Source organism: Amphiura filiformis, chromosome 9, assembly GCF_039555335.1.
Source record: "Amphiura filiformis chromosome 9, Afil_fr2py, whole genome shotgun sequence".
Taxonomy (NCBI): Eukaryota; Metazoa; Echinodermata; class Ophiuroidea; order Amphilepidida; family Amphiuridae; genus Amphiura; species Amphiura filiformis.
The window spans coordinates 3514928-3659106 of record NC_092636.1 but is presented as its reverse complement, the minus strand read 5'-3'; the positions used below and the strand labels follow the sequence as shown (position 1 = coordinate 3659106).

The following is a 144179-nucleotide window of genomic DNA, read 5'->3' as shown; positions in this document are numbered from 1 at the left end:
AGTTGTAACATTAAAAGGCAATTTACCGGACTTGGCTCTGCAAGTTTTTTCTGTTTCTCCAATTTCTCTTCTCTCTTCCTTCTCTCCTTTTCCCCTTTTCATTTCTTTTCTTTTCCTTTTCTCTTTGGCACTTTTTTTAATACCCGGGGCCACGCACGCGTTCAAAAAGGGCTGAATACGTTACTGATTTCAACAACATTTCAATTTTCAATAACCAAACGTTATAGTATTTGATTTTGAATATTTTATGTCAGCTATAGTTACGTTTTCATTTCCACTCTCACTTACACATGTGTAGGATTTAATGGATGATTTTCAGTATAGAAGTAGCCAAAGTTAAAAGCTAATCTATATCGAAACAGCTCATAACAATGGAAATCATTATCGCGATGTTACCGTTACCATGGTTACATATAAAATCAAAATGTATCTGATTGGAAAGTATTCAATATTCCCTCTTCTCCTCTTATGTATTCGACTCTCGTAAATTTGAACAAAAGATTATATTTTCTACGTATGTTTAATATCATCTTTAACAGAATTTTTGACTCCCTTGATTCTAAAATTGAATTTAAATAATACTTTTAGCTGTTTTTATTACTTCTCTTCCTGTTCGAATAAGGTGTTCCCATCCAAATCTCTGTTAATCATGTTAATCTCCCTCTCTCTCTTGTCACGCTCTTCATATAAACTGGCCTCAAAAAGAAATTTATAATTTTTCACAAGGTCATATTTTAAAATGAACACAAATTGCACACAGGATTACTTCAATACTCTACTATAACCACTGGTCAGTAACCTAACAGTTCTTCAACTGACACAACAGCAAAATGCACTGACATGGAACAGCTTCCTGGACTAGATTCACAGCCCAATAATTGGCACCCAACACAAGAAATCTGTGAGTAAATGGAATAGTATGGAACAAGACATGTTTCTTAAAGAAAGTGTGTGAAAAGCAGAAGCAGCCCGTTCCACACTATTCCACTTACTCTTTGGAAATTATCACCTGTATCACCAAGGATCTGGGTTCTAATTATTCGCCTGTGAATGTGGTCCCGAAAGCTGTTCCGTGTCAGTGCATTTTACTGTTGTGTCAGTTGTACAACTGCTTGGTTACTGATATGTGTTTAGAGTATAGTATTGAAGTAATCATGTGTGTAATTTTTGTTCATTTTTATGGACAGGATTTTAAGATATGACCTTGTGAAAGTTTCTTTTTGAGGCCAGTTTATTTTGCTTATTTCAAATTTGATTTGTTTGAAAGCATGTAATCACCGTCATCTCTGCTGGAAACTACGCCTATAAGTATAAGCACTGTTAATAGAGAGAAAGGCTAAACTATGCTGCAGTTGTCAGCAATATATGGAGCCGTTTCTTCTCATGCATGTCTTTTGCATGAATTTTAGATCATGTTGCTGAATTTAAAAGGGCATTTCGTGATCCACAGCATCATCCCCCCACTTTTCTCAAAAAAGTTGACCTCTGGAAACCTTTGGCTACATGTTTATGTACAAACACATTTCTTGCAGATTAATTCGTTTAGCAAAGATATTGTGAAATTTGAATTCATCATCATCTTCCGATACTGTGCAGAAACCTCCGCTGGAGTATACTCGCACATTAGTTGTGGTGCATTCAAGTAAGTGCAGACAAAGAGTGCTGATCCTATATACAAGGTGAATGTGCAGCTAAAAAGATGACTGGAAAGTGGACTGGTTAGGTGAAGGAGACGCCACACACTCTGGACTTGAAGACGTCTAGGGTTGGCGACTCAACAACTTCCTGGGGCAAGGCATTCCACTGACGGATAGTGTCGGGGAAGAAAGAGCCTTGCAGTAAAGCTGTGCGGGAGAATGGAACATGGAATCTCTGAGAGTTGCCCCTGGTGGTGGTGTTTGAGGGTATCAGCTGGCTGTCAGGAATGTCAATGAGATGGTTGACGATTCGGTACATCATGGTGGCTTTGGAGATTGCTCTTCGTTGTTGTAGAGATTCCCATCCGAGGTCATTCAGCATGGATGTAACACTGCTTTATCGGGAGTAGTCATTCATGATGTACCTGGCAGCGCTGCGTTGCACAGACTCAACCTTGGTGATATTTCTCTTGGTGGTAGGATTCCATACGCAGCTGGCATACTCAACAACTGGTCTGACAAATGTATTGTAGCAACGAGTCTTGACGTCACGGGGACAGCAGCTCAAGTTGCGTCGTAGGAAACCAAGGGATTTCATGCCTTTCTTGCTGGTGCAGTCGAGAATTACGTTCTGGTATACCAAAACGAAATTACAACACATGTCTATGGAGCAGTGTAATACACATAATCATGCATAATTCGCAAACGCAAAATCGGAATCAACTGAAATTTTAGGAATAAGCTTTTTTTGTGTTTGTCTACTGACAAATGTCATAAAAAGAGGATGCTAGGATAACGAAATACTCCTTTAATTGGCTATTTTCAGTGTTTCAGCTTTCATAGTAAAACAATGCCAACTTTAATAGGAAATTTGGAATAGTACACTTTCTAAATAAAGAAATGCCTTTTTTAAATGTTGCAAAAATCGATCAGCAGAGCGTACAGAACGCATATAATTACCGTGCGACATACACGGTGGGTTTGTTTGTTTGCACTTTGCAGTTTAATACCTTGGTTGATCTGCAAAAGGACACACACTTGGGTCCATGGAAAATCTTACTGCTCTCGGATACGCGATGGCAGGCTTACATAGCTGTGTTCATTTGTATTCCTGCTGAAGCCCGCTGTTACTTCTCAATTGTATTCTCTGGTTTAGCACAAAGCAAGGGATATTTCATACACTTCAGATGAAATGTATTTTATTGTAACATTTTGCGGCCCAATATGCAAAATACAGTTGAAATTTAAGCTAAATATAGTTTTTAGGATACTAGTTTGTCTTAGTAGTAGGGGTAGAGGATGTAATCAATAAATGAAATTTAAAGGATTCTCTCAGCATTTTAACTCAATATTACTTATTTTTTCTCAATACCATATTGCAAAATCTCCGTAAAGATATAATTAGTAATTAAGTAATAATGAAATTATAGTTAATGTGATCGTATAGTACGAATGAGTTGTAATGTCCTCAATTGTATTCTGAGTTATAGTAATGGGCATGAAGGTCATATTCATAGGTATTTCAATTTGGTGCTACGTGTATCTCATTACATGAGGTACACGTAGCACCAAATTGAGGTACCTATGAATACGACCTTCATGCCCATTTTACACTGTAACTCAGAATACAATTGAGGACATTTACGGCTCATTCGTGCTGTACGGTCACAAATTACGAATCATGAATGACGAAAGAGCCGTCTCATCACCTTTCATTAGCCCAATAATACTGTAATGTCCCTTGAGTAATTTAATTTGATCCTTTATAATTTAAAGCTATTTTATGAGAGATGGGAATCCCCGTTCAAGATATCATGCAATAGTTTTTATGTTATGACATGGGCAAACGCCCATTGGTTACAATAACAATTCAGTCAAGATTTATCAATTAATATCTTCCAGAATGTTTACTCTATTGCATAAGATGGAAACTCACTGTGTCTATAAAAAGTAAAATGCATTAATACTATTATGTTTTATAAAGTGTGTGTATTTATGTGCAGATTCATTGTCAATACTTTTCATTAAAGATTAAGATTTTGCTAATTTTTAAAATTAAACAGTGTGTTTTTGCAGTGTATTCGTGTAGGAACTGGAAACAGGTGTATTTGGCCTTGACTCTTTCTGACTCGTAACAATACTTATGACTTTCAATTGACCTTTTCGGTAAATCCCATAAGCCTTTGCGAGTACACCTGAGAACTCGTCATTTCGCGTCACGCCGATTTGCGCCGATGCGCACATCGTTTATCGAACATCGTTACTGCGCATTGCAAGTCACCGTGACGTCAAATGACGAGTTCTCAGGTGTACTCGCAAAGGGTTATGGGATTTACCGAAAAGGTCAATTGCGTTATGGACTGTATGGTTAAGTTTAGGGTTAGAGTAATCGTTTACCGCGTCGAACAAGTGGATTTTCGAACAAACGAAGCATCAAAGGGTAGGAAATCTTAGTTGATTTGAATTTCTATAGTTAGGCATATAGTGTGCTTTGAACTAAAACATGGACTTTTACAAATATAGAGTCAGCAACAAAACCTTATACTTCTGTTGGCTTTGAAATTGGTAATGTACTTCTGTGTCTACATTATTGTCTTGTTTCTTGTTCGCCTATGCAGTGTCTGTGTTTAACTTGTTCCTTCCCTCCGTGAATTTGGTGTATATCTTAGCATCATCTTGCATCAATATTAATCCCTGATTTTATGACAGTTTGTGTTCACCTGATATAACACATTTCCCGTGGGCTGTGTTGCATTGAAGTCACTAGAGGTCCTTTGGAAAAACGTCAGATAGCATGAGTATATGTCCGCTTCCTAAAATAGGATTTTTGCTTCATCACGATGGTCTTAATGGACCTGACAGGTTGTCATGTCGATAGCTTGTCGCAGTGACAACCACAGTAACAGGAGATATGAAAGTCTGCCAACGTATCAACCAATGACAATCCTTGATTGAGCCCGTTTGTCTACAACCCGCTTGTCAAGTCGGACAGGGTACCATTAAAGCTTATATAAGATACCATGGTCGCAGTTCTCCTGGTGATTGACTTAATAAAGCATGTAATGCTGGTTTCATACCGCCATGCCACTCGCCACTGAGCGGTGTGACGTTGAACTTTTCCTTTTACAAACTGCTATCTTTGCATAATAAATATCAATGAAAAATGATGGTCTACTTCTGCAGATATGTTACGAGTAGGATTATAATATTTTCTCTTGGTCGTCCTACTTATTTTGTTTTGCTACACATATGACAAATGTATCCCTCACAAAACTACTTTCCCGTTGATCTGTTTGTATTAAAATATTATGATATAAATTAGATTGTATAGAAATGTTTAAACATTATATTCTACTTGATCTGTAAATGTGTTGTGGAAATGTTTTGTAATAATAATAGATTTTATCATTTGAATGAAGAAAGGCGCAATGATAATATTGGTTTACTGCTTGCATGATTTATCACGAGTGTTTTCTCTGTAGGAAAGTAGACCATTGTTCCCAGCAAACACAAAACGTTTTCGACATCATTCGCCAAAGGTTATAACAGGTTGTCAGAAAATGTTTAAATGTCGGGTTATATAAAGGGTATATTAAGGGTATAAAACGTTTTCATAACATTTAAAAATATTTTTTGATAATCTACTGCCCAACAAACACAAAATGTTTTACAGGAAACGTTTAAATGTCGGGTTATATAAAGGGTATAAAAACGTTTTAAAAACATTCCAAAAACATTTTTGAAAACTTGATACAAAACATTCTAAACAGAATGTTATTTTGGGGTTGAAAAATATTTTGCGAAAAATGTTTGCCCAAAATATTCGCAATAACGTTTTAAAAAGGTTTTCATGACCTTTATATAACCCGACATTTAAATGTTATTAAAACGTTTTGAATAAAACATTTTAAGAACATTTCTGTGTTTGCTGAGTGCAAATATTTTAACATAATGTTATTTTAGTGTTTACAAAATATTTGGCCAAAAACGTTTGCGAAAATAGTTTACAATAACATTTTTAAAAACATTTAAAAAATATTGTTGTAGTGTGATTTCATATAAAACGTTTTAGTATATATCCGCTTCCTGAAATAGGGTGTTTGTTGATTTCCATTATCTAAATCAATATATTATTGAAAAATAACACCTTGATGTTTTGCAAAAGTTCATTCTACAAATCGTATACTTTGAAAACTTGCTTGATTTATTGTTGTCAATGAGTTAAGTACGTTTTACAAAAGTGATATTGATTTAGATAATGGAAATCGTTTTTGTGGCTGCTTCGACCAACAATACCTCGTCTACCCTTAAGGCCAGGGTTAGAGTAATCGTTTACCGCGTCAAACAAGTGGATTTTCGAACAAATGAAGAATCAAAGGGTAGGAAATCTTAGTTGATTTGAATTTCCATATTTATAATGTGCTTTGAACTACAAACACGGACTCATGGACTTTTACAAATATAGAGTCAGCAACCAAACCTTATACTTCTGTTGGCTTTGAAATTGGTAATATTGGTAATGTATTTCTGTGTCAATATTATTTTCTTATTCAGTTATTTCTTGTTCCCTATATGTCTGCGTTTGTTTCCTTCCCTCCTTGAATTTGGTGTATCTCATATTCAAGGCATCATCTTGTATCAATATTGATCGGTGATGCAGTTTGACTCACCATAATTACTTTTTAAAGCAAGCAATTGTGGAGTGAGATATAATGTTTGATCCTATAAAAATAAAAGTATATCAAAATTGTATGACAGTTTGTTATATCAACTGATATCAAATTTCCCTTGGGCTGTGTTGCATTGAAGTCACTAGAGGTCCTTTGGAAAAACGTCAGATAGCATTAGTATATGTCCGCTTCCGTAATAGGGTTTCTGCTTCATCACGATGGTCTTAATGGCCCTGGCAGGCTTTCATGTCGATTGCTTGCCGCAGTGACAAGAGGCATGGAAGTCTGTCAACGTATCAACCAAAGACAATCTTTGATTGAGCCCGTTTGTCTACAATCCGCTTGTCAAGTCAGACAGAGTACTATTAAAGCTCCTATAAGATGCATGGTCGCAGTTCTCCTGGTGATTTATGCATGTAATGCTAGTTTCATACCGCCATGCCGCTTGCCACTGAGCGGCGTGACGTTTAACTTTTCCTTTTACAAACTGTCAAACTGCTATCTTTGCATAATAAACATCCTTGTAAAATTATGGTATACTTCTGCAGATATGTTATATTAGGATTTTAACATTTCCTCTTGGTCGTCCTACTTATTTTGTTTGCTACAAACATGACAAATGTATCCCCCACAGTTCTTCTTTCCCGTTGATCTGTTTGTATTAAAACATGATATAAATTAGATTGTATAGAAGTGTTTAAACATTATATATTCTACTTGATCAGTTGATCTGTAAATGTGTTGTGGAAATGTTTTGTAATAATAATAGATTTTATCATTTGAATGCAGAAAGACGAAATGATAATATTGGTTTACTGCTTGCATGATTTATCACGAGTGTTATCTCTGTAGGAAAGTAGAACATTGTTATTATATGTTACTCTACTTTAGTCTCAATTTATACACAAATGTGCTATAAAGATAACAATATGCCATTAACAATGTATAGAATGAGTGCATTTTCACCATAAATCATAGTTTCTATATTTTGCTGTCACATCACGTTATTGCACTTGTGGGATACTTGCTCGGGATACATGACTCGCCTCCGAGTCAGCTTTTTGATCAACATTTAAAAAAGCTATTCCTTTAAAAGTGTACAATTTCGCAACATAGAATTTCAGGAAGTGGATCGTCGAACAAACGAAGCATCAAAGGGTAGGAAATCTTAGTTGATTTGAATTTCCATATTTATAGTGTGCTTTGAACTAAAAACACGGACTCATGGACATTTATAAATATAGAATCGCTTCTGTGGGCTTTAGAATTGGTAATATTTGGCTATCGTACTTTTGTGTCTACATTATTTTCTTGTTTCTTGTCTCCTATACACTGTCTGTGTTTTACCTGTTTCCTTCACTCCACGAATTTGGCGTATCTCATATTCAAGGCATCATCTTGTATCAATATTGATCCTCGATGCGGTTTGTGTTATCATATGTTGACTCACCATAAATACATTTTAAAGCAAGCAATTGTGGAGTGAGATATAATGTTTGAGCCTATAAAAATAAAAAATATATCAAATTTGTATGACTGTTTGTGATATCAACTGATACCAAATTTCCATTGGGCTATGTTGCATTAAAGTCACTTTCCTTTGGAAAAACGTCAGATAGCATGCCATTATTATATATCCGCTTCCTGAAAAGGGTTTTTTGCTTCATCACGATGGTCTTAATGACCCTGGCAGGCTTTCAGGTCAATGGCTTGAGACATGAAAGTCTGCCCACGTATCAACCAACGACAATCCTTGACTGAGCCCGTTTGTCTACAATCCGCTTGTCAAGTCGGACAGGGTACCATTAAAGCTTCTATAAGATGCCATGGTCGCAGTTCTCCTGGTGGTTAACTCCATAATGTATGTAATGCTGGTTTCATGACGTGACGCTGAACTTTTCCTTTTACAAACTGTCAAACTGCTATCTTTGCATATCCATGTAAAATGATAATAATAATAATAATAATAACAGGCTCTTATATAGCGCCCTTAACCCAGAGACTCTCAAGGCGCTTAACAAACAAAAACAATTATATAAAAGGAACAAACAAAGATAGAACTGTTACAGAAAAATTGTACATCGCGTCCGAGAGAGATGGAACAAGAACGGGCGACAAACAGAAATGACATATCGACCTACAGTCTCTGCAACCAATGAGTCAAAAACCATATGCATGTACGAGGGCCAGTCAAAAAGTTCGTAGAACTCGGTATGCTACTTTGTCGCACGGTATTGAATTTGGATTACTGCAAAGAAATGATGGTCAACTTCTGCAGATATGTTATTAGGATTATAACATTTCCTCTTGGTCGTCCTATTTATTTTGTTTTGCTATAAACATGACAAATGTATCCCTCACTATTCTACTTTCCCGTTGATCTGTTTGTATTAAAACATTATGATATAAATTAGATTGTATAGAAACGTTTTAGCATTATATTCTACTTGATTTATTTATTTATTTATTTATTTATTTATTTATTTATTTATTTTATTCATATTTATCCAGGGTAGCCCAATTCAGCCGATAGCTGGTCTTACATGGGCCCTGCAATACATTTACATAACATTAAAAGGCAACAATTTTCAACATGCAATTTATATAAAATATACAACTATTAGATACAAAATTAACATACAGAAATATATACAATTTTTAAAGTAAAATAGAAATACATCATTAACAAGTACATGCTCAATTTTTTTAAGACTTGAATCTTTGCTTGAAAGTCTGCACATTTATTGCACGTCTTACATCATTACTCAGTTTATTCCAATCCTCAACCCCACTGTATGAAAAAGATGATTTAAAGTACCCAGTGTCATAACCATTTGTACAAGGCGGTAGAGCCAATAAATTGGACGCAGCTTGTCTGGTGTTCACATTATGCTTTTCATGTACATAAGAAAACCTACAGGTACAGTGGTGATATATCGTTAAGACATTTAAAATTAACAGTGATTTGAAATACATTGCACGATTTGGAAGTGATCCCCATCCTAATATAGGAAACATTATATCAGAAGACGTAAGGTACTTGGCACGCAATATTTTTTTAACACATCGCTTTTGTAAAACACATAATTGACGTACATCTTCATTGAAGCGACCAAACCAAACTACACTGCAATAGTCGAACTGCGGTTGGATAAGAGCCTTATAACATTAAGAGTGCGAACGTCAAGAAATGTTTTTAGACGTCTCAAGAGCCTGTAGCCTAAATGTTGTGAAAATGTTTTATTGCAATAATAATAGGTTTCATCATTTGAATGACGAAAATGCTGAATGATAATATTGGGTATTGCTACCTTGATCTATCACGAGTGCTTTCTCTGTATGAAAGTAGACCATTGTTACTATATGTTACTATGTTTTTAGTCTCAATTTATACACAAAGATGATAATATGCTTCTAACAGTGTTTAGATTTTCACCAAAAGTCACATCACACACTTCACACACAGAATTTCAAAGTCCGGTAGGGACCTCAGATTCATCCTAGTGTACAATTTAACAACACAGAATTTTTCAACTATTCCAATGATCCAAAATTCCAATTAAAGTTGGCATTTTTTTACTATGAAAGCTGAAACAATGAAAATAGCAATTCAAATTCAGCAACATGATTTAAAATCCATGAAAATTGGAAAACGGACAGGTAAAAAATAACGAAAGACATGAGAAGCAACGGCTCCATATATTGCTTATAATTGTATTTGTATTGTGTCTTTTTTTTTATATCTTTTGTATGTCAACTTCAACTTAAAAAAAAAGAATGAAAGGCGCAGTGATTTATAGTGCGCTACGCACAGGCACAACGCCTAGACGTTGATCCACAAACCTCAGCAGACTTTAGTCATCTGAAGTGACAAAATGGTATTTTATGGTCACTTCAAGTTGTTATACTTCTCTCTTCCTTATAGATATATGTACAGATATTCTCCATTTCCGCGGCACTGAATCCTGATATTCGTTTTACACACGTTTCTGACAAACTAGATAAGACTCCAGGTTGCAATCATGGAAAATATGCGGGAAAATATGAAAAGGTTACTTAATGAAGAAGCTGAGATATGAGGCTGGAGGAAATACTTTTTTGAATGATCTTCGTACGTATGTGAGTTGGTATTAATAGATGTTTATGTAAAGCATAGATAGTAGGCCTATGTTTAAAGGCTCCGTCAAAAATATATATATTGTTAAAAACGGGTTCCTGCTTAGTATTTCTACTTCTCAATCTTATTCTCTGGTTTAGCACAAAGCAATATAAGGGATATTTTACACTTCAGATATATGAAATTTATTTTATTATAACATATTCACGATCTTTCATCACAATCTTGCGGCACAATATGCAAAATACGGATGAAATTTAAGCTAAATATAGAAATTGTTTTTTATGATAATTAAGAATACAATTGATACTCAATAGGCATTTGAAAATGTGTGCATTTTATAATTTTATACATCTAAATATTTTAACATTTATGGCTGCTACACACGAATAATCATAGCTGTATGAAGACCTTTCTACATTTTCAGGAAGATCAGAAGAACACGCTTCGATGGAAATTATTTGCTATATGCCGTGGTAATATTTGGCTATCGAACATTACCTACATGTACTTCTGTGTCTACAATATTTTCTTGGTTCTTGTCCCCTATATATACTTTACTGTCTGTGCTTTACTTGCTTCTTTCCTTCCATGAATTTGGTGTATGTATATCTCATATTCAAGGCCTCATCTTGTATCAATATTGATCCTTGGTGCGGTTTGTGTTCTCATCTCTTGACTCACCATAACTACTTTTCAAAGCAAGCAATTGTGGAGTGAGATATTTGGTTTGAGCCTAAAAAAATAAAAATATGTCAAAAATTTACGACAGTTTGTGATATCAACTGATACCAAATTTCCCTTGGGCTGTGTTGCATTGAAGTCACTAGAGTTCCTTCGGAAAAACTCATTATAGCATTATATAAATCAGCTTCCTGAAAATTAAATGCTCGGGATACATGACTCCCGCGAGTCAGCTTTTTGATCAAAATTTAAAAAAGGCATTCCTTTAAAACTGTACAATTTCACAACATAGAATTTTTCAACTATTCCCATGATCCAAATTTCCTATTAACACTATTATATTAACCGCCATAAAAGTGGTATATTTGAGTGGTGTAGAGGTACCATATTAACTACTGCGTTGCAGTGTTATCGGTTGAGTAAAAACCAGGGACAGGCGATTTGTGCGGTAAAAAATAGCAAATTGCGCGGAGATTGCGCGGAACCTTTTTTCAGTGCAAATCATGTATCCCTGCCCATAGGAAAAAAATAGCCAATTGCGCGGAGATTGCGCGGAAAAAATTCAGCAACATGATCTAAAATTCATGAAAATTGGGAAACGGACAGGTAAAAATAACAAAAGGCATGAGAAGCAACGGCTCCATATATTGCTCACAACTGCAGCATAATTCAACCATTCTTTATGAAATGTGTCTTAACGTGACAAGTAAGATATGGATATTATAGGGGCAAGGACTACAACTCATTTTTGACTGTAACTCCACAACTGTTGTCTGTGCTGAAATCAAATTTCCAGTGCAGTAGTTGTAGTCCTTGCCCCTGATGATAATATACATATCTTACTGCAAAAATAGGCACAAAATTCAGCAGGGGTGTAGTTCCCCCTTAATCAGCTCACGCGGTGTGAAATTGCTAAATAATTGCTCAGTAAATTGCAAAACTGAGTGGTCGCCAACATGTCATCGTCCGGTAAGTCCATCCATTGACCGGGGTCTTTTCAATTCGTGGTTGAAAAAGTATTTCAAGAGACATTGCAACTTTACGAATCACACCAATTTTCAAAATATCTTTAAAACGTCTCAGCAAATGTAACCAATTTCAATTTTCTTCAATCATAATAATAACTATAACCACTCAAAGTAGTGTTAAGGGTAAAGACGAATCCAATTTCACGCATTCCTGCACCTCAATGGCAGCCATAGCTGGGTCCCCGTCGTCTCAGCAGAAAAAAAGTAGTTCACAGCATCTTGCGAATGGTAGTGAGTTTAGCAAAAATTGCATTGCTCAATTCATAGCGAGCGTGTAGAAGAATTCAAATATCACAGATATACTTTTGTAGGTCATGTGGCTCTTGAGTTATGTTGTAAAGAGGGCTGAAACAACAACACTTTTGTAAAACGTACATAACTCATTAACAACGATAAATTAAGCAAGTTTTCAAAGTATATGATTTGTAGAATGAACTTTAGCAAAACACCAAGTGTTATTTTTCAATAATATATTGATTCAGATAATGAAAATCGGTTTTTTCGGCTCGTATACCTTTAACTTTCGTTTTGTGCTATGTTTGTATATAGCAAACTGTACTCGATGGAATATTGTGACCTGTTCAGTGAATGGAAATTCACTTTTTGCCACGATTCATATCACAAATTTTAATTGCACACTTTCAGCTATACTATTCAAATTGAAACATATGGCTTAATGTCAACAAGCTCGCTAGATTCATATAAAGTGACAGTAACCTGGATACGAATTCTGATTTGTTCTACTGGTTCGCAGAGAGTTGTTATCGAAGTCTGATATCTTGTCTATTTGCAGTACTCAGGTAATCTCAATAATAACGTTGAAAGTATTTCCTTTGATAGTCGTCATGTAATCATGTTTGTGCAGCAAGCTGATATCATAATGTAACGATTCAGTTTTCTAAAGTCTGCACAAAAAGTAACTCAGCTGTTATAAATACGCGTATAGATTCAGAACTAATGATTGTTTTCACAATATTTCAACATAGAGAGAAGAATGATTTATTTACACGCATTTTGATACCTCATTCGTCAAATGTCGTTCAATATTAACAACACAGTAGTGCTTTTACAGAAAAATACCCGAATTCAAGAGTTGCCGTTTACAGCGATCAATGGTTATAATGCCAGCACTGTAAACACGTAAAGCCCGCCATTATCTTCGCGCTTATTTGAAATCAATAAAAATAACTGCAACTTTTAAATTGGGGTATTTTTCTTTCAAAACACTGCTGTATTGTCAATATTGAACAAAATTGGACAAATGGGGTATCGAAATGCGCGTAAATAAATCATCCTTCTTTTTATGTTGAAATATTGTGAAAACAATTATTAGTCCTGAATCTATAGGCGTATTTATAACAGCTGAGTTACTTTTTGTGCAGACTTTATTTGACTTTTTATAATCATTACAGTGATTTGCAGTCAGTGGATATTGTTATAATATTTATTCTGAAACACATCGTTTGAAATATGATATATTATTTCGATATCTTGATCCCGTGAAAGGTATCGGGTATTCAACTGAAATTTCAATCATTTTAATACTATTTTTGACCCGCTTCGCCAATCAGTGCGGTAATGGGTCAAAATCCTTGATCTCGTGAAAGATATCGTGATATTAAACTCAAATTTCAATCATTTTTAATACTATGTTTGACCAGCCTCGCCAATCAGTGCGGTAATGGGTCAAAATCCTTGATCTCGTGAAAGATATCGTGATATTAAACTCAAATTTCAATCAGTTTGAATACTATTTTTGACCAACTTCGCCAATCAGTGCGGTAATGGGTCAAAATCCTTGATCTCGTGAAAGATATCGTGATATTAAACTCAAATTTCAATCAGTTTGAATACTATTTTTGACCAACTTCGCCAATCAGTGCGGTAATGGGTCAAAATCCTTGATCTCGTGAAAGATATCGTGGTATTAAACTCAAATTCCAATCATTTTTAATACTATGTTTGACCAACTTCGCCAATCAGTGCGGTAATGGGTCAATATCCTTGATCTCGTGAAAGATATCGTGATATTAAACTCAAATTTCAATCAGTTTGAATACTATTTTTGACCAACTTCGCCAATCAGTGCGGTAATGGGTCAAAATCCTTGATCTCGTGAAAGATATCGTGATATTAAACTCAAATTTCAATCAGTATGAATACTATTTTTGACCAACTTCGCCAATCAGTGCGGTAATGGGTCAATATCCTTGATCTCGTGAAAGATATCGTGGCATTAAACTCAAATTCCAATCATTTTTAATACTATGTTTGACCAGCCTCGCCAATCAGTGCGGTAATGGGTCAAAATATCCTTGATCTCGTGAAAGATATCGTGGTATTAAACTCAAATTTCAATCAGTTTGAATACTATTTTTGACCAACTTCGCCAATCAGTGCGGTAATGGGTCAAAATCCTTGATCTCGTGAAAGATCTCGTGATATTAAACTCAAATTTCAATCAGTTTGAATACTATTTTTGACCAACTTCGCCAATCAGTGCGGTAATGGGTCAACATCCTTGATCTCGTGAAAGATATCGTGGCATTAAACTCGAATTCCAATCATTTTTAATACTATGTTTGACCAGCCTCGCCAATCAGTGCGGTAATGGGTCAATATCCTTGATCTCGTGAAAGATATCGTGATATTAAACTCAAATTTCAATCAGTTTGAATACTATTTTTGACCAACTTTGCCAATCAGTGCGTTAATGGGTCAAAATCCTTGATCTCGTGAAAGATATCGTGGTATTAAACTCAAATTTCAATCATTTTTAATACTATGTTTGACCAGCCTCGCCGATCAGTGCGGTAATGGGTCAATATCCTTGATCTCGTGAAAGATATCGTGGTATTAAACTCTAATTTCGATCATTTAGAATGCCCCTTTTTATTAAATTCCCCTGTCAGCGCAGTAATGGCTGAAATACTTCATTACGTGAAAGATATCAGGGTGCTAAACTCTAATTTCGATTATTTAGAATGCTTTGGTATTTGCCCAACTCCGACATTAAGTGCGGTAATGGTAAAAACAAGTGATCTCGTGAAAAGTATCAGAGCATTTAGGGCTCAAGTTTCACCTCAGAGGATGGATAAGTATGAAAGTACAATTAGTACCCTATGATATTTTATAAACAATTGTTTTTACTTTCAAACAGTCAAGTGAATCATACGTACTTTCATCATGCTATTTGTGCTATTGATACTTTGCGTCACTGGAAATCAATCGGTTCTGGGGAAGGAAGCATGTGATGAAGGTCTAAAACGACTTGATGACATCCCAGAATTTGAAGGTTGTCACGGTAAATATTTTACCTATACTGATTGATCAATTAATTGATTAAGTAAGTGAGTGAGTGAGTGAGTAAGTGATTGAGTGAGTGAGTGAGTAAGTGATTGAGTGAGTGAGTGAGTGAGTGAGTGAGTGAGTGAGTGAGTAAGTGAATAGGTGAGGGAATGAGTTCTAATGTATAGAGTGAACCATAGTTGGTGAGGTAATGGATGGTCTATTATACAGTTAGTAATTAGTGAAACATGAAACAAATTACATGAACATGATGAATGATGTTAATTATTAGATTGATTATTTAAATGTTTCCGTTCGAGTTCCAGGGGTCATTAAGGGTTAGAGTTATGATTAAGGTAGTGTTAGTGTTATGGAAATCGCGTTAGGTTGGGCTAGGGTCCGTGTTAGGATTATAATTAGGTTTAGGATTAGGACTTCGTTATATAGGTTAGGGTTAGGGTTAAGTTGAGGGTCAAGGTTAGGGATAAGTTATGGATAATGACCCTTCGGACTATGTAACCACTATGTGAGCAGTGTAAAGTGTTTAAGTAATTGAGTGAGTTTGCGAATGAGTGAGGGGGTGAGTTGGTGAATGAGTGAGCTGATTGAGCGAATGAGTGAGTTTGTGAGTGAGTGAGTGAGTGAATGAATGAGTGAGTAGTGAGTGATCGAATGAGTCAGTCAGCCAGTGAGTATTTGTGAGCGGCTAATAATTAGCTCGTGGTAAAACATTACCCCTTTTCATTAATCAAGGCTATATATTGAATCTGACCATTTTCTGTTATAGGCGTATGCGAAGTTGCTGGCGATCCACATATTAAAACATTCGACTGTGTACGGTATGAATACCATGGACAATGTGAATACACGTTAGCTAAAAACTGTGGCAATGACTTGTTTGATTTCGAGATCATCGGGGAATTCAATCGATTGGTTTACAGGAAGCAGTCCGTTATTATGAAGCTGGTGATCAAAACGGGAGGAAATGTAAGAATCCATTAGCAGATAAAACTCATAATTTTTAATTCTCATACCTAATAACTCTTACATGCTTTTCAATATTTATTCTTATTGTCATATCCAAGAACTTATGCAAGCGCTCAGTTAAAAGCTCATTCAGTGATCCTCGCGTAAGTTATTTTTTTATAAATTGCCTAAAAGTGAAGAATACGAAGGCAAAAACGACAAAAACAGCAGTGGACAAAGATTTTGTTCTCATTATTTTTTTTCTAAAGGAAAAATATCATATTATACACTTTTGAATATTACAGTGTCATTTCGTGTACTCGCGCTATCTATATAGGTTGAAATAGATACGCTATCTTTCGTATTCATACTTTGTATTATGCACTTAAGTCTAGACAGGGATTATAATAATCCCAGTTTTCATTCCTGTTTTTCTTGGACTTATTTTCTTATTTTCCACACTTCAAAAATGTCATCAATATTGGCATATTTTTCTTCCTTGACGATATTAGTTTTTGATGTTGATATGAAAGTGAAGGACACAATCTCAACATATTCAAATCGATTTTGATCGACCTTTAAAGCAAAAAGAAAATTTTCTATTTTTTAATTTTTTTTCTATTGTAATCATTTTTAATTATTAGACGATAGAGATGGACTCTTCATTTGGCGTTAGTGTTAATGGGAAGATGATGAACTCTGGTTATCAAGAGCTATCAGTTGGGACTATACAAAGATATTGTAATGCAGTGGTGAGTACGTATACCTGCCAATCAGAGAAGATATACACTTCACACAATGCTCGTAGGCTATCCAGTTCAACATGGCTTTAGTTTTAAAATGTACTTAAGGGGGTACTACACCCCTGGCCAATTTTGTGTCTATTTTTGCATTTTTCTCAAAAATTATAGGATATTGGTGACAAGTAAGATATGTATATTATAGGGGCAAGGACTACAACTACTGTACTGAAAATTCAGCAACTCAAAGCAAGTAGTTATTGATTTATTGATCAAATATTGGTTTTCCCTCATTTTTGACTGTAACTCCACAACTGTTGTCTGTGCTGAAATAAAACTTCCAGTGCAGTAGTTGTAGTCCTTGCCCCTATAATATACATATCTTACTTGTCCCCAAAACGCTATAATTTTTGAGAAAAATGCAAAAATAGGCACAGAATTGGCCCAGGGGTGTAGTACCCCCTTAATGAACCGAATACGTCAGCATCTTGCAAATTATACTAATTTATTGACTAACGACTAATTAACCAGTTTATTCATAAAGCCATAATGTACGATTTTTGTCAAATTTTAATTTGGTAATTCTGTACCAAAAAGTATAGAATAATATAGTAATAACTGTCAGAATGGTGTTTGTCCATTTTAAGTCCAAACAATGAGATAACATGAAGGAAACTCAGTTGGGTATTTTGACTGTTTAACGTAGAGCTGTATGGAGGATTTAATGTCATAATTATGACAAAATTGCTCTGTTTACCAACAAACACAACACATTTGGCTGATTCAATTTAGGTGTAAGTTGGGACATTATACAGACATGTTTGTAAAAAAAAAATATTTGTCAAAAATATAGAAATGATGCAGTGTAATATGTTGCAAAGGATCATGGGAAGGGTAATATGATCTTCTCGGCCTGACTACGTACACTAGGGGATTTAGTGCCATGGTGACCCATATTAAGAGTTTCTTATTGGTCCTTGACTTTTAACTCAGTTTACTATCTACTGGAATATGGATGCAGGTAATAGCACATTGATGTATATTCCCATAATACTGATTGCTTTTGTTTACTTTGTTTACTTCAAGTTGGTTTGATAATTGTAAAATAAAGAAACTTGAATGCTATTTTGTTGGCCTCCTTAATTCAAGTGTTGTTATCTAACCTTAATATAGTAGCACATGCTCTCTTTTCAAGTTGTCTTTACATCTGATATTACCCTGTTTTCATGGTTTGCATGAAACATTTATATAATTTGTATAATTTGTACTAGAAAGGAATTTACAAACACTAAACTGTACATGGTTATTGGATGGAAACTAGTTTCTTTCTTGTTCATGACAGCAATACTAATTTTGAAAAAAAATCAAGAACATTTGATTAACACCTATTTTAAACTGTTGCGATTTGGTAGTTCACAGCATCTTGCGAATGGTTGTGAGCTTTGGCAAAAATTGCATTGATCATTTCATAGCGAGCGTGTAGAAGAATTCAAATATCACAGATATACGTTTGTAGGTCCTGTGCTTCTTGAGTTATGTATTAAAAGGGCTGATACAACACCACTTTTGTAGAACGTACATAACTCATTAAAAACAATAAATCAAACAACTTTTCAAAGTATATGATTTGCAGAATGAACTTTTGCATAACATCAAAGTGTTATTTTTCAATAATACGTCGTATATTGTTTTAGAGAATGAAAATCGGTTTTTTGGTTGCTTCGACCAACAATACCTAGTCTACACTTAACACTTGTAATATTTCAGTAGATATACCGTTTACGCTCTGCGTGTTTTAAATTTTATGTTGTGCGCTAAGGTGGTAACACTGAACAATGGCCTCACAATATATTGGAGTGCACCATACAGAGCCACGATACAGATCCAACCAGAAGCGGCAGCAGCGTTGAATGGTAACATATGTGGTCTTTGTGGAAACAACAATGGGAAAAAATACGATGATTTCACCACAAGAGAGAATTCAAAGGTATGTACGAAAGTGAAGTACAATAGGCTGTGACAAGTAGACACATCAAGTTAGCTTAAACACAACATTGCTCATTATTACGTTTGGATGGATCCAAGTGTGTGAAAATATTTGATCTAAAACATAATAAAATTGGATGCTTTACGCCCAATATTTATTGGTCTCGTTATGAGTTGTAAATATTGGACTCGACTTCGTCTCGTAGTCGAGTTTTTAAAAACGACTACTCGACTACGTCTCGTCCAATATTTTAAAACTCATAGCTCGACCAATAAATATGGGCTCAACCGATCTAATTTTATATCAATATGTGAAAATTATTATTGCTTTGTGAAATTGGAATGGGTGGGGCGGCACAATTGCCATTATCAGTCATTGATACTTCGGCGCGACAGCGCCTAACGTCGCGACTGTGTAATGTAGAGGGTGTCTGATGGGGATGTCCCCCTCAGGCGGCATAGGACACACAACACGGACGTACGAGGCTGGCGAAGATACAGGGCTGACAGCCCCATTCACAATACACGGTTAGCGATTATAAATGGACAATTAACATACTTGCAGTGGGGTACTTTGCAGAACCCCAACGGTTTTAGAGTAAGATAATTTTGCTTTGACACCACATAACAAATTTAGAATTGTTTGTGAAGATTTCATGATTATGTGTTAATCCAATGGCGACGTCAAAAATAGCGATATCGCATCCACCATCATCTGTCCCCCTGAGAAGTGAGAAACTTTTGAAAAATGCGCGCGCAATCCGCGCATCATATTTGATTCAGGGCCCGTGGTTTAAAACTTCCGCCACATCACAATAATGATGTATATGCAGTTATAGAGTCACCTCCACTCTACAGGGTGTATAAAAATAAGTATACAGTTAGCAAATGCCACTAGATTACAAAGTATGAGGCATTTGGTCAAAATGCTATAGTTAACAGCTTGTCCTTCCACAACTTGAAAATCACTGGCGTGTTGCCATTAATGAGGACTCGATGGCTATTTTGCCAGCCGGGTAAAAATGCAGTTGCATCAAAACAACATGAAAATCAAAGCGACATGAAAATCACATGTTTAACCACCTTTTTTTAAAACCGTAATTGACAGTTTTAGGGTTTCACATGACCACCATTGCATGCCTGTCATTCCTTTGTATGCAGCTATCGGCTCTCCTCAACATGACATTCACACCACGTTCTTATAAGAGACGTCCGATCTGGATATATCAACTTGTGCATTATGTGTCTCTGGAGTTCATTAAGGTTTGGAGGAGGTCTTCTGAAAACCTTCCATTTCAGATAGCCCCGCAAGAAGAAATCCAGAGGTGTAAAATCAGGAGATCTTACAATTCGTGCTCCGAAGCATCACTCGATTACCAAACAATTCTGTAAGGCGTTCTGTCACTATATTGTTATTTTAATTGACTTCGCGCAAATGCATTTTTACATGGTTCACAAAAACAGTCACTGAGTTTTTATTAATGGTCACACGGCCGTGATTTTACAGTTGTTAGAGTACAATATGTTGATTCAGCTATCAACTAAATTATTTTGACCAAATACCTCATACTTGTTAATCTACTGGCATTTTTTCAAACTGTATACTTTATTTTAATACACCTGTATTACAGGGTGACTCCGCACAAAATATAGAGTTTGCGAAATGAAGTTTGCAAATTTACTTCAATTTCCATGGCAACTCCAAATATTTTGATTTAATGTCCTGCTCAGATTTACTCCAACGCAACGTCTTTTTGGTTACTGCACGAACAACGTCTTGTCTCTTAAACTCGGGACATGTGTATCAATGGGCGATCAAAAGAAGAGCATGTGTATTGAAGCGACTGTATCCCGGACTGCATCAAACTTTCTCCCTTTTGTTATACATGTATCAAGTGAGTTAGTGGCGACACTTCAAGACAAAATACTCTAGCTTAGGCACTTTCTTTGAATAAACATGAATCAACTTACAAGGCGACGATGAGGGATTATGTCCAAACCCAGCGCTAATATTTTTATCATATTATTTTTAAACTAGCTATATGTTTCAATTAGTATAGTAGGCTATATTATTAAGGTTAGCAACTATTTTAAACTGTTGCGATTTTAACGTTCAAAGCATCTTGCGAATGGTATTGAGCTTTGGCAAAAATTACATCGATCATTTCACAAAGATACTTTTGTAGGACGCGTGGTCCTTGAGTTATGCTGTAAAGAGGGCTGAAACAACATTACTTTTTTTAAACGTACATAACTCATTAATCTTACTATAATTCACCGGAATCTGTCTGTCTGTCGGGGTGGATGTCTGTCTGTCCGTCCGCCTCTTTTTCGGAGACTAGGGGTCGCACGTTCCTCAAACTTGGTGGGTGGGTGCATCTTGACCCCAGGCAGAACAAGTTGGTATTGGTTAGTGGGTCAAGGTCACCCTAGGTCATCCAGGGGTCAATTAGTAAAAACTCTCATATGGGCATGTTGTTGCTACAAAGTGGCTGCTGTATTGTCAGTGGCTGCTGCTTCTTTAGTAAACCGCTTCTTTTGTACGAACTGTCGGATTTGATTCGCTTAAACGTGGTGTTTTATGGGCATGAAACTTGGTGGATACAGACCCCAGACAGAACAAGTTTGTATTGGTTAGTGGGTCAAGGTCACCCAAGGTCATCGGAGGTCAAAATAGTAATTCTTGATATAATTCACCAACATCTGTCTGTGTATCTGTCTGTCTGCCTGTCCGCCCCTTTTCTCGGAGACTAGGAGTCGCACGTTCCTCAAATTTGGTGGGTGGGTGCATCTTGGCCCCAGGCAGGACAAGTTTGTATGGTCATTTCCGGGTCATCCGGGGTCATACAAACTGTTGTAGGGGCATGAAACTTGGTGGGCACAGTAGACATTTAGAGCCACATTTTTGGAAGGTCATTTCGGGGTCACCCGAGGTTATCCAGGGGTCAGCTGAGGTCAAATTTATAAAACCATTTAGAGTCAAATTTTGGGATGGTCAATTAGGGGTCACCTGGGGTCTCCTGATGTCAAATTAGTAAAATCTGTCGGATGTGCATGAAACTTGGTGGGTACAGTCCCCATCAGCCAGGTAATCACGCCCATTCAAGAAGGTCACTCAGGGGTCATCTGAGGTCAAACTAATCAAAGATGTCGTATGGGCATGAAACTTGGTGGTACAGTCAACGTTTAGACCCGCAGTTTTGGAAGGTAATTTCGGGGTCATCCGAGGCCATCCAGGGGTTAGTTAAGGTCAAATCAATAGAAACCATTTAGAGCCACATTTTAGGAAGGTCATTTAGGGGTCACCAGGGGTCACCTGATGGCATGTAACTTGGTAGGTACAGTCCCTATCAGCCAGGTTATCGCGCCCAGTCGAGAAGGTCATTCAGGGGTCATCTGAGGTCAAATTAGTCAAAAATGGCGTATGATCATGAAACTTGGTGGGTACAGTCAACATTTGGAAGGTCATTTCTGGGTTATCCGAGGGGTCATGAAACTTGGGTATGGGGGGTCAGCTGAGGGTCAGCTGAGGTTAAATTAGTAAAAATTGTCATATGGGCGTAAAGCGTGTAGGTGGGTACAGTCACCATTAAGAGCCAAATTTGGGGAAGGTCATTTAGGGGTCATCAGTGGTCAAAACTGTCGGATGGGCATGAAACTTGGTTGGTACAGTCCCCATCAGCCAGGTAATCGCGCCCACCCAAAAACCGCCAAATACGGGTAAAAATAAATCAAGCAAGTAATCTATAAATCAATGAATCAAGCAAGTTTTCAAAGAGTTATTTTTCAATAGTATATATATTTAGATAATGAAATCCATTTGCCAACACAAAGCGTAATGAAACATCAATTTTTCTTTCATTCCCCTCCTTCTCAATCTCTATCCCTACCCCTCCTGTTTCCCCTGTCTTCCTTTCTTCATATTCTCCAATCCCTCCCCCTCCATCTATCTTTGCTCTCTCAAACTCTACCCCCTCTTATAATACCCCACTCCCACTCAAGGGCACTCATCATTTCCTAGACATCATTCTTGATATGATGTCCTTTAAAAACAATGCCCTCTCACTTTAGCGAAGTAAAAAACTCATGAATATTTGTGCGCTATAACGATGTTTTCGAAACCTCTTCTTGCGTAAGAGGCATCCATTAAGTTTGTTGTTCTAGTATCATTGTGTCGCATTGCTAGTCATGTGAATGAGCTCTTGGCGTATATACACACTTCGAAACTTCCTTATAAGCAGATAAATTGAATATCCCTGAAGGAACTTTTAATGGCCGCATCAAACAAGCTTAATGCAATATATTGAATAGTTTATATGAATTCTAATGTTTTCGATAAACACCAATATCTGAATAATGTTCTTGACCAGAATGATGTATACATTATAGTTTTATGTTGCATATGTTGCAGGTGTCAAATGTCGTGGAGTTTGGCGACAGTTGGAGGAGCGATTCTGAATGTGATGCATGCGATGATTGTGATGATACAGTGTGTGAGGTCAATGTAAACACCCAGCAACAAGCTGAGGATAGATGTGCCATATTTATTGATGGTACGTAATATGAAATATAAGTCGATGTTCAATAACAAATGTGATGCGATCAAGCAAAATCAGTCGGAACTCGGAAATATTAAATTTTCAGTTCCTTATAGGTTAGTAAAAAGCATATACAAAGCTGCATTTTGCGAAAACCCCATTAAAATTGAACAACCAGTTCCAAAGATATGAGCAATTTAAGAGTTTCCAAAACAAAAGGAAACAAAAGAAATTATTTCCTTTGCATGGCTATATCACAAAATCAATATTTCCGAGTTTCAACTGATTTTGCTGGATCGCATCACAAATGATGACAGTTAACAAAAGCAATGTCGGTAATCTCAGCAAGAGCGAAGAAAATTTGATTTGTATTGACCGCTGTTATGTCATTTGATTTGTTGACCAGGAAAAAGAGATTTTTCCGCTTTCTAAATTTCACCACAAAATAATTGGCTTTGTAGAATATTATGTCTTCTTTTTTTCCCGTCACTCACTCTCGCTCTCTCGATCCCCCTCTCTCTCTCATCTCTTTTTTTCTTTCTTTCTTTCTTTCTTTCTTTTTCTTTCTTTCTTTCTTTCTTTCTTTCTTTCTTTCTTTCTTTCTTTCTTTCTTTCTTTCTTTCTTTCTTTCTTTCTTTCTTTCTTTCTTTCTTTCTTTCTTTCTTTCTTTCTTTCTTTCTTTCTTTCTTTCTTTCTTTCTTTCTTTCTTTCTTTCTTTCTTTCTTTCTTTCTTTCTTTCTTTCTTTCTTTCTTTTTTGTTCTCTTTGTTCACTTTTACTTTGGTTTGGTATCTTTTTCGTAACTAAACAGGTACCATTCCAGCATGTGGTGCCGATGATCAAGAGACCTTATATCCGCAGTGTGTTGACATAATGTGTGTCTCTTTACCTGAACAAGAAGGACTCTGTGACTTTGTCAACCAAAATCTTGATGAATGTGAAGCAAATGGAACTCCAGTGGACGTCGATCTTAGCGGGATTTGCGAGATTACCGGTGAGTATAATATGCTAAGGGTCTTAAGGGTACCTCCTGTTAGTGTAGAGGGCAGAGAGGATTCACTTTATCATAATAAAAATATTAAAAGAATAAAACACGTTTAGGAGTAAAAATTGTAGTGTAATTTTAAACAATTAAATAAAATAGTTTTGTGATCCAGCAAAAATCAAACCTTTTATATCACTTGTAAATTTAGCTTAAGTACACCAAAAACGGTCAAAATCGGGCACCATGGTCTTTTTAATGTGCCCGCTTAAAATCACGTAGAGTGATTGCTTTTCCTTTTTTGTATCGTGCTACAAACCGATCAAAGAAATAATGATGCCATTTATCAGAATCAAATGCACACAGTACCATTTTCATTTTAGAAGCCTAATTTGGGGAAATATGTTGCCAAATCTTGCATAACAAAATTTTTTTTGTTCTATCTCTGAATTATCTTCGATCTTACTTTCAAAGGTAGTCAACTACGATCTTAATGCTCTGCGTGCTATCCATACGCTTCAACAGAAAAATATTTTCTTAAAATATCAAGAGCTATCTTAAGAACTACTGATCCAATATTAGGCTTGTTTGTACTCATTTTAATGCATTTTTCATGCTGATTCCAAATATGGTCATGAAGATTTATATTTCTGAAATTTATGAATTAAAAAAAACTGAAACATGTCGTCTGCAGTCGACACCCGCGTGAAGAGAGTTAACTACAAATTATCTACGATCATCTGAACACGGCTATTTGTAAACGGTTTTGAAATGATCTGAAAACTAAAATGTTTATAGCATAAATATCTCCAATAGACCGCCTTTGGGATTTAATGAATTGTCGTAAACCATGCACAACAAATAATAAGTTACATCGTAATTACATTTACTTGTCTTTTCTCAGAGCCAGGTTGCCTTTTGGATGGGAAGCTTATTTTGGTAAGAATTATGGTTTTTTTAAGTGCTTGCTCAGTATCAATTTTACATGTAATATAATTCTCCAACTGATCGATATTTAATCAATTTGCAAGGATTAGAAATATAATGTTCTCCTTCATGATTTAATAATTGTCACCAGAGGGGTAAAAATTATTGGATTGATTCTACAAGCATGTATTCTCTAAATGAATGTTTTTGGGACGAAAGAGGCGAAAGGCAGACAATCTACACAAAACATTACAATATATTGGTCTTACAATAATAAATGTTTGTACAGCCGCCTGTATCAATAATATGGTTGCTTACAACGCCAAGTAATGTTTCTGTCGTCAAAAAACACTCATTTGGAGACGTTTGTTTCATGGCATGTAGAACTGTATTCATTTTTAAACAAAGTTGAACACTGATGGCGCTATTTATCTTAAATCTTGTTTGCATCTTTACAAGGGGTAGACACATGTATAATGACATTAAAACATAAAAATGAGGAACATATAACAAGGACATTTTCAAACTACTTTTTATCATTATTTGGGCTAAATTAAATATAAAATATATCTTAATATCGCCCTCAAGCTCCACACAAATATACAGTTTATAGAATAGAATACAAATTACCACAGAAAGGCAGAAAAACATCAAAACTTTTAGAAAGAAAAGAAAATCTAAGTTAAAAATAACTAAAAATATATTTGTATATTAGTGTGACATCTGTTGGTATCGTAAAGGTCTAAAACTGAAAATTATGTAATGTTTTGTTAGAAACATTAAATGATCACATCAAACAACCGTGAAACATGTGACATATGTATACACGTGGATGGAATGCTACGGTATTGTAGTATTCATATGCAACGAAATGTAGATATTATATTTGAAAATGCTTATATACTGCGCCAATAAAGTATCCTTACAGTTGGAAAAATATTAACAATTTCAAAACTGAACAATATGGGGGTAAATTTGTTCTTTTAATAGATGCACTATTTAATTCTGCACATTATGACACCACATTGAATCCAATGTGATCTCAATAAGTAAAGTTACAAGCAATTGACTATACAAGGCCCAAAAAGATTCCAACAAGCGAAACAAAGAGACAACACAGTTTCTTCAATGAAGCGTTATTTAAAGCAGTTTTTAGTTCAGTTTTTGCTTCTCTGTACTTTTCATAACTTTCATTTTATTTGTCAGTTCTTTTGTTTCAGTTTTCTTTTGTTCCTTTTGTTTTAAATTAAAGCCAAACGCATAAATTAACCATTCACCACTCTCAAATCAGATGTCTAGTCTGTGGAGTTTTGAATTGGCCAGTTTGTTACTTTTAAAACTGGACATTCGTCTAATCAAATGCTTGTAACTTTACTTCTTGAAGTCACATTGGATTCAATGTGGTGTCATAATGTGCAGGATTAGATAGTGCATATATTAAAAAAATTTACCCCAATATTGTTCAGTTTGGAAATTGTGATTATTTTTCCAAGTGTAAGGATACTTTATTGGCGCAGTATAGTAGCGATTCTAAAAAAATCCATCTGATTAGTTAGCACTTCAAATAATGTCTTATCGAAGTCACATTCCTTCAAAAACTGTTTACCTCTTCATCCATATCAAAGGTTGGTGACAGCGGTTTGTCAGAGAAATGTTCAGCTTGTACATGTGAAAGTGATGCCAACTTGATTTGTCAAGGTGAATGTGGTGTCGATGAAGTATGTGATGTTCGTAATGGTATTCGTGGCTGCTATTGTAAGGAAGGCATGTTTCTTGCTCCTAATGGAGATTGTCAAGGTAAACAGATTTCATTCAGTCAAATTTGCTTTAAATTTATTTGATCTGCACTGGTGAAAAGGCCATTAATACTAAATTCCTGTGATCACTGCCAGGACGTTCCAAAGTGCAAGAATTTTCAAATAAAAGTCGATTGGATTAGGTTTTTAATATTTACTTAATGAGGGCCAAAAAGAGTTTATCATTATGTAACTCTCGCAGTCTCCATTGATATGATGTCTGAATCGTAGACACTTCACTGCAAGTCAATAAATCGAACAATCTATCTCTTATATTAGAAATAAAATGGACGTGAAAGTGATATTATTAAGGAATATTATGTTACCGTTATTTGAATTCCCTTACTTGCATGTAAGAGCTAAACACCAGTACAGTGCTTCAACAAAGGCATTTATTAAGGTTACACGAAGAAACGTATAAAAAACGTATAAAAGACGTATAAAGTTGTTCTCTAAAACCGTTTTCTCAGCAATCAAATATCGCAGTGAGTCAAATGTTGGTGCATGGATGTATCTTTACATTATTTTTGTGTGTTTATACAAATTTTTAGAATCCAATTGAAAATCCTTTTTACGCACCATGTTCACAAGATCAAAAACGCGTTCCATGCAATTTTTTTTCAAATGTGCGCCCCGTATAAAACCACGCCGAGTGATTGTTTTCTCCTTTTTTGTATTGTACTACAAATCAACCAAAGAAATAATTTTGCCATGGGGAAGAACCAAAAACAGTACCGATTAAATTTTATTAGCCCGTTTTTGGGAACAATTTTCGAGAATCTTGTACCATAAAACACTGTTTTGTTACATTATCGATATCTGGATTGTGGAACGTTAATTTTGATATCTAACTGCCTACATTATTTCACAAATATCTGTCGCTTACTTTACCATTTGAATTTCACTCCAAATTTAAGCTACTTTTGCAAAAAACGAGGTTTTCGCCATCGATACCTCCGACATTTACAGCGGCAATGAGCTTGTTTATCATAACAACCTGTTATGCACTATTCCATAATAGTCAGTTTGATTTCAATCATTTTCATATGTCCCTCCGTGGCTCAAACGGTTAGCGCGCTGGACTCACACTGGACTATATATAATACTACAGTTTTGAGCTGGAAAACTTTGGTACGTGTTCGAGTCCCTATGTAGTCCATTCCATTCCATTTATTTTATTTTTATCTCACTTTTTTCTTTTTTCTTGTTCGTTTCTTTCTTTCTGACTGTAGTGATTGATTGTTTTTGCCCGTTTTTTTTTCATTATATAATTCAGGAATTTTTAGGCCTATACTAGTCTAATAGGCGCGGCCTATGAATATATTTTTACAAATTAGATTAACTTGGTTGTTGTTTTTTTGTTATTGTTGTTGTTGTAGTTATTGTTGTATATATTGCATAATCAGGGTATAAATAGGCCTACTAGGCCTATTATAGCCTATAGAAGCATTGATTTATTTCACGACGGATATCATCCAGGATAATTTTAAAAATGGAAAATTTAGAAAATCCATAGGAAAATTGCCGAAAACGGCTGCCTACAATCACCCCCCCCATCAGCCCATATGGTCCTATCATGGTCGCCCTCTCCCTATTCCTGCAACATATAGGATGACTAACGAGCCGCGGTTTGTCCGTGGCCCTAGTTCAGATTGATACATTAAGTACGCTTGAGTTCATTCTTTTCTGCATGGCTGTTTGCATTATTAACTTACGCCCCTCTAGAATCAAGCCTTGAAAAATCAATTGTATTTAACCTTATGGCTACATGCTCTTTTTGGTTGAAATTTTTGGCGGGAAATAATCCCGCCAAAACATTAAAGTAATCTTTTCCCATAACTAAATATCATAGTCAGGAAATTAATGATGCATCTGGTAGCTTAGATCATAACTTTCATTATACTTAGTTGCAAGTATTCCAGATAATTCTTGATTTGTTTTTACAGAGTCTTGAATTGCCGATGTTTTTGATCAAAAAACATCACTCGGTGTATTTCGAAACTCGAGGCATTAACTCTTCTCAAATTAGCCCCAAATCACAATTTATTATATACGTGTGGGAATAATTGGACGTTGTTTGCAGAGCCTAAATTTAGTTTGATTTTATTTCACAATAATTCTAAGGTGAGAATATTGACCTGACATTTCCTTTTTGGATTTCCAATTTAAATTCATTGATATGTGATATTTGAATACATAATGAGTACGCTAACCTTTCTGCAACACCTCCTGATATCATTGGACATCTGCTGATAACCAACATTTTAGCTGAAAACAGTCCCTTCCTATCATTTTTGAACAAAATATGGTTCAAAATTACCTACGCTACGGGTATATACTGGCACAGCGAGGTAATGAAGAGAGCCATTTACGGTGGGGTATCTATTGTTGCTATTAGGGTATAGTATATCTTCCCGCAAGTGACAAGATGTGTCAAGCAGGTGCATACATAAGGGCGGTATATTCAAATGGTATTGTCTGGATCATTGAGTATCGATTGCGCACGTATACACGGATGTGTGTGTGTCTCCCCAGGTTTTGACATGAATTACAAATGACTTTGTGATTGACCCAGCGTTTTCATTTTATTGTTACAAAATTAATCGTTGTTTATCACGAGTCCTAAGAGTCATACCAGTTCAATTCATCAAAATTAATTTGTATTAAATGAAAAACAAACAGACAAGTAGAGTCATATGTCTTTCTATGACTGTATTCCTACCAAAATCTGATTTTTAATACACTAGAAACGTGTTGATATGTATATCTTTGAAAATCGCCGAATGTTAATCACAGTCACCGTGACACAGTATAGCATCTTTAGCATTCATAGTGCCTTGGCAGTGGTTCGAACCCTGGTGTAAATTTTAGTATTTTTTTATTCTTTTTACTAATGCGCTGTGCCGTTTTTCAAACACGCCCCTGAATAAAATTGATGGGCAAGTACCCTTAAGTACAGATTCAGCTCACACAGAGTGGACAATAGAGAGCACTAGGTGAATGCCGGAGTGAACGAACGTGAACATGGTAGGTGAAATGCTCGATATCATGTGATGATGATGTCACAAGTCACCACATTAACACCACGCGTTCACGTTTTGTACACTTTTATATGTAAACAAAGCCCAAAACAAATGGCGCCCTCAATGTTCTCATTTTGTTTTTTTGTTTTTATGTATAATTCCATTTGTTTCATAATTTGTAAACATTTTTGAAAACTTTTCCGCCCTTTTTTCTTTAATAATTTTGTTGGCCAACCCTTCCTTTTTGCCGTCCCATAATGATGGTAATGGGGTAAGAATCAAAGAAAAGAAAGCAACGAGCTCTTCTATAACGGAATAATATGTAAATTACTATATGTTTACTCCAGTTGAATTGCATCAACCATTATGGGGCACACACACAGGGTCACTATAAGTCGGACATTTTAGACATTGTTTTGTATAAGTATTTATGAAGTACATATTTTCAGAAAGGAAATAATGCAAGAAATCCAAAGCACAGATTTCTCCAAAAATGAGCAGAATATTTTCATATCTTCAAATGTTTTTAACCTCTCTTGGACCCATGCTTTAAACGAAGAAAAAAGATACAATAAAAAACAATGTTTAAAAATAAACACATATCCTTGCTGCAACTTGAGATGTTTATTACATGAAAAGATTGTGTGAACCTTTACTGTTTTAAATTTGCAAAGGAACGAAAAAAATAACACACGTTAATATGCATCGTTTCAGGGGAATCAAACTGGCGAACTGGGATTGCAATTCAATATCTGGATTGTTAAAATTTCCACAAAAATATACTTGTGCTAGTTTTTACACATTCCCAAAAAAATTAATACCACTTAGCATGCTTAATGTCATCTAAATAATCTTTTAATCTGCTACAGCAATGTTTAGCTGTCGGGCATGCGGTGACCCACATTACAGAACATTTGATGGGAAGATGTATAACTTTATGGGTAACTGTTATTACATACTTGCCCAATCCCGTCCGGAAGCGCCAGGCTCATTCCTCGTTGTGGCAGATAACAAACCATCGGCTCGTCATCCTGGGGCAACTATTACCCGATATGTTTATACATTTGTGGATGAATTGGTAAGCTTCAGTTGAAATTATTCAGTTAGGACGCTGGACAACCAATTCTTTAGAAATGCATAGGCGCGCTAAAAGTCGATCGATACATGTTAAAATCAGCACAATTCAGAGATACACCTTTTTGCTATGAAATTGATTTTCTCGGTCAAATATAAAGCAATATTTTTTTTCTTCAGTAATGTCAGTTAAAGACATAGTGCTTGGATATAAATTTTTTTTTAAATCCTGGTGTTAAAATTCAAGCATCATATTTTGTCTTTTAGTGTGATATTTTTGATTTTTATTGGCCTTTAGTTCGCCCGCGAGCTTTTTACGGAATTCATTTTTTAGCGTCTCAAACTAATATGTGACTCCTCGCCACAACTGAGCCCGGATGTCGCCAATCATCATTTTTGAGATATTCAACCAAAATATTCTGCTTGAAATTAGCTTTAAAATGATGTATATCATGTCTATAGTACTTGACATTTAAGTAGTGAAAAATCAATAAAACAGTCAATAAATCCTTTCTTTCCTATTGTTTATTGTTAAGTTCGATGGAGCATATCTCAATAGTGGCACTGGCGACATCCGGGCTCAGTTGTGGCGAGGAGTCACATATAGTTTGCTAAAGAAAGATATTTCCCACCTCTGTAAAGCACATCGTGTGGGTCTATATATTATAGTTTTGTCAGAATTTCCGTTTTTATTTTACCCTTTTTCCCTTCATGCTCCGAAAATGTCAAACTCAGTACTTTATCTCGAGAACAACCAGCAGAAATAATCGATATTTCAATTGTTGTCAACCAGGTCCCTTTTCCATTGAAAACCAGGATTGCCTGACCAGCGATTTGGTAGCCCAAATCCCCAATTCTGGTAAATGAGGTGAATTTTGGAAATTTGCTCCCGTGATAGCCTGCAATTTCAATTTATAGGGGCTATGGATTCCATGATTATGAAAACCATTTTGTCTGTTTGTTTGTTTGTTTATTTACCTAGGATGAGGTCCATGGGAAAATCCACTGTCCAAACCTAGAAAAATTCGCGTGTTATTAGAGGGGATTTTAATTTTCTGTCCCTCCTATCTCCAGGTGAATTTTGAATGACCCCCCCCCCCCCCCCCCCATCGCGGGTTGGCATTTTCATTACACCCTCCAGACTTGCGTTCGGGTTTGTGTGGGCCTATTTGTCATAATTTAGCGCTATAGGACCTACTTTCTAAATGTATAGCTATTATAGCCGTGCTATATAAATATTATAAGGTACCGGTATGTAATATTATGTAGGCCTATGGGAGTGGGGTGGGTACTCAACACATTTTAACCATGACTTACAATGCAAGGCTCATTGTTGCCATAAATGATTTTTCCTTTAGGTCATTATAATAGGTTGTTATAAACTTCCATGTTTAACCTTGTATTGTTTTGGCTGCTTCATTATGACTTTCGGTGGGTTTAAGCAATTTCAAACAAACACAAACAAAAGGCACTATACCCAGTCACCTTCATGACAATTGAAACACTAGGTAATTTCTTTGCTATATTGAAGTTCTGGCAACACTGTATCCAGGTCGGGCACCCAGAGATATCGATCCACAATGCTAGTATTAGCCTAAGATTTCACGCGTGGATTTGAAAATTTTTCAGCTTGTAGTCAAAAATTATGGAATCAAAACGGAAATTCTGACAAAACTATGATATATCGCTCACGGTGATGTGCGTTAGAAAGTTGGGAAAATCCTTCTTTAGCGAACTATCTTACTTTGAAAACCTAAAAGGTTGATCCAAAAAAAGGCTCGCGGGCAGAGTTGAAGCCTATCAAAATCGAAAATCTTACACTAAATGACTGAATTTCACGACTAAGTTTAACACTAAGATTTGAAAAAAAATACAGTATCAAGCATTACAGTTTTTCCTGACATTTACTGAAAAAATGAAAATGATTGCTTTTCATTGGGCCGAGAAAAAAAAATTTACACTGAAAAGGTGTAACTCAAAATTTTGTTCATTTGAATACCAAATTCGATCGTTTGTATTGCCTTATCAAATGACTATCATCATCACCATCATCATCATCATCATCAACGTCATCATCAGCATCATCATCATCATCATCACATCATCATCATCATCATCATCATCATCATCATCATCATCATCATCATAATAATATATTTTCATCGCCATCGTCATCTTCCTTGTCAACATTCATTCATTCATTCATTCATTTATTCATTCATTCATTCATTCATTTTATTTCTAAATGTATTTATTTATTTATTTATTATTAACTATAGTTTGTTGTGAACCTTTGTTTTGACAGGGAGTGCAGTTCAGCTGGGATTCTTCAAACGTTCTTGTTGATGATGTGATTGTTAATTTGCCATATACTCATGGGAACCATACAATTATTTACAAAAGTGGTACCAATACAGTAGGTGGAAGGAGAAGGAGAGAGAGAGAGAGAGAGAGTGACAAAGAGAGAGGGGGAGAAATTTATTTGATTAAATACTTTTAAATAACTGCTTTCGGTCATAAATAATGTTTCCAAACCAGAAAGAATACAATATCTCTTTGTTTGTCACTGTTAGACTAATTACTTGCACTTCAGAAAATTGACTGTTTTACATAGACGCTTATGAGAAAAGGCATGGACCAATGATGGACGAGCCTGTAAATGTGCTACTTAGTCTAAATAATAAGATGAAATTACACAAAGTACATATTTATTTAGTTGCTAAAATTACTGACATCAAATTGGTAACTACATACATCTATGACATTGAAAATGGAACCAAAATCAGTATTTTGATGATTTTTTCGATCGTCGGGATGAGCAAATCGCTGAACGGGCTTTTAATTGGTCATAAAATTAATTAGCATCAATGGAAAATCCTGGTTTTGGTTTTCAAATTCAAAAGTATGCTTTAAAACAATTAGGCCAATATGCCCTGAAGGGTGTACGTATTCATCCTCATTTTGAAAATATCATTATTATTAAATTTTTTCAACAAAAATGTCACGCCTCCTCCCTTTTAAGAGTCCCAATTTAAAACCCATAGCCACTAATTAGATGTCGGGATTTAAAGGACACAAGCAATGGCACAACCCGACGCCTTTCTGAAGTTTATAAAATACCAAAAATGAAATATTCTATTCGTTTCTGTGAAGGAATTCACATTATTATATATTCTATTACCCCCACGACCCATTATTCAAAATCGCGCACTGTGATTTGTTGAAACGCGTCACGTGACAGACCATTAATTAGCGATAAAGTGTCAAGGGCAACGAACTTTATGTTCTTCTATCATCACAGCGCACAGCAGAGCGCACAGCACACCTGCTTATGTAGGGGAGAATGGAATGTCAGGGATGTGTTATTGTATGTGCATACCTGCTTATAGGGGAGAATGGAATGTTAGGTTGTGTTATTGGAATGTGCATACGCTTTGGCTACGCGTATGCGCTCCACCTTGAGGTAAACAACATGAAATAAAAAAAAAAAAAAAATTGATATTTTCTCTTTAAATCACACTATTTTGTGGTAATAGAATAGAAATAAAGGGTGCAGCATTATCCTTTACACGCAAATAATGTGTCCTCGGCAGTAAAACGTTTAAATAATGGGTTCGGCTGCGCCTCACCCATTATTTACGTTTTACTGCCTCAGACACATTATTTTCGTGTAAAGGATCATGCATTACCCTTTATTTCTTAAATACGAAGCTTTTAGCTATACCACAAAATTTTAATACTGCACGGTAACACTCGCTCGCAACTCGTAGCGCGTTACGCGGCATACCTCGCGTGCGGAGAACCAAAGCAGGCGTAATTGATTGAGTTACGCAGTTTGTTGTTTTGTACCGCCGGCAAACTTGATGAAAATGATTACACTATTAAAACGACTGGATTCCAAATGGCACCCAGCATGTTTAGTTTGATACTTTGGTACTAAACACGCATAGAAAAAGTTTCATATTATATAATAATAATAATATTGGATGGCTTTATTTCGGGTTGTATGAGAATATACTGCACTTGCCATGAATGATATTCAACTCGCCGTACCGGCTCGTTGAATATCATTCATGGCGCGCGTATATTCTCTATACAACCCTCAATGCCATCAATATTATATAATTGATGTATACATGAAATATCCAATATAATATACTGCTTTATTAATCATAACGCAAATCAAAGTTGTAAACTAAAATGACTAACGAACATTTCTTTAATGCTATATTATGTATGAAGTGAATACCTTTCCAGCAAGTTGTCTGGTCAATATTTCAGGCAAGGTATTATTAGACTACCAGCGTCTGTATTCAGGTAATCCCTTGATCAGGTAATATGAATCCAAGGATTTTAACACATAGGGCACACCACTCTCATACATAAATTCTCCCAGCCACATTTCCCTAACATAATATGAAATTAAAAAAAAACTGACTTGTTGGTGCCATCTTGAAAAATTGAACATATAATCGCAACCACATTACTTCAACATACCACGTGACAAGCAACGACAGAAAACGTACTATATTTTGGAATTTTATCTGCTGAAAAACATTAATATGTATTATAATAGAGCTACCATTATTAATATTGTTGAATTCTCAATCGCATACAGACAATACGAGGGGCCTATGATACATACACAATACATAAATCGATGCCCCTCAAATTGGGTGGGCGGTAAATAACTGCACATCGACGGCTAAGGTGTGTCTTTTTTCACGGCAGTAAAATGATGCCACTTGCACCCACATCTCACATGCACAGTTTATCCCTTACATATCCTGTGTCTTGAATAGCTATAAAGCCCACCAAGCCTGTGGTTAAAGAGACTAGGAAATAATTCCTAATATCTCATACCCTAGTTTGTATGCCTTTATCTAATATTGCCCCACTGACAACTTAGTCATTAGCCGGGGAAGAGTCTGTTAAATGCAATTTTCTTCTTAGTTATAGCCAAATTTGTTTCCTGTATAGGTAGCTTAATATAAATTCCGTTAAAAAGGAATGGGGCGCCCAATGTGAGCTTGGTCACAATAAAAACCTAAATGCAAAATGAGATCCTGAAGGTGGCTCCCGAGGGGGCTTAAAAAACTAAATGCAAAATGAGGTTTTTAAAAAATATTGTTTTCCAGAGTCAAGACGCAGGTATCATTATTAAGCCTCATATCACTTATTTATTGTTGAATAAATGCAGAGTAGGTTAGATATGAATATTAAATGTTAGACCAAAGTAGCTGAAAGTACATGTACTATACACCTGATCCGGGAACTTGTCTTTTTTTAAAGACAAATTCTTGTTGTGCTTGCGGCTATATATACCGGCTATTCATCGCTCCCATTGGCTGTATGAAAACAAAAGATACCTCTTGCTCAAGTAGGCGCTTTCAAATAACTTTCTTGCGATTACCTATTGACGATTATCTATTGAATATGTCTTTTAATGTAAACGTTGCTGTAATTTAGCCTGCGGGCTACAATGCATTGTGCTAATAAACCACAAATGAAAATGAATGAATGAATGACAGTAGGCTGCGTGGTAAAGCATTGATATGTTGTCAAGTCAGTTACCGATTTAATGGCGTACCCCTTTTGTCTTGAACAAAAGGTACCTCTCGATGAATAGCTTGTCGTAATCTATTTCCTCTCCATGATTATTAAATTCTCCTTGTTGCCGATAATCTATTCATCAAGTGGTAACTTTTGTTCAGGATCAAAGACAAACGGTTTCCATCATTAAATCGGTAACTCTCCTGACAGTATATCACCGCTTTACCGGTAGCCTAGCAAACACAAAAACGTTTTAAAAACGTTTTAAATAAGTTATATTTTGGCTTTTGGTTTAGGTAAAAACGTTTTAATAACATTAAAATGTCGGGTTATATAAAGGTCATGATAACGTTTTAAAACGTTTTGTATGAAAACACACTACAACAATATTTTTAAATGTTTTCAAAAAATGTTATTGTAAACTATTTTTGCAAACATTTTGCCAAATATTGTGTCAATACTTAAATAACATTATGTTAAAATATTTGAAACCAGCAAACACAGAAATGTTCTTAAAATGTTTTTTTCAAAACCTTTTAATAACATTTAAATGTCGGGTTATATAAAGGTCATGAAAACGTATTTAAAACGTTATTGAAAATATTTTGGGCAAACATTTTTCGCAAAATATTTTTTCAACCCCAAAATAACATTATGTTTAGAATGTTTTGTATCAAGTTTTCAAGAATGTTTTTGGAATGTTATTAAAACGTTTTTATACCCTTTATATAACCCGACATTTAAACGTTTTATGTAAAACATTTTTTTGTTTGCTGAGCAGTAGATTATCAAAAAATGTTTTTTAAGGTTATGAAAACGTTTTATACTCTTAATATACCCTTTATATAACCCGACGTTTCCTGACAACCTTTTATAACCTTTTGCGAATGATGTCGAAAACGTTTTGTGTTTGCTGGGAGGCTACTCTCAAAAAGTCATGTGAAAGCGAGTGGTACCTTTTGTTCTCATACAGCCAACGGGTGTGACAAAACCATCGTAAGCACAAAAAAGCACACTTTAGCCGCTTATGTATAGTTATTTAAAGTAATTTTGACCCCCATTGCAGGAGTCCCCCCGGAAAAAAGCACTTTGAGCACATTTGATCAAAAAGTGGCCCGTGGGAACGTGTTATACCCAACATTTAAGTCTAGACGCTGTTCCAAACATAAAGTGAACACTATTTTCCATCCGCGTGTGACTGAGAGCCTGACTAAAAGGCGTTATCATACTGGAAACAAAATTACATTTATGACACTCAAAACAAGTGCGGACTTACAAGTGCGGCATTTTCATTATTGAGTGGAGTATTATTTACACTGACATCAGGGTAACAAATAACATTGTGTAAAGATATTATTGGTTAGAAATTATGTTTACTTTCATTTTGCAACAGGTTTTAGAGACTGTCTTTGGGCTGCGAGTATCGTGGGATGGAAGCTCGTGTGTATGGGTTGGTGTTCCAGAAATGTTCTTATTCCATGTGGAAGGCTTATGTGGATACTTGTCACGTGACAGGGGTGATGACTGGACTAACCCTGGGGGACAAATTGTAAGTTTAGAGCGAACTGTTCTGCTTTCATAAATATTTCTTTCAATGGTCGCAAATTGTCAATGTATGTTATGGAAATATCATGTTTATATGTGACCATCCACCACAACTGAGCCCGTATGTCTCCAGTGCCACTATTGAGATATGCTCCATTGAACTTAACAATAAACAATATGAAACAAAGGATTTATTGATTGTTTTATTGATTTTTTACTACTTAAATGTCAAGTACTATAGACATGATATACATCATTTTAAAGCTAAAAATTTCAAGCAGAATATTTTGGTTGAATATCTCAAAAATGATGATTGGCGACTTCAGGGCTCAGTTGTGCTGGATGGTCACATATTGTAAACAACCAATTTTATAGCGAACTGTTCTACTTTCGTAAATATTTCTTTCAATGGTCGTAAATTGTAACAAACAGATTTAATGTACTGAATAATGTTGTTCATTAAAGCCAAATAAATGACAAAATATCTCTAATTTGAGCCGCTCTTACTGCCTAAATATCGTAAGGTAACTTTAAACTTTAGCTCCCACTTTCATATTGATTGTTTGATGGGCTACAACTATCTTATTCTAATTGTCTAATGACGGCTTGTTGTATCTCAATTTAGATGAGACAAAATATAACCATAGCTCTGCTAAGCTAAACTTCTTAATTTCCTTTGGTGTAATAAGGAAACGAATGGGAATAGGTTTGGAGAAAGTTGGGGATTGGGCAAGAATTGTCAAGCAGTTCCTGATAGCGAACACACCTGTGATGCGAACCCGGATGCAGCTATTATAGCCAATCGGATCTGCTCGTCTTTAACAGGTACTTTATATTCCCACAGATCAGCCTCATATAATTCCAGAGTACATGTCGGATTATACAGTGTTTCTTCTAAATGCAACATTTGATTAATTAAATTATTTGGATCTTATGTTGAATTTTGATGTGTTAGACGCATTCGTTATCAATGAAAACTGACTAGCTTGTATATACTATTAAACTGTCCCCGATATGAATATAATTGCCTTGTCAGATAATATATTTGACGATATATTATATGCAAACCACATATTCCAGAATATCTTCACGTTAATCTCTTGATTTCTTCATATACTCAGATTCAAAGGGACCATTTGCAGCATGTATAGATGTCGTTGATCCTACTGAATATTTAGATGATTGCCGATATGATGCATGTGCAGACCCCGATGACGATTCAGTGTCGTGTAGGTATTTGAAGCTGTATGCTGATGACTGTCGTGCAGCCGGCGTTATTATCGATGGATGGCGCGATGTCATTTCAACATGCGGTATGTTGCTGTTCCATTTGAGATTACATTTGAAGACCTGAGCGCAAGAAGACCGTAAGTCCACTTGGCCCCTCAACATGTATACACTAAAGTTACGTATAGTTTCTTAGGGTTTTATAATGTTTAATACATGTTTCAGGGTAAAAACATCATGAAAGGTTGTGAAAGATTTGTTTTGGCCCCTGAACATGTATAAAACATTATAAACTATACGAAACTATACGCAACTTGAGTGTATACATGTTTAGGGGCCAAGTGGATTTACGGTCTTCTTATCTTGCGCTCAGGTCTTCAATTATTATCATTCAAAAATAAGTCAGAGACAAAGAGTGCACGATGCCAAATGGTGGTATTATAAAAACAATGCGGATATATTCCTTAGTAGGAGTGGAAAATCTAAATAATACAAGTGTATTTATTAGTGTAATTGGTTTATGTAAGCAACAGATACGTGGATACGCATATATTTGCATACTGAACTTTATATTTCGATTCCTTAATAACAGATTCAAGTGTGTACTCGTAAATTTATTTGTTTAAAGAAGCAATTATGCTACTGAATATTTTGTTTGAATCACTATAAAGAGTACTTTGTTGTTGTTGTTTTAGCTATCAATTGCGGCGCATCCAAGACTTATTCTGATTGTTGTAGTGCTTGTCAACCAACTTGTGCAAATCCTACAGCACCTGACAGTTGTAATAAACAATGTGTGCAAGGGTGCGAGTGTAACCAAGGGCTTCTCTGGTCAGGGGACTCATGTGTTAGCAGTGACGAATGTGGTTGCTTCAATGATGACGGAAAGTATTATTTGGTAGGAGGATATTTTGTTAACACATACCGGCAATTAATTTAAGTACATATTCGTAACTGGGAAGTAATGATGCTTTTTGATGTTTTTGTTTGCCCGGAAGTCTAAAGTTATACCTTGGCAAACAATAAGATAAAAATTCACTCATGGTACACTCATTTTCAAAAGCCCACACACAGGCCCGTAACCAGGATATATATTTTCTTGGGGGAGGGAGGGATGCTGCAAAAGGGACGTTTTGGGTCAAAAGGGGACTTTTTGGGCCTTTGGGGCATTTTTTAGGGGGGGAGTTGCGTCGCAGCCCCGCACCCCGTTGGCTACTGGCCTGCATACATATCACAACTATTGCCCTGTTGCTCCGCAGTAAAAACCCAAATTACGAAAATTTCCACTTTTTGCGGCAATTTTGCGAAAAATTGTTTGATTTTGACCCCTATGAAATTCTAAATTTGGACAATAAATAGACACTAGGAGCTCGTGCATCGAACACCTGAAAACGCAAGTTCTCTATACTGAACGTTGATCCCACTTTCTGGATCACAGAATATAATCAACTGCTTAAACATCTTCTGGGAAAGTTGTCAAGTTTCGCGGCAGAATCAGTGGACAGTACCATCCGTGATCACGATATTATATATCGTGAGTGAATTTTACATTTGATATGGCTAATATATCAATTTAACATTATTTATTCAGTCTTACAAATGTATCTCATAAATAACGTTATTTGCCTTTTCCTATATAATATTATAATTTGCTTTATAACTGGATTAGAATGGAGAAAAGTTCATAAATGATGAGTGCAGTAGCCAGTGTAGCTGTACTTCTGGAAAGATTAACTGTGTATCCGTTGCCTGTGATGTCAATGCTATGTGTAAGATTCAAAACCACGTCAGAGGGTGTTATTGCAATGAGTTTTATGAAGGCAATGGATTAACGTGTGTTGGTGAGTTATATAGATAATATCATAATTGTTAATGAAGACCTCATGTTTACTGTACTATATGTTTCTTTCTTTGAGCATAACTGAACTTTTTTTGTCTGGTAGAGATCTTGTAGCATTATCGGTCCCCTGTATGGTACTGATGATTTTTTTCTATCATACCCTGATTTTAAAGATCTAAATGCAAAGTTCAAAAATAATACAAAATAACTTAAGCAAGTGTAAAGGAAAATGTCCTTTCTCCTGGGACTAAATTCCACTTAGACCAGGTCTAACTTTAGACCCGGTCTAACTCTTTTGTGCACACGGACCTTAAAGTACAAGGAACTGAAACTGATGTAAGGAATCCAACTGAGTCATCGGAATTTGGAAAAAGTGCCTGATTTTGAGGTTTAATCCAACCTAATCTTTGCATTTCAAATTATTTTCACTATTTTATAGAAACAAATAATTATGAAGTTATTGTGAACAACCATGTCCCAGCATATCCCCTTTTAAAGGGATTTTTATTCTTTAAATTTCAGTACGCGAAGGACCTTGTGATTTCAATAACCCATGTGAAAATAGCGGCGTATGTGTTCCTGCTGATAATGAAGACGGATTTATATGTCGATGTCCCGAAGGCTGGGCAGGTTTAAAATGCACTGAAAGTAAGGAGCCATCGTAGGATATTTTGAAATTGAGATTTTGTCACCATTATAGTTATTATTGCTTAATCAATTTTTATTATTGATTAACCCACTCTAGAACTGACTGTGATTTATGTAATCATTTTGTTCACACGTCAACAATAAATTACAGAATAAATGCGCCGGTATCCACTACGATAAAAATATTGGCCCATCCATTATGACACGATATTGGATAGGCAAAAGACAAAATCCTATCTTTTATTGTTATTCTTATTCAGTTTTAATGTAATTTTTGCGAGAAAAACTGCCTTTTTTCATACAAAAATAAAGTTACTTTTGTGAGGACATCCCCGTTGTTTTACATGAACGAAACCATCACGAACATCTACTATCTAAATGTAAAAGAGTGAAAAACCACTCTGAATTTCAGAGTGAATTTAAGTTAGCTCTAAAAGAGTGGGTTTTAGCTCTAAAAGAGTGAAAACAGTACACATAATTTCACTCGCGATTTCGAGTGAGCCTCACTCGCTCAAAAGTGGCGCAAAATCTCACTCTTTCTTGGAGTGAACTGTCAGCCAATCAGAAGCGCCGAAAATCGGCCGATGTTTGTTGAACTTGTGTAACAAAATGGCGAACAGTGTGTGAATGAATGGCGAAAAGAAAGCGGATTTGATGAAGAAATAGACAGCATACTCAATAGTGATTACATTTATGTGTAGGTCATAACTCATAGCAAGTATACACTTGGTCTGGAGACAACGGCGGCAGTAAGCTTAAAGGCCCTTTCAGTGATTTCACAGGAACATTAAAAAAATGGAAATTTGTCAGAGTTGCTTAGAAATAAAGAATAAGTCTACAGAATTTCATTAAACCACTTTTCCCTTGAATACATCGACAAATTAGTCAAAAAACAGAAGTTTTAGAAAGGTTTTCTACTTCAACTCAGATCGACTCGAGAAAATCGAGATTTTCGTACAGTGCGCCACCAATCGACTGGAAAAACTTCCTAGTCCAGTGTTTCTAACACGGGGAAGTAGAGTCTAAATTGATTTAAAACAGACGCTTAATTTTTGTAGTAGAAAACAAAATAAGCAATTAAAGGTCACCGAGGCAAACTAACGGTCAATTCAAATATGAAAAACAGTTAAAATTGTGTATTTTGTTTAAAATAGTAGCTACTGATGTAATAAGTAGTAGAAACAATACGCAACGCGTGTTGGTACGGTGGAGAGTGAGCTTCTTTCGATCTCGAGTCGGACTTTTTGTTTTTTTTTTATCAAAAGTCCAGAATCATGCAAATGCTTTATTTTGTCTAAAATACACGGCTTTCGACCGAACCACTAGCAGGCTATGTTAGCACATCTATGTCAATTACGAAGGTACCAAAATCTGAATTTTGATGATTTTTACGATCGTCCGGATGAGCAAATCACTGAATGGGCCTTTAAGTCATATGTGAGCAGTTTGTTACCGGCCCAGTGCCGGTTTACATGTACGCATATGTAAACTTATGTAGGTTACGCCGCATCACGCTTCTCCAGACTGTGACCGTAAACATGGTATTTGCCAAGTGTTATGTCCTACACCTAAGTGTACTCACCATTGAACAGTTTGACTATTAGCTTCACTAAATCCATAGTTTTTCATCATTCATCCCACACTGAAGTTCGACACATTGTGTATGTGCTTAAGCTTTAGAGCAGTTCAATATTCCTAGACCGGGCCCTACCCTAACCTGGGGCCTAGCCTCACAACAATTTAAATCACATAGTAGCTGTTATGAACTGCTGTGATATTCTTGTATATAAAATAGGCCTAAATGAATAAATAAATAAATAAATGCTCTTTTCTGATTCACTCTTTTCCGGAGTGAATTTTTTCACTCTTTCTTGAGAGTGAGCTTCACTCTAAAAGAGTTGTCACTCAGATGGCTCTTTGAAAGAGTGAGATTTCACTCTTTTTGAGTGATTTTTCACTCTTTCACATTTAGAGAGTATGCCGCCGAATCGCGTTCTTAGTTCTCGCACGTGTATTACGCGAACGCATGATTGCGTGATCACCGAGGAGCAACAAGCGTGCCGCCGTTGTATTATACACCAGAAAACCAATCAAATTACGTGAATTCTTTACAAGACGCACCCATTGAATAAGAATGTGCGATAAATAGCGAACGTGAAAGCACAAAGACAATGCGAAATACAATATGTGACAAGTTAATAGCACACATCATGATTTTACTTTAATTTAATTTAAGGTCTCTTGCAATGTCGTGCATCCGGTGATCCACACTACTCCAATTATGACGGCAAGAAATTTGATTTCCAAGGAAATTGTGAATACGTGTTTACGCAGAATTGCAACTCAGATATACCCGAATTTTCCGTTATTGTCAATAATGTAAAATCAGCTTGGAACAGCAAGGTTTCGTTGACAAGAACAGTGACTATAAATGTTAACGGAGAGGTATGTTTATGTAATGCATTTAAAGAATTGGAATCCAAACTTAGTTACACTTACTAAAAGGGGAAACGAGGCATTAAATCAACACACACAGACTACCCCCCATACCCCACTTAAGTAACTCAACAAATCAACACTCCAGAAACACGCCCCAACTACACTCCCAAAACAAATCCCCCCACACACTTCAACAACCCTATAGTCTACGGCATAAAGAAGAATACTAAATGCTTAAAAGAAAATAAAAGAGATAGGGGAAAGCATGACGTACACAGAATTAAAATTCCTTTAAAAGGAATAGCAAGGGCGAGACATTGTTCCTCTCCCCAAAGATAATTATTGTTGTTGTTACTGGAAAATGTCATTGTAACACGTTTGTTTTGTGTGTTTTTATTTTACAACAAGACTATTTTCTTAGGTCAGAGGAACGTTGTGCAAATAAACAACGGTGCACCAGCTATTCTTCCTGTTAACCATCCTACTTACAACATCTACATGTCTGGAAACTCCGTGGTATGTAAATTGCGTCTGAAAAAAAACAACAACTTTATTTTAAATGATCGTATGAGACTCTTCTTGGTGGGGTAGCCGTTTTTAGTGCATGAAGGCCCGGGTTATACACCCAGCGTCGGATTGTCAATTTGGGCTTAGGGGAAATGTAGATTCAATGTGCAACATCTATATAATTCATACCGTTTTCACTCAGATATTGAATGGCTAATTGGGTAATGAAACCATAAGGGTACAATCCGTCTAGGGTTCCAGGGGAGCGTGTACTGTAGGCCTATATAGTGGAATAAGGTGTACGGTACTTTGGCGTTTATATTCTGTACGTTCAGAAGTTGTTCAGACACTCCTCACTTTAAATACCCGCCGTATCGGGAATGTATTATGTACTTAGGATATCCTTCTAAACAGATGGATATAGGCGCATTGTAGACAGTCGAGGATGAATTTAAGAAGTGGTACATATGAAACAGGCCCGCACAGTGTTTTTCACTTACGACACCGGTATAACTAAGGTTATTCAACACTTGCGGGAATATCATGTGTGGTAAATTTAATTTACTGTAAGCAGCACCATAGCGGTATAGCTTTCGTAAACGATGTGTTCAAAACTCAGTATACTCGCCTCACTATGCCCGGTTACGTAAACGTTTTGACGACAAAAACGGAACGACTTTAAGGGCTGGGGTATGAACATTTGGACAGTATATTTTGTGGGACACGAGAGCACATAAGACATATCGAATTGCATTCTGCATGCGAAGAATGATATATACTTAAAGTGTAAAAACAAATTCAAAGTATAGACCTCTGGAAAAGGCAACCGGTACTAATAGTTTCACGGCATACCATCACTTACGATCAATCGGTATACCGATCATCAGACGGATAATTTGTCATGGTTTCAACTTAAGGGATCGGGAATGAGCGTTTTGAGCGTTTCGACAGTATTTTTGTGGGACATGAGAGCACATCAGACATATCGAATTGCATTCTGAATACGAAGAATGTCTTTCAGATATCAAATAATTTTCATTTTTTGAAATTCACGATATAATACAAATTTTATGACAAATTATTAAAATTTTATATTTTTCACATTTTTGATATATAACAGTCCTCGAAGTAAATTTTATAAATCTAATGATATATTCACTTATATAATAAGTGTATGTAGCTTGGAGCAGGGGGGGCAGAGTGCCACCCCTGACAAAAAAAATGAAAGAAAAAGTGCCCCTCTGACAAAAAATCAAAGAAAATCAGGAGGGCAAAGGAAAAGAAAAGGGCAAGGAGCCCTTTTCTAGCAAAATTCAGGGCCAAAATAGTGTAAAATACAACATTTTTCCGCGCGACGCGCGCACATTGTAACAATAAAGCACTTTTTTAGCCGGATAATGGGCGAAAATAGTGTAAAATACCATTTTTTTTCGCGCTACGCGCGCACATCATCCCAATAAGGCCCTTTTCGGGAAGCTCGAAGACATACAGTCTCTATGTATTGTATGATGCAACTGCAATTTTTGTCGTCTGTGCCCACAAAATTTTATTTTGCCACCCCTGACCAAAAAAGCTGGCTACGCCCCTGACCAGAGCCCTTAACTTCAGGAGTGATTGAAGGTTTCAGTGGCTGAAAAGAAAAGTGTAAGGTGTAGAAAGGTGTATACGACCTTTTTAAACGTAAACTGGTCGCCCAAAACTGGTCGAATCCTACTTCTAATACTATGCCCACCTGAATAATAATAATAAGTATACGTCTTTATACACGACTCTCTTATAGTTATAATCCTTTTTGATAAGTCTCTGTTTTATACATATTTTTAACCCGCAGATCGTCAGGACAGATTTTTATTTATCTGTTGAATGGAATGGCAGGTCAACAGTGAAAGTGAAAGTTCCGAGTGGTTTTGGAAATAATCTATGCGGTCTATGTGGGAATGGTAACGGTGTACGAGGAGATGATATGACGACCCCTACGGGTTTTGTGGTAACTTTACATTAAAAAAAACATTAAACAGACTTTAGTTGGCAGGTACAAGAAATATGTTTTCATATATGCCAAAACAATAAAAAAACGACCAGTTACTTTAAACCTGATCCTCACATTAGAAACCACGGCGCACAGTGTCAACACCCTGTATTATAAATATTTTTTCCATACAGCTCAATACTCCGTTGAAATCAATATTCTATTATTGACACAGATAAAGAAAGTTTACATAATGCAGTGTGTTAGTGGACGTGCACCTGGATGGGCTAAACGCGTTCCTTTATACCTATATAGTATAAATGTCATTCTCAAAATTAAATATATCTCAATTTTTACATTGGATTTCAAATTTTTTACATTAAAAATGCAGTAAAAGATATCCATAGCAAGCTGCAAGGCCCCCGCTAATTAGTGTACTGATTTTCGAGTGAGTGTACTGGAAACAAAAAACTCTGGTTTTACCTGAAAACAAATTTTTTCTTGTAATAGAAACATCATATGGGGTACTAGAGCATACACAAATCGTAATAATGTGTAGAATATAGAAACGCTGTGGTATCTCATATGATAGTCATGGTATGCTTAGCCTGAGTCGCTCGGCCTATCTCGAACAAAATCGCGATGCGTAGCTGTTAAAAAACGATTCGCTGTACTATCACGGCAATTTTTAACACGAAGATATAGGGATGATGACGATGTGCGGCGGTGACTCTATTAGCATTCTAATATTATGTCAATACCTACGCGAATATTATTTAGTGTGTTCTTTTTTGTCACTGTGCCTGCTTCCTTCTTCTCTTCCTCATTATGTATGTTATTTGGCACAGGAGACCGATATCAACCCCTGGGGACACAGCTGGGCTATCAACCAAGACATTTGCCCAATGTGTGCAGATTGTCCAGTGACGGGCTTATGCGATCTGGTAGATCCCTTGGTTGTTGATGATGCGGAAAAGAATTGTGCTATTATTACAGCTACTTCAGGATACACGTCCCTTGCAACGTAAGTATATGGAAACTTTTTTCTTTCTCTTTTTGTCTTGGGAACAAAACATCGTTAATTTTGCAACCAAATATTTGGATCATTAGCAGCGTTAAGGCCCCTTGTAAAAGGATGAATAGAGGGATATTAAATATATATATAGAGCCAGTATAGGGGAAAGGGCAAAGTTTATAGACCTAATATAGAACTTTTAAGCATTTGCAGCAGATGAAACAAAAAAATGGCCATTGTTTGTAAACTACTGCGCCAATAAAGTATCCTTACACTTGGAAAAATAATCACAATTTCCAAACTGAACAATATTGGGGTAAAGTTGTTTTTTAATAGATGCACTATCTAATCCTGCACATTATGACACCACATTGAATCCAATGTGACTTCAAGAAGCAAAGTTACGAGCATTTGATTAGACGAAGGTCCACAAACTGGTCTATTCAAACCTCCACAGACTAGACATCTGGTTTGAGAGTGGTGAATGGCTAATTTATGCGTTTGGCTTTAATTTGAAACAAAAGGAACAAATGAAAACTGAAACAAAGAGCTGACAAATAAAATTAAAGTTATGAAAAGTACAGAGAAGTAAAACCTGAAATAACAAGAAGAGTCCTTAAAAAGGACAATGTTCCGCTAATGGCCTACTGGTATTGAAACTAAATAAATCTTCTCTTTCTTGACTCATGGCAGTGAATTTCAATCATTTTGTAATATGATATACATTACTCTCTTATAAGTGCAATATCTATAATGGCCATAGTGATAGAAAGGCATCTATCTGATCATGTTCAAAATGTTCACATTTTAATTGCAACTATCACATTGTCCTTATGCAAGTTATGTTATAAATTAGATCTTCAGTCAGTATTGCATTTTGTAAATAATACATTAAAATTAATAAACAACAAAATTATTTCACTTGGTACCTATCTAGCTATGGGTCTAGGTCATGATAACTACTGGGGAGCTTTATGGTTTTTTTTTAAACTGGAGTATTTTCAATATATATTGCTGTCTTCACTTCAAAATAACTTGACACACTATAGGCGTACAGTGAGTTTTGCCTGTAAGGTCATCAAGTTCAATGAATTGGGCTAGGTTCACTAGCTGACATATAGATTCAACACACTTGTTTGTTATACTAGTATAAAGTTACAATTATTACGTCCAGTGCATCGCCACAAAGACGGTTTACTCCTGCAGTATTATGTTTCAACACCTGAAGTAGTTCGATAAAATCAGCCAAATTATACCCATGTTAATCGTTTCACACAAACAAAAATGATTCATTGTGTACTTATGTAGTGTTTTTCAATACATTAATACATGTCTTCAACAACATTTCAAAGAAACCAGCAATTTTAAACTAGTTAGAAAACTGAGCCAATCACTGGCTCCAATAGTTTCATTTCTTGGATGCAAGGTCAGCAACTCTTCACAACTAACACTGCACACACACAGTACACTTTTTCAAATAGCTAATAACATATACATCTCTGTGCAAGAAACTGAGTAATATTTTAAAAAGTCTCTTCACTGAACTTTGGTGTTATGATTCTTAACTTTTCAAATGCTAGAAATATTTCAAGGTACTGTTCAGGAGGGTGGGGTGTAAGTGAACCAACAGTTCCTGCGGAACAAAAACTGCTTTAAACAACGCTTCATTGAAGAAACTGTGTTGTCTCTCTGTTGCGCTTGTTGGAATCTTTTTGCGACTTGTATAGGCCAGTTTGTCACTTTTAAAACTGGACCTTCGTCTATTCAATTGCTTGTAACTTTACTTCTTGAGGTCACATTGGATTCAATTTGGTGTCATAATGTGCAGGAGTAGATAGTGCATCAATTAAAAAAAAATTTACCCCAACATTGTTCAGTTTTGAAATTGTGATTATTTTCCAGAATTTGGAAAATTAAAAACATAGGAAATACATAGTGCCGTTTGCAGCCGTGCATTAGCCAGATATATTAGACATCCCAAAAATAACACAAAAAAGTGGAAAGCGTTAGGAATAGATGGCATTTCTATTGATATAATCAAAATAAGAGGAAATTGGATCACTCAACATCTAGTTGAAATCTATAACGAAATATTTGAAAAAAATGATTACCGGTTTGCTCTAAAGAAGCAAAAGCGGTCCTCACTTACAAGAAACCAGTAAATCGGTATCCTATTTTCATCCAATATTTAATTATATAGTCGAACTACAGTGTGGGCCAAAAACAACTTTACCCATTTTAAAAGGTTCATATCTCAAAATTGAAAAGACTGCTTCAAATTGTTTTCACATATTCGTAAAAAACATCTTCTTAAAGAGTATTTGGTGAAAAAACTATTCAAAAATGTATTAAAATAAAAACGTGACGCTAGTTTTAAATCAAAGGGTAAAAATTAACTTTGTCCACGCAAAGGCATACTAGATGTCGCGTCGCATCACTTGCAATAGCGAGTTCGATAGAAACTGAGAAAGACTCATTATACGCACAAATTTTTTCACCAATTTTATATAACACAATCAAATAAATCAATCATAAACAATTTAAATGTCAAGCTACGATATTTCGTCATGATATGCAGCTTTCATGCTGCAAAGATATAAAAACAATGCTCTTCAAATATGCGCAAAGCAATTGTATCCTCAGACCTCATTTTATTGTCATTACGAAATGTTATCTACAAGAAAGTTAGAAGTTGTTGCACTTATTGCGTTCGTGGTATTTTGGACAAATTGTTGCGTTGACAACTGACTCTGGGGTTAGCTGCAAGTTCCCTTTGAACCGCTGCAATATTAGCAGCTGAACGGTCAGTTCTTGGACGTCCGCTCCGTGCTTTGCATCTATTCATCACACTTCCGAGGTTGTGAAAGTTGTTCGTAGTAGAGTTGTGGTAGGTTTCGGCAGGACGTTCGGGAAACGAATCCGAAATTGACGCTGCACTTCCAAAAAGCTTTCTGTTCTTAAGTATACCTCTGCCATAAAAGTCATCTGTTGTGTTGTGAATTGCCTTTCTTGACACCTTGCAAACCTATTTAGAAATAAGCCACGCAGTCACAAAATGCACGAAGGCCTATTTAAAACTCAAGAATTACGCCAGATGAAACATTTGTAATTGTGTAATTTTTATGCTAATTATTGGTCAATGACAGGAGTGAAGTTCGAGTACATGACAAATAAATGGGGATTAAAATCGATTGTATTTCTTTCATGCATGTAAAACAATCATCACTTTTTAAAGACAAGCCAAACGTGTTTACCAAGTACATGTATGCCTAACGCATATGTATGCCAAGTTCAAGTTCAAGTTCAAGTTTATTTCACCATCATATCATAATAATATTATATACAGTAACAAAAGGTTGAGAAAACGATGGTAGGACAATCACAAGAGCAAAGCTCGAAAGACGTGATTGCCCTCAGTGACAAAAACAAAAAGACGCCTACAGACAACAGACAAGGACGGGGGTGAAAAACGACAGACTGACAGGACTAGTGCAGACAGACAAAGACGTTGGCAATGACAATCATGACATATAAAAAGTCAATGAGAAATGTAAAAGTAAGTGTCTTAACTTACAGTACAATGATACAATTTTATGATAAATGACATTATTGAATACAATAAATTTATGAGTATAAAGAAATCAAGTAATCTTTGTAACTGCGTTTAAAAGAATTAGGAGACAAGGCAATTTTGATATCATCGGGGATGGCATTCCAGAGCAATGGACCTTGCCTTCTAATGGTATTTCTAGCCAAATCATATTTGAATATTGAAGGACGAAACAAACTCGATGAACGAGTGGAATAATTGTGGATGGCCATATTTTTAACAAAATAATTGGCAAAATTACAAGGCATGTTGTTAATACTGAAATTATACATAAATAAAGCTTTGATAAGTTTATGAATATCAAAAATATTCAAGGTATTTAGCTGAGAAAATAAAGGTGATGTGTGGGCCAGCCACGTAGAGTTGGTACATAATCTGATAATTCTCTTTTGTTTAACAAAAATAGAGTTCAAATTACAGTTGTTAGGATCTGCCCAAATTATATTGCAGTAGTTTAAATGAGGTAGAACTAATGTATTGTACAAGGTAAATAACGTATTACACGAAAGAATATGCTTAAGACGATACAGAATTCCACTATACCTTGAAACAATATTGGTAACATAAGAATTATGATCATACCAAGTCAGAGATTCGTCAAGAATAACACCCAAAAATTTAGTACGAGTTACTTTCATAAGTTCATTGGCATCAATAAATATATGTGTATTGTGATATGTGCGATTGCTATGACGGTTTTTAAACATAATATAATTCGTTTTTTGAACATTAAGGGACAACTTGTTAGCTTTGAACCAGACAGAAATATTAATTAATTCATTATTAACAGAACAGATAAGTTCATCAAGGTTCGGATTGGACATAATAGCATTTGTATCATCTGCATAGATAAAAAAAGACAAATCTTTCGAAGAATATACAATATCATTGAGGAAAATAAAAAAAAGAAGGGGACCCAATACAGAACCTTGGGGAACACCGCAATGAACAGTACTTAAATGAGATTTACAATTATTGAACACAACATATTGTTTTCTGTTTGTAAGGTAACTCATGAACCACTCCAAGGCCTTTCCACGTACTCCATAATGGCGAAGTTTCTCAATGAGAATATCATGATTGATCGTATCGAAAGCCTTGGAGAGGTCCAGAATATACCCAATGTATGGTGACCTTTATCAAGATGAAAAACGATCATATTGTATGCCTCTAAGACAGCCATGTAGGAAGAATAATTTGTTCTAAAACCAAATTGACTTTGATGAAGTAATAAATGATATGTTAGAAAATTATAAAGTCTCTTATGAATAATACGCTCAAATATCTTTGAAAACACAGGAAGGATTGAAATTGGGCGATAATTGTTACATAAATTGGAGTCGCCAGCTTTAAAAATAGGAACCACTTTAGCGTGCTTAAGCTCATCTGGAAAAATTCCAGTAGAAATGGACAAATTAAATATGTGAACCAGCGGAGAAGCAATCAGGTGCTTAACAGCTTTAACAATATCAGGTCTAATTTCATCATAGCCAGGACTAGCACCAGATCTAAGAGAAGCACAGATTTTGATAACTTCATTTGTATCCGTAGGTGTGAGAAATAGTGAATTCTGTGGAGAAGGAATTTTATTCAAAAATTGATCAAAAGGAACGTGTGTAGAAGGAATATTTTAGCTAACTTAGGACCAATGTTGGTGAAGAAATCATTAAAACCATTGGCAATCATGCTAGGATCAGTTGTTGGAATGTTATTTATATTAAAACAATCTGGAAAAGGTTGCTTACGCTTCCTTCCTAAAAGATCATTTAAAATTTTCCAGGTTTGTTTGAGATCATGCTTGTGGTCACTGAGTAGATTACAATAATACATTTTCTTAGAATTACGAATTAGACTGGTAAGAGTATTTCTATAATTTACTAGTAAACGCTTATTAGCATCTGTTGGAGAAGATTTGAATTTACGATACAGCTTGTCCTTACGTTTGATGGATGTTAAAATAGCAGTTGTGATCCATGGTTTATGAGGAATACGATTGTAACTTTGCTTCACTTGTTTATCCCTAATGGGAAAACAACGATTATATAATACAGACAGTTTATCAATAAATAACTTATACGCTTGGCTAACAGATTCCTCATTAAGAACATGATTCCAATTTGTTAATTCCAGGTGATTTGTAAAAGAATGCATATTACGTTGAGTAAATGAACGACCATGAGTGGATCCAACAAAATTATATTTCAATGAAATAGAATCAGTAAATTGAAAAATAGGATAATGATCCGTGATATCAGACTTAATTTTCTTATCAAAGACATTAGTGAAGATATTATCAAGAATTGTGGCAGAATGTGACGTAATCCTGGTGGGGCGATCTATAAGCGGAAACATATTATGATCAAAGAAACTTGTGAGGAAATTCTGAATTTTTGAATCAGTCTCGTGCTGTAAAAGGTCTAAGTTAAAATCACCCGAAATATAACAATGTTTGTTTTCATTAGCAATAACATCAAGACAACGGCTTAAATCAGAGTTAAATAAATCAACATCAGTTCTATGAGCACGATAAACATTACCAATAATGATATTCTTACACTTTGAATTCAAAATTTCAATGAAGATAGACTCGGAGTGATCAATGACATTAACAGAAGAGTCATGCTGAACTAAATCAAGATCCTTTCTTAATTTAAAAGAAAGCGAATTGTGAATATACAAAGAAGCACCACCACTTTTTCTGTTTTTCCGTGGTACACTAATTAAATTATAATTGGGAATATCGATTAAATTAGATTGATCCTCCTTAAACCAGGTTTCTGACATTGCAATTACAGAAAAAGTGTGTTTCAAATTGGATAAGAAAATTTCTATGTAGTCACGGTTTTTGTTAAAACTACGAGAATTTAAATGTAAAATTGAAAAACTGTCACTAAACGATGCATCAATATCCAGTGAATTATCAAAGTAATAGTTACAAGAGTTAACACAGTTGGGTTTAAACAGATTCTTTGGCATAGCATTATCAACAATATCATCATATAAGAAAGGATTCAGTTTCAAACTAAGCAGCTTATTAAATTCAATGGAGTTATTAAAATAAAAAAGATTAAATTTAAATTCATTATCATCAAGAATGTGATTGAATGGAAATAAATTACCGGTACAACTAAAACACATCCAGTTATTAACACCAGTATTACCATAAACACATCTTTTATGATAGAAACAATTACAGTATTTACAAGTTATCTTAACATTTTCATGAACAATATTCTTGAAACATTTATTACAATTTGCCATACAAACCAACGTCAACACGAAAATACACAAAAATTACACTAAACAAAAGGGGTATGAAAAATTAAAACAGTAAGGCCACAAAACATGACAGCCATAGAGAGCCCCGGCAAAACCACCAGGGAAAACAAAATCATGTAAAAGGAAAAATAGATAATATAAACAGAAAATTAATAAATACAAAATCAAATTATTTGGATAAATGAATAAATAAATTAATCAATTAATTAACTAATCAATTAATTAATCAATTAATCAATCAATCAATTAATCAATCAATTAATTAATAATCAACCAATTAACCAATAACTAAATGATAAATGGATGAGTTAAATAAATTAAACAATTCAATTGAAGTTCAATCCAACGCATCAGATCAAATGGGAAAAAGAAATTAATGAGATTAGAAATCTAAAATAAGAAATAGGTTACGACATGAACATATCGTTTTCACAAACTGAGCGAAGAGCGAGCAGAAGGAGCAATGGTGAATAGGAGAAAAGGATTCACCCACTGACTCATGAAAGCTCAACCATGAACGAATAGAACTGGAGCACACAATATATCATGTCTTGAGTTAGAAAAAAATTAATATTAAAATAATAATAGTATATAATATAAAGTATAAACAAATTAAATTAATAAAAATAATTTAAAAGGGGATTTAAATAGAGAGAGGAGTGCATTAACTGATCCATGGATAAGCAGTGTAATAAACAACATGGTAAAAAAGAAGATGGTCCCAACCATCGAGCTACAATTAATAACTCTATGGTCCCACAAACAGATGCACTGATAAAAACCAGTGAATGGATGGGATAGCTAAACAGCGAAAAGGGCATTGAGACCAAGCAAAAGAGGTACCAATCGAACTATGGCAGCTGTGAAATGTGGGAATCATCTTCAATAAATAAAAACATGAATGAAAAAAAAAAAAAAAAAGATTGTATAACTCTTTGCCGTCGTAGTGAGACGTCAAAATCGATCGAAAACCAAGTTAACTGGTCTACTCACGAACAACAGTGCTCACGAACCATGAACAAAATGAACACAACACAAAGCCAATGGGTCGCCAACAGGTGAGCAGACAAGGCGTGGACCATTAACTGAGCTGTGACGTATACACTACGACAACAAATATAATTACAGAGCATAATATATGGATAATAATAAACAAACCATCGAGCTAATAATAGATCGATGAATAAACACTATAATTTTTTTTTTATTAGAAACATATTAAGAAAGTAACTTTACGGTACCAGCAAAAGCTATAGTCCAGACACAAAAATCAGTAAAAAGTCATTATGCAGTTCCAAGTGTCCAAATAGCGAAATCAATGGAAAATTATCAACACGGGTTGATTGATCAAATAAGTTAACGGCGTGGCGAGGTCCGGCAGAAATGACATGCAAAGATTATTTAACAAAGTACAGCGAAGAATAAATACGATGACAAGATGAAATCTTGCCAATCACAACAATAACTGTTCAGTTCCAAGTGTCAAAAACAAAATAGTTCAGCAAAAGTCAAATGATAATTAAATGAGTCACTTCTCATTCCAAACAGCATTATTTACATAAATGAGTACCTTGGTACCGCTCACACGAATCTTGGCGTTTTTCCCCTCTGCTTTTAGTTGTTTGCGAATAGGCATCAGCCGTTTTCTCTCCATCTGCATTGAAACAGGAAGGTGGGGGACCGCGATGATCTTTTTACCTTTCATGTGGACATCAGATTTGGTTATGGTGTCCAGAACCAAGTCCCGATCTCTCATTCTGACAAACTTTGCAATAATCGGTTTGCTCTGATTGGTAGTCGCTTTGGTTGGTAAACGATGGACATTAACAAACATGATCCCTTGGTAATTGGGGATCTTGGTCTTTGATAGAACATCCCTCAGGACGTCCTCGGTGTCCTCATCATCGGTTACTTCGGGAACATTAAAGAAGAGCAAATTAGCCTTCTTGCTGTATAGTTCACTTTCAAGTCGACTCTTCTGTAACTCCTCTATCTTCTCCATCAATTCTTTTTTGAGGTTAGGCACAGTATTATCCTTCAACTCAGTCACCTCTTCATCCGTATATTTCAGTCCACTTTCTAATTCCGCCACATCATGTTTGATGGTCTTGATTTCATCTTGTACATCATTCAGCTGGCGTGAAAGACCGTCAAATCGTTTATTCATATCAGTGTCCAGTTTTGTAAGCATTGTATACAGTTTATCCAAATCCACCGAGCCGGCCATTATATACTGTTGTGCGTTGATGCACGGTGCGTTGTTGTCGTCGACTATAGCCAGGCCCCGTGTAGGGGAAACATGTGTAATTTCAAATTAGAAATCAAAAACATGTGCAGTGAAAGTCATAAAATAAGAGTTCTGCTTCGTGAATGGTGTCAAAGTGATGTAGACGAAATTATACAAACGATGTAGTTGGCAAATAGAGTAAACTATCCATAAAAACAGGTTAATCCCCGGTGGTTCTCGAGAGCTCTATACGGTACACTCTCACAGCATGGCGGCCATTTTGCCTTACTCTTAGCAATCGGACACATCCCATTGAATTACGTGTGGACAAAGTCATTTTTGACCCTCGGACGTAAAACTAGCACCATTTTGTTAATTTAGCTTCTTTTGCTTTCATTTCTTCATCACATACTTTTAGAAAGATATACATTTAGAATATGTAACAAAATCATGAATAGCTCTTCTACAATTCGAGCAACTACCCTCTGAAATTGGGTAAAGTTGTTTTTGGCCCACACTGTAGATGTTGAGAGACAAGAAAAGTTAAAAACAGACATAAAAATGCAAACCTCATCCTGTTATCGCACTTGTATACAATTTCACGAGGAATACTGAACAGAATAAAACCAACTAAGTGAACAGGCAGGCTTCAGAAGTAAATATTCAACAACAGACAATCTGCATGACATCAATCAACTAACTGAGAAGGTGAAATCAGTATGAAGTTATGCATCTAATACATAGACTATAAGAAAGCCTTTGACTCGGTGGAACATGAAGGACTCTTTATAGCACAACGTAACGTTGGAATCAATAAAGGATATGTACAAAGTTTTGATGTGATGCAAACGCTACAAACAAAATCCACATTGAAAATGATGTTTTCAAAGCAATTCAAATTCAGCGTGGTGTGAAACAGGGACTTACAGTTAAATGATCTGATTAAATGAAGAAAAGAGATTGAAGTGAGCATGCACACGGGCAAAATTATATATATGACAAACCACCGGACAGAAGACTCCATTGTAGTAGAAGGCGACATTGTCGAACTAGTGGACGGCTATATCGAACAATGAAAATGGAGGACTCCACCAGCATGACCAGCGAAGTACATTCTATGTGATAAAAAGTTACCAACGTCACACCTGAGAAGAAGAATAACCCAGCAAACACAAAAACGTTTTAAAAACGTTTTAAATAAGTTATATTTTGGCTTTTGGTTTAGGTAAAAATACTTAAATAACATTATGGTAAAATATTTGAACCCAGCAAACACAGAAATGTTCTTAAAATATTTTTTTCACAACCTTTTAATAACATTTAAATGTCGGGTTATATAAAGGTCATGAAAACGTTTTTAAAACATTATTGAAACTATTTTGGGCAAACATTTTTCGCAAAATATTTGTTCAACCCCAAAATAACATTCTGTTTAGAATGTTTTGTATCAAGTTTTCAAGAATGTTTTTGGAATGTTATAAAAACGTTTTTATACCCTTTATTTAACCCAACATTTAAACGTTTTCTGTAAAACATTTTTGTTTGCTGAGCAGTAGATTATCAAAAAATGTTTTTTAAGGTTATGAAAACGTTTTATACTCTCAATATACCCTTTATATAACCCGACATTTAAACGTTTTCTGACAACCTTTTATAACCCTTTGCGAATGATGTCGAAAACGTTTTGTGTTTGCTGGGATATAACCAGTGAGTATTGCCAACAATGACATCCGGAACAGAAACTAGAACATCCCAAAGAGTAATGGAAATTAAGATACTACGCATTACTTTAAGAGATAAAGTATGAATTTTAAAGTAGGAATTTTAGGAAAGCAGCGTGGCACACTGGTTAAGGTCTTTGCCTTTGGCGCAAGAGGTCCCGGGTTCAATTCCCCGCAGAACCCTCCCCATGGTTCATCTGGTAATTGCGGGGCAAATGACCCATGATAAAAGACATCGTTATCTCATAGATTTCAGCTGTTAATGCCTAGAAATGCTCGACATAAAAAAATATACACGACCCTTTATTTCAAATGTCTATTAATTTACAGGGATGTAAGCACGATAGGTGATGTCATCGATAATATTTTGGGAGAGGCTGAATGGTATGGTAATAACGGGTTGTTTACACTTAGCCGACGACGACGTGAAACAACTGGTAAGGATGGTATTTTTTTTTAGTTTAAACTTCTAACATTCAGCACAACAAATTCAACTAACCTTGAACTTTCGACGTGTGACACACATCTTCATTAGAAGAAGTCCCAAGATGTTGAGACGGAATTGCCCTTTTGTTGACCATTGGTGACATTTGGTCGAATGAGGGCGTTGTATAAGGTTGGTATTGTAAAATCTGGAATCAATGTCATATGGAAATGTTTGGCTACAAAACGATTCTCTTATAACCGGATCTATGCAGTTTCCACCTCGATACACCCGAGTACACACATTTGTCCAACGCAGCAATGCCTTGTCTCGACACAGCCTGTGTTTGCACTAGACGGTTGAGTGCATAGCATCATAAGAGCTGTGTGAGCTTCTAGCTGGTTACTAGTGGAAAATGCGGCATCTGTGAATGGTTTTGTCAAAAGCCCGAATGTTACCTTCATCCAAAACCCCGAATGTTCCTTCATCCAATCAGAAAAGTTTTTATATCGAAAGCTAACACTTCAGGTTAAACTATTTTTTGTATTACGTCAACAGATGACGCAATTAATTGTTTTTAGCAAAGCGAATGTTGTAAATCTTTGAAAATGACCTATTCACACACAGATTTTGACCAAGATGTAGGTCTTAAAAGTCAAAACCCTGAATAATCCTTTAAATATTTTAAAATTTTGTGTCATTAAATGAAAGAGCACACTTATATTGCCCATCCATATATTTCAAAGGTAAATTGCAAATCTTTTGCAAAAAAGTTACTATTTTCGCCTGCTTTGACATACGGTTGTAAATTCAATGAACAATGACTTTACTTTAATGGAAGGGGTATGAACGTTTGGACAGTATTTATTGTGGGACAGTAGAGCACATCAGACATATCGAATTGCATTCTGAATACGAAGAATGTCCTTCTGATATCAAATTTTTGAAATTCGCAATGTGATACACATTTTATGGCAAATGATTAAAAATTGATATTTTTGATATTTAACAGTATTCGAAGTAAACATTATAAATCTGATGATTTATACTTAAAGTGTATGTAGGTGGGATGAAAAGCCGACGATCAATTGAAAATTTTGACCTTTCGTATTGAAGATATGGATTTTTTTCTCAAAACACCAAAAAAAAAAAAAGGTCTTTTGGGGAAAAAATCCATATCTTTAATATGAAAAGTCAACATTTTCAATTGGTCGTCGGCTTTTCCTCCCAGCTACATACACTTTAAGAATATGTCATTAGATTTATAAAATTTACTTCGAGGACTGTTATATATCAAAAATGTGAAAAATATCAAATTTTAATGATTTGTCATAAAATTTGTATTATATCGTGAATTTCAAAAAATGAACATTATTTGATATCAGAAAGACATTCTTCGTATTCAGAATGCAATTCGTTATGTCTGATACGCTCTCATGTCCCACAAAAATTACTGTCGAAACGCTCATTCCAGATCCCTTAAACGAAAGAGCACACTTATATTGCCCATCCATATATTTCAAAGGTAAATTGCAAATCTTTTGCAAAAAAGTTACTATTTTCTCTTCGTGACATACGGTTGTAAATTCAATGAACAATGAATTGTTTTAAGAGCGCTTACAAATTGATATGTTAATGACATTATGTGAAGGCCGTAAACGCAAACTGGACGGGATCGCAAACTTGTACAAATGTACAAAATTCCCACTTGGATTTGAAATCTTCACCCTAAAAACAAGTGTAAATACTTTTTAAACACTTGTACGCGTAAATTGTTATTATTTTTACTACTATCATTATTACGTACAAGTGTTAACAAATATTAACACTTATGAGTGCGTACCTACTTCACGTGCGGTGGTGGATGTTTTCATTACCGTACCAGATAAAAGAATTGTGTTCAATGACACAGTATAGACCTTTTCATATCAAGATCGGAAAAGTTCGGAAAATCGCGATATTTATTTAGTAAGCTAGGGGGTCAAATTGTACCCAAACTGGCAGACAAGAAATGTCATGAATTACGACACCCTTTTGCGCGAAAATACAGCTTATAAAGCCAATGTGAACATGGGGTCATCGCGAGAAATATTTACCTAGCATATTAAGCTAACACCTCAGCTACTTGGTTTTTCACAATAAGATACTAATGGAAAGAAATGGATAATGTCCGTAATTTTTCGTCAGTTACATTTTTTTACAGAACGTGTTTGTTTACGTTCATCACCTCTTCCATAGTCAGTCTCTTACACAACGCTACCACCACACGCTAATTGCACGTTGAGTATCCTTGGCAAAAGTACCTCTCTCGTCCCTAAATTGACCATCGAAAGTTCATCGTAGTTATGATGCCTGTTACACATTGGAACTTCGCACTGTACATGATGCTGAAGAGGTACTTTTAGACGCGCGCGACAGGGGACATTATTTCATGCTTCGGGTTATATCGGAATTACTCAGTATGAAAAGGTCTATAGCATAAACTATTTTTCGTACCCTTTTGTTTCTTTGATAGGTCAATTTACTTGCCCAACATTCTTTGAAGCATGGGGCAGGAAATGTTATTACTTTCAGGGAGCCCTTACGTCCATGACTTTGGCTGAGAGTACATGTGGGAATATGGGAGCTATTCCGGTGAGTTAACTTTATTTAGAGCTATTTAGGTGGTTGAAAACAACTCAGTTTTCTTAAATTCTCCAGTATGAAAGTTTTGTTGCATTAATCAAAGCTATCGGAAAGCTGGGATGATATTGTTTAAATTATTAAAAATAAAGATGATACTGATTTTTTTATCTCGACCTTTGAAAAGATTTTTGGGGTGCTCGATGATATGTTTTTAACATATTTGTTTTTGAGTGTCAAATACTATATTTATGTGTGTAAATTTCAAAACAAAACCCCCAATACAATATTGGTCTTAAGGCTTTTATTAAAATAAACAGAGATACAGAGCATTTCATTGCTAAAAAGAAAGACAAACTCTCTTGCCACTTTCGTAAATGGAGATTTGACATCTAGATTTTGGTCATTATGTCTTATTTATAAAACTTTGTAGACTATGTGACATGATTATATTGTAACCTTGTGCATAAGAACAGGTTATTGGCATGATTAGTGTATCTGGGTAGAAGTGTCTGCATAATTTATTTATCCATATTTGCTACCTTTTTGTGTATGATTTCATGTTAATTGTCTTAATTACTCCTTGTTTATGAATAAAAACCAATAAATATTGAAAGATAAAAAAAAGCTATCGGAAAGCTAAATATTGAAATTTGAACCATGTGTTGACCTTTGATTGACCCTTACGCACCTTTGCGTTAATGTCAAATCTGATTGACACCATTAACCCTTCAAAAATTGTTGTTATTAATTCTCAGAGAGGGGGGCTAACTAGGCCCTCTTATATCTCTAACTATTACACCCGATACACTCAACATGACCTTTTGGATGTGTTGGGTACAAGAACTCACACTCCACAACTTGAGGTCATGATTCGTAGAATTCAATCTACGAGCATATGCTTCTCAATGATTTTTTTTTTTTTCCAACCAACGGACTGCAGCGTCTATTCATCTATTGTGTCCAATTTGAGCGCTGACATATATTTTGCAGTTATGTCTACAGTAGAATTCACCACGACCTTTGCAGGACTTAAGCCCCATTAAAAGCTATTAAACCAAGATAACACTCATTGTAAATAGCTCAACTATGTTAATCAGATCTTCTCTAGTTAGATCCACACTACTTCTGTTTTACCTGTGCTATATTGAATTGGTATTATAGTTTCAGTTGGGTGAACGATTATAAAGCAAACGCAAGGTAACAATATTGTGTGGACCTTTGTTTCCCAAATGAGACAATAGTCTGCATGTTGTTAACCAGGATTCTTGAAAATGAGAAACATAATGCTTGTAGACTTAACACGGTTTGGAAATAAATTCTTCATTTTTTGGTGTTATCTGTCATTTACATACACTATTGTGTTTATGCTAATGTCATTACGTAATCAAGTATTCAGCATCGCTAATACATATTTGTTTTGAAAGACAAAAGTACAAACTTGTATTTAGCGTAAGTAACAGTCATCCAAGTCATGCATGAGCGGAGATACACCATAGTTGCGGGAACTTATTGACTCGTAGGGTGACTTGTGTTTGGCAGGTATGAAAAACATCCGAGTGGTTGTTTTAATTACGTAACGTATACAGGCTAGCCATGGCTGAGTAGTGCTGTCGTGTTTCTATAATAATTATATAATAATTATATTAATTAATCTATTTATTCATTCTTTCTCTGCATTATTCTTTCTTAGGCCTACACTTAAGGGCCTATCACTCCCTCGCTATCCTTTTCCTCTCCCTTCTTCTGACTCTCTCCCATTCTCCCCTCTTTTTTTCTTTTTCTCTTTGTCTCCACTCCTCGCGATCTCCCCTCTTTTCACCACTACCTGTTTCACTTTCCTCTGGCTTTTAAAATGGAAATTCTTGAAATCAAAATAACCAGTGCACCTAACTTTATTGAAAAGGCCAATAACTATGGCAAAATATACTGTGAAATATTTAATTGATAGGCAAGTACCTGACAGCCACGCCACGTTGTTAAGGTAATCGATCAGAAACTCTATTCAATTTATTTAAATGATGCGCCTAATATAAGGTGGGGGGGGGGTAATTAACTGTACACCAACGGGTAAACTATGCTTTTTGTGCTTCCAACGACTCAGTCACGTTGTATGAGAACAAAAGGTACCAGTGGCTCGAGTGGGCGGTTTCACATGACTTTCTTTTGTCTCTTATTGACAGTAGCCTGCGTGGTAAAGTGTCACGCTTAGCGTGTTTCTACAGAGCCAAATACCGCTTTGGAAACGGTATGGAACCGCTAACCACTCCTGTGGAAACAGTCTCCAACGCCTTTTTTCAACGCCTTTTCAACGCCAACGGAAACCTCGTTGGAGTAGGTTTTTGCCGATGACGAAGCGGTTACATTTTCTGTAGAAACAGACGGAAGCGGTAACTTGCCGTGTATCGTTCCCATCACGCCTTGCGACTTCCGGGTTAGCGAACTTTCGTGTTGTTTATTATTTGCACACACGTGAAATTCTGCCGAGGCATTTTCAACTTCTACAAAATAGTAATTTATAATAATAATATAATCAGGAAAATCATGGCTCTTCCCCAAATTAACTGGACAGATGATATGATCAAAGCGCTCATAACAGCCTGGGCAACACAGCAAGTGCAAACCATAATGGATGGTTCAAAGAGGAACGCTGAAGCTTATAATATTTTGGCCCAGGCTGTGTGCGATACATGCCCCAATGTGGCATGTATCCCTATCGTGCAATTTCGTCGATCTGTGATCAACAAACTGAAGTCTTTGAAGGCACAGTTCATGGTGGCAAAAGACGCCGATAGAAGTGGCGCAGGGCGCGATTGTCTGATAAGAAAATGCAAATACTATTATGAGCTGAAGCCCATATTAGGGGAGAGAGATATATCTGAACCGAGGCTAACCCTCGACTCTGGTGCTGGAGGTTCCAGCTCTGTGGTAAGAAGGGGTAGCCCCTCCACCAGCAGCCAAAGGAGCTCTACACCAACAACCAGCCATGCTAGCCAAAGGCAAAGCTCTTCTAACTCTTCTACAAGTTCAAGTGCTACCACACAGTCCATCGGCATCAGCAGCCAAAGCTCTGCAGCTGTGAATAATGGTAAGTTTGGTACTGACCTGATTATACAGATAGTGCGGCTCAATGTGGAGTACTATAAACTAGTAAAATGAGTGGCTGATATTTTTTTCCATTATTTTCAAGACACACCATTGAAGTAAAATCCCCTCGGTATCAAATAAAATAAATACCGGTACCAAAATGTTTGACATTTTGTTAATTTAAAATACATTACATTGTACATATTAAATTTATAATACCGTATAATTAGTTTGAAGTTAAATTTGAAATGTTGATCAACATGATCAAGAAGAACAATGCTGATGTACCGGTACATCAGAAAACTTGTTTTGTATGAAAATGCATAATTTGCATTGAGTGGTACTGTAGGAGACACATTGTTTTGCACTGTTTTGTGTAGAAAATGTATGAGTACATGTGGAGGTATAGCCTACAGAAGTAATGTACAGGGGATTTAGGATTGTCGTATGTTCCATACATCATGTAAAATTAATTTGTAACTTACGATGTAAATTATGTACTATTTTACACACAGACGGACGTGGTACGGACAAGAACCAACCCGAGGAGTTTGAGCATGAGCAGGTCATTGACGAGACAGAGGAATTTAACCCAAGAACTCCAGAAGGATATGAAGGTTGGTAATGCACAAGTCTTAATTAATGTCACTTTCCAATTTGTCAGAAATGTAATTTATGAAATTCAAATCATGTGTGATTTCTGATTGCATAATGAATGAAGTACAATGTATGTCTGACTCAGGGCCAAGAATATTTAATTTTATGCAGGCGACGAGTGGCATGATGGTCGGAGAGAGCCGGCAAAATCGCTCAGCTGTATGGCATTTTCCAAATGTATACTAGGTTAGCTTTGTGGGGTTCATTATCGAACCGACGGTTTTAGTTTGCAATTATATTATTTATTAACATAGGCCTATTTGTTTGTGATATTTCAAGCGTTTTAAAATAGCAAAATAATCGCATTTAATTACACGGTTCACGATGGTAATTTACTGAATTTATAGAATGTACAACACCCACCACCTGATTTCATTGATCTTTACTGGTCAATGTTAGGCCTAAAAAAATTGTTTCATTGGCGTAACATAAAACAACAATTTATGGTAGGTCGGTCGGCAATTTTCTTTAAAAACTTTTTATACACACATTTTAAGCTGTAAATTGCGTAAATTGGAACTTTAAAAAAAAAAAAATTTTATTTGTAAAAAAATGTCAAATTTTTTTTTAGCAGAAATATATGATAAAAAGTCTAGGGTCGCTCCTATTTTAAGAGTCGGTCGGGTTACGCCAAACAAACAATTTCTTTAGTCCTTATTCAATTTCAGTTTTCATCACAAAAAGTTCAAAAAGAACATTTTCTTATTAAACTTTTAAATGTATCCAAATATAAAAGTGTATCCATGGTTCAAAAACATGCTGGTTTGCAAAAAATAATTCTGTACTGTCCACAGTAGGGGTGTGATTTTCGGGGTACCCGGCGCATTTTTCGGGCGGGTAACCGGGTACCCAAAATTGGATGAAAAACAAGAAGAAAAATATGTTTTTTTTTAGTTATTTATCGGTTTTTTGACCTTAAAAAAATTGCTTTAATATGACAATTTACATGTATAATTTGTATTCATGTCATACTCTATTAATGATATCAAAATGCATTGAATATTTTGTAGGTCAACCATGAATGATCCTAGCATTTAGGTCTAGGTCCTGGGACACTTCAAAACTGAAAAAAAAAAAACTTAAAAAGACATTTATTATTATTTTTTTTAATTTTTGTGCACCCGGAATGTAATCTCGGGCGGGTACCCGCGAGCCCGTCCGATTTGAATAATAATCCTGTACTGTCTACTGACAATTATTAATACTATACTGTCCACGGTTGAATGACAGTTGTTGGTTTGCATGATAATTCTGTACTCTACCGTACATGTGATTATTTAATTATCTTTTGCTTTCTATTTACCTGTGGTTTGATTGCAGGACACTTGTTCCAGGACACAGAGGATGAAAACGCAGCAGGCCCTGTTAACAATATTCAACCAAACAGAGGTAGAGGAGTGGAACCAAACAGAGCAGAGGGTAGAGGAGTGGAACCAAACAGAGCAGAGGGTGGTGAGGGTGATGACGGCCGTGACCATCGTGATGCAGTGGGAGACAACCGGGAAAATGGTAATAATACTGATCTGAATTTTCTTATCCACAATTTGTCTCTAATAAACACCCCCTCTACCTCCTCCACATCCTTCAGATTTTCTCCCCAAAACTGGTCTATAAAGCGCTGAAATATATAGCAGAAATATTGTTCTCTTCATTTAACAAACTGAACTTACCACCTTGTCATGTTTGCACTTTTACTGGTAGTGTTGATATTGGTAATGGAGAATTGCAATGGACAAATTGGTTGAAATCTCATGTGAAAAATGCCTTGTTTTGAAAAATTGCAACACTACCATGGCGTTTATTACAAACAATAGGTACATTGTCACTTTGTTTTCTTGTTCATACTCATTTTTTCAAGGTGGATGGTGCTTGTTGTTGTTGTTCTGTATTTTTTTTTAAATGGATGCAAATTATTTACAACACCACAAGGCATCATTTTGTGATATGGAATTCTTATACACTGTAATTTACGCATACAGATTTTTTGCAATTTAGTATTTTGGGAGCGTTTGTTAATTTCACTGACTGTTGATATTTTTGTGCTTTCAAATCCACTTGCGAAATTCGCAGCGAAAATAAAATCCATTTAAAAATAACAGCGTATACAGCATGAATTGCCTCAACTGTGATTTATTTAGTTATTTTGTCATCATTTCTCTTGCAGCACGTGATCAACCAGCCAAGAAAAAGACCAAGCTTGAAACAGCTATGAGCACCTATATGCAAGAATTCAAGGAAATGGAGGCCGAAGCAGAGCAACGACTCTACCAACAACAAGTTGACCTGCAGAAACAATGGTTTGATCACGAAGAGAGACAGGAAAAGAAATTAATGGACAGTCAAAACCAGATGATGATGATGATGATGACAACCATTCGCCAATGTTTTGCAACACCACAGTTTCCACAGCAACCATTTCCTCAGCAACCCCAACAACCTCAGCGACCACTCTATCCACAGCCACAGACCAACAGCTGTCCTCCTCAACACAGACCGCCACAACGACTCTTCCAGTCTCCACAGCTGCAGAACAACTTTCCATCTCAACAGACCAGATTTTCTTCGGCTTTCGAGCCTGTACAGGTGCCACATCAGCCAACAGCAAGTTTCTCACCGCCACCACCATCGCCGTCCACGTCTGGTTTTGCCTCTCTGCAGACCTTTGGAGCGTCTTCACCGGCGGGAGGATCAGGATCCTCTTCACGCTTCAGCTCTCCTAGCCCAGGACCCCCTTCACGCTACAGCTCTCCTAGCCCAAGACCCTCTTCACGCTACAGCTCTCCTAGCCCAAGACCCTCTTCACGCTACAGCTCTCCTAGCCCAGGACCATCATCACCTGCAGACATATCTGCCATGAGCCAGGATTCACAGGATTCAATCGGTGATGAAAGTCAAAGCATCCTCAACATGGACAATGGGCGTTTTCTACATTGAGTTTTGAAAAGCATGACACATGTGTATAGATGTTAAAGGGCATGAACACTTTGTTACAAATGTATATTAAGAAACTTTATTGGTAGTTTAGATGGCTGACTGTATTTCACTTTTGTCAGTAGTTGTGTAGTCAGAGGTGCCAAACCTATGTAAACTTTGTGATTACAGAATAGTTAGTAGTTTTAAGTCAAAATAATAGGGTTCAGGATGTTGAATTGTGGAAGTACACCGCTCAGTCCGACATGCTGCTAGTCCGACACACCTGGAGTATGACACACCACTAGTCCGAATCTGAAAGCACCTTCAGTCCGACACGCCGCTAGTCCAAATCCAAAATACACTGGGCTAGTCCGAATCTGGAAAAACTCTGCGCTAGTGCCAAATTCAGATTCGGACTAGCGCAGTGTTTTTCAAATTCGGACTAGCGCAATGGTTTTCAGTTTCGGACTAGTGCAGTGTTATTAGATTCGGACCAGCGCAATGTCAGACTGAGGAGTGTTTTCCAGATTCGGACTAAGGCAGTGCATTTCGGATTCAGACTAGCAGCGTGGCGGTCTGAAAAGGTGTTTTCAGATTCGGATTAGCAGTGGGTCGGACTGCTGCAGCCTGCAGTGCTTTTCATTTTCGGAGTGTCGGACTGGCATAGTGTATTTCAGTTTCGGACTAGCGGCATGTTGAACTGGTGCAGTGCATTTCAGATTCAGACTAGCGGCGTGTCAGACTAACGCCCTGTACTCGAATATTGTAGGTATTTCAGAAATTTGTGACTGAAAGTAAATGGCATCTCTGTATAGTTAACTAAAGAGCTAACAAACATAGCTTTCATTTATATTACATACATGTACATGTAGTTTGTAGATTAGATCAGCTTTATTTCTTGCCTTGTTTGACTGATTTGACTTCACCCTCTCATCAATTTGACCACATGAGACATTCCAATGTTGAAGGGGTATGATGTCAATTAAGATTTGTGTGCCTATATTTTGATATGCTGATTGTAATATGCCAAAGTTTGTTGAATACTTTTCATCAAAAGGGATACATATTTATTATTAGACTAGTTTTTGTATAAAACCAAAGAAAAATTATGATGGTGCTATAAAACATTTTAAATTGAAAAGAGTACAAATCGACTTGTGTGCCTGCATTTTTGGGAAAAAACTCTTTATGGAACAATGGTACAATGTAGTCAGAATCCCATATATTGTTTTCAGCACAGCAGTGTTCAGTTAACCAGATAGTGTTGCACACTTCATACATTGCACAGCAACAAGAACAACTGAGTGAATTTTGTATTCTATGCATGATGTTGAAACTTAATAGGATTTTTTTCTCACAAACAGGCATGAACGGAGTATTCTTTTTTTACTAGTTCATTCAAAACCAAAGAAACAAATTTCGGTGCTCATAAAAATCACTTGCAGCTCAGGAGAAATAGAACATCTTGGGAAATGGAGACCAGAGGTCATCCGTTTTTCTTTTGTGTGTGTGTGTGGGGGGGGGGGGTGTTTGTGTTTGATTTTATTGTTGTTGTGCATATGCTTGTGATTTTTGTAATCCATATACATGTATTTAAACATTGCCATTAAAACTTTTTTATAAACGTGTAGTCTTTCGTAACACATTTTAATCATTTGTAACCAACTCTAGTGCAAATTGCTGTAATAAATCCATGTAAACTTTGAGGGTTATCAAACAAACTGACATATCTCACTACTTATTTTCTCTACATGCTTGCTCAATGAAATCCACACGATATAATTAGTAGTTTGAGAAGTGTCTTTCTGTTTGTCCGCCACCTTTCTTTCTTTGTTTGTCTTTCTGTTTGTCTGTTTGTCTAGTTGAGGTCATTGGAAGGTACTGAGTGAATTTTAATGGCCTGTGCTGCTCTGTGCCACAAAATTGCCAGGAACATGGAACTGGAAAATTTGATGTTGGACTATAAATCTGGCATGTATTTCATGTTGGACTATAAATCTGGCATGTATTTCCTATTTTCCTTGCCCATAAGAACAACCAAAATACAACAACAAACAAGAAATTGCAGAATCTTAGAATATTGTGTAGAATCCTGACAAGCGCACTCATAAGTTTTACATGGTATACATTTTATTTCATTGTAAGTCCACTACAATAAAAACAAAGATTATTCATTTAAACATATCTGAAAGGAAAAGTTCATTGCTACTTGTAACAGCCATTTTCAAACCTTTATTAATTACTAGAATGAGAGCCACTATTGTACGTTTTTAATTTTGGACATGAGCTCATAATCACTGGTAATCACTGCCGCGCTGTGTTACGCGGAAGTCACATACGGAAATATACGCTTGTGATACATGGAAATTAGCTTGTGGTGAGCGTAAAATGATTGTTTGTGTCCAAAATTTCATGATTAAACTAATTTACTTTCCATAAATGTAAAAATTAGTTTTTTTTATCATTGACTCATGTTTTCAAAATAAACAACAGCACCTTTGACAGTGGCTTTGAACTTTTTTTACTCACTATGTTTATTCAATCTCTTTTTATAACTTTATTTTGTATCTTTTTTGTATTACTAAATTATATGTAAAAAAAAGAAACAAAACGTGTACTTTCTATTCATTTGTGTCCTGTTATTTTCCCTCCTTACATTCAACAGCACAAGTTATAGTGGAATAAGAACCCTAGGGACGACTTCAAAACTCAACTGCGGGGGTGTCGGCCGGTTCCGGGCACTTGAACCAGATTCCATTGTTTAGAACAATAGAAAGCGTGTTCAACTGCACTGAACCAGACAGAACTGCTGGTAAACCGGCGGTTGAGTTTGAGGCTGTCCCTAACACAATTACGCCCTACTATACTCAATTGTAATTTTGCCTTTTCAGGCCTTGCCTTCTGGATTTTTAAGGCAAGTGGTTAATCACTTGCTAGCATGATTCTAGGCGAGTGGTCGAGTTTTCACAAATATCACTAATTGGGTATAATCAAGTAGAGCTTCGGTTTTAAAACTTGGGTATTTATGTTGAATGCGCGCAAAGCGTCCTAAACCGATTTGGTAAAGTTTCATGTCATGAACTTTTAAGTTGAACCAAGATTAATTGTTCCAGAAATGTTGTGTCAGGGCTGTGCGAATAGTCTTGGCATCTGGAAGGTTGCGCACAATTTGTTGATCAACTGCGTCATTAACATCAACTTGGTGGTAGGTAGGTTCCTCAAAGACATCAAAGTTGGCTGGTAGATCTAGATGTTTTCGGTGGAATGGATCATCATGATCTATGCAGAAATTGTGCAAAGCACAACAAGCAGCAACAATGATTGGCACAAATTCTAAATCGGAATCATTCCTAACTCCAATGCAACGCCATCGTCCTTTCAGCTGTCCGAACGACATTTCAATTACCATTCTTGCAGAGCTTAGTCTAAAATTGAATCTTTTATGTTGACGAGTTAAGTTGTTGTTGTCTGGATATCCCTTCATTAGCCATTGGAGGAGTGGGTAAGCCGGGTCGCCAATAATGTGTACAGGAACATCACATCCTTCAATGTTTTTGGTCCACTGTATAGACAGAATTAACGAGAAAAAGAAGGAAACACATTTAGTTTAGTTTTTATACTAAATTTGACAAAAATAATTTGTAGTTCAAATAGTAGAAACAATGAGAACAATACCAGATGTCCAAATCTGGGGTCCAAATTCAATTCAAAATTACAAAAAAATGCTTCATTGCAATAACTTACCAGTGGAAATAATGTGCCATCAGCTCCACGTTGATAAAGAGTAGAATTTCTAAGCACTCGGGCATCATGCGCACGACCGGCCCAGCCAACATACACATCTGTAAATCTGTTTAGAAGGAAGGATAAAAACAATATCAAATTATGCTATTGTTAAAAATTATTTGTTCCAATATTTATATTTGTCAACTCTTTTATTTTGTTCATTTTTCCCCTACCAAAATTGAACAAACATGCTTTACAAGTTGAAAGTTAAGCACATGATTGACATAGGATTGATGATACCGGTAAAATTCCATAACTGCACATTAAGACATTTGTCAGCATTATCATTTTACATGAGGCAAAGCTGAAAAGTAACATTTTAAATTGGTAATTGATGACATGTAAATCATGAAATGTAGCCTGTACGTACCTCAACTGATGATCGCAAACAGCTTGCAAGATTATTGAAGTAAAGCCCTTCCTGTTGTGATAATCATTGTGTTGGTCAAGAGGTGCTGAAATTTGGATATGTGTTCCATCAATTGCACCAGCGCATTGTGGATATCCTCGATGAATCTCAAATCCTCTCAGTACGGTCTTCAGACGATCACCAGATGGCCACCTGATGTAATCTTGATAAATTGTCAACATAATGGCTGCACATACCTGCGAAATGAAACACATGATTAATTAATCACAAATAAATTCGAAAAAAAATGCATTCAGTTTGATTTATAGACATGTGAAAACAGGGGTATATATTTTCCGGAATTCCCTGCTTTGCATGCGCGTATTTTTGGGGGCGCAAACCCCCGGGGTAAAAGCAGGGGGCGGCCAAAACGAAGGGCAGCAAAAAGAATTAGTAAAAAAAGAAGTTCAAACCACCCAAAAAAAATTTGGGTCAACCTTTTCGGGCTGTTGAGGAAGGGGCGGCAAAATTGAAAAATGGGGAAGAAAGTCCTTTACAGGTACAGGGGCTGTGCAATAATTATGAGCCCTGGGGAGGGGAAAATTGGGGGAAAAGGCATTTTTGGTGAGGGGGGAAGCAACTTTTGGCAAGCCAAGAGAGTGGGGGGGGCAAGCAATTTTTGGCATAGCCCCTTACTCTGGTACATGCTATACTATTTTCCAAAACCCAAATGATGTCACTTCCGGTACGCTGGCCAGTGGCGTACCGTGACCGCTCCTACACCGGGGGGGGGTGAAGAAAATTCAATTTTGCCGCCCTTCCCCAACAGCCCGAACGGTTGATCCAATTTTTTGGTGGTTTGATTTTCGGTGGTTTGATTTGAAAAAAAAAAAGGTTTTTAGGAGCTAGCGCCCTAAAAGCAACACATTTTGAGGCAAAGTACAATTTAAAAAAAAAAATTTGTACTTTTTCAAATTTTACGCCTTTTTTCTTTACTAGTTCGTTCTGCCGCCCCTTCGTTTGGCCACCCCCTGCTTTTACTCCAAGGGGGCTCACGCAACCCAAAGGCCCCCCCCCAAAAATGTGCGCGTGCTGGCGCACTCCCCATCCACAAAATCACACCAAAATATGCACAATTTACATTTGCACGTTCAAGACGCCAGCGTGCCGAAAGTGACATCATTACCAATTGGGATTTGGAAAGTAATACAACAACATAATTATTTTTATTACAGGGAAGAAAGTCAACCCCTCGGAAACTGGGTGGAAAAAAGTTACGGTACACATTTCGGAAGACATTCTGCTGATGAAAATCCCAACAAAAAAGGGGGTGGGGGGGTATATTTGTACCATATTTTATGAGGTAAGTTTATTTGTCAGTGCATGTAAGCTTACCTCATGTACTATTTTATTGGCAGTAGATCTCCCAACCCCAAACAAAAGCCCGATGGTTCTGTACTCGCAGGGTGTTGCTAGACGCCAAATTGTTATTGCAACCCTTTTTGGTAAAGAAATTGGCTTCTTGGCATTAGTCTCTAATCGTGGTATCATCTCTGGTTCTATCTCATCCACAAGTCTGAAAAATGTGTCCCGTTTCATTCTAAAATTCTTCATCCACTGGGTATCAGTATAGTGCGGGAGTGCACATTCTTCCCACCAGTCATGATATTGTGGCATCCGTGCGTCAGGATCAACGATACGTGTACTACTATACAGGATGGCCATGGCGACAATCATCATCATTCGTGTTTGTCGGCATCTCCTATGTGCAAATACGATGGTATTTTGAGCTTGCCTCAATACTCGCCGCACTCTAGCTTGTCGTACACGACGAGATTGCTCTTGAATTTGAAGATATTGCGCGAGAAACATTACTATTATTGTAGCGAAATTCTTATTAGAATTACCCGCCATCTTCGATTGTTTACGCCAGCGCTCTGGTCAAAGTTCGCGACCTGGGTCACATGACGTCATTCAGCTTAAACGGTATCAACACGCCAACGGCAAAAACCTGTCTGTAGAAACAGAAGCTTAAACGGTAAGATAGCGGTAAGTTACCGTTATCCATTTAGCGTTTACTTAGCGGAGCGCCTGTAGAAACACGCTCGCTGTCAGATCAGTTACCGATTTAGTGACGGAACCCTTTGTCCTGAACAAAAGGTACCGCTGGATGGAAAAATTGCCGGCTTGTCGGCAAATCAAATCGGAATAAAAAAAATACGTAACGTAATCTATTGCATCCCCATTTTTATCAAAACCTCCTTGGGTCCGACTGCCTGGCCAGGAAACACCACCCGAGCAGACAACAATGAGTATTTTCGACAAAAGAGGCGAAACATTGCAATAATAGATTGTTCATAAAATAATGCATGTTTGCGCAACCGCCTATATCAGTAATATAGTTGCTCAATCACCAGATAATGTTTTTGTGGAGGGTGTCTGCCTTTCGTCAAAAGAAAACACTCATATTTGGAATGGAGTTCAATGGTATACCTATGGAAATGAGGCAATTTGAGCTCAAAGTGTAAGCCACATTTTAAGGATTACAATTATTATTGCAGGTGTTGGTTGAAAGTCAAGCCGAAGCGGAATTTCTTAAGGGCAAACTCAAAGCCGATCCTAGCCTAGTGAGTCATGATGGGTTTTGGTTACGATGTAAGGACAAAACAGTGGAAGGACATTGGACATGCGATAGCTCATCCAACTATTGGAACTCGGCTGGTGATAACAAAGGATTTTGGGGTGAGTTATTTGTAAAACGTTTTATGTTTGCTGGGAAGTTACTATGTTCTTAAATGCTTTCTCGTAATTAATTTAGCTGATACAAAGCTTCAGTTGATACTCATTTGTTTTTTCAATCACTTTATTCAAAGCCTGCAGATGATCAGTTGTTAAAAAACCCTCTCTGAAGTCTGATCTCTAGTTTGATTTTTATCAAATATTCTCTTGATTCTGTTCTGCATGATTCGTGTGAACAGTGTACGCATGTGTCGTGTGATAACGGGTAGTTAGGATATCATCTTTAGCTCCTTTCTTTCTAATTCTCAGTGATCTTAGCCTTTTTTCCTAGATGCAAGTTGGGGCATTATGATTATTGGAAAGGAAATTCGGGGAGAGGAATGTCGGCATTAGTTTTAATACAAGGAATTCCAAAGAATTGAAAGTCTATATTATTTTTAATACAAGAAAGTCCAGAGAGTAGAAAGTCTATCTTAGTTTTATTACAAGGAAATTCGGGAGAGGGATATCTGCATTAAAAAAAAAAACTAATGCAGACATCCCTCTCCCCGAAATAAAATACAAAGGATTCCAGAGAGAGAAAAAGACTATTTGTAACAGTTTCACCAAAATGAGAAGCATGAATATATCAATTTGATCATGAGAGCTCAAGCTTATTGCTTATTTTATAAAACAGTACAGAAATAACTTGTTCTGACCAGATTAAGTGACTATCCTCAGCTAGAGTTCGAATTTTAAGTTTGCTGTCTGTTTGTTATTTTAAAACCTGAATTTTGATGAATTTTATAGCATCCAGGTTTGGCAAATTATTGATTTCCACTTTCATTTGCTTTCGCTTATTTTTTATTTACTTTTCCTGTTATAATTTTATTCTTAGATTGGCGAACGGTCGGCAATACCGCTGAAAATTGTCTTGTGCTCGACTTTGACGGCAAATTACGTGATGTCCCTTGTCAGTTATTCTTTTCGTTCAATGCAGCGGCCTGTGAAATAACAATGGAGCCCGTGACGGCTGCGCCAACAGAACCATCTGGAAGTAAGTCATGTTCAAAAGAATTAGACTTAGGATGATAGGATGATGACAGGTTGACCTTATCATTAAAACAACCGATAAACATATGAAGTTATTAAAGATGACGAAGAGATGAAAAAAAAACCCACAGAAACTTATCAGAGGTTATCTGCAAAAATATTAAAAGTTACATTGTATAATAAACTTATTCCGTAATGTTACGTAAATTTCCGCTAGCAATGTTCCTGGAACCGTTCCGTAAAAATCTTCCGTACAATTTTAAACATAACTGTAAGAATTATGAAAAATTCTTTTTTCTTATGTTAATTCACTCCACACGGGTATTGACCTATAGTGCGAGAGGTTGCGGGTTTGAACTCTGTCGGTGACTAGTATGCTCTCGTGGAAAATTGAGTTAGCTTGAAATTCCCTTGGACAAGGAACTTACTGCAAATTGTCTCGTTGTAAAACTCGGGGAGCTGATCCTGGTTCGATGGTTCTTTGTGGAATGTCTGGGGTGTGCGCTCTTGTAGCAGCAAAGTCCCTGATTTGCTGTTAAATGGTTTATGGAATGATAGTGGTCAGCAACAACCTGTAAAGTGTGCTGAGGCTTGTGGGTCAACGTCTAGGCGTTGTGCCTGTGCGTAACGCACTATAAATCACAATTTGTACAGAATCCGGAAGTATATCGATCAAGACACCTGCGCCAATATTGTCAGAGCTATGGTTTTATCCCGCCTGGACTACTGTAATGTTTTGTTCAACAATATTGCGTAAAGGATATTGATCGATTACAACGGCTCCAATGACAAAAGATCGGCAGAGTCTTCTTGTCGCCGAGACGCACTTCCATCAGTCCCCTGTTGAAAGAACTCCATTGGCTTCGTATAAAGGAACGCATTACTTTCAAAACTCTGCTTTATATATACAAGTCACTGAATGGGCTGTGTCCCCGGTATATCGATGAGTGCCTAACTGTTAAACGTCCTCATGAGGGCTCAGTCACCACACGTTCGGACCACGGTCTTAATCTTCGTGTACCAAGGACGAACAAGGGTGCCGGGGACAGGGCCTTTTCAGTGGTTGCTCCTTACAAATGGAACTCAATCCCCCTAAATATCTGCAGTGCCCAAACTGTCACCGGGTTCAAATCCCTTCTCAAAACATACCTTTTCTCATGATGTTGCTTTTGTTTGTTTTGTTTTGTTTTGTTTTCTGTGTTTCTGCGCTTTGTATCCTCTGGCATTAGGCGCATTATAAATGCTGTGTTACTTACTTACTTACTTACAAATCACTGCACTTTTGTTTTTCTTGACTGCAGACGACAAGTTCAAAGTTTTCTTTTAAAATTCAAAAATGTCACAATGGTACATTATGTTAACCAGGTTCACCAGGCCGGGCATCAGGCTTTCTTGGATTTATTAGTAAAAGTTCTCATATAAAATCTTACTATTTTTAGCACTAGTGACGTTTAACATAATTTCAGAATGTGTCCTTAAATGACCTGAACAGGTGGCTATTGTCTTGACTGAGCGCCGGCATCACCTGATGACGACCGCTGTACCAGCTAATCGTAAACTTTACCTGCTGTATGCTGGGTTAATTTTTCACGATTTTATCAATTCTGGACAGTTTAGTTGCCGTTCCAAATATATTCACATTACATGCTATTTTTTAAATCATATTCTTTACTTTGTTCTCTTGGTGGGGTGGGGTCATACCTTCTTGACATTTTGAGATATGAAAAGGACCCATATGAATAATAATCCGGGCCTACTTTTTTCATTATATCGAGAATTGTCTAATGCTTTCAAAGGAATACATGTTAGCGACTATTCCGTTTCAAGGGAATTTTTATATTAATTTCAAGGATTATTTGATTTACAAGGGGTGGGTAATGAAGTTGTTTGGAAAAATCACCGCCTAAGACGAAAATCTGTTTGGCCTCAATGATGAGTAAAAACAATTATCATATTGTGTGTTTATTGTGTCGACTTCTATGAACCTTTGAGAAAAAAAAATAGCCCCATGTCCCTCGCGAAAATCCCGGCATTTTTCGCTAGAGGCCAAAATCCAAAATGGCCGCCGCCACCATTTTGAAAATTTAAGTTCTGAACCAGAGCACCTATAAGCATGCGCAAAGACACTTTTTCGGATATGTCGAGTACAAGGATTTCGATTCTGACATTAGTTTGACATTACGGCATCATTTTCACCCAGAAATCCAAGATGGTGGCCGGCACCATCTTGAAAAATTGATATTACTTTCACATTAAGACCTAATTTTCACCCAGAAATCCAAGATGGTGGCCGCCGGCGCCATCTTGAAAAAATAAGTTTTGAACAAGAGTACCTAAAATCATGTACAAAGACACTTTTTCCGGCAAGTCGACCCCAAGTAATCCGAATCTGACATTATTTTGACGTTATAACATAATTTTTGCCCAGAAATCCAAGATGGCCCCCATTTGGTACGGCCCAGTATTTCTCTTCTTTGACATCTATGGTTAAATGCATAGGTATTCATCTATTGCTATAGTAGTTAATCCTGTTTCATCATCGCTTCTACGGCGAATGTAAAAATGCCGTCTCTGTTTAAAAATCCTATTGCAAGCTTAATAAGATGTCATCTAAAAATGCAGAGTGACGTGTATGGGCGGCCGTGAGGGCCAAAAGGGTCTCAAAACTACACAAGGGTCTCAAAAGTACAATAAGGTCTCAAAAACACACAAAGGTTTCAGAAATAAACACACAGTTATGTCTCAATAGCACAATACGGTCTCAAAAACAGAGAAAGGTCTCAGAAACAAACACACAACAATGTCTCAATAGTATAATAAGGTCTCAGAAACAGGGAAAGGTCTCAAATACAGAGAAAGGTCTCAAAAACAAAGAAAGGTCTAAAAAACAGAGAGGTCTCAAATACAGAGAAAGGTCTCAAAAACAGAAAAAGGTCTCAAAAACACGTTAAGGTCTCAAAAACACGTTATGGTCTCAAAACACGTTATGGTCTCAAAAACACGTTATGGTCTCAAAACAGAGAAAGGTCTCAAAAACAGAGAAAGGTCTCAAATACAGAGAAAGGTCTCAAAAACAGAGAAAGGTCTCAAAAACAGAGAAAGGTCTCAAAAACAGAGAAAGGTCTCAAAAACAGAAAAAGGTCTCAAAAACACGTTAAGGTCTCAAAAACACGTTATGGTCTCAAAAACACGTTATGGTCTCAAAAACACGTTATGGTCTCAAAAACACGTTATGGTCTCAAAACACGTTATGGTCTCAAAAACACGTTATGGTCTCAAAAACACATTATGGTCTCAAAAACACGTTATGGTCTCAAAAACACGTTATGGTCTCAAAACACATTATGGTCTCAAACCAGGTATTACAACGGACCGTTATATGTGCAGTACCGCCTGCAGTATACTGCACATATCAGCAGGCGAAACTACACATTCCGTCACGCACTTCCGCATGAGGAACTACATATCCCATCTTGCATTTCCGCATGCGGTGATGCAGGTCGGGATGTGCAGTTCCGCATGGGAACTGCAATATTTTTGGTGTATTTCCGCATGGGGAATTTCGGTATATAGGCCTATGGATGGGTCATTTTGTTTTCAAAATTTTCTTAATTTCTTTTGGAAAATAGACCAACTTTGCATCACTGCAGCCAAAATGTTTGTTGTAGTTGTAAAAACTAAGACAATTTGTGTTAGATTTGGCCAAAACTTTTGTCCAAATTTCTTACAAAATTACAAGTTGGACTTAAAAAGTCTTATCATATAATGCGATTGAAAAGAAAGTTTGCATATTTGAACACGTTCCTAACGTTTTCCTACACCTTTTAGGGTGTAATATAGAAACGTTGCCCAAAATATATGTGCCAAAATTGCTTGCTCCCCCATCCCCCACCCTTTCGACCTGCCAAAAATGCTCCCCTTTGACATGCCAAAAAGCTTTGCCTCCCCCTATAATTCACCACCCCGGCCCTGGGGGTACAATTTATTGCACCACCCCTGACAAGTTCAGGCGCCTAGAGGTGTAAATGAATTGAATAGAAATTTAGTATGAAATGGGTCTATTGAGAAGATTTATCAATTTTGTCCAGGTATTTGGAACATGGGATCACTCAGGGTCCACCCCATATCCATGTTGGTATATCACTGTGGAGGATGAATCTTATTCAAAAATTGAGTTTTATTGGAATTCAGCAGCAGGCATTGCATTCACTAATTTGGACATTTTCAAAACAACTTGCACCTCTCCTCATCAAAACAAAACTTCACTGAAACCTTCAGTTTTTGGCAAAAATCAATGCCTGTTTTACACCACAGAAAAAAAAAGTCTTCTTTGTGCAAGGGGTAAATGTGAAAGATAAAAAGCATCACAAAGAGAATATTTTGAGGCAATTTATGAATTGTTTTCAGCTCAAAAACATTGACATATTTTGCTTAAAATTGTTTTCCTTATAAATTTGGGTTTTTTTCCTTGTTTCACCCCTTGCCATTAAAAAAAGCTCAACAATTAACTTGTCTAATATTGATCAGCCCTTACACCAGTCACCATGAAAACAAACACATAGATACATGTTAAATTGTATTCTTAATTATAGTCACTTTATTTTTCTAAACACACACAAGTATTCCAACATGTGGTCAGTATACATGTATGATTCAAACAAAAATACACAAGTTGTAAAACCTAAAGCATGTGTTACATTTTTAGAATTATTAATAAATTTGTTGTTTAAAATTATCAAATTTTACTAGCAGTGCCCGTATTATTTTGAATATGCATAATTAACATTAAAAGTTGGGTTGTTTGTCTGTCACTTTTTAATTGATTTAAGGAATATCAACAAGGAATTACAAGAATCATAACAAAGCAGCCATGAAAGTGAAATTTTAGCTCTTTTGACCTTGGGAACTCAGGCCTGTACATGGGGAGTGGGGAGGGTGCGACCACACCTTCACCCCCAAATTTGCACAAGTATACACAAAGTACCAAAATATCACATTTTTGTGAGCATAGCAAGCAAAAAAATCAGTTTTTACGCTTTTTGGTCAAAAAGGTGAAAATTCCACTTTTCACTATATCACCCCCCTGAAAAAAGTGCACTTTCTCAAAATCAGCACCTCCAAAAAAATCCTGCGTACTACGGGCCTGAGGGAACTGTGACAAGCCCTCTAAACTTACAGCTAAAGAGCATTACTTCTTGTCATTTAAATAAAGCACTTATGATTTAGAGCTAATAATTCTGTTTGTACTGAATTTATTCCTAAAAATCATAGATTCTGAATCAGCACCCCAAAATTGACTAAGAACACTTCTCAAACCTTGTATAGCTCTCTGGGTAGACCCTAGTCCGCAACCCCGTCAGTCCGACACCAGCGCCTTAGACCGCTCGGCTATCAAGGCTTGATGGTGTCATGATGAAAATTTAAAAATATAATCGCAACTTCATTACTTCAACATACCACGTGTGACAAGCAAATACAGAAAACGTACCATATTTTGGAATTTTATTTGTTTAAAAACATTAATGTGTATTAATAGCGCTCAATTGTTGATAACTGCGTGTTTTATAATACAGAAATAGGAATGAGGCTATACACGCACAATAGTAGTGTTACGAGTCGTACTTGACTCAAGGCCAAAATCACCTTTTTCCCGAACTCACACGAATGCACAACACAAATACACTGTTTGTTTAAGCTAACAAAATCTAAGTCTTTAAAGGGCATTTCGTGATCCACAGCCTCATCCCCCCACTTTTCCCAAAAAAAGTTGAGATTTTTACACCACTGGATACCTCTGGCTACATAATGTTTATGTACCAAATATTTCTTGCAGATTAATTCGTTTAGCAAAAATATCGCCAAATTTGAATTTCGTTCTGGTGCACCAGAACGAAATTACAACACATTGTCTATGGAGCAGTGTAATACACATAATCATGCATAACTCGCAACCGCAAAATCGGAATCAACTGAAATTTTGGAAATAAGCTTTTTTCGTGGATATCTACTGAAAAATGTCATAAAAAGAGGATGCTAGGATCACGAAATCCTCCTTTAATTGAAAACAGAGTATGATTGGTACATATAATAACAATATCGCATATACAATAAAATCACACAATGACAGTTTTACTATATCAGTACTTAACCAGCTGTCTTCTTGTTGGTGATCCTAGAGTTCTTGCAATGTTCTGGACGACTGATGTAATATATCCTTATTCACTTGTCCTGCGAAAATCAGCGAAGTCCATAGTACACTTGCATTTATAAATCCTTGCGTATAAAATCCTCATACGAAAATGATGATGCTTCCTCCAATCTCCTTTGCTATCTCCACAAATATATCTCCTTGCGATGCTTTCTCCACAAATATATCTCCTTGCGCTGCTTTCTCCAAAAATGGTGTTTCTTTCACCAATCACTCTTTTTCCAGGGAACAGGTTTCTTTAACACAGCTCCGCTGTTTTTTGACAGATGCGTGGCCTTCACAAACCCAGCAAACTCCAGCAATTTGACAGAAGAACTTTTAATCCTTTGATGAGGAAGAGCACTTTTGTGTGCTCGCTGTCTTCTTCGTTGCTGTATTAAAATTAGCTCAATTATTGGCTATATAAACTGGTTATAATGTACTTCTTTTTTGAAGCACGAAGACCATCACACACATGTGGAGTTTCTCAATCTCCCACGGCATTCTGTCATTTTTTCAGTCATAGTAAAGGCTATGACCGCCTGTCAGATCTGTATCCAGATGATAATAATCGTAACATTTTTCGTAAAGTCCTTCACAATCCGCAGAAGACCCTCTATGTCTTACTTTGGTCAATTTTCGTAGCTTTGAAATAACCATATTTCCAGCTTGTCGGTGAAAATATCCATCCATCGCTCAGAGGCTGTTTTAAATAGCACTGTAGGAAACTCATGATCTCCATGGCCACACTCAGTAATACTTCTTGAGTATCCTGATTTTAACTGGTTAACATTAAATACTCTCTTTTTGAGAGCTGTAGCTACATCCATTCACATTACAATCATATCGATACAGGTCTGCCTAGAATTATTGCAAACATGATGTTTTGAAGCAAATCTGGGATTTTCCCAATGTTCTAATAATAGACATTCACCTTTAACATTACATCACTTCCTGTGGGTTTTTCCCACTATTTCAGTTCACTTTACTATCTCAGGGGATTTTCCCCTTGACATAAATAGTCTTGATTAATGATGTTGTTATTGCAGTCATCTGGGTTTTCCCCAGATGTAATAATAAACAAACTATTGCATGATTATAAAGGTAACTTCCCCTATTTCATGATACACAATTATACAGGGTACATCACAGTAGGCCTATAATCGATTTTGATTCACACGTGCGCTACGAACTCGCCGTATACTAAAAGCATAGATTATCAATGTGGCGTGGCCTACCATTGTTCTTGTAGCTTCTTTTATACACGTCGATGTTTTCGTCAATTACACAATTAATCCACATTAGACCCTAATTTTATTTCAGGAAATAAAAGATTAGATTACCATAAAAACGAAACAGTTATCATTGGTTGGGTCTAATGTAATTTATACATGGACTTTTCAACGTTTTTTCTATCGCCATTCTCGCTCAATTAAAAATATATTTTGGCGTATATAAAATTGAAATAAAATTCTCTGCCTCATAAAACGACATCAAATGTGCCACAATTGGGTATCACGAATCGTTATATATGATGTGCAGTTAATATTCATATTTTATACAGAGGATGCTTCAGTTTTGACAGGAAAAATATTTTCTTGAAAACCCTCTCACTCGGTTATTTAAAAAAGGTAACCACGCTTCCCTAGAATGTGCAATAATTACAATTAAATTTGTTCTTATTCTAACAGCAAGCGTTTCTAAAATGCTGTATGGCGAAATGTGGTGTAGATATTAACAAACCATCTAACCCAATAAGTATGATAGGGCCTATATTGTGACGAGCTTAGTAACTTAGGGACCGCTCATTATTAATGTGGGGGGCGGGAAATGTGATTTTCACTTTGACAAACAGGGGGGTTATGTGATTTAATTTTTCCTTATAGTGGGGGGGGTCATGTGAAATTGAACAGTCATTCACTATTTTTAATACCAAGAATCCTGGAAGGTCTTGCATACAGTAACAATATCAATCATACCATACATAATTGTCTAACAGTTACTTGACTTGAACAAAATTGTTCCCATTTTGCACCATATGTCACCATTTTAGCTTCAATTGGGGCAAAAATTTGCGCGCTTCACGCACATTTGTAGTTATAAACATTGTCAATAGCCAAAATGTGCTGGATTCACTATACCAAGTTCAAGAAATATTTTCTTTTTCCTACCCCATCCCCCAATGTCAAAAAAAAGAAATCTACGCCACTGCCATATGCTACACACACCTCTCACTCCTCACCACATTTTGACCACCCCACCTCCAAGCACACACCTATAAATTTCAAGATCAAAAGTAGATCTATTGGCATAGGGGTAGATCCATGGGGATGGGTGTGGGTTAAATTCCCTCCTATTTGGCCAAGGATATGGTCCATTCAATCACCTGTAGGCTTATGTGGGTTTCTGACCATATTAACCTTATAATAATTTGGTAATTTTAGTCACAAAATTGCAAATTTGTGTGCACTTCGCGCGAATTTATTCCACTTTTGCATCAAATTTCATCAATTCAGCTTCAAAATTGCAAAAATTTCCTCGCGCTTCGCGCGCATTTGTACAATACACTTATTTTGTCGCCAAAAAGAGCTGGATTCCCTATGACTTCAAGAAATTGTTTACCACCCCATCACCCCAATGTCAAAATCCCAATCTCTGTGACTGAATTAATTAATATTTAAGTTTGCTTGAAGGGGGGTTATGTGATTTGTTTGATTCAATAGGGGGGGTTACATGAAATTGATTCATCGCAATAGGGGGTTAGGTATTTTTCACCCATAAAGCTCAACATTTTCCCGGCCCCCCTCCCGCATTAATAATGAGCGGTCCCTTAATTTAGCATGTGATACTAGCATCCTTTTTATGACATTTTACAGTAGATATCCACGAAAAAAGCTTATTCACAAAATTTCAATCCGATTTTGCGTTTGCGAGTTATGCATGATTATGTGTATTACACTGCTCCATAGGCCACTGTTGTAATTTCGATCTGGTATACCGGTACCAGAACAAAATTCAAATTTTTCATGTACGTCACGATATTTTTGCTAAATGAATTAATCTGCAAGAAATATTTAGTACATAAACATTATGTAGCCAAAAGTTCCCAATGGTATAAAAATCTCAACTTTTTTGTTGAAAAAGTGGGGGATGAGGCTGTGGATCACGAAATGCCCTTTTAACTTTTGCATGTCAAAGCACGTAGCCATTTGACTTAAACTTTTGATTAATACATCAAATTCGGAAATGTACCAAAATTGCATTTCCCCATGCGGAAATACACCAAACATATTGCAGTTCCCCATACGGAAATACACCAAAAATATTGCAGTTCCCCATGCGGGACTGCAAGCGGATGTTGCAGTACTGTATGCGGTACTGCATATATATATACGGTCGGTTGTAATACCTGATTTGAGACCTAGACGTGTTTTTGAGACCAAGATGTGTTTTTGAGACCAAGACGTACTTTTGAGACCCTTTTGGCACTCACGGCGCCGCCGCTGGGGCCAAAAGGGTCAACGCCGAGGAATACTATGGGCGGCCGTGTGTGCCAAAAAGGGTGTCAAAACACCTTATTATACTTTTGAGACCTTATTGTGTGTTTAATTCTGAGACCTTTATGTGTTTTTGAGACCTTATTATACGTTTGAGACCTTATTATGTGTTTATTTCTGAGACCTTTGTGTGTTTTTGAGACCTTATTGTACTTTTGAGACCCGTGTGTGATTTTGAGACCCTTTTGGCCCTCATGGCCGCCCATAGACGTGCGTAAGAATAGCCACAGTTGTACTGTGATTGATAATTTAGTGAAATTATATTTACATCACAACGTCCGAATTATTCCTTCGAGTGGTCCCGTTATCTCTTGCATTAAAGTAAAACTCAATATGAACTACGAAAACTATGAAGTTTCTGACGTGTTACTTAATTACTGTACGTGAGAGTAGGGATGTCCACTGTCAACACATGCTAGAACAGTTTCCCATACTGTGTGTGTACTCACATATATATTGTCTATGCAAAGACACAAGTCGCCCACCTGAATGGTGTACAGTGCATGCTGTGGTCCAATTTAGGTCTAAAACAGGGTGTTTCAAGAAATTCCCTATTCCACCAGAAAACATTAACCAAACTCTTTCCTGATTGATCAGTAAATAGAGATGACTTTTCTTTATCAACTAAATAGACATGTCCTTCCTTTATCAAGGGATCAACTTTTTTGATTCAGACAAGCAAACTTACATACTTATAAAATAAAAATAAAAATAATAATCTAAGAAAGGTTGAAACCATGGACATGGTAAAGTGCTCAACCAAGAAGGGAGCTTAATACATGATAAAACTTAGATGACCCTGCTACATTAGTTTTACAGAACTGTTTCGTAAGGGCCGTAGCCCTCACTCCTCAGAAACTTTGTGCAGAATGAGGTTTAAATTAATATTACATGCATCAATGATTATATATAAAGAACAGAGTTATAAAATGTCATTCAGTCATATGCACATATTTTCCTGGTTGGTATTGTAATATCAATTTGAACAACGTTTCTGAGGAGTGAGGGCTACGGCCTTTACGAAATAGTTCTGTAAAACTAATGTAGCAGTTTTTTTTTGCTGTCTTTCTCATTTAATCGCTGGCAGTGCTAGCTACTAGTGCTACTTGTTTTAACCTTGTTAAAGGGATGTTTTTATGCTCCCGAAACGTCGGTTGTTTTGTCTTTTTAACCCCAAATTTTGGATGTTGTTGTACATATTAAACAGTTTTTAACATTTAATGTAGCAAGGTCATCTAAGTTTTCTCATGTAATTATAAAATTAAACTATTTGTAAAGACAAACATTTGCAGATGTTCAGAAATTGAAGAATGTTTAAGAATACCAAAACCCATCTCAAATTATGCACTAATTCTGACCATCATGTCCATTTCAGATATGCTACCCATCATGGCTTTCATGCACACACAGTCTAAACTTATATCATGATGAAATGTAATCATTTTTGAGGATAAAATGTGTTGATCTTAAAAGATTGAACCATGTTTAAGACTACCACTATTCATTTGAAATAATGCACTTAGGATCTTATGCCATCTAGAATCATGCTTAGGGTTCCACCAAATAAACCATGGGTTTTGAGGTCTTATATTTTTTTTTCAGGATGGTCTTCTTTCATGTTGTTATAAGCATATATAATGTTCCAGATAACACTAGTTAATAAATACATTAAGAAAAAAGTACCTTGAAGTTGCACTTTCTGTTATTATTACTTTTTGAACTTTTCAACATTTATTTTATTTATTTATTTATTTATTTATTTATTTATTTATTTATTACACTTTATCACTGGCACAGAATTACAAGAAATATATAATATTGCACATAAGTTACATCAAAAATTACACAATATTATGAAAGGAACATTTGTTTTAAAAAGTCCAGTGAATGGCTGGAGCGAACAGGTGCCAGGCACCTCTAAGACCGCCCCACCAAAACCAAAAAAGAAGGGAAGGGAAAAATAAATATGTTCTAGCAGCCCTATATACATATGATATAAAACCGTGACACTAGAAGATTAAGATTGTTTAAACACCAAAATGTTTCTTTAAGGGGGTACTACACCCCTGGCCAATTATAATATAAAAAATTATAAAGCATTGGTGACAAGTAAAATATTTATATTATAGGGGCAAGGACTACAACTACTGCACTGGAAATTTTATTTCAGCACAGACAACAGTCAAAAATGAGGGAAAACCAATATTTGATCAATAAATCAATAACTACTTGCCTTGAGTTGCTGAATTTTCAGTGCAGTAGTTGTAGTCCTTGCCCCTATAATATACATATCTTACTTGTCACTAATGCACTATAATTTTTGAGAAAAATGCAAAAATAGGCACAAAATTGGCCAGGGGTGTAGTACCCCCTTAATCAAGTCCCAGCCAATAAATTAGGTCTGAATCAATTCAAAATTCAAAAGTACTTCAGTTTTTAGTGGACATGCCTAGTTTTAGAGTAACAACTGTGTAAAGATTGTAAGGTGTTTTATTGTTTAATTACTCAATTCATGCAGGCAACCCATTGTATCTAGGATGTTACGTCGATTCGTTATTCTATAGGGCTCTGCCTAATCACCGAACATCAGCCATAGATATGACATTAGAGAAATGTTGGGATCATTGCGCCTCATTCGGAGATCAAAGATATGCCGGGCTTCAGCGTGGTGAGATATGCTATTGTGGAAGTGCCTTAAATAACTATGATGTGTATGGAGCTACTGAAGAAGCCGTGTGTGAATATGCATGTACAGGCAACAACGAGCAAAAGTGTGGTGGTTTGATGTCCAACTCAGTTTACGATTTAGGTGAGTGTTATCATGTTATTGATCGGCGGCAATAGATATGAATTTGAGTGACATTTTTTCCAGCTGCTCGAACAAACACTCTTTTAATGATTTTCTCACTACAAGCTTAACCAATTCACATTACCGCAACAACAGTCAGCTTTTTGACAACCCCCTCTTGCTTTCCACTGAACTGATTTAGACAGTATACTGACTATTATAATACAGACATAAAAAATTGTAATCTAATTTTGCACATCACAACAAATCACTTTACGTGTATATGACGCTCCAAAATAAAGCAACAGCCTGATTCTCAAGATTCTCCGCGCATAAGCAATTCCAACAACAAAGCTTCAACACTACTCGAAAATCAATCCTGAGAGAGCACTTAACGAACAACTTCATCAACTACATGGAACTTAATTCCTTTCCACTCATTGAACAGTAAACAACACTCAAAACCTTGGACCACACTGGCGATGAAGCAGCTCAGAAACAAACACCTCACCACTAAGCAACCTCATTACAAGCAATGCACTACATAAATAAAGTAGATAACACCTTCGGAATCTCGATAAATACTCATTGACAGCATGTCTTATCCAGCCATGTTCATAGCTCACATAACAGAAAACAGTACAAAGACCTTCATGAATGTCTTGATACAGCTTGTCGTACAAAGAGTCGATGGTTAAGGCCACTTTGAGCTTGAGCTAGTATTAATGGGAACGACTTTTGATCTGACTCAGATCAGGTTAGCTTATGTTTAAAGTGGTCTTCTGCGGTATAAGCTGGTATAGTTGTTAATTCGCTGAATCCCATTAAGGCGTTTTCAATGTTTGTCCTTCATGAATATTTTATCGTGCATGCACGATTCATGTCACATCACATCACCCGTTCCAAAAATGTAGCAAAGGCGTAGCTAGCTTTATTGCTACGAATGGGCAAGATCATTGATGTTTCCTTATGGCAGATTGTTTTGTTCTCTTCTTCTCTCTCCATCTCTCTTCCCTCTTCCCTCCTTCCCTTTCTTCTTTTTTTCCGGTAACCCTAACTCTATATTATATTTCATATAGGCGGGGGACCATTCGACCGATGTCATCCAGTAATCGATCCTGCAGACTTCTTTAATGATTGTAAGACTGATTGGTGTGCTTATGAAGGCCCGGAACAGTTATGTGAGGACATAGAATCCTATGCGGAAGCCTGTCAATTACAAGGTATTCCGATTATGAATTGGCGAGCAAGCTTGACTGGATTCGGATGCGGTGAGTTCAAAAGTTTTGCGTTTGACCAGTAAAACACATTTGCCACAACAGAAGAGTTTAAGGTTGGTCTTAACCCGGGAAGTATGGAAACATTTTAGATCTCATAACTGCTAAATTGTTAACTATGATGAAATCGGTGTATTTTGAAAATTTTGCCTCTCTGCATGAGATATTTGACATTTGACATAATTTACTCTATACAGGGTGTCTCAATAAAAATAGGCCCTGTGGACTAGGGGACGTAACTTAAAATTTCGGCAGTAAAATCAAAACTTTTTTGCAGATTCAAGAACCATGACGTTTCGTCTTTAAGATGATGCGCATATCAGCAAAATCTGTTCTTACATTTTGTCCCATTATGACCTTCGACCCCTCGTAGGAAGCTTAGGGAACATAGAAAAAAATGGAACCAATTCTATATAGTTTTACAATTTGAAGTGTAAGGATGCAAAAAGTTATTTGCTAGCAAGACAAAATGCTAACTCGAATGTCAACCCATAGCGCCCTATACTAGTTACTACCCATTCATTTCCTGATTTTAAAACTGAAACGTTTGAGTTGTTTCAACCAAAAATGTACACATTATAATGATCAAAACGTTAATTGGTTAATATGAGAAACCGTGATACAAATAGTACCGTAATATATTTAAAATATACAAACTATTTAGACTTACGAGTTTTAAATTTCTCTTATGTAGCCCTTCTAACCAGATCAAATTATCGTGAAGGAAAGTTATTATTGTGGCAGTATATTCCGTTTCTGAAACTAACGTATATTGTTTGTCAAACAAATAGCGATGGAATGCACCAGTCACTCCCACTATGAACAGTGTCCACCCGGCAACCAACCAACCTGCGCTAATCCGGATGCTGCCAATGAACCATGCCTTGAATTTTGTCACGAGGGATGCGTCTGTGATAATGGATATATCTTCGAAGGTGACGCATGCGTACTGAAATCAAATTGTGGATGTGTTGATGATGATGGCAATTATCATGTGGTAAGCTATTGTGTATTTGGAGATTTACATGATATTGTCCTCTCTGTTTTCTCTCTGTCCTTTGTGTTCGCGTCATCCCAGTTGATCACATGATTGTCCGCTATATATAGTTTGTGATAGTGGATTTATTAACCTCGCCGGTGACTGAGGCCTTCTTCTGTGCTCCTTAGTTGAGGCTTTCGCAGCGTTCCAGGAGGATTTTTAATAAGCATGGTATTCTAACATCCTTTAACCCACACCGGACATTAAAAAATATCCTGGTCCACCCGAAGATGCCGAAGGACAAACACGATTCATTACAAATAGCCGAATGCGTTTATGAAATCCCATGTCGCAACTGTGAAAAAACCTACATTGGTGAAACCTCTAGAGTGCTTGGTACGCGATTAAAAGAACACAAAACCTAAGCGGAAAAGCCTCAACTAAGCCTTTACCAAGAGCACAGAGGAAGACCATGAGGACAGAGAGAAAAACAGAAATAGAAGATTTGTGTGCACGAAGTTTTACAAATGACAACCCTGATGAACTTATTTACGCATTAACACGTGGACACGGTATGTGAATGTGGGTGTCAATTTAATATCATGCAAACATAGATTAATGACCACATAGATTGGAATATCCCATGCCTGTGCCCTATAAGCGAACTTGAATTCAGCCGACGCCGGTTTTTTGTGTTCTCTAATGCCCCCCTCACTTATCGTCGAGCCCCATAGGCAGCATGCCTAACCTTTCCGCGGTATACACGTAACAGTGCGTGTAACGGCTTTTGACATCACACGTTTACGTACCGCGTACACCGCGTTTGGAAAACTAATCCTGTCAAGTATTCATGCAATGATTTTGTTCTTATCTTTCCCAAACGAACATTAAATTGGAGACCTGAAAAGTGAAACTTTCATGATGCAGTCATGTCTACAGTAGAATTCACCTCGACCTTTGCAGGACTTAAACCCCATTAAAAGCTATTAAACCAAGATAACACTCATTGAAACAGCTCAACTGATTAAATCGGATCTTCTCTGGTTGTGCACATGTGTCTGTTTTATATGTGCGGTATCACAATGAGCTGCTATAATACAGCTTCAGTTGGGTAACCGATTATAAAGGAAACGCAAGGAAACAATGGTATGTGGACCTTTGTTCACGAAATGAGACAATGGCCTGCTTTTTGTTAACCAGCATTCTTGAAAATGAGCAACATAATGATTGCTGACTTAACACGGTTTGGAAATAATTTCTTCATATTTCGTTTACATATCCTTCCTAAAACACAAAAGTGCGACTATTTCCAAACACCTAAATTAGCTAAAAATTTAGGACATGTTACAAAACTATATTTTCTAGAATTTCATAGAATACTTTAAATGTAGCTTGTACCGTTTTTTGTGGCATCCTTCAGAACGGAGCGGTCCGTTACCAATATAGCTCAATATTGTCGGTCAAATCTCCATTCAATTAACACGGGGAGTTGGCTAGCTATGAGCTAGCTATGCCTTGCCCTCACTCATATTCTACGAAAGTGCGACTATTTCTGAACCACTAACCTAGCTGTAATTTTAGGTCATGTTAAAGAAATATATTTGCTAGAAGTTTGGAGAATACTTTAAATATTGGCCGGTTATTTTTCACACAGTGATGTTAACTAGGCAAATGCAATATACTTCTAACATACACTATTTGTAAAGGTCGCACGTCAATGGTGAGAGCACTGTGTATTGTGTATAGGAAAACGGACAGTAACTGCAGTATGTAATGTTCGTTGCTGACAATGGTTTTTCAGTATCTCCGCTATGTCGTAATCGACTATAGGCCTATAGGATCCACAGTTCCCCTCAACGCTTTTTGAAATAAACGGAAAAATATTTTACGAAATGTAAAAATGTGGTATGTGGTATGTGTAGCCATATTCGTTTTACACATCTGGACCAATTTATAGCGCAACACATCATTGCATTCGTTCACAATGGTTCAATAGCAGTGGCGTACCGTGGCCGCCCCAACCCCGGGGGGGGCTGAAGAAGAAACAATTTTGCCGCCCCTTCCTTAACAGCCCGAAAAGGTTGACCCATTTTTTTTTTTTTTTTTTTAAAAAGTGAAGAGCAAAAAAAAAAAAAAAAAAAAAAAAAAGGATTTTAGATGCTAGCGCCCTAAAAGCAACCTTTTTGGAATTTTTTTTATGCTTTTTCAATTTTTTCCGCCCTTTTTTCTTTGCTAATTCGTTTTGCCGCCCCTTCGTTTTTGCCGCCCTGTTTTTGCCGCCCTTCTTCTTCCGCCGCCCCTTCGTTTTTGCCGCCCCTACTTTGATCCCGGGGCTGGCGCCCCAAAGCCCCCCCAAAATACGCGCATGAATAGAGAGATGGCGAAATTAACGTGAAACGTGATATGGGATCGGCAACCGCATGCTACACTAGTCAAAAATAGGTTAGTATGCCCTCTAGAGGGTGAAATCCAAGGCAGTCAAACTTTGCCATTATTGTAAGGAATATTCTTCACAGGAATAATGATTTATTTTGTAGCAATCAGATGCGGTCATATCTGAGACCTGTGACGAAAGTTGCGTCTGCGAAGGGCCAGAAAATCGACCTGCTACCAGGGGTTGGAACTGTCAACCATATGCTTGCGATGGCGACACTGTATGTGACTACAGAAACAACATGCGAGGATGCTATTAATTAAAACAGTTTCATATTGGTAACGTTTATATATTATTAATCTTGTTATTATTCACTTCTTTACTGAAATCATTGCATTGATTCAAACTTATTTTTGCTTAAAATCTTGTATGCTCACAGAGCGTTATAATGCATAGGAACGCATGTAGCATTTGATTTTTTAAAACAATGTCTCTAGTTTATCTGATAAATATTACAAACATCAAATATAATTATTAACTGTTTTTTATTTTTCCTTTCAGCTTAATATTCGTCAGTAATGAAGATGATGGATTAACATGTGGTTATCGTATAAAATAATTATTATAAGTTATCTATTAGTATAAACCATTGTTATTTATTCAATTTTAGCACTTCGTAGTTTCATAGCTAATGTTTAATAAAACCGTAGGTATAATAATATAAAGTCATCATGTAAATTACAATTCAGAATTCAGTTTAAGGGTAGACTCATTTTCGTTGGTCGAAGCAGCCAATTAATATTTTACTTAGAAATAACACTTTGATGTTTTGCAAAAGTTCAGTCTACAAATTATATAGTTTGATTTATTGTTGTTTATGAGTTATGTACGTTTTACAAAAGTGTTGTTGTTTCAGCCCTCTTTACAACATAACTCAAGAACCATAGGACCTACAAAAATACATGATATTTGAATTCTTCTACACACTAGATTATGCCATTATTGGTTTGGTCTGATGATTTATTTTTCCCTTTTTTTTTGTGATCTTGGCATTATTTTATCTGATCTGGGCAATACTACAGTCAAGTATTAATCACTGCTTCACGTATATTGTTATTTTCAATCTATAAGCACTCCCGAATACATTTCTGCTTTGCGAAATCACCTATACACCGTTATAGCGCTCCCAATTAAAGTACACCGTTTCCCCACAAATGTCCCCAAAAGAGAGGGCTCCTTTTACTGCTGCTGTTGAATTTGAGTATGCTTTCCCATCAAATGACCACTCCCCCGAAACATTCACGACCCGGGAACGAACTCCGACATAAAGAGATCCCACTCTTGATAAGTATCATAGTATGAAAAATAACGGTATACGTATACAGTGCCCTCTCTCAAAGAAAATCTTAAAGAAACGCAACGATTGGGGGGCCCTCTCTTGATAACGCCACTGAGTATTTTTAAAGAAAAACTCAAAATAATAACAATATTAAAAAAAAGTAAAATAACAATCGGACTTCAAAGTAGTCTATCTACACACTCGCTATAAAATGATCTATGCAATTTTTGCCAAAGCTCAATACCATTCGCAAGATGCTTTGAACCACCAAGTCGAACAGTTTGAAATAGTTGCTAACCTTAAATACTTGGTGAAGTGATGATGACTTTTCATCAAAGTTCCACTCCTAGATGGATAAGTATAATGTTACCCTCGTCCTATTATGGTGCGAATAATATGAGCTTTGTTTCAAAACCCCTTACATCCACTTGCCCAATTTAGAGAACACATCAAAAAATTATCAAAATAATCACTGATATAAGGTGTTTTTCAACAAAAGCAGTTTTCGGCAGGATGCATCCTACCCTGTGTTATATCACAGATATACCTTTCTAGGCCCTGTATTTCTTGAGTTATGTTGTAAAGAGGGCTGAAGCAACATCAAGCAAGGTTTCAAAGTATTATGATTTGTAGAACGAACTTCTGCAAAGCATCAAGGTGTTAATTTTCAGTAATATATTGATTTAGATAATGAAAATCGATATTTTGGCTGCCTCGCCCATCAATACTTAAGTCAACCCTTAATAGCTGATTAATTAACAGACCTGATGAACCTCTTCAGTCAAGTATTAATTTTTGTTATAACACCCCAACCGCGCGTCATCCCGGTTATCTCTTAAGGACCGATATACATAAGGTTCGCTATCGATACGGTTCACTGTCACCAAAGGCCTTTATTCTTAAGGTTCGATATTACTAAGTACGGCTCGATATCATTATTTTCAAATGAGGTTTGCTACACTCTAAATATTATTTTACTCAACCTGAGTAAAATCTTACTCCTTTTGATAGTAAAAAGATCACAGCTCATTTGTTGAGTAAACTTGACTCAACGAATGTTGAGAAGCAACATTATTACTCCCCCTTTGAGTAAACATTTTACTCAGTAAAGGGGTCAATACATGACTCAACATTTCATTTTATTCAACCTTACTCGACAGTTGAGCTGTGACCTCTTTTTCTCAACAGGGTGTTAAAACCTTATTCAATTTACAAGGAGTAATATTTGGCTCTGTATTTGCGTAAAAATTTTGGTCAACTGCTGAGCAACATGTATTTGACTCAACTGATATTGAGCAGACTGTTTGCCCAACTGTTGAGCAACATAAAGTTGACTCAACTGATATTGAGTAATAATTTGGATGTATGTTAGTTAAAATCTTTACTCATCATGTAGCTGCAGGATTGTCCTTCCATGTTGAGTAAAATACTATACCTGTACCACTGCTCCGGATATTTTGACTTTATATTCCTCACACTTCAAAAGAATGCAACCAAGATTCATACAACTGTGGTGTTCTTACCATTTAATTCACATTAAAACAACACAAAAAATAACACAAGAGCACAATATATCGTGCAAGCAAAACTTTTCTCTTTTTCTTTTTCCTCTTGGGAATAAAAACGATTTGCATCATTTTCGATGCAAATCAGAGCAATGATATTCTCTGAACTTTTATTTGTACAATCTGGTTATTAATACTTTTCACCTAAGTATACATTTGAATTTTATTCATGTCCTTAATACCACAGCTACCAGATATTCCACTTGGTACCTCCACCCCCTACCCCAGGTAGTACAACTTGAGTATCTCTCATCCAAGAAATAACTCTCTTCCTGTATAAGATCAAAAAGGATAAAACCAAAAACTCACTGTGAGAACAGGGATCTTAAGAGAAAAACAAGTATATGCCAATGTGTTTGACAAATAATGATTATTTTTTGACCGGCCAAAAATACTTACCCCGCCCACTTTGGGCTTGCCTAAAAATCAGAGCCCCCGCCCCCAATTTTTCCACCACTGGCAGGGGGCATAATTATTGCACACCCCTACACATGGGCATAATTGGCTTGCCAAGGAATCAAAGCCCCCCATTTCTCACGGGGACTTAAACGCAATGATAGATAATGAGTTAATCCCCGTCGATTACAATCATATAGACGAATCTATCGAGGCAAGTCATGGTCAGGATTTGGTCGGCCATTACTGGGTCCCCGGCGCACCAAGCTGGTGTTGTAACTGCCCAATTGGGTGGATTAAAGCCGCTTAAAAATCGGATTTTATATTGTATTGTGTTGTAAACTTTCATCATTCTTTTGTCTACATGTAACACGGGTGATGGAATGCAGTTTAAAATTCCTGCCAAGGACGCATCATTTCACATTTCAGGTGAGATATACTCAGCGGTGACCCTTTTATGGCTGCCACTGAGGTGTAGGAATGCGTGAAATTGGATTCGTCTATACTATATCGCGTTGTCGACCCACGTGTGTGTACCAGCCGAGTTGAAAGCATGCGGACTTGTATGATTTGTCCGAAGTCCAAATGCCACAACCAAGAATGAAATTGAATCCATCCTCTCAGACAAGCAACACATTGTTACAGATGTATCTGTTCTCAACAAATTCAACACAGGCAGTGACCACAGAATAGTAAGAGCTAAGATCCGCATTAACACGAAACTTGTAAGAGCCAAGCTAATGCGCAAGAAGACAGCCAATTTGAACCTAGACAAGCTACACCAACATTCATTAGAGTTCTAGTTACCCTTACAAAACAAGTTTGATGCACTGGAACATACAATGAAGGAGTGAGACCTTACTGAAAAATCAAAACCATAGCAGTAACAACCAATAGCTGTGCCAGGGAAGTAGTTGGAAAGGAAGTGAAAAAGAAGGAAGACAAACTCTCAGAAACCACTCTAAAGCTTCTCAGGAAGAGGAGGGAAATGAAACAGCAAACCAATATTCAGAAAACAGAGTACTCGGAAGTATGTAAACCATCAGGAAACGAATAAAGGTAGAACTAAGAGAACACAATGTCAACTAGACTTAGCTGTGGTCTAACCCACGAACACAGCCGTGTTGTGACCCCTAATGACCTTTGACCCCAAAATATATGAAAACGCCCATAGACATTGGCTAATGTCAATGCATGGGTGCACGTGGCACCACTTTTCTATGTTACTTGTGACAGAAGGGGCATTTTTTCGTCTCAGACCGAGAGTGACCCCTTAATGACATTTGACCCCAAATAAAAAAATACCACATATGAACTGGGTAACCACAATTCATGTGTGAACATACCGTTACTGTCCTATGTTTTTCTTAGCAAATAACAAAATTTGAAGGCCTTAATGACCTTTGACTCCAAATCTGTGAGGACCCCATAGACACTGGGTAATTACAATGCATGTGTGCAAGTGGTGTCACTGTCCTACGTAATTTGTGGGAGAAGCATTTTTAAAGGTATTTCGTTTTATACCGGAAGTGGCCCCTTAATGACCTTTGACCCTAAAAAATACCACATATACACAGGATAACTACAATTTATGTGTGAACATACCATCACTCTCCTATGTTTCTCTTGGCTGATAAATTTTTTTGAAGGTATTTCGTTTTATACCGGAAGTGACCTCTTAATGAACTTTGACCCCAAATGAAGAAATACCACATGTACATTAGGTAAACAAAATTCATGTGTGAATATACCATCACTCTCCAATGTTTTTCTTGGCTGATAAAATTTGTTGAAGGTTTTTCGTTTTATACCGGAAATGACCCCTTAATGACCTTTGACCCCAAATATGTGAGGACCCCATAGACACTGGGTAATAACAATGCATGTGTGCAAGTTATGTCACTGTCATACGTAATCTATGGGAGAAGAAGCATCTTGAGTTGAAATCACGTTTTTGACCCCTGCTTCCCCTGCGTGACCTTTGACCCCACGAGTTTCATGTGACATGTAGGGGCATGGTCAATGATGGTTGTGACAAAGTTAGGTCAAAATCTGTGTAAGCATGTGAGAGCTAGAGCAAATGTAATGGTCGGCAGAAGAAAGAAGAAAGAACCTGTAACGTCACGGCTGTGTAAAAAGTTACAGCAAACCTTAGAAGCTACAAAAAGACAAAACAAGCATTAACACTTGGCAGATCACAGATGGTTGCCCTGCAAGATGAGGATGGGGAAGTAATAACAGACCGGGATTGAATTGGATCTTACAAGGAAAAATACTTGCAAACAATATCCAAAACCGGGCTCTGTTGTTAAATAGACATAAGGCCGGGGTGAAGCTGTGGTTAAGCGAACTAACGCAATTTGGCGGCTTAACCGCGGTTTTGGCAATATTATACATTATTGTATAGCTTTTCTCAATTTACCAAGATCTCAGATGTAAAATTACCTGACACTCGATGTTCATCACGCCAAGCATTCAACACGTGGATGGATTTTTGATAGGCCTGTGGACAGAAAGGCGAACAGAGATTGAATACAGCTTCACCAGGATTTGAAAGATGAAATGATAGAATAAATAATAAACCCATTACAACCAAAAATGTACCGTTTCGGGGCATATTCTGTTTCAAACTATCGCCGTGAATGTCAGCTCCGATTAAGACTTACACTTCTAAAATCATTTGGTAAAATTGGCACGTTTTTTAAAAAGCAAAACATCTGTCTAGGCTTTTTTACTATTAAAGCGGTGTATTTGATAAAATCCTATACACCCGCGTAGGCATAGTATACGCCGAAGACCAGATGAAGAGGTCAGTCATTTTTATTGAATTTTCTAACAGACGTTCTAGTGGCAAATGCAAAACCTCCGAAGTTTCGTGTTTTAACCTATTATTTTTGGCGGGCCGTACAGGCGCACCCTATGGAAGTGCATGTTACTTACTACTCACTAACCATTTGGTCTTAAATGGGCATATCTTGAAATGCCACGAAGGTATAACCCCCCCCAAGTGATGTCAAATGAAGGAGAAAAAAAGTAAGAAATACAATACTCCTAATTTGAGAGGCGGTCAATAAGAACAAGGTACTTTGTAAGAGGACTAGCTAAATTCCTTCTATCTCACTCTTGAACATGGTCACTGCATACCTCAATGCACCCGTTGCAATTTTTCTTGAAACCTTCTATGTCAACAAAATGGAGGTCTTCCGACTGCTCCATGAGCCACTCTTCAGTCAAGGCTCAACAGCATTGATCACACCAAACCTGATATTATGAAGGTAGGACTTAAAATTCTAAAATAGGTTTCACTAACTAGAGGACATGGCTGGACCACAATATGGTTGATTTAGTTAACTGACCCCTCTGTCGTGAATGGTAGCTTGACAAACTGAGAATAGGGCACAGGACACTATTCGAGAACAGGCACATTCCTACCACCAACCTTCCTCACTGGCTTGCCTCAAATTTGCTATCAAAATGACATATACCTGAATCTTAGAAAACAGCTGCGATGAAGACCTTCCGCTATGGTGACCGAGTGGTGATCTTCTTGTGGGTAGGAGATCCAGGTGTTTCCACTGAATGGACTCATAATTTCAGTGATTAATGTATATCTTTTCACCTTTAACCAAATATAATAACATTCTAAGTGTATATTTTTTCATATACTAGTCCAGGTTAAACACACTTACGTGCAGACGTTTCGATAGCTATCAGCTATCTTTCTCAATGCTACTGTTGATGTGATGATCGCTGTACAGCTGTTGTTGATCGCTGCTTGGCAACAGAGTTGCCAGACGATTTCTCCATCAACAGGTCGTCATAGATGTGACTTAGGTTGTACTGGCCCTCGTCTCGGTTCATTGTTGCTCCTTGCTTTCTGATGGTGATGGCCTCCTTTATCCATCTTGTGTATTTATCACTCTCTTTTCTCAACGCACCTGCACCGCTGTTTATTTTGCGTAAAATCCGCAACTTAGTTGTACCGAAGAGCTTAAAACGACTGGTAACGAGACTATGATCTTGACACAATTAAAGATGGATGCTGGCGGTCTGCACGTAAACAATAGCCGTGGTGGAATAAAAATGCTGCAAAAAGGTGTTAATATTGCAAGAGTAACTACATTTTCGAATCGAAGGTAATTATTTGATCTAAGATATTCTTAAAATGAATCCGGTTTCATCATCAGTGATAAATATTTCCTGAAATTGTACATTACTTTGCACCCAAATTCTGTACTTGTTTCCGGAGTTTCTGCACCGTGCTGCAACAAGGCAGTAGCAGCGGTAGGATTTTCAAATCTTTTTGTACTTTACCCATGATTTTGGGCACTTGGTACACCTTCTTTTATATCTGATCTTGTATGCAAGTGAATAAAAACGCTCTCAATAGGCTGAATTAATGAATGGCCCAAGGTTAAAAAATGTCCTTTTAAAAAAAAATAATAAACGATTTCAATATCATGCATGTATATGCCATGCATGTATTTCTGAGTGCTATGCCATGTAAATGGGCAATGATGGCTATCCTATGTGTATGTAAACATGCACGTTAGCAAGGCCGTGGATGTACCTAGAAGGATTATATTGCACAGAGATGCGCAATATTAAATATTATGACCGAGCAGCTGGCTTCTGTTGGGTTGAAGTAAGCTTACTGTCTGTGCGTCATTTGATCTAGAACTCGTATCTACTATCCACGATGACACAGTGAGTGTGAACACGGACAGAGATAGAGCATGGAACTATTTAACTACTTCAGTCACTTAATCGTCGCCAATTTTCAAACACATAAAAAAATTCTTTATTAAGTTTAATGTTACCGGGGTACCGAAATTTATTTTGATGACATATCTGTATCTTCAGAGCAGCCAAAGTTTGCTCATTTTTATTTTATGAGATTAACCATGGCCCCATGCTCACAATTCGCTGATGATGTGTCATTTGAGCAGCTTTTTCGGGGTGCTGTACCCATCGTGATCTGCGTTGTTGTTTACTTCCGAATTTTCATTGCTAATGTGGTGTTATGCTTGACTGATTCTGACATGATTTGGAGATACATGTAGCTCCAAAGCTCAATCCATAATAATCAATCATTGGTTTCTATATCAGTGGCCTGTATTAAAGCATGGAAGAAAGAGATGAGAAGGAACCACAACGACTTCGATCGGCCAAGTTTTAATCCGCTTATCTATTGACGCATGAAAAGAAAAGCTATCAATGGTACTTCCTTTCATGTATAATCCATTTACCGCGATCGATGCTTGGCAAAATCAATACAAAAAAAAATTTATAACAAACCCATCCACGAACAAACAAACGCTACCCAGAAGTAAGATTATGGAATTTCACTGATGCTCTGAACATGTATAGTAGCTTTGTTTTGGGATCTACAGTCAAACTGTTTTCTTGATCGTGTTGTGTAAAAAATGTCCTATAAAACATCGAAAAGGTAATCAAAATCGGCCGTTTTTTTGCTGAGTTTCATCTTTAGCAAATAACGTAAGATTTTGGTGACTTTTTCGATGAAAAATAGATGTAAAATGTTCTTAAATAATGCACAATGTTCCGGTTGAGTCCGGTACATAAAACCTGTTTAATTTAATAGTTTAAATGTGTATAATCGTAACTAGCTAACTCGTTTCAGTGCCAAAGACTGCCAACTCTGAGAAAAAAATCATCAAAGTTCGGAAAAATTGGGCAAAATGGAAGAAAAAGATGTAGGCCATCAATGACCGATGATCACGTCACCAGAGAAAATCCTATAGGGTGCTTGCACGGAAGGTCATTAGTTCAAATCATCCTTCACACACGCTCCAGAAGACATGCAAATACATGGAATACAATACCAATCACCTATTTAACGCGGGGTATTGATCAAAGTAAATCCTCATGAATAACAATGTCAACTAAATGTCGGTAAAGGGAGTGGACAAAGTGAATGCGTTCGTTGTGGTTCCTTCTTATCTCTTTCTTCCATGATTAAAGATAGACTTCTCGATCAAATGTGTTATGTGTGTGACATGCGTTAGGCCAAAAAAAATTATTGTTTTGCCCTCAACCGTCCGACCCTAAATCCTGAAAAATCAGGGTCACAATTTTTTTTTTTTTGAATGATGAATTTTACAGATTTGTTCAAAAACTCAATGTTTTTCACTTAAAAGTAATATTTTATTGAAAGACTAGTCTTTAATTGATGTCTAACAGGTATCCAGAAGTCAAAATTGACAAATGTCCCCTAATTGAAGAAGCATTATTTAATATTTGAGAATAAAAAAAAAAGAAATCCGACCGTCCGACCTATATTTCCCACTTGAGGGCAACACAATAATATTTTTTTTTTGCCTAATCATGATATTATCATGCAATGCATTTTAAGTAGGCCTACTTCACCCCAATCATCCCAGATTCCCCCATCCTAGAAAATGTGGGGCTGTAAGCTGGGTTTACATACATTTTTAATTAACAGGAATAACCCTATACAACCCACGGATTGGCAATGGTAGAATGCACCCTGGTAGTCTAGCTTCGAATTTGCCGGGGAATTTGCTCACCAATAGCTTTTGAGGCTAGAAATTGATGAAGAACGACACCATAATAGCAAGGGTAGTTCGGAAATAATGATGGGGTCATCGCATCAAAACTGTTGCTAAAATTGCACTTCAACTAAATTATAGACTGTTCAAAATAACCAAAAATTACAAGTGCCATCATTTTCCCACATTCCGCGGGATAGGTGGTGACGAAAGTACTCAAAACTCACTAAAAAACGGCGAGTTGGTGCTCATTGCTTTTTAATAGAAATGATGGACATCAAGATTGTGTTGTTGAAATTGGGAATAGGCAGGCTGCTTTTGCCTGTATGGTCTGTCATTTTGTTCACTTTTCCTCCACGATTCTACAATTTGTACACTCAAATGCGACAGAAATAAACCCATGTAGGTTTGTCAGTTGAGCATTTTTCTTGTGGAAATGACCTTATACCTGTAAATTTTAAGATCTGTAAAAAAATTTCAATTTTTTTCACTTGCTCCATTCATAGTTTTTTTTTCCAAAAAAAAGCACACCTGAGACACAAAAATCTAGGTCAGACAGGCCTGTAGAACAGGGTTTTTGTCACCTAAACCTAGCTGTAATTTCAGCTTAAGTTATCAAGTTAATCAGTGATTCATATTTGTAATTGATATACACAATAACAACTTTCAGTTTAAGCTTATTTACTAATTTTTTTTTATTTTCTTTTATTGCTCTATTTTCACAGAAAAGAACATGGATGTTCAAGAGAAACTGGGCGAAGATATGTAGTTCCATTCATGAAGAGGGTTGGTGCTGGTGTACATTGTGACATCGCGTGATAACGACACGTCTGGACAAGGATGTTATACAATGATGTGCAAATCATGTTAAATTTGCTTTATTGCTTGGACTTTCTTAAACACAAACAATAATGTTCCAGCTGGTGTTCCCGAGGTCAAAAGGGTTCAGAGGATGCTCGAAGTTGAAATGGTCTCCAATTATATGTCCTATGATAAAGCAGAAAAATAATAGTTTGCACTATGTACATGTATCCCTATTGTGGCCGCCAGGACAGGTTCATCATCCCCAAGGTACCTGACTGGTACACACAGAGTACCTACACATTACAATGCTGTACTGCAAAAGTCAAGTACCGATGGTGAACCTGTGCAGTATAGGATGTTTTGTTACCTTGGTAACACATCAAAATTCAAAAAGGACAATACACATCGAGTCTTATTGAGTTCTATAATTTGAAATTGATATCAAAAATAAGAAAGCACCCTAGATAATTAAAAGAACTATTCTCTTTGTCTGATTTCTTGCAAGAAGACCAATAAGGGCTGAGCAATAATTATCAGCTCCCCCGGGGGGCGGGTAAAATATCCGAACGGCTCGCCAAAATCGCTTGCCCCCCCCTCGGCCCACCAAAAATCGCTTGCCTCCCCCCCCCTTTCGGCTCGCCAAAAATTTCTTTCCCCCAATTTTACCCTCCCCAGGGCTCATAATTATTGCACAGCCCTAATTTGAGATCATTTTCATAAAAATCAGAACAATTTCATTTTCATTAGACCTATGACGTCACAATGTTACTCTTTTGCTCGTAACTCTATGAAGGTCTAAACAAATTGTTTGATTGGCATAACATAAAAATATTAGGGTAGGTCGGTCAGTAATTTTTATTTTGCACACATTTTAAGCTGTAAATTGCGTATGATAAAGGTTGTGGAATTTTTTTAATTAATTAAAATTTCTTTGCAAAAAAAGTAAGAAAAAAGTCTAGGGTCGGGCTTATTTCTAGGCCGGTCGGATTACGCCAATCAAACAATTTTTTAGGCCTAACCGTACATCATAGGTATGTCAAAGTATACTTTTTCTGAATCTTTATTGCCAGAGGAGGATTACGATAGTGTAGGTTTTGAACAGGATTTGTGTAATTTTAAAATTGACCCTATGTGGAAAGTTCAACGACCTGTTTCTTTTCTTATGACAAAAGCTTTCACCATCCAAATATGCAGTTCAAATTGATGTAGAATACACTATGCATGAAGAAAATTAAATATGTTATGAAAGTGTAACAAACTTCTGGTGAATCCTTACTTTGTCACACTCTGATCAATCATAAACATACACAACCATATTCATATGGCCAGTTATTGGGTAGCCATGGATAGCCGAGTTCAATACTGCAGGACTATTCCAAGCTGGAGAAGCTGTGCAATAACTTAGAGTACCGTAATACAGTAGCTTGTGATGGAGTAGCTGTGGAGTAATTCTGAAGTTAGGGCATGGAAGTTACCAGCTTGCAGCCCTGCAGTAACTCTGCTATATATGGGCCACTAAAAAAACTTGGGTAGTACTACTGTCTGTTCAATTAGCTTAGATTCTTGTATTTTTAAGATATTTTAAAAAATAAAAATTTGTGGTCAAAGTCATCAAAAAAATGTGTTAGTATTGTTAGTGTGAGATGTATAGTTTCAGAGACATGTTTACTTTAAAGGGGCATTTCGTGCTCATCGCCCCACTTTTCTACGGTCCAACATCATTCCATAAACCATTTCACAATTCAGGGACTTTGCTACTTCATGAGACATTCCACAAATAAAGTTCGCAACCAGGATCAGCCCCAGAGTTTAGTACGTTTTTCCACAAGAGCATACTAGGCACCGCCAGGGTTCGAATCCGCAGCCTCTCGTACCATAGTCGAACACCTTATCGATTGAGCTAACTTGACTGCTCCAGACATTTTAATTGATAATTAATTTTGGATTTATAAAGCGCCTTTCTCCAGAACTTAGAGGACTCAAAGCGCTGTAATTTCGCTGCAATGGTGAATAATCACAATCAGATCGCATCAACTAGGTTGCTGACGAACGGCGCACACCAGGGTTCGAATTCGTTTAAAAAATTTGCATAGCAGTTTTTTGGTTAATTCATCATAATCAGGATAAAAAGTGCTATACAAATGCAAAATTGGGTAGCAGTTACTTCAAAATATGGAGCAAACTGCTATGCGATACAGCCGAATTCGAACCCTGGCGCACACCTATCCGCATTTAGATTGTAACATTCACCAATTATCTGTGCAGCTCCCCAAATTCCATTGGGTGAAGGAAGTTTTTGATAACCAAACAACTAATCACCGATTTTTGTGATACAGGAGGAAACCGGAGATCCCGGAGAAAACCTGCGAGAGTGAGCATGGAATCGGGATAAACCAAGTGCACATGAGTCCTTGGGCCGCGCTGGGGCTTGAACCCGAGACCTCAGTGGTGCAAAGCGAGGGAACTACCGCTGCGCTAACTCGCCCTCCCTAGGTGAAGTGGGAAGTGATTTTGGCAGACCTTTTGACAATTGACCACCCTGGGGGTAGACATGATTATGGCACCACCCCTAAGCTTTATCAATAAGCCTATACTCAGTGCTGCCGACAAGGGGGTTATGGGGGTGCCTGTAAAAATAAAGAAAACATACCTTAATGGGCAAGGTTAATGGGGCCATAAGGGACTGTTCACAAACATTTGTTAGGGGAGAAAGAAGCAAAAAGGGGACCCTGAAAATTTTTGACCCTCCTAAGGGGGGCCCTGAAAAAAATGACAAATTTCCTAGAAAAATTGAGTTAAAATGCTTTTCTATGGGGTTGACCCATAATTTTAATGCCAAAAAGGGGGGGGGCCTGAAATGTTTGAGGTCTGTATTAAAAGGTGGGGCCCCAAAAATGTTTCGCGATGATTTTTTTTTTTGCATCAGGCCCCCCTTACAATTGCTTGTGAACGGTCCCTAAAAGCACAGAAATTGGCCGGGCGTTCATTTTACCCGCAGTGGCTCTCGGCAGCATGACTGGGCCTACTAGGCCTATCCCGCATGTAGGCCTACATCATGCATCATTCATGAAAATCATTTTCATGAAATTATGTTGATGAAGGCCTACATGAGGCCTATCTCGCATGTAGGCCTACATCAACATCATTTCATGAAATTTATTTTCATGAAATGATGTTGATGTAGGCCTACATGCGGGATAGGCCTAGTAGGCCTAGTCATGCTGCCGAGAAATGCTTCAGTTTTCAGCAGGGGTCAGACAGTGTTTTCCTTAATCAATAAATCATTTTTAATATACTTTATTATTTATTTATTTATTAAAATTTAATTATGAAGGTTTTACGTATTCCCCATGTCCCTGCCATGCCGGGCTGCCATGAGATTCACAGCTAGCGTCCCGGGCGCGGGCTAGCGTGCAACGTGGCCGGCCGTAGTTTCTTCGTGATTAAACAACAGCCTGCATTTTTAATGCTGTTCCGCCGTGTCGCGGGCGTGTATTTAAATGCCATAATAAACTGGATCTAGCTCTGTAATATTTAGAGTTCAGTATGTCATGCAGATATTTTTTTAAATAATACTCAATCTCTATTTTGGCATCTGAAAATGTACACATTTCTGTTCCATACACGACTCTGGTTCCATACTGCTCTTCCTCGATTAGCTAGCCAGTACGTGTCACATGTCATGTCATGCTGACTTGTTTGTAAACAAACCACCTCAGAAGGGCTAGTTACAGATAGGCCGGCCTACCTGTGACGGATTTATAATATAATAGTATTAAAGTTCATACATTTCAATGAAATGATTTCATTTCAAATTTAATGGAGTGGATGAGGTTGAAATATATCAACATGGACTTATTAATATTGACTTCCGAGAAGTTAGAGAAAATCATGGTAGAAAGAACCGGTAAATTCAATTTTCCTTTAAAATACGAAATCGACCTATTGAGAAAGAAACTAAAGGTTCAGTGTATTTATCAAAGGCCGTTGTTTCATAATAAAATATTCCAATCAGTGGGATAACCTCAGAAAAAATGTAAAATTGTCATCAAAAAAGGTGATTTTTATCTTATAATCAGTGTTGACATGATAAAATGTTGCATATTTTGAACCCTTTTGAATGAAGTGAATTTAATATTTTGAAGAGCCTAAGCAAGGAAAAACCATTTCTAACTTCTAGGAATAACGTTTTTAAACAAAAATAATATCGGGTTCAAGTAATTGGACACAAGAAATTGAAGCTTTGGAAGGAACTGTGACCAGGTGCGTCTTGTACGGTATCGCGAAAATGGTTGAAATTTCCCGCCATTTCCTGCTGTAAATGCCGTGCCCATGCGCGAGTGCGTACAACTAAAATGTCATGCATAAACAGCGGTGCCTGGCAGAAGAGCTTGTGGATATTCTCATTGATGAAGGGGACATACTTAATTCCCACGACGTAGTCTCACTGTTTACTTGCACTCCCATCAGCAAAGTATTAGACATAGTGAAAGACAGAGTTAGTAAAGAACGCTGGCTTAAAGACTACAACCAATCGCAAGGTTTTAATCTAACTGCGGATGATGTAGTTGAGCTTTTGGAATTCATTTTGTCCACGACGTACTTCACCTTTCGCGGCAAAATTTTTAGACAGCGATTCGGAGCGGCTATGGGTAGCCCCGTGTCCCCATTAGCAGCCAACATCTTTATGGAATACTTAGAGGAATCAGCCATCATGACCGCCCCTATTGAATGCAAGCCCAAGCTTTGGAAAAGATACGTCGACGACATTCTGGAAGTAGTAGCCAAAGACGCAGTCATACCGCTTACTGACCATCTCAACCAAGTCGATGACACACAGTCCATCAAATTCACTTTCGAGAAAGAAGTCGACGGAAAGATACCATTCTTGGACACTCTAATTGTTCGCCGTGAAGATGGGTCCGTGAAGCTTTTAGTTTATCGCAAAGCCACCCACACAAACCAGTACTTGAACTTCAAATCGCACCATCCCCTACATCAAAAACTTGGGGTTGTTCGCACACTGTTAGATAGGAAAGATAAGATTGTCACCGAAGATCAGGACAAAGAGGAGGAGGAGAAGATAATTAAAGGTGCTTTAAAACAGTGTGGATACCCGGACTGGTGTGTGGATAAAGTTAAGAGCAAAATGGCTACTCCTAAGCAAAAAGGCAAGAAAGCCAAAGACGACAGTGAAAAATCCAGGGGATTTGTGACATTACCGTATGTGGAAGGGGTGTCTGAGCGTGTCGCCAGAGTCATGAAGTCTTATAACATCCATGCCGCCATGAAACCCCACACCTCGTTACGCAACCTTCTCGTCCATCCGAAAGATAAACGCGAGCCACAAAATTCTACGGATGTCATTTATTCAATCCCATGCAAAAACTGTGATCTCACATACATAGGTGAAACCGGTAGAAAATTCGGGAAGCGCTTAGATGAACATCGAAGTGAGGCAGATAAAGTCGCTACCAATATCCGCACTAGAGCCAACAGGAAAGCTTCGCAATCTACCATCCATAAATCTGCGATAACTGACCATGTTGTGGACAATAATCATATCATCAATTGGGAGGAGGCAAGGATTGTCGGAAAAGAGAGTGATAAATACACAAGATGGATAAAGGAGGCCATCACCATCAGAAAGCAAGGAGCAACAATGAACCGAGACGAGGGCCAGTACAACCTAAGTCACATCTATGACGACCTGTTGATGGAGAAATCGTCTGGCAACTCTGTTGCCAAGCAGCGATCAACAACAGCTGTACAGCGATCATCACATCAACAGTAGCATTGAGAAAGATAGCTGATAGCTATCGAAACGTCTGCACGTAAGTGTGTTTAACCTGGACTAGTATATGAAAAAATATACAGTTTTATGGAACAGTCCTGATGAATTTGTTCAAGAACATTCTAAGTGTATAGAAGGTGTGGAACTGATTATGTCAACTGGTATTAATTTTATGCATGAAGATTCTGGGACCCCCATGTAGAAGACGCCATGGAATACCCAAGTGTTATGTATTTATGTTGAAAACACTTTCATCAGATATGTTATATTTTTTGGCTATCTCATCTTTCTTGTTTGGTTCTTTATTTATTATCAATGTCACTATATCACTAGTGGTAACGTCAGCAAGTCTTTTGGACCTTAGATGATCTTCAAGGACGCTCATTTCATCCCTGAACTCTTAGGACCATTTCGTTGCTGTTGAATATCAAGGACCTCATCACCATTTACAGCAATTGCACATTGTTAAATTTCATCACCGTTGGGAGAAATTTCCATGATGACCCTGTGTTAACTTCTGGTTTAGTACCTTTGAATTCATGGAGGTAGTCTTCCTTTGAAGTGTGTCCTGCCCATAGTGAGGCAAAACTCTAATGTTTTTGCGGTAATGTTTTGAAGGAACAGGCTTTTAAATGAGACCAAATTCAATGCGACAAAGTAGCATACCTTGTTCTACGAACTTTTGACCGCCCCTCGTACTTTAAAATTATGTCAATTTAATAACCCTCCCATGGCAAAAGATGTAAGCGACTTGTATGGTGATGTTAAGTCCTTCTGGTCTATATGTATGCTTTGCCATTGGGACACTTTTGCTTGTCTGAACATGTTTGACTTAGTCATGCAATCTGACAGTGCCACAGATCAGTAGCATACTGTGATATTTGACACACAAGCAGGCCTTGTATCACAGATACATATTTTGGGGTTATACTACGATATAGTATAAGTAATTAATAATTAATTAATTAATTAATTAATTAATTAATTAATTATTATCAATTAATTAATTATTAATTAATTAATTATTAATGTATTCATAATTAATTAATTAATTAATAATTAATTAATTGATAAATTAATAATTAATTAATTAATTAATTAAGTAATTAATAATAAATAAATAAATAAATAAATAAATAAATAGATAAATAAATTAATTAATACATTAATTTATTAATACATTAATTAATTAATTAATTAATTAATTAATTAATTAATTAAATAATTAATTAATATTAATTAATTAATATTAATTAATTAATTAATTAATTAATATTAATTAATTAATTAATATTAATTAATTAATTAATATTAATTAATCAATGATAATTAATTCTGATTGGTTCAATTTCTATAAAATTAAATGAAAACCACGGGTTTAGTAATTTCTAAAAGTGAAGCGTACACTTAGCTCAGTCCACCAGTTTGTGGTGCAATAACCGCTCTTTTTTTTATCGAAATAAATTATAAATCTTCTCTTTAATGGCCAAACGTCGAACTCTATGCTCTTATATGTGCGCCAGGTGGCTTCAAGGTTAAAACCATAATGTATAATTTCCATCAAATTACATTAATTTTGTTATTTTTACTCAAAATGCTGAAATATTATAATAATAGGTATAACAGACAGGAAATGTCTCTTCTTTTCAGAAGTTAAAGAAACCACACTGGCTATTACAATTAATTTGGCTAGGTCCATTCAGTGATCCCAGCAATAGCGTAAAAATTAGGTATTTTTGAAATGAAAAAAATTTTAACAAAACATTTCTCGACTTAAAAGCCATAATAAGTGATCTGCTCCACAGCAACGCCTTCAATTTTTCTAGAATATTTACTTTTTGCATGATTGTAATGCCCAAGGTGTACTAAAATACAGGGTGAAAGACCAAGCCTGAAGTGCTTTAATTACAGTAGAATTTAAAAACATCGCGTGCAACATATCATTGAATCAGTGACGTGTAAACTATGTGCTTATCGCTATTCGTCTTACGTCTTGACGTATAAACTGTGCAAATTGCATATTTTTTCCGTTTACTGGAACATTCAATTTGAGCCCAAAATGACGGTGAATTTTGTAATTGTACCTTATTTTCGACCAAAACATGGGCTTTTCGGGCTGCAATGGAAGATACACAGTTTGATTATTGTTTTACTTTTCTTTTATTAGGATATTTAAGGGGAACGTCCCGCTGCTTCCGCCGCCTTTGTCGTATGGCTTTTTAATAGTGTATTACAGCCACGTGTAAATTGCTGGTAGTGTCATCAGACCTTTTATCTACTATGAAACCTGTCGTTTAAGGCGTGAATAGCCATTAATAGGTTGTCTACCATACACATAATGTATTTTTTAAACGTGGCGATTAAATTGCATTTAAGATCTAACATAAGTAACACGTATGTATGTATTTTTCATAAGCGGCAATTAAAACTGCATTTAACTAATATAGGGATGGTTGTTAATTGTTTTTTTATTTGTGTTCTCATCAACATCACCTGGTACCTTTATCTCTTGCTATGTATTTTGTTGCCAGAAATTGAACGTAAAATTCACATAATACAGGATGTAAGAAAAATATAAAATATAGAAAATAGTTTTAGGCAAACATGTGTTCAGTTTTTACTTGGTCATCAAGATAATTCTTCAGCTACTACAGTATATAAGCTTTGTCTCAATAAAATGGTCTACAAGCGAAGATATTGCTAATTGTCAAGGGAGCAGCGTGGCACACTGGTTAAGGTCTTTGCCTTTTGGTGCGAGAGGTCCCGGATCCAATTCCCCGCAGGACCAAAAAAATATCCGCTCTCCCCGTGGTTCATCTGGTAATGGCGGGGCAGATGATCCATGATAAAGACCTCGTTTACAGCCCGATTGTCGGCTACAATTGCCTGTCCTGTAAAAATACCCCGACCAGGTATCTACAGCGACCCTCTTCGTTCACCAGGTCACTTGTACCTAGCCGTCGAAGTTTCGTCAGCGTTATCTCCTAGATTTCAGCTGCTAATGCCTAGATATGCCTAGATTAAAAAATAGTCCTAAAAAACAGCTTGGGCCACTTTCGTGTCTCTGTGTAGAACAAGTCACTGAATTGAGTTGAATAATGAATTGATCAGCCTCGGTACAAAATTATGGTCAATGGTATCAAATGAGGGGGAAATGCGCATAACGATTTTTGGCAAGTAAAACAACTCAGTTTGAAAGTTTGTGGAGTGGAGCAGTGGTAGCTTTTTGGGTGTTTTCGCCCTTTTTCAAGATGGCAGCCAAAATGCTTATTGCCCCATATAAGTTACCATATCTAAGATCCTAGAACATTTAAGCAGTAAATTTGGTGTCACTGACTGGGTTTTAGGGGTTGTAGAGTTCATTTCTGCCTTTACCTAAAACATTAAACATACCCTAGCATTTTCCTGGATACACTACATACAAATTCTGGATCCCATTTGCCAACAAATCAAGTTTTTCACAATTCTTTTATTCTTTCTCGACCACAGCATACATTCATATTAATAAATACTCCACTTTCACACCTCGTTATATCGTCCCTGTGGCGAAGCGGTTAAGGCCATGGACCTCTAATCCATTTATGAATTTTTGCTCAAGTTCGAAACTTCTCATCACTTTTTTTAAATGTTTTATTAACCAATTTATTGTCATAAATCAAGAATAACACCATTTCGAATATCCATTGCTATTGTGATATTATATTTTTTTCACCAAACAAACATGTTTTATTTTTTATTCACATTTAGGCCTAGGCCTAGACATAGGGCCGACCTACTTTCACCATCCAGATGCTTTCACCATGCCTGACTATCATGACTTTTTCGTCATTTAAAACACATTTATCAGTGTCTCTGTTCACAGCTCAGACTGAAATTATATTTGGAATAAATATTATAAAAGAAAAAGATCGCCAACAACTGCCGCTGAATATTGATATTGAGAACCACAAACCGCGAAATTTGGATATCCAACTAGGTTGCCCCGTAAGGCTACAAAGAATCACACACCACGGAATATGGATATCCAACAAGCTTAAACTATAAATTAAGCTCCCGATAGAGGGCAGGGCTTGAAGGGAAATTAAAATCACAAACCGCGAAAGATCGCCGATAACCGCCGTTTAATAGGGATATCCAGGGCTACAAAGAACCACAAACCGCGAAATGTGGATATTCAACTAGATTGCCCGCATAACTATCGATTAAAAAGAACCACAAAACCGTACCCAACAAATTAAGACCACAAACCGCGAAAGATCAACAACAACTGCCGCTCAATATTGATATCCAACTAGATTGCCTCGCAGGGCTATAAAGAACCACAAACTGCGAAATTTGGATATCCAACTAGGTTGCCCCGCAGGGCTACAAAGAATCACACACCACGAAATATGGATATCCAACCAGGTTAAACTATGAATTAGCTTCCGGCAGGGCTTGCTGAGGGAAATTAAATCGCCGATAACCACCGCTTAATAGGGATATCCAACTAGCAGGGCTACAAAGAACCACAAAACCGCGAAATTTGGATATCCAACTAGATTGCCTGCAGGCCTATCGATTATAAAGAACCACAGACCGCGAAATATGGATATCAAACAAATTAAGACCACAAACCGCGAAAGATCAACAACAACTGCCGCTCAATATTGATATCCAACTAGATTGCCTCGCAGGGCTATAAAGAACCACAAACCGCAAAATTTGGATATCCAATACATTTATCAGTGTCTCTGTTCACAGCTCAGACTGAAATTATATACAGTGCACAACTTATAAGTTCCCCCTAATGCTTTTTGAAATAAATCGAAAATTATTTAACGAAATGTAAAATTGTAAAAAGTTATGAGTAACCTTATTTGTTTTACAAATCTGGGCCAATTTGTAGTGTCACACATCGTTGCGTTTGGCCACAATGGTTCATTATGTAGAAAAAGAGGGAGTTTTAAAAGTTGCACCTGAGTCCATAGGAGTCAATTGTCAAACAATACAGTATGTTAGGCGTGTCCATGTGTTTGTAAAGAGATACGTGGTGAAAACTTATGAAAATCGAAATGTGTAAGTCAAATTTGTTTGGGAAACGAGCACGATATAATTTATTGAAACGCAATAAACGCAATGACATTTTTCGACGGGTTTCAGCCATATTCACTATAGACATGTCCTGACGAACAGTCGTGACACGTCGACGAGGTGCTCTCGGCTGATTTTTCACCTCTCCTGTCAACTGAAATTTTGTTCTCAATTTTCGAATTGCATTATGCGCAACTCCCATACGACGAGCAATTTCTTTCACCGGTACATTTTCATCCAGCAAACCTATTGCTCTACCGCGAAGAAATTCGGGCAAACGCGGCATTATTAAAATGTAACTTTTCACATGTGATGAACTACTGACGATGTGGTCTATTCTCATTGCAGTACATATCCCTTCCATCTCAGACATTTATCATTAAAAAGAAATGAATAAAACACCTGCTTTGCTTTTCAAGAAGAAGAAGAATACCAAAGATTAAGTTTTCTTTTACAAACACATGAATATCCCTGGCCTACTGTATTGTTTGAGATTGAGTCCTATGCACTCAGATGCAACTTTTAACACTGTTTAAAACGGTCTCCTTTTTTTACATAATGAACCATTGTGACTGAACGCAACGACGTGTGACGCTAAAATTTGGTCCACATTTGTAAAACAAATAAGGCTACCCATAGCATTTTACAGGTTTGCATTTCGGCAAATAGTTTTCGATTTATTTTAAAAAATATGTAGGGGGGAACTTATAAGTTGTGCACCCTATATTTCATTCAGTTTAAATAATTTCAGGGCCACACACCACGAAATATGAATATCTAACAAGCTTAAACTATAAATTAGCTCCCGATAGAGGGCAGGGCTTGATAAGAGAAATTGAAATCACAAACCGCGAAAAATCGCCGACAACCGCCGCTTAATAGGGATATCCAACTAGAGGGACTACAAAGAACCACAAACCGCGAAATTTGGATATCCAAGCAGATTGCCCGCAGGCCTATCTATTATAAAGAACCACAAACCGCGAAATATGGATATCCAACAAATTAAGACCACAAACCGCGAAAGATCAACAACAACTGCCGTTTAATATTGATATCCAACTAGATTGCCCCGCAGGGCTATAAAGAACCACAAACCGCGAAATTTGGATCTGCAACTAGATTGCCCCACAGGGCTACAAAGAACCACAAACCACGAAATATGGATATCCAACAAGCTTAAACTATAAATTAGCTCCCGATAGATGGCAAGGCTTGATGAAAACCACAAACCACGAAAGATCGCTGACAACCGCCGCTTAATAGGAATATCCAACTAGGTTGGCCCGAAGGGCTACAAAGAACCACAAACCGCGAAATTCGGATAGCCAAGTAGATTACCCCGCAGGGCTTCAAAGAACCACAAACATTAAAACACGATTATCTTGCCTAGTCGGGGCATTTAGACGCTTATGCGCATTTACCAGTTCCGACTTGAAGTAGGCCTAAATCGGACTTACTCTCTGTGTCTCTCTGGCATTGTCAACATTGGGTGTGTGTTGTTCATATTTACATTTTCTTTACATATTTATGTTGCCTTGAATAATTAAAGTGTATTAAAATGTATATTGATCATTGTGTACGCCTCTTAACATTACAGTCACGCGTGACGAGCAAGTTTTAAAAACAAACGACTGATAACGTTTTGTTTAATTATTTATTGTCATGAATCAAGAATAGCAACTTCAAACATCTATTTTTCGTTTTATTCGTTTTATGGAGCACTTCGTAACCTGATGACTTTCCAAGCTTGGAGCTGCTTGTCTACATTCATAAAAAGAAAAGAAAACAAAAAAACACGTTGACAACGTAAACAGTGGACTTTGGTTGTATATATAAATGCGCATATAAATGCGCACGTGACCAGATGGCCAGTGCCATGTTCGTGTTACCTCACTGTCAATCACTGAAATTGCGACCACAGTTCCAGGTGGTGGCCGCATTGCATTCTCTAAATTCAGTAAATTTTCATCGTCAACCGTGTAATTGAATGGGATTATTTTGAAATTTTAAAACGCTTGAAATATCACAAACAAATAGGCCTATGTTGATAAATAATATAAATACAAGCTAAAACCGTTGGGGTTCGATAATGAACCCCACAAACTTAACCGACTATATTGGAAAATGCCATACGGCCGGGCGGTTTCACAAGTTGCCGGCTCGATCATGTCATCCGCCGCCTGCACAGTTCTGACCTTAAAGCCAATCATGTCCCCTTTCATACTTTCATGCCGTTGCGACAAGAGGCATGACTTATCAGCCATTCACAAGTCTTGATTGTGTCTGTTTGTCTACAATGCGCATGTGTCACACCGCTCGGCGGCAAGCAGCATGATAGTATGAAACCAGCACTACGTCATAGATATGGCCAATTGGCACGCCCATTTAGCACGGAAATTATGAAATATAAGTTTGTAAATCAGCTATATCTAGCTTTTCCGTAGTTAATTTTTTTTTTCCGTGATGGAAAACGTTAATAAAGAGTTTATCTTTCGGGTCAAGTTATTTTACCCTTTGCAATCAATGCCACTATTTTGCAAAAGCAATTTTCCTTGCGACCTGTCATTTTCCCTATACTTTTGCACGGGGAGTTTATGTACATCCGGGTACCTTATATCGTTTAATACGGTATGGCGACTTGTAGATGTCACGTGCGCATTTATATGCGCATTTATATATACAACCGAAGTCCACTGGTAAAGAAACCAGTAAGTTTAAAAAAACCCACCTCGGCTCACTTTTTGAAACTTGGTCCCATTTTGAACACCAACAGCAAATCAGTGTTTTTATTTTATTTCAACAGAATACAATGTTTCCAACAAGATTAAAAGCCTACTTGTTATTCGTTTAATTCAATCATTAATCATGATTATTATAAAACAAAACATAATAGGATATTGGCTTACCATGCAAGAATAAGATAATAACCTTTCAGGTCGTTCCAGAAAGCTTACAAATTAATATCGCATCTGCACATTAAAGATACATAACACTTCTGGAAATATACGAGTGGATATTCATACGTAGTGGTAGATAAAATGATTAAAGAGTTTACCTTCAACACTACACTATTTTTCGCTCACCTGGAACGTTTTCACTAGTTCGACTAGCGTCTTCAGCAGATGGTGATGCTGTGATTGTATCTTGTCTACGATCAGGATAACCTTCACTGATGACGTCATATGATTGACAGAATGACGTCATAGGATGTTACGATGTTAATCTACGATGTATGGTTATTGAGTTATGAGCAAAAGGGTAACATTCTGACGTCTGATTTTGGCACAATCAAGCAAAATTGACAAATGCACCGATTTTGTTAAAAATAGTCCTAAGTTATTGGTCTTTCCATGATAAATCAGATAAATAATAGTTTGTGCTATGTAGGATGTTTTGTTACCTTAGTAACACATCAAAACCGACAATACCTATTGAATCGCATTGAGTGCTATTGAATCAATTTGACCTTGACAAATTTCTGTGTTACCCTTACCTGGATAAGAAAGCAGCCAAAATAGTTAACCATTACGATGGTGTGAATTTTGAACAGGTTCGAGTAATTTTGAACTTGACTCCATGTGCAAAGTTCAATGACCTTTTCTACTAGTATGAGGATACTGTTAAAATGCCACCATAGCGTAGATTAATAAGCACTAAAGTTGTTTTCTTTAAACTTCCGTGGTCGTGCCTGTGCGTATCGCGTACACGAGCGTAAACACAAAAGCAATAAACAATCACGCTGATTGGCTGATCAATGCACTTGACAACAAGCCGGCTGACCCATTGGTCTTTGGCGCGGCGCGTAGTAGGCGACCTTGTCACTTCTACGCGATCGCAATTCACCAGCGCGTACCCGGACCACGGAAGTTTAAAGAAAACAACTTTATAAATACTATTCATCTGCCAAATATGACAAATTTAACATGATTTGCACGATTGTAGTGCATGTAAACAGATATATATTGCAATACTCTTTGCATTGTTATACGCTACAATATTAAAAGTAATGAAATCATTTATGTTTTGTTTGGGTAACCATTTAAGTCGAGCACTGCTCTGTATGGTTTGCCCACTATGCTTAAAATTATGCTATTTTTTTTTTATATATCTGCATAGTAAAATATAACTGAAACGGATAGGTGAGCTGCATATATGCCTACCAGCCAGGATCTGCGCTACCAGTGGATTTTGCATGTGCGTACAACTGAACATATTTTTGTTATCTTTCAGAGAGCCATCTGTTATTTGAAGATTATACCAAGCAAAGAATCTTTTAATTCAAACTTAATTCTCAGTATTTTGAAAATAAAAACCCCCGAGATTTATTCACCATCGACATATAAAAGTTCAAATTGGTATCAATGCAATAAATGTTATGCTACTACCACCTACGTGTATTTTTGTGTGTGACACTGCCTCGAATGAAATGATATACCGTAGTTGTTTCCACATTTTGCATTCCATCACTACATGTTCGCTTTCTATCCGCTAATAATTTTTAACTCATTCTCATTAAATCGTTCTCGTAAAACATATCATTAACACCAACGGGATGGTTTCCTGATGATAATGTTCACTGGTAATTATTTTGTTTTGCACTCCTTCTGTTAGACAAATTGAAATCGGTATTCATTTTTAACTCATTCTCGTCAAATCTTATAACATTAGAGAATGAATTTGGAGAAAACCTTCTGATAATTACAAACACTCGCTGAGCAGCAAGACATTCCTTCTAAGCTTTTTATCCAATAAGCTGATTATCTATTTTTTTTCATGAATTTGAAGACATTCCTTGATGTATTACTGAGCTCAATTATCTGAAATTACTGGAGCGTGAGCCACCCAGGCTGGTGGCTCAGCATAGTATTTTATTAAGGTTTTCTCCAAATTCGTTTCCTATAATGCATGTTCGCTTTCTATCCGCTAATCATTTTTAACTCATTAATTCTCATCAAATCGTTCTCGTAAAACACATCATTAACACCAACGGGATGGTTTGCTGATGATAATGTTCACCCGTAAAACACATCATTAACACAAACGGGATGATTTCCTGATGATAATGTTCACTGGTAATTATTTAGTTTTGAACTCCTTCTGTTACACAAATTGAAATCGGTCATTCATTTTTAACTCATTCTCGTCAAATCTTATTAAATACCGTACATCATTGAGGAAGGTGTTGGTTGAACGTATTGGCTTTATCCTTAGTGTAAGAGAGCACGAAATACTAATAGGATTAGAATTAGGGTTATGGTTTAGGGTTATGGTTTAGGGTTAGGGTTAGGGTAGAATTAGGGTTAGGGTTAGGGTTGGGATTTGTTTGGTATTCTCTTACATGAAGAATATACAGTAGCCACAGAAATCGATTTTCATTATCTAAATCAATATATTATTGAAATACAACACTTTGATTTTTTTGCAAAAGTGCATATACTTTGATAACTTGCAGTGCTTGATTTATTGTTGTTAATGAGTTATGTACGTTTTACAAAAGTGTTATTTCAGCTCTCTTTACAACATAACTCAAGAACCACAGGGTGTACAAAGGTACATCTGTGATATTTGAATTCTTCTACACACTCGCTATGGAAAAACTTTGTAGTCGCCTGCTCCACAGTCGAAAGAAATGATAAAATGCATACCTGTATGCGATATAAACAAGGCAATTAAAAGTAAATGACACTAATTTTGAGTTGAAATTAATGCCTCTGTCTTTAATATCATTATTAGCACCTGTCGCTTTTTTCTGGTTACGTGTTTGCTTTTGCTATGGTCATTATTTCATACAACAGCGAAAGATATATACTTGGATGCGACGAACTTGAATCGCAATGATTTAACTTAACACATCTTTGTATTGGCTAATAAACTAGAATACATCAGGAGTAGATCTAAAATATTTCTTTCGGATGAAATATCTTATGTTCTGAATACATAATATTTTAACAATTATGCCAGTAATTGTTGCATGCTATGTTTGTTTGTAAACAAAATTGGTAAAGTTACCGTTATGTAAGATACTCTTTGCTTTTACCTGATCTCCATTCCATTGGTCTGGTAATAATTCAATGATGAGAACAAAATTGCTGTATATCGGAGTTTTCCAACCTGCAGGCCAAGTCGTGTCCGATAAGTAGATTTGAACGTGTTTGTATTGTTATCTCGCTCTGTAACATAATTAAGTACATTATATTAAAGGTCGGTGCTACGATTTTAACACATGGTGTTTTTGAACTCGCATTAAGGCCCGTCACCCAATCGTTCTTATTCCAAGTTTTGAATTCAAGTTGGGTGGTCATATTTTTACATATCAGGTCTACCTTTCAAACTATCTGTTTACAAGTTTTGAGTTACTTAGTTGGTTTTTAGGTGAGAAGCAAATACGTGTATAACAATGCTCAGAAGCTAGTAGATACTTCCTGAGGTGGTTTATATATCTAAATAAACTAAACATATCTTGGGCGTTACATTTTACTGGGGTAATCAAAAAATATGAAATTTCTTCCGATACTGATATAAAAATCTCAGTTCTGATGATGAAACATGGATAATGAGTCTGTCAATTGGGTCACATACCTTGGGTCACAAAATGTGTATCACTGTGGCGTACCACCAAACTACCAAGTTCTTGTTTACACCGCTTAAACAAAATATACTTTAGACCTTAAAGGTTTATAAAGAAAAATAAAAGATTACCCCTGATACAAAAATCTGCATTTTTGGGATGATGATGGATTAGACTGTCAATTGGGTCACCCACCTTTAATCTTGCTGCCCTATTCCCCTGTAGTTGATGATTACATCCGGCTTTGTCTTTTATCCATCATTAATTTTATTGCCGCTGCCACGCAAAAACACGTTAATGCCCGCTCAAACATGTGTCCAATGAGTGTTACTTTTTATCGAGTTGGTAAAAAGTAACATTCCACTCAAATTCAACATTGGCTTGGTTATTTGAGATAGTAATTCGCCGTAGAAGTGACGTAATGATCGGATTAACTACCATAGCAATACATGAATACAATTTTTGAATAGATCGCCCTGCACTACAAGCACGGTGTGTATATCAGCAAACATAGATTGAATCAGGAATAATTGAATAGTCGGGATAGGCGACTGAAATCACGTGACGAAACCGGAAGATGTAGCCTAGGTCATACAATATATTCTGTAGTATATCGACCAAATGACGGTGATTGTTCAGGTATTATGTGCTTGATAGAATTAAACTGTCTGACCACCTAGTATTCTCCTCCGCCGTCAGTGTGATTCCAGTCACTCCACATACCGTGCTGCGAAAGTGGAGAAGACTAAAGCTGTATTGACGAACACGCATGCGTTAAAATGATGTAGCCTATGTCGAACAATAGCGTGACCTGGGTTCCAGACATTGCCCCGATGAACTCTCACCCTCCTGATTGAATACAATATCGCTCTTTTCAAAGATACTAATCTTTAGGTGCGAGTGATCAGCCTTTCTTTGACATCATTGGTTCGATGCATAAGGGGCTGTGCAATAATTACCCTGGGGAGGGTAAAATGGGGGGGAGCGATTTTGGCAGGCCGAGGGGGGGAGCAAGCGATTTTTGGCGGGCCGTTCGAAAATTTAACCCCGGGGACTCATAATTATTGCACAGCCCCTAAGTACCGCGTGAAAAATGCAATGCAGGGCTAAAAATTCAAAATTGTATTCAGCTATTGCTATGGTAATTAATCCGATTAATTACGTCACTTCTACGGCGAATACATATGGGATTTTGGGAGCACCAAGAAGGAAAATGTTTTAACAGGCGTTTGTCAGCTCAACAGAACTTGTCCTGTGGTTCTTTAACATAGTCAACGTATTGAGGAAATAATATTAGCAATTTGTTGGGTTCAATAGCATGAGTATTAATATTATTTGTATATCTTGGCAGATCCTCGTAATGTACATTGGGCAATTTTGAATAAAATCTTTCCTTTGCTTTGAATATGGAGACGGAAATTAATTAGTGTGTACCGTGTCTGTCAAAGGAATTAAATTTTCGAGGACTGCTAAATGTTGAAAGTATCTTGCAATGGTATCAGTTATGGCCTTTGATGCAAAAGAAACCCATGTAGACTGATATTGGACTCTGTCGTGTTGACATCAGTTTAAGGTTATACAATGTCCAATTTCCAATGTTGAGTTCTGGCAACAGTGTAGCTTTGCCACAATCTTCTTACAGCACCCAGGGATATCGATTTACAATGCTAGTACTAGTTTCAGATTTTACGCGTTGATTTTGAAAAAATTTCAGCCGTCAGTAAAAAATGATGAAATCAAAACGGAAATTCTGACAAAACTGTGGTATATCGCTCACGGTGATTTGCGTTAGAAAGTTGGGAAATATCCTTCATTAGAACTATATTACTTTGAAAAGCTAAAAGGTTGATAAAAAAGCTCGCGACAGAGTTGAAGCCTATCAAATTCGAAAACCTTACATTAAATGACTGAATTTCAGGCCAAAGTTTGACACCAGGATTTGAAAAAAATCAGTATCAAGCATTATAGGTTTTCCTGCCATTTACTGAAAAATTTTAAATTATTGCTTTTTTGGCCGAGAAAATAATATTTTACATTGAAAAGGTGTAACTCAAAATTTTGTTCATTTCAATACCAAATTCGATCGTTTGTATTGCCTCATTAAATGACTGAGCGAGCCTTGCACAACAAAAGAATCGGTTGGACAGCGTTCAGAGTGATAAAGGTTATTTGATGAAAATGTGTTGTTTGGTTGTTGGGGTGTGTTGGTTAGATGAATACAGATTTGGTACGTCGGAAACGGTCTGAAAGAAAGGCTAATCTTAATTTAAAAAGTTATCCATATGTGGAAATCATTGCAGATTTATTTAAATTTGCAGATTTATTTAGATTATTGCTCTTGCTTGTTCAAATAATTTCATTAACATCTAATGATTGCAGATACATGTAGTACATTTTACAAAAAAAAAAAAAAAAAAGAAGAAAAAAAACAACCTTCCTTCCAGGCCAGTCATACCGTAAGAGTATACTGGGCTATCATATATGCCCCTAAATTGTCCCACAGTCTCGGTTCCATCTCTGGGTAAATAATTAGAGCTAAAACCACATTCTCCTTCACTCCACAGATTGATACCAACACACCACCAAACCCTATACTGCCAGCAACAAAGTTATAGTGCTGCTGGAGCACTATGTGTCGACGAAAACTCAATTAATCTACAGACCAACCTGTTTATTTTTTCATAATAGCTCTCCTAATCCGAGACTGTTATATTTTGAATAGAAAAGCCCGGGTGTCAATTCAAATATGATAGGCACAAAGTATGCATGACCCAGTTCTATTGTCACTTTACGCGCGCGTTGGTTATGATCATTAGACTATCAATGAAAACCACTTCAAATATCGCCTTGCTTGCTGAGATCTACATTGATTGGTCAGGCCAAGTAGCCGCTTACACAAACGGCAAGACAGTGAGACTACGGACGTGATATATAGAAAACTCGTCTGACCCAGGATCGGTAAAAGTGAATTCCCACAAAATGCTAGGAAATGGAAGGCAACTTGCCTACAGATTGGGAGGGTCCATGTATCGGGTCTATTTTACGGTTATATAATCTACATTACCAGTCGTTCTCCATGGACCCGAGGGAGGGTATAATATGCCCCCTACGGAAGGCATGACCTTAATCTCCCACACAGGGGGAGGGGTGTAGATTTCAAATGGAGTCACCCATTCAGGTAACCCATTTGAAATTCACATTCCATGTGCGGCGGATTAAGGTCATATCTTCCAGACGGGGTGTATGGATATCAACTGTAATAACACAATATATATACTTTCCACAAATTTACCTTAGAAAGAGACGAACAAAGATCAACATAAATAGAGCTTAGCAGAAAAATCTTAAAAGAAATATAGGCACCTAGAAACTCAGTACTTTTGTTAAAAGAAAAATAAGATTCGTATCGCAGGTCGATCAGTAGGCCGGTGATATGGTAAGATTGAAAAGGTCAGATTTATATAATGATCGTTAAAGGATCGAATCCCGGGATATCGGATAGCAACGTTTGCACAGTATTTTTTGTGGGACATTAGAGCATTTTTGTCATATTGAATCGCAATCTGAATACAAGGAATGTTCTTCTTTTTTTTTTTTTTAATCGGCGATATAAAAGACATTTTATGGCAAATTATTAAAAATTGATATCATTTGAAAATTTTGACCTTTCGTATTGAAGATACACATTTTGTTCCCAAAAAGTCCTAAATTTTTAGGTCTTTTGGGGAAAAATGTGTATTTTTAATACGAAAAGTCAAAATTTTTTAAAATGATCGTCGGCTTTTTCTCCCAGCTACATACACTTAAAGAAAATATCATTAGATTTATAAATTTTACTTCGAGGACTGTTAAATATCAATTTTTAATAATTTGCAAGCTCTTAACAACATCAGTTTGCAAAATCATCCGGTCATTTATCATAACAACACCTACTAGGTAATCACCAGTTTGCGAAATCACCCGGTCATTTATCATAGCAACAATTATTGGGTAAAACACTAAATCCATTTATACCACATGTTTTGTAATACGTCATGTGTTGTATCTTAATTAGTACATTATTCAAATCGTTTGAGTCCGCACGAAACAGAACGGCACGTAGTCTCACACGAGAAACGTGTGCATCGGAGTTATGGCGTCTGACTGGAAATTGTGCGGAGTTGCTGTATTGGCACTATTGTGCCTTTCTTATGATCTAGCATTTGCAAAGCCGAACTATTGTAAGAAATCTGATTTAGATTATTTTGGAGATATTCCATACCCATATCCGGGAAATTGCAGTGGTAAGTGCTTTTACTTTCTTATTTCAACAACGATGAGTGTAAGTTGCACGACTTTTTTAGAGAAACAAAAGTTCGATGAAGTCCTTTAAACGAAAGTCCTTTCGTTAGGGGGAGAGGGGGTCAAAAAGTCCGATTACGTTGGTAAAAAAAGAAGTTAAAACAACGGTCAAAGTTGATTAATTGTTTAATTTAGGCCCTATACATTTGTCAATTTTAAGTATTTTCTGAAGTTCGATATTAATATTATTATAATATTTGAAATACATATGTCTGCAAGATATACATGATATACTGGTTTGAATTAAAACTTGCCATGCTTTGACTGAAACAGCAAGCATATCAAATGTAGAAGTAATGTAAATATAAACAAGAGAACATCTTGAGACGAGGTGGTGCAATTATTGTTATAACTTTTAACTGTCACTTTCTAATCGGTGCAGTACTCGTAACCTGCAAGTTGTAATATAATTCAACTTAATGCTAAAAAAAGGTAATTCACGAGACATTTAATAATCTGATTAGGCCGCGCACATTTCATTTTAGCAACTGCACTGCACTCTGATGCTTTTTTGATTTGAGAAATCCAGTAATATATTTAACAAGAAATGTCTTAAAAAGACAACGCCATGAATGAAGTTCATGTTTCATAATTTTACATTGACAAGTACTTGGAAGGCTAGTTAATTTTTATGTGTGGCACCTGTACAACTAACCGGGTGGGAAATATTGTTGCCACCAATGACATACTAGAAAATTCTCTAGAATTTTCATGTTGAAAGCTAAATTGAAAAATGTGTGCCAAATAGGTCCACATTCATACTTGTAACACAGGGATAAATGGAAATCACATGCACTGAGTAACCACATAACCAACAATCCAAATATCTATTATCAGTAACTGTTAACTTTGATAATGACCTTATGGTTTTGGTGCTTAATTGTGATAACGTTTTATGACATGACTTTGAACATTCTGACAATCCAACAGTCGACTTCATTCAGTGATTTGCTCATCCGGACAAAAGTAAAAAATCATCAAAATTCAAAATTTGGTACCTTTGTCATTGTCATTGACAACAGAAGTTCGTGCAAAGTCATTTTTCTCCATTGCCATTTCGTTGCGTTAAATAGCTGTCAAAGTGTTTTGATTATGGATACTATTCAGCAAACACCAAAATGTTTTTTAAAACATGATAATGCATGTGTTTGTGGTTTTAGTTACAATATTTTGATAACATATCAATGTCGGTTTATATGAAATTATGAAAACTCTTTTTTAAAACGTGTTATACTGAAATTATAATAAACCAACATTCGAAATGCTATAGTAAAATACATGTATCATTTGGCAAACATTTTGTGTACTTAAGTTTATTATGTTATATAGAATGTTTTGCAGTAAGTTTTGAACAAACTATTTATTGAATGTTATTAAAACCATCTATGATAACTCGATGTTAAAACCTTTTATACCCTTGACCCTCACATACCCTTTAACCGGACGTTTTCTGTAATATATTTGTGTTTGCTGGGTAGTAACTAGAACTAGACATAAACTATTTTCATTTTGCTTTAAAAACTAAACAGGGTACTATTTATAAGATAATGGGTTTGTTTCTTGTTGTTCGAATAATATACACCATACAACACCAAACTCTGTTTAGGTTATTTAGACAAATAACATACACATGTGAACAATAGGCCTACTCATTTTCCAATAGGCGGCAAAACTCAAAAATATCGCTAATCTGGACTGAATGCTTTATAGAGCAATAGATAACATGTACAGCCAGTCGTATTTGCATATCAATACCGAGAAAAGTGGGTTCGATGAGAGACGATGAGATTCTATTTGCCAGCGAAGTGGTTACATAACTCCCTGGTAACTGGATTACGCACCTTTTGGAATTGGTAGTAAATGCCATAGACTTTTCGTAAAAAGCGTAATCCAGTTGACATAGCATATCAATTTGTAAGCGCTCTTTTTTAAAGTCATAGTTCATTTAATTTACAACCGTAAATTAACCAGACGAGAATAGTAACTTTTTGCATAAGATTTGCAATTTAAAGAGAATTGACCATTGCTCATTCTAGTGACGCTAGTATATGGACAATATAAGTGTGATTTTTCATTCAATGTCATAAAATTTGAAAAATACTGTTAGGAACACTTGAGGTTTTCACTTTTAAAACCTACATTTTGGTCAAAAATAAATATGCTTGGATAGGTAGTTTTCAACAGATTTTGAAATAACATTGGATTGCGTTATCTGTTGACCTAGTGAAGAGAAGTGTTTTTAGAGGGAAGTGTTAGCTCTCGTTTGATATAAAAAATTCTAATTGGATGAAGGGAACATTTGAGGTTTCGACAAAAACCAATCAAAGAGGCCCATTTTTCAGCTAGAAGCTCCACAGCTCTTACATTGCTATGCAATCAACCGTCATGACCGTGTAGTGTAATCAAAGACTATGGTAGAGACATTTACTGCTTGTTGTTCTCTGCTTGGAAACTCTTGGACGAAAATGTGTGCTCCGGTGTATCGAGGTGGAAACTGTGCGCATGGTGATTTATAAGAGAATCGTTTTTGTATAGAAACCTTTCCATACGTGATAATCCGATTACACATTACACTTCGCTGGCGAATGCTCATCTTCTCTGGTTCGATGCACCCCAAGGTGAATCTATAGATATATTTGTCTCAGTATATCGCCACCATGAGCTTATTGCAATTGCGTTTAGACGTAGTCTCGGGTCAGACTGTATGCGGCTATCATCAACATGCTAGGAACGACGAGCGTTAGGACCGACATAAACTGGCTGTGTAGGAGACTAGTTTAGATGTGAACGGCACTATGACGTTCTACCGCACAATGTCGTAATACGTAACCCGTATTGCGTTAGCAGTGAGCCTCTTTGCAATCTCTCTAATATCAGCGAGTTTCACGATCGGTTTATGTAGTCACAATAAGAATCATATTTACAATGGCATGACCAAAATGTACGTCTCAAGGTAATTCTCCTGACGAATATACAGCTTAGATCCTCAATCAACGTCTCGGTACGCATGTACTATTTTGTACAATTTCACTCCCAACATGTGATAAGCATTTATTAACCTATAATTGAAACCCATACATCGTAAATGATGCTGCATATTTTTGAATCGCAACATTATTCTATTCAATCATACCGCAGCTGACATAATTATCCACACGTTTATATCAATTTTAATTGATCTCAATAAACTGTGCTTAAAGTTTTGATCACTATAAGTAGTGAGAACTTTCTCTTCCTGGTATTTATATTAATCTCATTCCTTACGTATTTTTTTAACAGGATACTGCGAGTCGGCTGGTGATCCACATTACACTACATTTGACTGTCTCAAATATGATTTTCATGACACATGCAGTGGCATTTTGGTGAAAAACAAAGACTCATCGTTGGCCGAGATTGAATTTCGTGCCGAATTCAAAAAACTGCCTTACCATCCGGGATATACTGTAATAAAATCGTTAGAGCTGGTATATGACGATATTACGGTAAGATGAATACGTACACCAGTAGGGTTGATCAGGGACCATTATGAAGGGACTGAAAGCTTTTGTGAGATTTTTGCCCGAAATTATGCATAATAGTTGAGCAAGTACGCATATTAGACTAATTCCAATCACTCGTCTACACTTCGCATGTACTGCGTTATGCTTCGTAGTGACGACTGATTAAATACAGTCCATTTCGTGACTCGACTTCTGAAAATATTCAATGCGACTTTGGTTGTGCGCTATAGCGCGACTGACAAGCGGCGCCCGTGTACCGCTGTACCGCGCCGTTGTGACAAGATCACGCTCTGAAGTTCTGAAACAACAAACTTGGTGGTCAAAAGGTCAATTTGGACACAACTGCGCATGCTCTATGCCACAGGAATCCTGTTGAAAAATCCTTTTTTTCCACGTACATGACGTAGTTTTCTCCGTCGTCAATCCAGACGGTTGACGACTGAGGACAGCAGTCTACACGCATATTAGATTAGGAGCTAGCACCACTGCCTTTGCATCCCAGGACTAACCCAAGCCAACGTTTTAGTGTCTTCTATGATCCCAAAACACTTTCAGGGTTTTCTTAATATTATAAGTAGGCCTAAGCGCGTAGGGGGGGGATCAAGGTTCAATTCAGGGGTCAAATGTCAAACATGCTCACATTTTGTTAAAAACCATTCCAAAAAAGAATTCCTCAGCATCTCAAGGATTCAGAAAAAGAATAGTTTGACAGATCTGTGACATACATCTTAAGCTATAAGCAAAAAAGTCAAGTTTGACTATGGTGCGAGAGGTTGCGTGTTCGAGCCCCGGCGGTGGTGCTTGTTTACAGTCTATATTACATCGATATATCCTAGTACAAATCCCAGCACAGTTCGTCGGCCGTATTCCATAGTGGCGTATAGTGGGGCGCCGCGAATAAACAACTTTTCGAGAAAATCGGGTTTGAAGAAATGCCAATTTAAAATCGAGTTGTGTAAATCAGACATTCATTATATTTTGTAAATGATGTGAAATTTCTGTAGTAAACTAAATAGATTTTATTGTTATATATTTTTCAAAAGAAATAAATACATAATATTTGCTGGCAAACTGAAAATAAAACTATACGTCACTATGGAAAACAAACAAAACGCAATACCCTAACCTAACGTTAACCGTACGCCACCTCGGTCGCCGTGTAATCCCTATGGCGTTACTTTTCGTCGTTCGTATTCCATAGTGGCGTATAGGTCCGATACGTGTACGCCACTATGACATACGATGTTTTTCATTTTGCCGATATTTCATAATTATAAAATGTGTATAAAAAGTGGCGTATGGTCGATACGCCACTATGGAATAAAAAAAATGTCACTTTGTAACTATACGCCACATTTAATTAATTAATTACTAATTAATTAGCTAATTATCACTGATGAGACTTAGAAAAAATGAAAGAGCAAATAAATAAACTTGCGGAATGCAGCCTTTATACTGCGAATTGGATTTGTTGCCCTGCGATCTCGCTGAGAAACGTTACAATAAGCAATTCAATGCTAAATGGATTTAAATGGATTTTAAAAGTTGCAGTAGCCCCTGAACAAATGTGCAAAGCTAATGAGCATACTATAAATTCATAATAAAAGCATTTTCTTCACCTAGTTATAACTTTGATTGAACCTACTTATTTCTATCTCATGCTACTCTTAGGCAGGTCCATCCCAGGAAAAAAATCACTACCTTTTTCTACCAGCACATATGTTACTTGGGCTAATAGAATCAAAATAAGCACTTGGGCCAGCTCGATTTTTTCCTTAAAAGTCAAGTCTATTGCAAAAACAAGTTTATCTCTATTCGAAGAGAATAATTATTACATTACAAGTTGACACACATTGCAATTTTTTTATGCGTATTTCTCCTGAAAAAAAGAGAAATTGTGTGGGTAAAGTTGGGGCTCGTACGTGTTCTTCCCCCGTTGGAAGCGAAATTAATTTTCAAGGCAGCGGGCTATGACGTAAGTAAATGAAGCGGACACTATATCATGCTCTCCTTTACTTGTGTGACAAGTTTGACATTAGCAACAATGAGTTGTACTATTATTTACGATAACAATGCTGCATAACAATATGCAGACTATTGTTCTCATTTCGGAAACAAAGCCTACACAGTATTGTTACTATGCTTTGTAATATTTCATCCAACTGAAACTATAGCATTGCAATATACAGGGAAATCAGATACATGAGTTTGTGGACTTAACACGGTTTATATGCTAGTCTCAGATGAAATCTAAGCTGTATTTATTTTGTAGGCCTAATATTTCTCATGATATTGATATACATGTATATATGAATTGTAATATTACAATTTACTAATATGAAAAAAAGAAGCGGCTGATATGTTTAAAAACCATTAAATTTGTAATACTTAATTTAGAGGGTTTTTTTCTGTGAACAACAACAGTATACGTTCTGTTCATTGAGAGCGTTTATAGAAACTTTTCTCAAAGCGGGCACATCTCATTTCATGACGTCACCTTTTTTCTAGGCCAAATCTGTCTCGTTCGAAGGAACTCACCGCTTAAGTTATTTGTTGCGGAATATCAATTTTAAACGTCTTATTTTCTCAAAAAAGGAGTCATTTTCATTGTCCTCATAATATTAGCTTGCCAATGATATGATGTTGTTTTTGCAATAGACCTGCCCTTTAAATCCAAGCGCCTAAAATCACCAAGTGTACAAAACATCATTATAAAAACATGTTTTGGCATATTTATGAATATTCAAAATGGCTGCAATTTGCAATGTACAGGTTAAAATTCATTAAAAAAATATGTGTTGACATATTTATGTGACGCAAATAGTATCATTGTCGCCTAAAATGTATAAGCAAAATATACAAACTGATCAATTTCAATCAAAATCTCATCACTTGACCTTGAAATATTCAAAATGAATGCCATTTGCACTGTACAGGATAAAACTCATTAACAAAAGCATGTTTCGATATCTTTATATGACGCAAATGGCACCATTTTCGCCTACCAGGAAAAAATCAATAAAAAAGATGTTTTGACATCTTTATGTGACGCAAATGGCACCATGTTTGCCTACCAGGCAAAAAAATCATAAGTATTCCCAAAATTCGCTACTGGTTGCTATGTAAATCATGCCATGAAATTATGCCATGAACATGGCAAGACATTCCGATTCTTTTGTTTTGTATGTGGCATGAACATGCCATAAAATCCTCTATCAAGGATACATGGGCATGAAATTAGGGGGTGATTTATTGAACCCATTAAAATGTAATTAACGCCCTTGAATAAGGAATTCATGGCCATTGGAAGTAAAGAGAATTTGACATTGATCAAAAATAATGCCGATGAGTAAGGAATTTAGGGCCATGGAAGTAGAGAGAATTTGACATAAACCGTGATTCATGCCCATGAGTTGCTCATGAAAATGCCCTAAAAATTGTCAAGGCCCTGACCAAACCATGACGCCAAAAAGCATGCAAAATCATTAATATTCATGTGTGAGCATGAACAAACCATCTAAAATTACCAAATTCACGAAAATGTATGCCCGTTACTAACGAAAAGATCTTGGCATGTTCATGGATATGTCTCATGCCTAAATTTTGCCTAAAATATGCAAACTGATTAATTTAAGCCATATCGCATCAGTGTACAGGTTAAAAATCATTTAAAAACATGTTTTGATATGACAACATTTTACTGAATAATTTCATCTCATCACTGTACAGGTTAAAAATCATTAAAAACGTTTTGGCATCTTTATGTGACGCAAAGGGCACCATGTTCGCCTCAAATATTGAAGTAAAATATACAATCTGATTCAATGTCTCATCAATTGACCTTGAAATATTCAAAATGGCTTCCATTTGCACTGTAATGGTCAAAAATCATTAAAAAGCATGATTTGACATCTTTATGTGACGCAAATGGCACAATTTTTGCCTAAAATGTATAAACAAAATACCGTAGAATTCCGTCTAGAAGCATATATGCCTCTAAACGAGGGTTTTTTTTAACGAAAGATATGAAAGGCCAATACCCTTCTCAAAAACATTGCAATAGATTGGTCTTACAAATATACATATTTGTACAGCCGCCTTTATCAGTAATATAGTTGTTCAAACTCCAAATAACGTTTTTGTTGAGAGTGTCTGCCTCTTGTCTCTTGTGTCAAAAAAAACCTCGTTTAGAGGCATATATATGCTTGTAGACGGAATTTTACGGCATACAAAGTGATTATTTTCATTCAATGCCTCATCACCTGACCTAAACTATTCTGAATGGCTTCCATTTGATAAATGGCATGTTTGTACTTCTTATTATACAGTTACACAGGTAACATTTGTATGGAAAAAACACCAATGGGAGTGATCTTGAACACAAGTTTAACAAACAAATAATTTTGCTCATTATTAGAACCATGTTAGAGCGCCACCACACAGAGAAAGGTGGTACCACTTAATATATTGGCTTCATTAGGTTCTATAGTAATACTGTGAGGAAAATCAATTTACAGCAACCCAAATTGACATTCAATAGGCCCACTTGAGTGACCAATTTTAGGCCCCGCCCACTAAATGTCCCTACGTTGAACGCATAGTAGAAAGTTTGATATTGGTAATTTGGATATATTCATTAATGATATTGTTTAAGAGAATTAGCGAATGGGAAAGGTTGTTTCATGGCATGTTTGGTTCACGTGAACTCTGAACTAGCTCCCTGAACAGTTTTGGTGATGCTGACTTGATGTACTGGGGTGCTGAGTAGGAGGACGTTGAAGTTTCATGTGGCAAGTAACATGAAAATAAACTTATTATTTCTCCATTTTGATTTGAAATATTAAGTCAACTTATATTCAAGGAGTTTCTGTGATTATTCAAGAGCAGAATGATACCATGTTTGTGAAAATGGGTGCAGCAGTTTTTCTGAAATCATTTCATTTCGAAAGTCGAAATATCGACACCATGATGAACCAGTTTTGCATAGCAACCTATGATTGTGTACAGTAAATAGTTTTAAGCGTACTTCATTATCATGATTATCAAGCTACATGCTTGCAGAAAGCAAAACTGTGACAAATACAAGTTAGTTGTACTTTTATTTTCTGTTATTAACTGATTTTAGTACGAAATAAGCGTAAAAAGTTAAGCTTATAACATTATGTATAGTGTGAAACATTGTCAGAGGTAGGTGTTGACTAAATGCTGTGTTAAATTGTGTTGATTGATTTATGGATGACTTGTGTAGCATGTACCAGAGAAGATGTAATAAAGAGGAGGTTGATCCAGCTATCCTCAAACAAAATATGTGTGAGACCGCTCATTCAAAGTAAATGATGAATCACCCTATTTAGCCGCTTATACAATAGAATACCACAATGGGGTTTGAACCTGGAATGGGTGTGATACACAAGTTGCAGCTAACTGCTTTTAGGGATAGGTCAGTGCGTGCATGTCATCATGCCATGCATACCATGCATGCAGACCCTGTCATCTTGTCAGATTTCAGATAAAATATGACTGAAGTTCCATGGCAAATTATAATTTTTGCTGCTAGTTGCCACTTTCAGCCTCTATTATTTATGATAGAGAATGTTTTCAATTATCAGAATATCTTTATTAGGTTTGCAGGAAATGACAGGAACATACATAACAAAAATTAAATGGAAATAATCAACACTCATCACCTCTGTAAAAAATCCTAAAAATTTCTTCATTAGAAATTTATATATTTACAAAAAAAGGGCGGATTTGGTGGGATATTTTACAACACTCGATTTCTTTCATGTATTATCCACATGTGATATCCCATCCAAGCAGCAGGTCCTTAACACACGCGTTTCATAATTTTCAACAAATTCTCTATAGAAACATTGTTGGAAATATTTCCAATTCTGAAGTGAAAATCGGTCAACATGGGCGGTCACACACATAACATCATAGGATATTTCAGGTGGATGTCTAACTACTTGAGAATAAAGGAATATGAATAGATGCGACAGGATTACCGACGGGATTATCTCAAGTATATAATTCCGTTGACTCTCCTCTTTATTCGCCAGCGAAGTGTTACGTGTAATCCGATTATCACCATGTCAACTGGATCACGCTTTTGAGTTCTACACCACGATCGTAACACAAAGTCAATGGCATTATACTATCAATTTCAAAAGGGTGGTGATCCAGTTACCTGGGAGTTACGTAATCACTTCGCTGGCGAATTACATCTTCTCTGCATGTACATGCACAACACATACATTGCCTCATTTCAAATATTTAGTTTTAGTTTTGGTTTTGGTTTTGGTCACGTGTTTTCCTATTGTCCTGCCTAACCACTTGAATCATAAGATATCGAACTCATTGTTTCTACCTTTTGTTTAAAACCGAATATTTGTGACAGTCAGTTTCGGTTTTGGTTTCAGTTTCTTATAAGTGGTGTGGATCGTAAAATTATTTGATTTGAAGTTACCTACTCTAAGTATACAAAAGAAATGTTTAAATTTCGCAGTGCAATATTCACGAGCAAAGAAGTCGAACAAAGAAGTCTACATTTGAAAGCATTGATTTAGTTTGAAAGCATTGACTTGAGACTACGAATTAGCCTAAGCTGATTTCCCTGTGAAAATATATAGACCATCAAAATATTTCCACAGACATTACAATAGGCACTTGACAGATTATGACTTCAGTGTTATAAACACTATTATACACAATTCTATTTATGTGCATGTCGCATGACGGAAGATCAATATCATAGAAAGCTGGTTTAAACTAACTTTTATTCAATTTATTTATTGGAGAATAGAGAGATAGAGATAGAAGAGATCGCCAGGGAAAGAGGGTAGGGGGTGTGTGTGTGAGGGGGAGGGGGTAAGGGTAAGGGAGAAAGAAAAACAGAGGGGAGAGAGCATTGGAAGTGGGAAGGGAAGGAGGGGGAGAGGGGGGCTCAAGAGTGGTGTGGAATAATAGGGAAGAGTCGATATCGAGTGTGGGGAGGGGGAGGAGGAGGATATATATAGGTGGCGGAGGGACATAGGTAAGAGGTATGGGTTGTGCTTTCCGGGGAATCATCTAATTCATAATCAAATCATCTACATCATCATGCATCGTTTATATTTCAGACAAATAAACAAAACACCCCCCCCACCCCTCAATATATGCACATGATTTCTACATGTAGGTCTAGGCCTCGTATATATCCATCTTTTATGTCTCAACGATGTCTATGCATAACTTATCGGAACTTGGGTGCAATTTTATGGTGTCATGGAAGTGTGCCATCTACGGCAGAGAGCAGAAAGTCGCCGGCGTTGATAGATATCGATAATTCATATGTTAGCACAATAGGCTATTATATACGTATGGTTATAGGCCATTATACTTTTGATTATATATACCCTCTTGTGTCCTCCCAGCACAAAAGTGTTATGATTGCATACCAGTTCATCTCCACATTTTAATCCCTTGATTTTTGGTTTCTGAACAATAGAGAAACCAAAACTATATATTTGAAATGAGGGATTGCCTCATTTCAAATATTGAGTTTTAGTTTTGGTTTTGGTTTTGGTTTTGGTCACGTGGTTTCCTATTGTCCTGCCTAACCACTTGAATCACAAGATATCGAACTCATTGTTTCTACCTTTTGTTTAAAACTAAACATTTGTGACAGGTAGTTTCGGTTTTTGTTTCAGTTTCTTATAAGTGGTGTGACGAATAAAATTACAGGATTTTCGAGTTACCTGATCTAAGTATACAAAAGAAATGTTGAAATTTCGCAGTGCAATATTCACGAGCAGAGAAGTCGAACAAAGCAGTCTACATTTGAAAGCATTGATTTAGTTTGAAAGCATTGACTTGAGACTACGAATTAGCCTAAGCTGATTTCACTGTGAAAATATATAGACCATCGAAATATTTCCACAGACAATACAATAGGCACTTGACAGATTATGACTTCAGTGATATAAACACAATTATACACAACTCTATTTATGTGCATGTCGCATGACGGAAGATCAATATCATAGAAAGCTGGTTTAAACTAACTTTTATTCAATTTATTTATTGGAGAATAGAGAGAGAGAGATAGAAGAGATCGGAGGGGGGAGGGGGTAAGGGTAAGGGAGAAAGAGAAACAGAAGGGAGAGAGCATTGGAAGTGGGAAGGGAAGGAGGGGAGAGGGGGGCTCAAGAGTGGAGTGGAATGATAGGGAAGAGTCGATATCGAGTGTGGGGAGGGGGAGGGAGGAGGTTATATATAGGTGGCGGAGGGAACATAGGTAAGAGGTATGGGCTGTGCTTTCCGGGGAATAATCTAATTCATAATCAAATCATCTACATCATCATGCATCGTTTATATTTCAGACAAATAAACAAAACACCCCCCACCCCTCAATATACGCACATGATTTCTACATGTAGGCCTAGGCCTCGTATATATCCATCCTTTATGTCTCAACGATGTCTATGCATAACTTATCAAACGAATCTCAGAACTCGGGTGTAATTTTATGGTGTCATGGAAGTGTGCCACCTACGGCAGAGAGCATCAAAAGTCGCCCGCGTTGATAGATATCGATAATGAAAATGTTAGCACAATAGGCTATTATATACGTATGGTTATAGGCCATTATACTTTTGATTATATATACCCTCTTGTGTCCTCCCAGCACAATAGTGTTATGATTGCATACCAGTTCATCTCCACATTTTAATCCCTTGATTTTTGGTTTCTGAACAATAGAGAAACCAAAACTATATATTTGAAATGAGGGAGTGGTCATGTATTGATTATTTGCTCAATCATGTACAGTGTGCATTGAATGGGATTTATCAATAACAATTTTGAGGTCAATGTTTATTCACAGACACGTTGCTGTATACATTAGTAGTAGTAGGCCTAGACCCTACATGAATTTTATGAGACATTTCTAATTAGGCCTACTAGTTATTGATTTATTTGCATTGAACTACCAACAACTTGCTTGCATTATTATTATTATTATTATTATTATTATTATTATTATTATTTTATTATTATTATTATTATTATTATTGCATTATGACTGTATTGGCTGTAGACAAGTTTTTAAAATTTATTTAACACACTGTGTTACACAGATAAGACGTAAAAAGTGTGACATTGTAAATATTCTGTATTATTGTGTTTAAATGTATCTTTTTTTTTTAAAGATTAGTAATAATAAACAATGTTTTTGTTGGTGCTTTGAGTATAAATGCTATTGTTACACAGCCGTGACGTTAGTCACGGCTGTGTCTTTTTTCTTACAGGTTCTTCTTTCTTTACACAGCCGTGACGTTAGTCACGGCTGTGTCTTTTTTCTTACAGGTTCTTCTTCTTCTTTCTTCTTTCTGTCAACCATTACATTTGCTCTAGCACTCACATGCTTACATCGATTTTGACCTAACTTGGTCACAATGATCATTGACCATGCCCCTACATGTCACATGAAACTCGTGGGGACAAAGGTCACGCAGGGGTCACAGGGTCAAAAACGTGATTTCAACTAAAATGCATCTTCTCCTACAACTTACGTAGGACAGTGACCCCACTTGCACACATGCATTGTTATAACCCAGTGTCTATGTGGTGTACACAGATTTGGGGTCAAAGGTCATTAAGGGTCACTTCCGGTATAAAACGAAAAACCTTCAAAAATTTTTATTAGCTAAGTAAAACATAGCACAGTAACGGTATGTTCACATATGATCTGCAGTCACCCAATGTATATGTGGTATTTTTTTTTTTTTACTTGGGGTCAAAGCTCATTAAGGGGTCACTTCCGGTATAAAAATAAATACCTTTAAAATGCATCTTCTTCCACAAATTATGTGGGACAGAGACGCCACTTGCACATATGTATTGTTATTACCCAGTGTCTATGGGGTGTACACATATTTGGGGTCAAAGGTCATTAAGGGGTCACTTCCGGTAAAAAACGAAATATCTTTAAAAAATGTTATAAGCTAAGTAAAACATGTGACAGTAACGGTATGTTCACACGTGATCTGCAGTCACCCAGTGTATATGTGGTATTTTTTCATTTGGGGTCAAATCTCATTAAGGGGTCACTTCCGGTATAAAACGAAATACCTTTAAAATGCATCTTCTTCCACAGATTCTGTAGGACAGTGACGCCACTTGCACACATGCATTGTTATTACCCAGTGTCTATGGGGTGTACACAGATTGGGGTCAAAGGTCATTAAGGGGTCACTTTCGGTATAAAACGAAAACCTTCAAAAAATTTTATTTGCTAAGAAAAACATAGGACAGTAACGGTATGTACACACATGAATTGTGGTTACCCAATTCATATGTGGAATTTTTTATTTGGGGTCAAATGTCATTTAGGGGTCACTTCCGGTCTGAGACGAAAAACCTTCAAAATGCCCCTTCTGCCACAAATAACATGGCAAAGTGATGCCACGTGCACACATACATTGACATTAGCCAATGTCTATGGGGTTTTCATATATTTTGGAGTCAAAGGTCATTAAAAGGTCACAACACGGCTGTGTTCGTGGTCTTAGACCACAGCTAAGTCTAGTTCTTTCTTCTGTCAACATCATAATCAGCCATCGTAGCCACATGCTTTCAGGCATGATGACCATACTTGGTCAGTAGAACCGTTTGGTGGTGCCACAGATGTCACATGATCAACTTCCGGTTAAATGTCATCCACTTCCGGTCAATGGCCAAAACTTGGATTTTCACTAAAAATGCTACTTCTCCCACATATAACATAGCATCATGACGTCACTTGCACACATTTATCACCTATAGCCAGTGTCCAAAAGTTATACCACATAAGTGGGATCAAAGGTCATTAAGGGGTCACTTCCGGTCAAAAACCCAAAAATTTGTAAAAAATATTCAAAAAATCACTGTCTTTACAAATTACAGAGCAGAGAGTCGCCATTAGCACACATGCATTGCTACTATCCAGGGTCTTTAGGATGCCTACAGGTTTGGGGTCAAAGGTCATTAAGGGGTTACTTCCGGTCAAAAACCAAAATTATCAAAAATTTAAAAAAAATTTTATCTCAAAATGTAAACAGACCAGAGCAATATAACCATCATACATGAATTGGTATTACCTGATGTATGCACGGTATTTTTATTTTGGGGGTCAAAGGTCATTAAGGGTTCACTTCCTGTTTTTAGTTAAATAATTTTGAGAATTTTTATCTCAACAACTAAACATAGTAGAATTTTTTAATTAAAATCAGAACAATGCATTTTGTCGTTGTATATAATGTTTTTTTTTTTTTTTTGTCAAAGGTCATTAAGGGGGTCAAAAGGTCAATCATAAATTTAAAAAAAATCAAAATCCATTTATAAATTCCGATTAAGCTGGAATTCACCAGGAATATTCCTTATGACATCCTGAGCAGTATGTAATATTTTGCGGGGTCAAAGGTTATTAAGGGATCACTTCCGGTTATCAACAAAACCGCCTGGTGGCTGTGCTCGCGGTCGCAGGTGACCGCAACCGATCGTATATCTTGTTCTTTCTTTCTTTCTTCTGTCAACCTTTTCATTTGCTCTAGCACTCACATGCTTACATCGATTTTGACCTAACTTGGTCACAATGATCATTGACCGTGCCCCTACATGTCACATGAAACTTGTGGGGTCAAAGGTCACGCAGGGGTCACAGGGTCAAAAACGTGATTTCAACTCAAAATGCATCTTCTCCTACAAATTACGTAGGACAGTGACGCCACTTGCACACATGCATTGTAATTATCCAATGTCTATGTTGTGTACACAGATTTGGGGTCAAAGGTCATTAAGGGGTCACTTCCGGTATAAAACGAAAAACCTTCACAAAATTTTATTAGCTAAGTAAAACATAGCACAGTAACGGTATGTTCACATATGATCTGCAGTCACCCAATGTATATGTGGTATTTTTTAATTTGGGGTCAAAGCTCATTAAGGGGTCACTTCCGGTATAAAACAAAATACCTTTAAAATGCATCTTCTTCCACAGATTCTGTAGGACAGTGACGCCACTTGCACACATGCATTGTCATTACCCAGTGTCTATGGGGTGTACACAGATTTGGGGTCAAAGGTCATTAAGGGGTCACTTCCGGTATAAAACGAAAAACCTTCAAAAAATTTTATTTGCTAAGAAAAACATAGGACAGTAACGATATGTTCACACATGAATTGTGGTTACCCAGTTTATATGTGGTATTATTTTATTTGGGGTCAAAGGTCATTAAGGGGTCACTTCCGGTATAAAACGAAATACCTTTAAAATGCTTCTTCTTCCACAAATTACGTAGGACAGTGACGCCACTTGCACACATGCATTGTTATAACACAGTGTCTATATGGTGTACACACATTTGGGGTCAATGGTCAGTAAGGGTCACTTCCGGTATAAAACGATATACCTTCAAAATGCCCTTCTGCCACAAAAAGCATAGCAAAGTGATGCCACGTGGACACGTGCATTGACATTAGCCAATGTCTATGGGGTTTTCATATATTTTGGGGTCAAAGGTGATTAAGGGGTCACCACACGGCTGTGTTCGTGGTCTTAGACCACAGCTAAGTCTAGTTCTTCTTTCTTCTTTCTGTCAACCATTACATTTGCTCTAGCACTCACATGCTTACATCGATTTTGACCTAACTTGGTCACAATGATTATTGACCGTGCCCCTACATGTCATATGAAACTTGTGGGGTCAAAGGTCACGCAGGGGTCATAGGGGTCAAAAACGTGATTTCGACTCAAAATGCATCTTCTCCTACAATTTACGTAGGACAGCGACCCCACTTGCACACATGCATTGTTATTACCCAGTGTCTATGTGGTGTACACAGATTTGTGGTCAAAGGTCATTAAGGGGTCACTTCCGGTATAAAACGAAAAAGCTTCAAAATGTTTTATTAGCTAAGTAAAGCATAGCACAGTAACGGTATGTTCACATATGATCTGCAGTCACCCAATGTATATGTGGTATTTTTTTATTTGGGGTCAAAGCCCATTAAGGGGTCACTTCCGGTATAAAAAGAAATACCTTTAAAATGCATCTTATTCCACAAATTATGTGGGACTGCGACGCCACTTGCACACATGCATTGTTATTACTCAGTGTCTATGGGGTGTACACAGATTTGGGGTCAAAGGTCATTAAGGGGCCACTTCCGGTATAAATCGAAATATCTTCAAAAATTTTTATTATCTAAGGAAAACATAGGACAATAACGGTATGTTCACATATGAGTTGCAGTTATCCAATGTATATGTGGTATTTTTTATTTGGGGTCAAAGGTCATTAAGGGGTCACTTCCGGTATAAAACGAAATACCTTTAAAATGCATCTTCTCCCACAAATTACGTAGGACAGTGACACCACTTGCACACATGCATTTTTATTACCCAGTGTCAATGTGGTGTACACAGATTTGGGGTCAAAGGTCATTAAGGGGTCACTTCCGGTATAATTCGAAATATTTTCAAAAAGTTTTATTACCTAAGAAAAACATAGGAGAGTGATGGTATGTTCACAAATGAATTGTGTTTTCCCAATGTATATATGGTATTTTTTATTTGGGGTCATAGGTCATTAAGGGGTCATTTCCGGTTTGAGACAAAAAACTTTCAAAATGTCCTTTCTGCCACAAATAACATGGCAAAGTGATGCCACGTACACACATACATTGACATTAGCCAATGTCTATGGGGTTTTCATATATTTTGTGGTCAAAGGTCATTAAGGGGTAACAACACGGCTGTGTTCGTGGTCTTAGACCACAGCTAAGTCTAGTTTCTTTTGTCTTTCATTTTTGTGTCAGATGAAACATCATAGGCCTTGTTTTTACCCATATAATTATTTAATGCAAGCTGTGATAAATGCAGAAATTAAAAATGTAGAAAATGTTTTCTTACTCATGAGATTTTCATTATTCATCTATTTATTTTTAATCAAAATAAAAATAATATGAGAAAGTGCAAAGAAAGGAAATAACTGAGGGTCTGTGAAAAGTTAATAAAGCAATATTATGGACATCTTGTGTGTGTGTATGCTAGTGTAAAAATCAATATTGATCTTTCCACATTCTATTGTCATCAGGTTCAGTGTACCGGATAAATTATTGATCACAAAAAGTTTTCTTCAGAACTGGCAACTTAGCAACAAGTTGTTTCACAGTCAAGTGAGCATTATGCAAACGTGGCTTCCTAGTCTTCAATGTAGGTGTCAATCATATGTGTGTAGTTACATTTAAGCGACAATGGTACAATTTGCGTCACATAAAGATGTCAACACATATTTTTAATGAAGTAAGATAAGGTTTGCCAGGTGAAAGTGATTTTTGTAACTAATGGTCAGAATATGTTCATATTCGGTCACAATCTGGGACAAGATAACAGAATTGGAAATATATGGATAACATCAGTCGTGCGTGACG

At 36.6% G+C, this 144179-nt stretch overlaps 7 protein-coding genes across 7 annotated transcripts in view; 6 read left to right on the top strand and 1 right to left on the bottom strand.

Moving 5' to 3' along the window:
• The first annotated feature begins 15322 nt into the window (after positions 1-15322).
• On the top strand, positions 15323-42285 carry LOC140160463 (zonadhesin-like). Its single transcript, XM_072183699.1, has 16 exons — positions 15323-15440; positions 16212-16411; positions 17035-17142; positions 18950-19117; positions 23528-23669; positions 24465-24647; positions 25540-25574; positions 27188-27359; positions 31251-31459; positions 33761-33871; positions 38402-38557; positions 39243-39378; positions 39675-39866; positions 40476-40678; positions 41450-41621; positions 42143-42285. Exons 1-16 carry the CDS (start codon positions 15323-15325, stop codon positions 42283-42285), a joined length of 2448 nt encoding a protein of 815 aa, XP_072039800.1.
• Positions 42286-48120: 5835 nt separating this feature from the next.
• Positions 48121-76683, top strand: LOC140160462 (uncharacterized). The gene is made up of 5 exons (XM_072183698.1): positions 48121-48207; positions 59366-59472; positions 61975-62093; positions 75435-75615; positions 76490-76683. The coding sequence occupies exons 3-5, from the start codon at positions 62049-62051 to the stop codon at positions 76681-76683; spliced, it is 420 nt and encodes a 139-aa protein (XP_072039799.1). The 5' UTR covers positions 48121-48207; positions 59366-59472; positions 61975-62048.
• On the top strand, positions 64298-70553 carry LOC140160525 (uncharacterized). Its single transcript, XM_072183764.1, has 4 exons — positions 64298-65169; positions 65684-65785; positions 67146-67334; positions 67990-70553. The coding sequence occupies exons 1-4, from the start codon at positions 64626-64628 to the stop codon at positions 68757-68759; spliced, it is 1605 nt and encodes a 534-aa protein (XP_072039865.1). The 5' UTR covers positions 64298-64625; the 3' UTR covers positions 68760-70553.
• LOC140160524 (uncharacterized) lies at positions 70748-74974 on the bottom strand. Its single transcript, XM_072183762.1, has 4 exons — positions 74269-74974; positions 72895-73130; positions 72483-72588; positions 70748-72300 (listed from the first exon to the last, which is right to left on the bottom strand). Exons 1-4 carry the CDS (start codon positions 74785-74787, stop codon positions 71839-71841), a joined length of 1323 nt encoding a protein of 440 aa, XP_072039863.1. The 5' UTR covers positions 74788-74974; the 3' UTR covers positions 70748-71838.
• Positions 76684-88907: 12224 nt separating the features above from the next.
• On the top strand, positions 88908-94509 carry LOC140160259 (alpha-tectorin-like). The gene is made up of 5 exons (XM_072183535.1): positions 88908-89197; positions 90256-90447; positions 91245-91450; positions 93970-94144; positions 94368-94509. Exons 1-4 carry the CDS (start codon positions 88987-88989, stop codon positions 94123-94125), a joined length of 765 nt encoding a protein of 254 aa, XP_072039636.1. The 5' UTR covers positions 88908-88986; the 3' UTR covers positions 94126-94144; positions 94368-94509.
• Positions 94510-108803: 14294 nt separating this feature from the next.
• Positions 108804-112775, top strand: LOC140160461 (uncharacterized). Its single transcript, XM_072183697.1, has 2 exons — positions 108804-110125; positions 112769-112775. The coding sequence occupies exons 1-2, from the start codon at positions 108804-108806 to the stop codon at positions 112773-112775; spliced, it is 1329 nt and encodes a 442-aa protein (XP_072039798.1).
• A 13210-nt stretch (positions 112776-125985) lies between these two features.
• LOC140160460 (zonadhesin-like) overlaps positions 125986-144179 on the top strand; it is a 75334-nt gene continuing 57140 nt past the window's right edge. Inside the window, exons 1-2 of the mRNA XM_072183696.1 lie at positions 125986-126164; positions 129502-129707. Of these exons, the coding sequence (XP_072039797.1) occupies positions 126014-126164; positions 129502-129707 (357 nt within the window). The 5' untranslated portion in view covers positions 125986-126013. The remainder of the gene's footprint in view (positions 126165-129501; positions 129708-144179) is intronic.

Bases quoted from the DNA above. Each gene is read 5' to 3' on its own strand.
- LOC140160461 (XM_072183697.1), top strand. From the start codon at position 108,804: ATGCATAAACAGCGGTGCCTGGCAGAAGAGCTTGTGGATATTCTCATT.
- LOC140160524 (XM_072183762.1), bottom strand. From the start codon at position 74,787: ATGGCGGGTAATTCTAATAAGAATTTCGCTACAATAATAGTAATGTTT. The intron at 73,131-74,268 runs GTAAGCTTACAT...TTCATTTCGCAG, and splicing joins CCAATAAAATAGTACATGAG to GTATGTGCAGCCATTATGTT. The intron at 72,301-72,482 runs GTAAGTTATTGC...CTGTCTATACAG, and splicing joins ATGGCACATTATTTCCACTG to TGGACCAAAAACATTGAAGG.
- LOC140160259 (XM_072183535.1), top strand. From the start codon at position 88,987: ATGACATTAGAGAAATGTTGGGATCATTGCGCCTCATTCGGAGATCAA. The intron at 90,448-91,244 runs GTGAGTTCAAAA...TCAAACAAATAG, and splicing joins CTTGACTGGATTCGGATGCG to CGATGGAATGCACCAGTCAC. The intron at 91,451-93,969 runs GTAAGCTATTGT...TTTATTTTGTAG, and splicing joins ATGATGGCAATTATCATGTG to CAATCAGATGCGGTCATATC.
- LOC140160462 (XM_072183698.1), top strand. From the start codon at position 62,049: ATGACTTTGGCTGAGAGTACATGTGGGAATATGGGAGCTATTCCG. The intron at 62,094-75,434 runs GTGAGTTAACTT...TTATTATTGCAG, and splicing joins GGAATATGGGAGCTATTCCG to GTGTTGGTTGAAAGTCAAGC. The intron at 75,616-76,489 runs GTGAGTTATTTG...TTTTATTCTTAG, and splicing joins TGATAACAAAGGATTTTGGG to ATTGGCGAACGGTCGGCAAT.
- LOC140160525 (XM_072183764.1), top strand. From the start codon at position 64,626: ATGGCTCTTCCCCAAATTAACTGGACAGATGATATGATCAAAGCGCTC. The intron at 65,170-65,683 runs GTAAGTTTGGTA...TTTTACACACAG, and splicing joins CTCTGCAGCTGTGAATAATG to ACGGACGTGGTACGGACAAG. The intron at 67,335-67,989 runs GTAATAATACTG...TTTCTCTTGCAG, and splicing joins GGGAGACAACCGGGAAAATG to CACGTGATCAACCAGCCAAG.
- LOC140160463 (XM_072183699.1), top strand. From the start codon at position 15,323: ATGCTATTTGTGCTATTGATACTTTGCGTCACTGGAAATCAATCGGTT. The intron at 16,412-17,034 runs GTAAGAATCCAT...TTTAATTATTAG, and splicing joins TGATCAAAACGGGAGGAAAT to ACGATAGAGATGGACTCTTC. The intron at 40,679-41,449 runs GTAGGAGGATAT...TAACTGGATTAG, and splicing joins ATGACGGAAAGTATTATTTG to AATGGAGAAAAGTTCATAAA.